The 111971-nt window shown below is 42.3% G+C and overlaps 3 protein-coding genes across 9 annotated transcripts; all 3 read left to right on the forward strand.

Annotated features, from left to right (window-relative positions):
- Positions 1–288: 288 nt before the first annotated feature.
- LOC124314625 (neuroligin-4, X-linked-like) lies at positions 289–16140 on the forward strand. Of its 2 annotated transcripts, none has more exons than XM_046779855.1 (13): positions 289–1137; positions 7260–7415; positions 8133–8238; positions 8311–8402; positions 9476–9663; positions 9726–9826; positions 11659–11737; positions 11934–12029; positions 12224–12400; positions 12567–12718; positions 12879–13000; positions 13096–13257; positions 13338–16140. In XM_046779855.1, the coding sequence occupies exons 1-13, from the start codon at positions 690–692 to the stop codon at positions 15227–15229; spliced, it is 3771 nt and encodes a 1256-aa protein (XP_046635811.1). In that variant the 5' UTR covers positions 289–689; the 3' UTR covers positions 15230–16140. The 2 variants fall into 2 exon arrangements, with proteins under 2 accessions (XP_046635811.1, XP_046635812.1); XM_046779856.1 differs by having other exon boundaries at positions 289–1128.
- Positions 16141–40032: 23892 nt separating this feature from the next.
- On the forward strand, positions 40033–83099 carry LOC124314647 (neuroligin-4, Y-linked-like). 2 transcript variants are annotated; one of them, XM_046779904.1, is made up of 11 exons: positions 40033–40955; positions 51497–52173; positions 52281–52470; positions 67179–67334; positions 71343–71417; positions 71685–71810; positions 76632–77317; positions 79791–79984; positions 81311–81423; positions 81491–81901; positions 81976–83099. In XM_046779904.1, exons 2-11 carry the CDS (start codon positions 51907–51909, stop codon positions 82449–82451), a joined length of 2694 nt encoding a protein of 897 aa, XP_046635860.1. In that variant the 5' UTR covers positions 40033–40955; positions 51497–51906; the 3' UTR covers positions 82452–83099. The 2 variants fall into 2 exon arrangements, with proteins under 2 accessions (XP_046635860.1, XP_046635859.1); XM_046779903.1 differs by lacking the exon at positions 40033–40955 and adding an exon at positions 48320–48438.
- A 4569-nt stretch (positions 83100–87668) lies between these two features.
- On the forward strand, positions 87669–97461 carry LOC124314739 (beta-arrestin-2-like). 5 transcript variants are annotated; one of them, XM_046780079.1, is made up of 13 exons: positions 87697–87806; positions 88780–88961; positions 92237–92453; positions 93157–93187; positions 93448–93508; positions 93950–94140; positions 94918–95096; positions 95205–95425; positions 95809–95881; positions 96089–96235; positions 96307–96393; positions 96461–96613; positions 96789–97461. In XM_046780079.1, the coding sequence occupies exons 3-13, from the start codon at positions 92422–92424 to the stop codon at positions 96874–96876; spliced, it is 1263 nt and encodes a 420-aa protein (XP_046636035.1). In that variant the 5' UTR covers positions 87697–87806; positions 88780–88961; positions 92237–92421; the 3' UTR covers positions 96877–97461. The 5 variants fall into 5 exon arrangements, with proteins under 5 accessions (XP_046636033.1, XP_046636038.1, XP_046636035.1 ...); XM_046780078.1 differs by having other exon boundaries at positions 88780–88944; XM_046780077.1 differs by lacking the exon at positions 88780–88961 and having other exon boundaries at positions 87669–87806.
- The last annotated feature ends 14510 nt before the right edge of the window (positions 97462–111971 follow it).

The following is a 111971-nucleotide window of genomic DNA, read 5'->3' on the forward strand; positions in this document are numbered from 1 at the left end:
CAACTGTCCGTGTGCTGCTAGGTTTCACCTTTGCCAGCAATCGAGAGCCCATTGATCAATCGTTTTGCAGACCGGCCGACGAAATATACAAGAGTCGTGACCAGCAATGTGTAGCCAACCGGACCAAGGGACAGATGCAGTACTATCTAGAAAGTATAGAAACGAGTGAGTGGGTTTTCTATCAAGACTTACTGATGCTCACTTCCCCTTCGCGCCCACTCTCTCCTTCTTCTTCTTCTTCTTCTATCCGCCCATCATCCAACCCAACATCCTCCGCCGTCTATATTTAAACTTTGCCGGGAATGTGGAACTAGGTTTTTCGACTGTTGCTGCTGTGACTCTTTCTGCCGTTGCGTCCACCAACTCGCATGAGTTTTTTCTTTCAGTCTAGTTTTTGGTCGGTCGTCTCTCGTGACGATGGTTCGCTTGGTCCGGGCCTTTTATGTCATCTTGTTCTAGCGCCAATCGGCCCCGGAGACCTTTGGATTCAGTGATCAGTGCGAGATGTTGAGGACGTGAATCAAACCAGCAGCAAGAGCAATGTTTCATCTATTGTGCTTATTCGCTACTGCGTAGAAGAAGAGCATTGCTGAATGCCAACGCCAAGGGAGTGATATCTAGGCCAGCAGTGCGTCGTTTTCCCATTGATTGATTCGCATATCAGCAAAGGTCACACACGGCATAGCAACATGTTGCGCTTTACGACACTCGTCTGGCTGGTCGCTATCTTCGCGTGCGGATTCATTGTCTGTGTCGCTGGGCAGATGAGGCCGTCGCTGAACGCCCGCATCGTGAGAACGAAACAAGGTTCCGTCAAAGGCGTGCTAGTGATTCCCTCGAATCGAGAACTGCAGCCCGTCGAGGCCTTTCTCGGCCTTCCGTACGCCTCGCCGCCAGTCGGCCCGCTACGCTTCATGTCGCCCGTGTCACCGCTGCCGTGGAACGGCGTCCGTCTCATGGATAAATACGCTCCGGCGTGCCCTCAGACTTTGCCAGATGTCAGCAACGAACGCGAAGCTTTGCGTTTCGTCACTCGGGGCCGATTGCAGTACCTCCGCCGATTGCTGCCGTACCTTCGCAATCAGAGCGAGGATTGCCTCTATTTGAATATCTACGCTCCCGTCACGGGTACGACTGGTAAATGTTTTTGATACGCCGCGCCAGAACAGCTAAAAGTCCCGTTTTTTTTATTTTTTTACTTTTTGGGGTTTTTCTCGGCCCATTTATGCAAGTAGTCACGTCCAAATTTAGTTTGCTCTAGACATTTTCGAAGGGAAATACTCAAATCTCTTTTTTTTTTCTTCTTCTTCTCCCCGCCGTCTCTTGTTCGTCTCATCCTGTCGACGCTGCGCCGCCTCTGTCGCTCTCCTTTCTGCCTGTTCGTCGCGTGGGACACATAAACTTGAAGCGGGGGAGTCAAATGGAGAAAAGACTCGCCATCTTTTCCTTCTTGAAAATAAAGACAAAAACGGCTGCAATCTGCTGGCTGTAAACCCGAAATAAAACACCCATAGAAGAAAATAAGGAAGAAAGAGAACTCTTTTTCGTCTCTTTCTTCGTTCTCTTATTACTACTCTCTTTCCTCCCACCCCCTTTTCCTTCGATTTTGATTGCAAGTCTGGATCATATGACATACTTTTTATTGGTTGCCATAGCTACCACCAGCGACACCATAGAAACTTTTAGCGAAAAGCAGAATCTCCCAATTCTCGTCGTTGTCGCCTACTCCCGAAAAGTAACTTCCAATGGGAGACGAGAGGGAAACGGTCTAATATAGTATATAGCTTGTTATTTCTCCGGTTGTAGCTATTGTGCTGTGCACGGAATTGGTGTCGATATAGAGAGAGAGAGAGAGACGCAAGGCGAAGTTTTTGATCACCTTCAAACCGTGTCCCTTCTCTCGTCTATATACATCCCGACGGCAGCAACGAACCCGATGCCAAAGCGCAGCGTTGTGGAGAGTGTGCGCCAGCACAGCGGACCCGAGAGAACTTGAATGCATCACGTCGTCGTCCCGATTCGCTGTGCTGTGGCGGAAACTATGCGAAAGTTTCAATATTTTTTTTCTCCATTAGGAATGGATGGGGATGGGGGACAAGAGAGAGAGAGAGAAGACAGACTTGTTGGAAGTTTTTCATTCCCGAAAAATAAACGAAAAATATAGTAATGAAAAACTCGAAAGAAAAGAAAAAGAATTGGGAAAAGTTTTCATGCGCGACTTTCTGTTTTGGCTCTGCGGCCGAGCGCCAAGTTGGCTCATCAAGCCAAAGGGGCGTCGTGAGTCTATGGGTCGCCTTTTCCCTCTCTATCTCGTCTTCTATCCCTTCTTTCGCCGCTTTGACTAAAAATACACACACAAACGCGCATATGCACACAGTCAGAGTCTACTGAATAATATGCAGCTGGCTCGCATTTACCACGGGCGCAGCACGACCGGCATTTTAACGGTTGTGACTCGAGAAAGAAGGCTCTCTTCATTTTTTTCCCCGTTCAGGTTTTCCATCCCTTTTTGACTGTGCTGCCGGGCATGGCAGTTGTCTTTCCATTTTACGGTTTTGTTTGGTTGCGCTGCTGTTGATTGTCAAAAAAGCAAAAATAAACAAACAAGCAAACAAACAGAAAATCTGGATCGTGTCAGTTTGCAAGGCGCTATTCTCATCAGCGACATGCATGCCATTCTCCTTTTTTATCCTGCGAGACGGAGGGGGTTTAGAAAAATATGTGACTTGCTTTTTATTTTGTTACCATAATATTATTCTAAACCCAAGTCCCGGATTGCCAAAACAGTGTATAACAAGACGCGAGCCGGCTTGAATTCACTGGATACATTTTGTTCATCAACACCAGCGGAAGATGAGTGATTCGATGGTTCAGTTGATTAAAGTGGCCCACAGTCGGATACAATTTATTATAACGCGATACTTTGGGAGGCGAAAACTTGAAGCACAGCGCGCTGGTGCAGAATTGAGAATATTTTGATTAGCGCGTTTACTAAAAGTATCCGCGCATCGCCTTGTTTTGGGCCCAAATGTTGTGGGCCGAACCCACTTTAACGATTTCTGCGTTAAAATATGAGGCGGCCTTATGAGAAATCAAGAGAAATATGCTCAAAAGAGCATTTATCTGCTCTATTGTGTGTTTGAGGAAAGAGAATGGCGGGCCATGAGACCATGACGAAGCTATTCTGCCCAGCATTCTCTTTCTTTTCCATTGAGACGATGATCTGGCTACTTATAATTACATTGTTCCGTGACCATTGGCCAAGGAAACGTAATACGGAGTGGGCCTCAAAGCTGTGCCCCCCGTTCATTTGATACTGCTGGCCGGGCGTCTGAGATACGGCCGGGGGGTCGACTCGACCACAAACTATATGGAGCTTTGCGAAATTAGACGAGTGACGGCGCTTCGGAGAGTGTAAGACGAGAACCGCTGCCGTCGTATATACAACAGGAATAATAACCCGGTCAGCACAGTTCGATGCCAAGAAAGTGTCAGTGTCAGAAGCAAGAGGCGGCGCCACCACCCCACATACTATGTGATCAATGATAACAACGCCAAGCTCCATACCAACGTTTAATTGAATGTAATAGCACCGCCATGTTCCATCAGAGTTTTAATAGACCCCGGCTGTATATAGCCACAAAGCCCGCAATATTTTCAGGGCCTGTTACAAAATTGTTTTTCTTTTCCGGGAACAAATTTCGACAAGGGTTAGAATAACACTAATAGAGTCGAGCGTGGCATTCCAAAGAACTCATTTCTCCTCTGCTAGGACAATTTTCACATTGCTTACGTCTTTCTTTTCCCTTCTCTCTGCTGATGTTTGTTGTCAAAGAAAAGCCTTCCAACTTGTCACTCCGATGCTTGCATGGTTGCAAAAAAAATCTCCAGAGGGGTCGAGAATTAGTCGCTTAGCGCAGGGGCCCCTTCCATCTTCTTTAACTCAGACAGAATCTAATATAAATCGCACGTCATATTATCTAATAAAGAAGAATCATCAAGTTGACTGCCCCAAATAAGCTTTCAAGATATAGCCCTCTAGCTGGGTTAAACCTGTTACGCTATATGAATGCACACCCTGCGAAAGTTTCATAATGAGGAGAATGGTTAAATGTGAGCGGTGCAGACTCCACGGGTTTTGTTGTCGGAGGGCATTGTTTATAAATAGAAAAAATCCATACTTGTACTAAGAGTTAAACATAAATCTTTGAAACGTCGTGAAGCAGCTCCTTGTGTATAGGGAGCAGAGAAATCGTTAACCACAGACGGTAATCCTGCCCATGATCGATAGTGTAAGTAAGAAGCCAGATGTCTGCATTCATCTATTACATGATCAACTAAGTATAAGAACGTCAGTTCTAAGTGGCAATTAAAGAATAGTGTTTGTTGCACGTGTATCAACTGCTCTTCGGCAAGGTTGGGTGCCAGGGGATAAAAGAAAAAGAGGGCATATCATTTATTAAAGCCGTGGGATGCTAAATTCACAGTAGAGAGTAATAATAGGGCATTTGGTTGGCAGAGGTTGATTAATTATGGTCATTTCTCAAAATAAGCTATATTAGACGCAGCCAGCACGTTAACCATTTATTGAATGGCTTCTGGAATTGTTCGAACACAAAAACAATATATATTGTCTGCGCGTGTGAGATGTTGCTTCTGTTGACATTCACCCGGTGTGGGGTGGTAGGGATTGGGACTTTCGTAGGGATTCGACAAAATGGGATATAACGAAGATGGATTGGCAGTTCAGAAACAAATTGCTAACAGTTTTCTTGTTTCTTATCTACTAGATACCTCTAAAGTAGTGTTGTCGATCGTAAGCGTTGACCTTTCCAATCTTAATGTAATAAACACAGCTTTCTTCACGTATTAAAATCCAATTTTCTCGCTCTCATTAATATATAGTTGTCACTTTATTCGATTTTATTGCCATAGCAGTTTGAACTACGACTAGTATTCCGTAATCGTGCACCGATAAGAAAATGATTGCTTACAAGGAGTATAATCCACGGTGTTGTTTTTTTTCGACAGCACATTTTCTTATCTTGCATTTTGTTTTCAAGTCAAGATTCATGTTCTCTGTTGCTAGCGAGTCTGCGCAAACAAAATCGCCATGTTTATTTTAATAGACATTGAATAACAACGTGCTATCTCTTCTATAAAGATGCGCATTCTCACAGATGCTGTGCATTTAATGAAAGAGAGTCTTTCTTTTGTTTCTTCCTTCTGCCGAAAAATTGAGACTTGAACACTGAACAGCGCCAGATGTCCGATAACCTAACGTTGTCCAAACACAATAAATATGACTTTACTCCAGGTTGAACGACTGAACGTACGTTTGCTTGAACCGATTCAATAGTTTCGAAACTAGATATATGCGCACATGACACATCGCCACAGCAGCCTCAGTTGTGAAGAACATTCAGTCGAAGAACGTCTAGTGATTGGTAATGTTTTTCTTGGGTGGATTTTCTTGGGTGGATAACCTACCTGTTAAACTCATTAAAAGGCAATAAAATTAGGCTTTGTATTGGCTTCTGATCTATTTAGGATCCACTCCTTTGATGAATATTTTCTTATAGCAAAAATGTAATCATGCTGAGCGTTTCGATTGGAAGGTGAAGCGCACCGTAAATTTTCTCGTCTGGTGCCAGCGGATGAGAGGTGTTGTTTTCGCAGGTGAGCAAACATTCGCGGATGAAGGACAGCTCTTTGTGAAAAGAAAAAAACACGGCCCTCGTTAATTTAACATACAAAATTATTGATTTTGATTGTTTTGAAGAAAAGAATGCGCTGTTCCTTAATTAAATTTTTACGTGCATGTACCACATCCCACAATCGACCACATATTGCCACCTTTTGGTGTACAAGAGAACCTTTGGATGGTTTCGGTGTTAACCTACCAAAAGCTTTGCCAAACACGTACAAAAGAGATTGCAAAAAATAATGCTAGTGCGCAAAACATAAATACAGTGCTCAAATTAAAGTCAATGCATGAAATGAAAGGAAAACGTATTCCACCTTCATTCACTTTTTAAAAATTCTTATTGAATTAAAGTAGGCTACACAAATCCATATTGATTTTGTAAACTTTGAACGTGATCCGCTATTCCAAGTTTCCTTCGATGGGCTATTTCAAAAGTAGTCGGATTATTAAGCTTATGAGTAAATTTGAATGTTTAATTTACTCTTAATCTTTTTCAAATAATATTCGTTGTTAGTGTGGCGTTCAGAGTTGCTTTTCTTGAGCTGAAGCGATTGCATACATAACTTTTCCTATACATAAATAAACACTAGAAGGTGGTAAACAACTAAACATTGACGTGTGTTCAGAAAACGTCTTTTACAAGCCTTCCAAGTCCTGTCTCGTATTTTTTACGCATTCCGGTACCATCAAAGTTTAATTTTAAAAGAGAAATGGTCACATATGGCTTATGGTTGCAAAGGGCGAACACCATGCTATATCTAAACTTTGAATCCTTTCAAATAACCAGCCATGGTAGTCTCTGTAAAATGAAAATGATTAGATTGTGAGTAAATTTCTTTGATCCACTTTCGATTTAATCATCGTCCATCAGCTAGGTTTCTTTTGACGGATTGAGATGTCGTTTTCATTTTCAGTACATCACCCTTTCAAGAGATTATTGCTATCGACACCGGGGAGAAATTGGCTGGTTGAAGAAAACGAAAAAAAAAAAAAACAAATAAATAAATAACATTGAATTAAAGGATTTTATTGGTAGGATTTTCAGTTATAAAAATGTGAGTAAACAAGCACCATATGATGGGTCTAAATGATGAACACAGATACTTATCTAAGCCACGAAGTCTTGCTGTTTTTTCTTTTAAATCCCCTGAATCCGTTAGGATGACATGACCCATGACTGCTGGATGCCACCATTATCAGCATATTGTCAAACAATGGTGACATACATAGATCCTATTTATCAAATCAATTACCTGGGAAAATTGTCCCTTAAATTAGATGTCACTCTACGTACAGTAAATAGCTGGTTTCATGCGGATCGTTTCAATTGCACCGACGCGGAAGTAATTTGTTTAACAATGTATTTTTTATTCAAAATGATCGTTCCTATTCTAATGCATACTCGTAAAGAAACTCAATTTTATGGCCTAAACAAATATGAAAAAAAAACTTTAAGGAAATTGTGTTTTTATATCTTTTATTTTACCCAAACGAACAAACCCTCATAAATGATTTCGATTGTCTTTTTTTATTCTGTCACTGTTCCTATTAGTTGGTGGAAAAGACGTAAACATCAAATTTCCGGTGATAGTGTTCATTCACGGAGAGTCATACGAATGGAACTCTGGAAACCCTTATGATGGTTCTATTCTTGCCAGCTACGGAGATGTCGTTGTTGTAACAATAAATTTCCGGCTTGGAGTTCTCGGTAAGTTTGTTCCTTAATAAAACTCTATTATATTTAATCATTTATAGTGTTTCTATAGAATACTCTTACCTTATTAATTTTGCCAGTCCGACTTTTTATATCATAAATGAAGCGCTTGTTGGACGAAAGACGATGATATTACACTGTTGCACGTATCGTAATGGGCTTTAAATATCACAAGCTAATCGTATTAATTTAAAATCTCGATGCGTTAGCTGCCAGGCAACAAATCTTTCTTAAGAGGAAAACACTGTTCCATCAACAAATAATTTTGTTAATGTCATTCCTAGTGTGATTGCTATAAATTCAAACCTTTCGGATTCTATCCATCCCTAGCTAATATTTTTCAAATTAAATTGTTTAATTGTTTCTGTGTGTAAAATAGCGAGTTGAAAACTTAAATCGCAATTCTAGCGCCAAAACGTTTTATTTATTCACCATCTTTATCTGAAACTATGGCATCATTTGAATGATCCTGCACCATCTAGTAGTAAAAAGAGAAAGTGAGCTGGCGTTCCTGAATTAGGAAGGAAGTTGATACGAGACATCGATAGTAGTTTTTCTAACTGAGTGAAAAATTTGATACAGTTATGGCCTTATTTTTGGTTTTTTTTTGTTTTTTTGAACTATTGTGTTACTGAGAAATATAATGAATCTGTCTTTCCATTAAAAAAACACGATATGTGAATATTTTTTTTGAATTTGATGACGTCATAGGTTTCTTGAGACCGGATCTACGAGAGAATCGAGTAGCAAATTTCGGTCTTCTCGACCAGATAGCGGCACTGCAGTGGATTCAGGAAAATATCGCCCAGTTTGGCGGGTATGCGGCTATATCTAATCTTTTCCACATAGCTTACTCATAATATTTTTTCATTTGCGCATTTATTTCAAGGGATCGTGATTCAGTTACTCTGCTTGGACATGGTACCGGTGCGGCCTGTGTGAATCTCCTACTCATTTCTCCGGTGGCTCAATCATCTAGTGGTAAAAACATTTTCGATATTTTTTCGTTCTATATGCGCACTAATTAAGCCATAATTAAGCCCTAATATGCCCTTTGAATTCTACGAATATTCGAAAGGGACTAATCACTAATAGGAGTAATAGATGCCGTAATAATAAATTTTAAACACGAAAATGTATCGAAAAACAAGCGTAGGATAACTTTCTTTCATTTCCCGCCGTTCCTTGTAACTCATTAGCAATTTAGTCTTGATAAAATAGTTAAAACGTTTCACTAACCCGCCAGCAGCAGCCGACTGGCGAATAAACAAGCATGCTGGAGCTTAAGCTTAAGTCTTGTAGCACTCATTAGCTTAATGTTCTTTTCATTGTCCTCTCTTGTCAGAGCCAAGAATGAAGCCAGCTAGCGAAATGACTATTGAGAAATTTAAGTCGCATAGGGAAGTGATGCAGCACTCGGGCGACATTTTACTTGGAACACATGAATGAAGCGGCCTGTTCGAATCAGTGTTCAAAGGCATGCTCCGTGAAATTCAGTGATTTGATTTCTAAGGAATTGTCATCAAATTTAAGAAAGATCAGTTCAAAGCGCTGCCTTTCATCAGTACGTACGTTGGGCCGTTTTCTATTATTCGCATTGGTGTTGCAATATCATCCGTGACGTAGAACATCGTTTTACAAGAGATATTACATCTAAGCTTTAAGCCTAGACTGATGTTTCAGCTCTTTCTTTGCTGTCCTTTTGGAGTATATACGTGAAAGTTTTCCATAACGACATCGTTTGATGACATGTTGGATGGGAATGGTAAAGAGAACAGAAGAAAGGTAAAAAGGACAGATTGAGATCACTGGCTCATCTCGTCTTGTTCTCGTTCTCCAACGTCCAATTCCTTCATCCCTCCCCCGCGCTAAATGTATATACGTATGTCTTTTATTCTAAGATTTCCCATCTCTCTTGGTGGTTACTCTCTTGTCCAAACCCCCAGCTCATCATGTCTCTTTTTGATGGATCAATTCTTGTCCCAGACCGCAATCCCAAAAAACCGATTCGCTTGATTTGCTCGCTTTATATGTTGCTTTTGTTTTATGGATAGGTTTATTCCACCGTGCCATACTGATGAGCGGCACGGCTCTTGCCGATTGGGCCGTAGCCGAGAACCCGCTGCGCTACACGTTGCAAGCAGCTCAGCAAGTGGACTGCCCTCTGGCCGAGAGGGACGACGAATTGGCGGCCTGTCTCCGCTTCAAACGGGTGACGGAACTCATGAGCGTCAGATTACAGGCACTAAGGAATAATTAGATAGTTATCTTGATCATGTTGGTAATTAGTCAAACATTTTCCAGGCACCACTCTATGCCAGTCCGTTGGCGCCTCTTGTTGATGGAATTGTTGTTCCGAATGAGCCACGTCAATCGATGAAGACATACAACGAACTTTTCGGAAGGTAAGTTTCACTTTGAGCTCGACCCAGCTTCTTCAATGCAAGATATATGGCCAAAACATTTAAATTTCATCAACTGAGCGACAAATGTTCCTCAAAAGAGTTTACCCTTCAAGACGATCTGAGAAAGTTCCAAACCAGGTTTGTGGAATACCAAACGGTTTGAGCGAAGGGTTGCGTGTAACAATGTTAACGAAGTCTGGGTTCGTTAACTCCCGGGATACCATGACCAGCACCATCTCCTTTGTACGCAATAGTGAAGTTCCGCCTTATTCTCCACCTCAACCGCCTAACCCTCATTCACAAAAGCTGCGAGCTATAAAGTTTGAAAATTTATCGCGAATCCCCACATCTAGAGAAATTCTGCATGCTTCCCCAATGCACGTCTTTATAGAAACGTCGTACCTCCACTTTTTATTTGATTGCGTTGATGATAATGAAAGGCGATTTCGAGAGGAAGCTGCGTGGAAGAGTTGCTGGCTTTACGTGACAGTGCACAATTGCAGTTCAAATCGAATCATTTTTAAGTCTTGTTTGAAAGCACAGACGTGCTTGATTGCCGTCAATGTCATCCGCGTATCCGTATCGCAATCAAATGGTGATCCCATTTTCGGTGTGTCACTCACATAAGCGATGGAGTAGCACACTTCTCAGATTTCTACATTGCGAATGCACAAAAAATCCAACTCCTCATCTTTGGATCCCAACAAAAATTCACGAGTGTTTGATGCGTGCTTAATTCACGACGCTAAATTTCCATGAGTGCACAGCATATAACATTTAGTTCGGAGAATGGATCTCTGAGAAAGAGGGAGGCCAAAGTAGGAGATAAGTCTATAAAAAGCTTAGGGTTTTTTTGTTTACTGGTTCATCAATAATAGGGCTTTAGGGGTATAGTAACTAAAGCGTCAGCGCACTTTTTGAATAGCGCAATGGGAGTGGCTGCGTTTATCAACATTGAACTTAAGGCCTTTTGTATAAATACTGTAGTTCTGTACGCATTTGTGTTTAAGTATAGTATGTACTTGGAACTGTAAAAGTTGGCCGTCTGTACGAGGGGAAAGCAGAGGGTACGAGTTGTCAGAATGAAGTTGTGAAGACTCCATCAAAAAGCAACTATCTTCTTGAGTCTCTCCCGTTTTATTGGTATTGCCGACACGATTGATAGCGCGAGGGAAAAAGTTGTTCACTGATGGAATGCCCTTTCGAACAGATGAGTATTATTCGAAATGGGATTGGTCAGAAGTACTATAGCACTTGTACGGAAGTAGTACCTGGAACGACTTTTAGTTCATACGAGTCACCCAAGGTATATGCCTATATCTACAAGACGGTAATCGCTGATGGCTATATTATTAGAAGCTGGTCATATAGGAAAGAAGGGAGAAGCAAGTCAGAAGTCACAGCAGATCTTTTATTGAGTCGTAGGCATTAGGCAGGGAGCGCACGCAGTAGCGCCAAGCACTTATGTCGCCCAAGCACTTACAGCCTTACAGGTCGTCTCAATGCATTAAAGCGTTATTGCTCACCGAGGACGTTGCTGTCATTCGAAAGTTGCGCCGGGAAAATAAAAAACTGGGACATTCTTTTCTTATCGCTTTATTTGTGCCTGTTTAAGTGTCAGCGCCGCCACCCACTGACTCCAAACAGTGGGAATATATTCCAAAAAGAATTATACAATATGGACTCGGCGATTCTTGAGGGAAAATGTACAACTGAATGAAGGAGGCCAAACGAACAGGCTTTAAATAATAAGAGATACCCTAGAACACAGATACCGGTATTTTAATATTGATCGAACTTTTTTTTCCTGTACTTTTTCTGCTCTTGTTCAGGTATGACGTAATGTACGGTGTAACGCAATCGGAGAGCTTTCATCTACTGAACGCAGCCACGCTTCAATTTGGTCTGACAGTAAGTCTTTGTCGTAAAAGTATTATAGGAAAAATACTGTAACAACATTTTAACAAAAATCTACGTCGATTCAAAAAAGTACATCTACGTAAAAAGTCCAAGCGCAGCAGCGACTTTGATTCGATTACGACAAAAAAACCTAGTACTATAAGAATAATCTGATCAAGTATAATAAGCATAATAACTTGGAATCTAGGAGACTGAGAGAAACCGTATCATTCGAACCTACGTACGCAACTCCTACGCTTCCAATATCGACCAAGTGACGGCCGCCATTCTCAACGAGTATACGGTAAGACAAAATTGAATTTCCAATTTCTCGTCTTGGATATTCTCCGAGCGCGCCGCGTCTGCAACTCCCAACCGAATCTTGTTCTCTCTCTCATGTTTTGCCATCACCGATTGATCATATCGACGTTTCTAACTCATCTTCGTCGTCGCTTGATTCCCGCCCGCTGCCGTGCCGACCTGTATAACCTCGTCAAGGATTGGAAGAATCCCGTCCGCGACACGGAGGAATATCGCGATTCGATTTTGGAGATTTTGAGCGACGCCCGGGTGGTCGCTCCCGTTATTCAGATGGCTGATCTCCATTCGTCCATTCGCCAGCGCTCTTACTTTTATGTCTTCGCCCATCAAACGACCAACGGTGACTATCCCCAGGTAATGTCATAGTATAGCCTAAACTTGACCATCAGTATGCCAAACCATGGAGATGTGATGCTGTAACGCGATTCAAGCGGACAAACTAACGCCAACTTACTCTATTCCCCAACTTGTTTTCCCGGGCGTGTATGTATCTACTATTCGGAATCTACCCACTATGCAGAACTGGGGAAGTATTCACGGCGAAGAACTGGCGTACGTGTTCGGTATGCCGCTGGTAGGCGGGACCAACCATCTTTCGTCCAACTATACTCGGGCCGAAATGCTCCTCTCCGAAATCGTAATCACCTATTGGGCCAATTTCGCCCGCACCGGGTAAGTTCGAGAGAAAGAGAGTTGAACATACTAAATGCTAATAGCGAAGGCGGGAGCAAAATGAGCTGCCGTGAACTCTGCTATATTATTACCACCGCTGCCGCCGCCGCACTGCTCAACAGACTAAAACATATTAGATTCCAATTACGACTGATTGTAGAAACCCCAACTTCCCGCCACGGCAAAAGTTTCTGACCGTCGCCAACAGTCGAGATCGATTCGAACCCTCTTACGTTCAGTGGCCGGCCTACGACCGACACTCGCAAAAGTTCCTCAACATTGGTATGTCTTAATTTAATGCCATATGTCTCCTGTATAGTGTACCTAGTTAATCATGTTTCTTGACCATTTCGAACGTTGTCATAACGACATTCCAGACTTACGCCCCAAAGTTAAGGATCACTACCGCGCTGACAAGATGGCCCTGTGGTCCAAATTAATTCCAGAGCTCATGTCCAACGGCAACGGCAAAGTGTTCACGGTCGGTAACGAAGACGACGACGACGACGGAGAGGTGCTGGTGACTGGTGGTGGTGAAGGTCTGCTGCGAAATCCGCTTTTACCTTTGCTGCTGTAATTAGCGCTGCAGTGATTTAATCCGTGCTTCATCCCCCTGTAGCTTCTTCAGTTGCAGAACCCGATTCCAGCAGCCACAGCCCACCGGCAGTGATGGGCGCCCAACCGGAAGTTTACCAGCAACCCTCACTTGGAGGGTTTGAAGTCTTCCCAATCGGCCCGATGTCGAAAGGAGCCAGTGGCAATTCTTCGAGATCCGACGACGGCCAAGACCTAGTCCCGCAGACTGGTGGCATCGCCCTCAGCATCGTCATCGTCATCGGCATCTGTTTCCTAGTTCTGAACGTGTGTGCCTGCGCTGGAGTCTTTTACCAACGAGACCGCGTCCGCTTCAAAGAAATGCTGATCCAGCGACAGTACAAACTCAAATCGGCCAACCATGACGGAGAAGGCCCGACTTCCGGTGCTCAAGCGGCCGCCGCTGGCGCCAGAGAGACCCTGTTGGCTTTGCACAGAGTGGAAGAAGATTTCCCGGAATTGGACGGAAGTGCCAACGGGATGCAGAGCGGCTTGCCGCATCAGGCCAGCACCAGCACGATGGATCCGCACACCAAAGTCAGCCAGTGGATGGCGCAGGAGATTACCATTGAACGATGCCCGACGCCGCCCATCAATAACCGACTGGCTAAGCCGACGGCACAGGACAAATTAGGCGGATCCGATCGCTACGATTCGCGTGGATACGACATGGAAGATCCGACATCGGCCTTGTTCCCGTTGCTGACCAAATCGCCCAATCACCAAGACATCTATGGCCTATTGCCAGTCAAGGAAGAGAATAGCGCTGACGCGAAACAGCCGATAACGTCCGGACAATCTCCGGATTTCATCAACCAAGTCCACAACAATGGCACGTTTCTCAAGTTCGGCGATTTGGGACATGTCGGCGAAAGCAGTCCTCCGTTTGCGGACTCGGCAAGTTCGGCTCAGACCATGAGCCGGTCGTCAACCGGTCGCCGGAAGGCGCGCAGTAAGAGCCAGTTGGGCTCGCAGCGATCGATCACGACGAAACGAGACGTCGCTGTTGGGGGAGACGGCGACGACGACGAAGGCAACTACCGAGTTGCTCGTGACAACGGCGAGGACGACCGACGTCGAGCTTCAGCTCTTTACGGATACGGCGCCATGGATACGACGATCCGTCGACTCAATTTGCCCAAAGTCTTACCCGATTTACCTCACCAAGACGTGCCAGCAGAAGCGACAGCGCCATCAGGCGTAGACTTGACAGGCCCGAAAACGAGTGCGTCAAACTTCGTCCCGTCCGATCAGCACTCGCCGATCTACACAATACCTTACGCTGGACTGACAACAGGCGTCGATTCCGGGGAACGATCTACTCCGATAAGCAGAAATGAACGTCATCCACGTCAAACCATGGAGTCTCCACCCGCATCAACAGTTCCGCTCTCAGCAGATACAAAAAAACAATTGGGCAAGTCACGCCGAAAATATACTGCTGGTGGTGGTCCTGCGACGAGCGGCGGCAGCAGTGAAGCCGTATTATTATCCAGTCCCACCTCTACTATCGTTAAGACAAACTTGCCGCAAACAGTTGTCGTTGCGCCTCACCCTCGGGCCAACAGAGTGGCGGCCTCATCTCCCACTTCTGGTCTACTACATCAGCAACAACAGCCGGAGCCGTGTTTGGTGATCCGTCCTGGACCACGCCAAACTTGTCAATCTACTTCTGCTGCATCAACTGCTGGCGGTCCTGCTGGAGTCAGCGGCTACGACTCTGCTACCAACGATAACGAGACGTCCTACCCTTCGGCGACGGCTGATGTCATCCTTCGTCGACCGAGGCAACAAGACGCCAGTACGAATAATCCTACCAGGCCAGCGAATCGTAATTCGAGATCGTGGTATGCCCAGTACAGCCAATCATTTATTTCACAGTCCATCGATCAGGAAAGCGACAAGAACGACAATTGAGATTCATTCGCAATCTCGATTTCCCCTTTGATTTTTTTCACCTGGTCTTTTGATTTGAAAATTGGATGCTTCTGATCTATAATAATAACCTCGTAAACCTTTGACTGCACCCGCTACCTCGCGAATTGTCGCCACACGTCCTTATTATTACCCGTCTCCGTCTTTTGTCTCTTTGTTTACTGCTGGTGACTCTTTTGTTGTCGATTAGAATTCATTTTCTTCTTTCCATCAAAGGGAAAACAAAAATCGTTATTCACCTTATTCGAGTCAAAAACCAACCACGTTGTCGTTTTGCCATCCAATTCATCATCCAACTTTTGACTTTTTCGTTTTGCTATACCCATCGCACAAAAGCCATGAAAACCATCTCGTCAAGAGTCATCAGTCAGCACTCACTCAACTCGGTGTATAATAATAACCAAATATTTACCGTAGTGACACACTGTACACACATTATATATATTCTCCATTCCGGAGCGATCCCCGCCATCGGCAGCAGCACCGACTCTTTTATTTGGACTATATACTTTGTATACTTCCCTGTTTGTTTTAAAATTTTCTCTTGAAACTTTATTTGATGATAAATTTTGCAGTGGCAATCGTCGTTTGGACTAAATTGATCGCGGTAAGAGTATTGCTGATACAGTCGGCATGGCGGTGGTATGGCGCCATCAATTTCAAATATTTCCCTCCGATAACGATGGTTCCCTCTGCTTAGAAAAGAGCTGCAATGCTGCATGATCATAGTCAAAATTTTTATAGCCCTTTTCAATTTATATTGACGACGCTGTTTATGGAGAACAATTAATGTTTCACCGTGCAGAATTTGTAAAAAAAATTTTGAATAAGTGAAATGAATGAAAAGCAAACCCAAGTGACTCGCCAGGTCATATAATAATAATACAACACATTCTCATCTTTGATAAATCCATCGTTGATTCATTCCGTACACCCCCGTCCATTTCGGCTAATTCAGTGAGCACTGAACGAGAGAGCACTGTAATTTGAGTCGACAGGAGGTGTTGCACTACGGGTAAAATCGTGTCGCCGGATGAAAGGAAAATGAGATCGATTGTAACAAAGTTATCACAAGTAATGAAATTGACGTTGGACTTTCAGGCTATATAAGACACTAGCATGCCGTGATGGGTCCGTCTATGGTGCTCATATCTACAGTATTACCCTATTTGGGCGAGCTTTACAGAACAACTCGTCTATATCTACGAGACTCCCTTGCAGGGGGGCTGGAGGGGCTAGCATTATAGAGCTGATTCCCATTTGCAGATGGCTCCTCACTCTCTCCTCGTCATTTGCCCACGCGCGCGCTTCAACGAGATTACGCAAAAAGGATGTAGCAGAGAAGAGAGAAGGAAGGGAGCTACAGCTGCTGCGTCTCGTCGAGTCAACCCATCAACAGTCCAAAACGACGGAAGGTCAAATTGAATACGGTAGTCCGGGAATCGTCCGGCAAAGGGGCCCGGTTTCCGATTACATTACAGGGGGCGAGGAAATGAGAGACATCAAGAAAACAGAGCTGGATCAAGGGGGAGGTGAAAAACTCATTTTCTTTTTCTTTCGAATCGATAGTAATATATTGCTGAGTTTCAAAATCCTTATATCGTCACTACCCAGCTGTAGGCCATGACAACATTTTTTGAATTCGCCAAATTTAATAGCTTTTGACCGAAAAGTAAATTGACAATGAGTGACTTGGCCACAGGGTCACAGCCATCAAAACCTACATCAAAGTCGGCGAACGAATTTAAAAGTTATATGATAGAATATATATATAGCATCGGGGCCATCGGGTACTATACACAAAGTTCCTCGTCTCACAGCCGCATCCTGATGGCATCGTCGAAAGAAATTGGTTGCATTCTTCGAAGCGGAAAAAATATCGAAACATATATCGCTGGCATCAAGCGCTAAAGAGAGAGAGAGAGACGAAGGGGAATGCCTACTATTACCCTCCCGCGTTCCAGCTAACGCCAGATGACTCCAAAATCTAATCACGACCATTCGACTGCAACACAAATTGAACATTGATTGATATTTTTCATTCACCCCTCCCCCCCAACACCCACTTACCACACCCACAAAATTCTGGACAATCAGCAGCGTAGTGATAGCATCGATGAATATTGAAATAGATTTTCTAGTCTGGATAAGAAAAAAAGTTGATTATCGTACAGGAATAGCTCGTTCTCGAATTTGACATCGATGCATGAAAAATGTCACATCCATTTCCACAACGCCTACACGCCATAATACCAGGAAAAAAATCAAGATCCTTGAGATTTCCAACCGTTTGCTCTTATCTAATCTGCCGTTTTAAATTGATGTATTATGCGTGTGATGGGAAATTGTGAGTGGGTAATTGAATTATTTCATCACGCCTAAACTCTCAAGATGTTTCGAGAAGTGAAGGGAAACGAAAAATGTTAAGTTTACTCAAACAGGAGGAACGACTATAATACAGACTCGCAAAATTGGAGATAACGTGATAGGATGAACTCCTTGCACACTCGTATCGCGTGAGCGTGCATGGCGTGAATATAACACAACAAAAAAGAAAGGGAAAGACGCACATTTTGTGGAACTGGTGGAATATAACCGTAAGCACTTGAGAACTTTTTCGCCTGTTCGTTATTTTGAGAAAGCCATGAATCTCTGTAGATGGGAAAAATATTCGAGGGTCGGGTCTGCTGGTGGCCCTTTTTGTTGATTTCGTTTCACATCACAACGGTGGATGTTATTTCCATTTGCGCATTTTTTATTCCGCGTTTTACGTCCACGAATAAGAGATGGATATATATACATACCGCGATGCAGAGTGGATCCGTACCCAACACAATCACACTAAAAGCCACATCAGAAGAAGCTTTTTTTTTCTCTCTCTTTCCTCTCGCGACTTCCAGCTCCTTTATCTGTCATCTATTATGCTATACGCGGAATACCTTATTATTATACGGCAGCCTGAAATCCGCACGGACGAGTTTACGAAAAGAAAAGGCCAAAGCGGAAATGGCAGGGGGTTTCGTAGACATCGGCTCTTCCTTCCTCGCCTCGAAGATTGAAGTATCCATTCATTATTACTAACTGCTCTGCACTTATTGCTCCGCTCGCTCGCTTATATAAGCCGCCGCAGCAGACACTCGCACATTTCCTTCTACAAGGGGAGTTAAGCAGACGGCATATTTAGCCTACATCAATAATGACCGAGCTAAAGTCTATGCGCGCTTATTCCTGTATCATACAAACACCCACTCAAAACCCCGGTAAAATCTACGAATATAATCAGCCCTATTATATGAAAAGCCTCGCAATCTTTCACATTTAGTTTCTTCGCGGATCTTCAAAGATTTCAGACTACATTAAGTTCACCCGCTGGCTACATAGACCCTGTTTTGTGGATAGCGCTCAGTCCCAGTCCTTATATGTACCTATAAATATCTATGGATGTAGACTATCGAATTATTGATTTTTCGTCGTTATTACTTTATGTTATTCCGATTGTGTTTATCCGCCGCAGTGCATGGTAGCACAGCACGGTATGGTAATATAGACCGAGATGTCGGAACAAATCTTCATATGTCGATATTTGCCTTTCTTGACGATCGACTCCGACCGAAAATGCCATTTCCGTCAATTTCAACGGATCAGCATTTAGACAAACAAACAGCTGGATTGACGGGCACGGTTGCCAAACTGACGACAATCAGATATGTTTACTTAATGCCTCTGTGGCATTTCAGTTCACTCCCTATGCCTGCCGAGCGCCTATAGCTCCCTCCAGCCGGCGCGTTTCATTATTCAGCAGGGCAGAAGCCGTCTTTAAATTCTGTATGGACCTGCTGGTTAGATTGTTCGTCTATTCTCCCGAGTCCAGCGTCGTCAAACGTGCAATAATTTATGACCAAAACGGCTGCTTTGGCCGACGAGAGAGTGAGAGAGAGACAATATTGTCGAGCCAAGCCGACACAGACAGTGACAACAAGCGTTGATCAGATCATCAGACGTGAGTGCCATGTCTTCCTGCCATATACAGACACACTTACATGACAAGAGTGTGGGAGGGAGCGCAAAGTAGGTTTTAATGTCAGAATTCCTAAATTCTTATTTTCATCTCGTCATCACGTCCTGTACAACTGGAAGCGGAATTCAAGATCGAATAAATCATTCAAAACCACCAAAAACAACTCGGCCATTCAAATAAATCTCAAGTTTTTGGATCCGAAGTGATCAAGCTCGTTGCTTTTTTAATATTCTTCTAGTCTGAGCATAAAGAACAACGTCCACGTGAAAAGGCGACGGATCAAAACTTCATTGTCTTTTCTGTTAATCTTTTTCCTCGGAAATAAGTAAAGAACGTAGTAAGTAAGAGCGCAATTCATTTAATATGTGGGAAGGGCGGCAGAGCGTTCGCGTTTGACGCATTTCGCCAGCAACGAGTGCGCGCAAAAGACCAAATGGCAAGACGTGGGTGTTTGGCTGTTTTGCAGCTGTGCGACAGCACCAGCAGCCTTATAAGTATAGAAGAAGAAGAATCATTCATGATTTGCAGCGCGGTGGGATGAGGGCATTAATACACATTGACGCAGACTTCCGAGTGTTGAACTAACTTGAATTGAAAGAACCTTTCACTAAGTCTTCGTTATCTTCTTTAGCCGCAAACACGAAACAGGTGCCGCTGGGACCCGGAGAAATATAAATTGAAATATATTTCCCCCCACGTAGTACTGCCGGTATTTTCTTTAAAGTAAAGACTCGATAGGTTGACACAATCTATTGATTTCTGTTTATAAACCCACGCAATATAGACCATGGCTGAATTTCGTTTCGGGGTTTTCTCTTCACCGGATTATTTAGAAACTGGATACAGCCCAGCCCCATAGCGTGACAGGGCGTCCAAATATGTCAACCCTTTTTTTGTTAAATCAGGGTCGAGCCGGGTATATACGGAAAAGAAAAAAAATGGAACAGGAAAAGGTATACGGTCGAACTGTTTGCCTTTATGAATGATGTGAATGATTTTCCCTCGCAGCCGATTCCGCGTCGATGACCTCCCCCCCCCCCCCCCCCCCACGTTAAAATCGGTAACCGACGAAGCGCACTAGCAAGACCGAGAGAGAGCGTTTAGAAACCGAACAAAAAAAGACTGGGGGAAAAAATAAGAAACGGTGGAAAGTGGAAAGATAAAAAATAAAAAGAGTATATATTATTCCATAACGGGCGGCCAAAAAGGCGTGAAATCCGTCTTCCGTTTGCACTATGACACACAGAAAAAAGTTTTTCCCAATCACCCCCGACTTCCTCGCGGCCAGACCTGATAGTCGACTATATAGACATTGATGAGAAATGGGGAGCAAGGGAGATGAAGCGCGCAGGAAATATTTGGAAATGTGGATGAGCTTTTCCGCCTGACTATCTCATCGGCCGTTTCTTTCTTCTTTTTTTCTCGACCCTCAAATTGCACAAGGTTCTTATATAATGAGCTGGAGCCTTATCGCCGCCTCAACGACTTGGCCTGATGCAGGACGTTAAATTGATATCCGCGAGAAAGAAACGATGAAATTATGGACATTCGTTGATAGAAACGATGCGCTGCCAAGGGCGCGACGTTGTCGAGTGGTCGTGTAACTGTTGTGTCTAGCGGTTATTGCAGGCCATGCAAGGTACACGTGGGTCTATTATGAATGAAACTCGAGACATTTTGAAGGGCATGGAGTGTTATGATTTATTGTGTTTGTGAAACAAAGAGGCAATTACACTCAGTGACTCCTCTTTGAATGCCTTTTATTCCACGTCGTTTGGATGGACTCTACAGGCAAGCTATCGGGTTCACTTGTTATTGAGAGGCATTTTCGCAAAACTAGTCCGCGTGTACGTTATCCTCTTTAACCCCCTGTCTAGAGTATAGCGAAAAAGATTGCAAGTGGATCATAGAACATCCTGATGACCACTTTATAGCCATTATAGGGAGCATAAAGCTGAAAACCTGGCTGTATATAATACAACCGCCACTCCATGTTTTTGTCGGACAAACGGGCCAGAGTTGGATATCGATTAAAACACTGAGATGAGTGCTGCTACTACTTTGCCATGTACGAGCACCCACTATATAGCGTCGAATCATGTAATATGCGTACATGGAAACATGTCTAGCCTATACGCCTGTCTAAATCTGTAGATGCCTGGTACCGCCCTAACAGCATAGACCCGCGAATAATTAGTATAAGAGCGCGGATATGAGACTATTATCTTCCGAGACATCCGAGAAAAACGCGACCTGAATAATACAGCAGCGCAGAGATAAGGTTCGTTTAGTCATTTTGTTTCTCTCCGGAAGCTAATACCAAATTATCATTTCATTTATCTCGCTCTCCATCCGCTCCTCCGGAGTCTATATGCCCTAGCTATTCTACCGTATTAGGTAGATATCCCATGAAATTAGTTATTAACAATTTACGAGGAGGTGCCTTGGTCAAAAAATGGTCTTGTTGCACTTTGCTTGAAGTGTTTAAAGTTCAAATGTTTTCAAATGTGGTGGTTTACCCACATAAAAGTTGTGAGGTACAAAAAACAAAAACAGGCCTGATCTGCAGTCATTCGACAAATGAAATTTTTAGAGAACCGTTACTGAGAAAAAAACCGAAACGGAGAAAGAAAACAGTTGCAGTCAACCACCTAGCTCAGGAATAAACATGCTCCGTGACTACGTAACGATTGATAATCAACCCCACCAAAAATTGTCAGAAAAGAAGAAGAGATCAATTTTGTCCTACCTTAATGCCTGGGAAATACAGCCAGGCATCCACAGTTGCTCCATCCATCAGCTGAAGAGTTGAATTACCACCAGACGGGATAGGGTATTAAGGGTGTCCTCGTGAATACACCCACATTCACATGGGCGTACATGAGGACATTTAAAGAAAAGGGGGAAAGAGTCAAAAGAGAGATCAGTAACTCGATTGACATCGGCAGTATTTCCAATGCAATGGGATGCTTTTTATCTAAACATAAATAGAAAATGGGTTACGAAACAAAATATTGACAGAAACAACAAGCCAGGAAAAGTTGAAAATGAAACAGTGGGTAAACCGTAATTGTTAAAAAATGAGAGAATGTAAGGTTTACATGTGATGCAGGTAAAGCAGCATTAAGATATCTAGTAGGTCACAGGTCAATAAAAGTAAGGGAAATCATTACCCAAGGGATGATCCTGATGAGATTGTTGCTGACGGCAGGCTGACATGTGCACAAGGAAAACTGTCATATTGTGTAGTCATGATGGCTGGCAGTTGGCCTCAAATCTACAAAATAAAAAAAGGGTTACATATAGTACAAAAAATCTGCCATGCATCGACAGGGCAATCACACGAAAAATGCTAGTCACTACTCAAAACATTTCACAAATTTGGGTTAACAGGTTGAACTCTTCTATAGCTCCCACAATCATTTTATTTGTGTTCTTAGTTTTATTTACTCGCTAAAAAGCATGGAGTATGACGGTTTTTAAAAACTAATAAATTTATAAGAATATAAATCTTGAATTTTGTCTCTGACTTTTTCGAAATAAAATTATAAAGCAGACGACACTTGACTCTTGACTTGTCGAATTTTCTTCTAATCAGCATGCTTACGAATAACGATAATACTGTATAGATAGAAATTAGAAATAATAAAACTCCCCCTTTAAAATCCAAATCACTCAAAAACAATAAGGGAATTAGTTGAGGGAACAAGTTTTATTAAGAATCAAGAGGGAATAAGCATTATCTTCGCATCATTTTATCGCTTCCCGGATTTCTAGACAAGTTTTAAACCTTTTCTTTAAAATACAAAACTCTACGACCCCATAAAAGTTTAATGTACTAAATATGAAATAAAACTACCGTTGTTTTTTCTGTGCATAGCGTTGCATGCTAATATGTGTGAAAGCGTAAATATAAGTTTTGGCTCATTTACGTATGAACGGATATGAAAAGTGCACATATTTGCACACCTCTGCCATGTGTACATAGTTCCAAGAACAAGCCCAACGTTTGACAACAAGCCCAAGTCCGCTGGTTGTCCCCATGACCATTTGTCATTCTTTTTTATTCCTCATTTCAGGCACACCCGGTAAAAAAAATTCAATCCGAAACACGTTGGGGGCAGGAAATGATTCGATACGTTCAATATCCGAGACTCCGAGTTGAGGATTTGTAACTTGACGTAATACATAGTATATATAGTTGTTAACAAAGAATTTTCCCACATAGATATATTCCCATCAACACATTTTAATGTATTCTTTTTCTTCAAATCTTTTCTTGTCCTCTATTGCATTGAGCGAAAAGAAAATACTACATACATATTTTTTTCTCTTCCTATAGTAGCCTGCCACTATATGTAAAGCCAAAATGTTGGACCATCGTATAGACCTTATATAAAATACATGCATGCTTCTTCCCATATCCAAGGCGATATGCTGTGCTCTTTGGGCCGTTCTAGGTTTTCCGATTTTCTTGATCTGACTCGAAGCTACTCCTGTATAGAGCCGGGCGGCCAGTCCTTTTGGCCTAGGCGTGCATGTCGAAGAGCAGCAACTCCAGCAGCTAGAGCTGGCAATATACTAATAGTATAAGTAAAGAGGAAGAAGCTGGAGATGGAAAAATGTCGTCAGCATAAGTCGAACTTCATGAATAATTCACGGCGACTGACTGACGGTTCCTGGGATTTTGCAACAACAGAAAGAAAAGAAAAAATTGTGTCGGTCGAAAATGTTGGCCAGCAGCAGCAGCGCGAGGAATCGAATGTGAGAAAAAGAGAAGATGAATAGAAATGACATTGAATAAACAGAAGAAGAGTGTAGAAAGAGAGAGAGGAACGGAACAGGAAGCAAGGAGCAGAGAAGAAAAGGCCAGTCGACCCTTTGTTTGCTTATTGGACCGTTCACAAATGGCTGCCAAGGCCTCTGAAGTCAACCGCGACATGTAATACTTAACGCAACAACACAAAATAAATACAAACGCAAATAAAACGCCACAACATGAAGGCCAAGATGATTTCAGATTAGATGTAGAAGGGAATGATATTTTAACTTTTTTTAAAATTATTCTTGTGATTATTTGCAGCACATAAATACACAAGTCAACTCGAGATAATTACCTTACTAAAGCCCCACGATGACGTCTTTCATGCATTGAGATCATCCATTCAGAAAATTAGGGCTTCTCTAGTCTACCGCGCAGTTCTGACAAAGGTTAACAGTTAATAGACTCAATCACGACATTATTATAATAATTGCCTTCCATATTATATAATGGTTTTGTAATCGAGCTTCAATCAGTCCCCAAAAAGTTGAGCACTCACATTCACAAAAGGCTGAGCGAAAATGCAAAGGAAAAAAAAGTCCCATAGAATATTTAGCTAAGAGGAAATCAAGAACTGATGAGAAGTACGAGAGCGGAAAAGGACCCGGCGAACTGTCGTCGACACGGAGCACAGACCTGAAACTTATTACGACGCATTCCATTCAGTCTGGAGACGCGGCGTCAAAAGATACGGACCAGCATCCATCAGACTGCATCATATCCTTGCGGACGTGGAGAACAACAGACAAAAACAAAATTTAATAAAAGAAAAAGGAGGAAAAATGAATGAATCTTTTGAGTGAATTTGAGATTTAAAAATCGGGGGAATCGTTTATGTTATTAGCAGATATGCTCATATGCAGCATATCTGAGACATGCAGACATGCAGATATGATATGCTCCAACCCGCCCATTTTTTTCCACACCATTTTAGCACAGAATATTTATCTTTCAGTAGGTCTGAAAAGAAATGGAGACGAAAGTCAACGTTTGTTTTACTTGGATTTCTGGGTTTAGCAATTCAGGTACGTATATAGAGAGTGTCTTATTCGGTTTACTACTTTCTGGCTCTCTTCTTTGTTTGATTGTCTGGGGGTCTTGAAACGAGACGTCAATCGAGACTTGATGGACGCTGCACTTGAATGTGTAAACAGTCTAGAGTAGCTACTTTTCAGATTGCGTTTTGCGACGCAAATACCTGATGATGCATTTCTTAGCCCTGCGTATTGTATGCAAGCGCATAATGGTTTGAATTTGAGATGACGGTTCTTGCATATCAACCTGTGCATTAGGCTATAAGTTGATATAAACCTCTTACATGTAGCGTGATCGGGTTTCTCCGGCTGCATCACATAGGACTGTGCAGCCATCACGGCTTTCGGTTGCGTGGGGTTATTTATGGGTTTTCCGCAAACACATTTCATATTACCAGGGGACGCGTCCTTTTTCTTTTTTTGGTAGATTTGCATTGCATAATGCATGAACAGTCACTGTATGCTATCTGTCAGTATATATAAGACACGTAGGCTTCTAACATGTAAGAGTAATATCAAGATAACAAACGGATAAAAAAAATAAAATCTGTTGAAATGGACCCAGCCCAAGTTGCAAATAAAAACGATAGTGATTTGTGCGTTACCAACAGCAGAGTGCGCACTTTGTCTAATGCTCTATGCATTAGTCCTTTGACTAAGTGAGCCGCTGGATCTAAATGTTCATTCTTTTTTTACTCCATCATCACACAGCTCAGCGTCCACCAAACCAAAAATTACTGGAAACTAATCAACCTTGCGTTTCCCTGGCGTCCGTTAGCAAGAAATTAAATGAAAATTAAATGACATAAAACATGGCGGTCGAAGAACCAACACGTGAGACTTGCAGAGCCAACAGCAATGCCATGCCTCCTTGGTATAAGCGTAACACACAAGTAGCCGACCGGCAGTGTGTCCGGAGATAGATTTTATAGATTCATTTTGGCGCATCCCCTAAATTTGTTGCACTTTGCCAGATTAGAAAATTGCTGTTTCACAGAGCACAGATTCGATGAATTGAATTGATTCGATTGTCGAAAATAAAATGAGCGACATTAGTTTTAAAAAGAGAGAATTATGATGCAACTATGCAACACTTGTTTAAAGAGAGAGAATTGTCGATGCAACTATGCAACGCTAGTTTAAGGAGAATTTGTGAGAAACTTCTTCTGTTTTAGTATTTAACTTTGTATTTGTACAAGAGCTAAAGATGACTGTAGTCAATGATGATGAAGAAGAGACTGAAGCTAGATGCTTCAAATATGAAAGACGATGGAAATATTGGGGAATTGGGGGGAAAACCGGTGATCATACTTGATGGATACGCGGAAGTCCTTCATGAATTGGTGAGAATAAAAATATCAAGACAATACTTGTAAATATTATAAAATAATATATATAATATATAATATATATAAAATATACACTCTCACGTGATCAAAAATGACTGTTAAAATACTGAGAAATCGAGGGTCGGAAAATTTCCGACATCGATGAATTTTCAAAGAAAACCAGCAGATGACATAATCCATAATATTTCATCTCCCTTTCATCATGATGGGCCGACCCAAAATGCATAAGGTGAAAAACAAATTAATGAATTTTGTAATTGTAATAATTTCATTAAATTGCTAAAAGAGAAGGTTCTGGGAGTGGTATCTGACCAGGGGCCACGCTCTTACTTCATTGCGCTGCATACTGGGCCGTAATTGTGCCATCTAGTGCTACCGATTGAACGGCAACCGTCGATGACCCTCAGGGGCTAATCGTACGAACTTAAGGACACAACTTCAGAGCGTGTGTCAGCTAGTCAAGAATACCAGGGTTTTATGGGTAACGATCTTTATAGATAGACGTCCTTTATAGCAACAGGACGCCTAATAGATCGGGAGGTGAGTTTAGAAGTAAATTGAGACGTAGAGATTAGTAGATGTGTGAGTAGTTATTGCGGTATGAGTAGTTTGTAGTTGAGTTAGTAGTTAGATTATTAGTAGTATTGAGCAGACAGTTTAGGAGGAACATTATACAATTTGGAGGGACAGAGAATCGAACACGGGACAATTTGGTGGGATACAGTGTGCTCTAACCATTGCGCTAAGGTTGCACCATGGTGGAAGAGATGAATGGTGGAGCCACGGGATAGGGATTTGGCCTGTCAAACTGAAACGTATGCTGAGGCAGGCCACTACGGCGCCACCGTCGTTTCTCCCGGTTTCAAGAGCTCTTATGGCACATTTACATGTAAGGGTATTTGGAACATTTATTTTTAATAGTAAGTCAGGTATGTTCGTAAATGTACTTAACAAAAAGTAGGTTTATTTATAGGACAATATTTTAAAATTATCATGAAAAGATATTCTCCAAGTCCTAATGTAGAAATTTAAGTTTGAAATGTCGACGTTCGAGGCAGTAATAGAAGGGATGCTGTTTAGAAACAAGGGAAACTGACAGCTGATGAAACAAGAAAGGGGTAGAGAAAACCAAAACAAAGGTGATTAGATGGTTTCTAAACAGCATCCCTTCAATTACTGCCTCGAACGTTGACATTTCAAACTTAAATTTCTACATTAGGACTTGGAGAATATCTTTTCATGATAATTTTAAAATATTGTCCTATAAATAAACTTACTTTTTGTTAAGTACATTTACGATCATACCTGTCTAAGTATTGAAAATAAATGTTCAAAATACCCTTACATGTAAATGAGCCATAAGAGCTATTGAAACCGGGAGAAACGACGGTGGCGCCGTAGTGGCCTGCCTCAGCATACGCTTCAGATCCGTTGTATGGCGTGACTCCACCATTCTTCTCATCCACCATGGTTGCACATCTCGATGTGAATTAAATCGATTCAGTATAGGCCTACAGACGCCTTGGGGTTCTTGATGGCGATAGACTTTTCGCAGTCTAGTAACATTTTGATGTTTCTGTGGCCTTATGGATTAGGCGTCGGCCTCCAAAGCAGAAGACTGCGGGTTCAAGTCCCGAATTCTCCAGTGAAAGTGCTGTGTAGTGGACAGATGGAGATGGAAGTTATTCTTACTAGAAAGTAGAAATCCCGAAGAAATGATCAACGGATCAACCTGGTAATCTCCCCCGTCTTCCTCTCGATCGAAGAAGACGTAAAGATCTCGTGAAAGGCTGATTAAGAGGCCGAAAGGTGAAAAAACCTCGGAAAAAACTACAGAAGGGAAAGCCTTTCCCAAAGGAAGGCTTCGATCCCACGTCTTTTTCGGGATTTTAAGAGGAGCGCGCATATCACGTGAACTCGCGGCGTAGAGTCTCTAGCAGCACGAAGGCCTGGCCCTCTCATATAGTGTTGTATATATGCGACTGTTGGTGCTGTGCGTGCTCAAGTAACGTGAGCGACCAAGAGAATAAGAGAAAGAGCGAGAGAAACCTGTTGGCATGTTGATTGTTGAGCTCGAGTCGAGCAGCTGCTGATAGCGCAGAGCCCTTTGTAGACCATACACATACTGAACCCGTGAAGCAGTATGTAGTGCAGTGCAGCCTATTATTAAGGGACGGGCGACCGGACTAATTGACAAGTGAGGGGAAGAACTAGGGGCTCCCGAAAAGAAGAAAAAATAGAGAAAAAAAAAAGAAGAAGAATATAAACAGAGTAGATATAATTCCTCGGAAAGGGTGCGAACAAAGAGATCAGAGTACGGTACACTTAGCTCCGTTCACGGAACAGTTTATACACAACAGCGCTTCAACAATTTCGCAGTTTAAATGAAGAAGACACAAATAAGCAGGGGGGACTGGGGAGGGGAAAACAAAAAGTTTAATAAGTTGAATAAAAAATAAATAAACATTCCAGGAAAAGAATCGAAATAAGCGCGCGAGAAAATCAATTTCCCGTGAAATGCTTAACCGGGTCCTAGAGTGGAATTAATTGGTAATAATCAAGGACAAGTGCAAGTAAAGTGACAATCGACTGTTTTGTAATAGATCGGAGTTGTTCACAGACATCAGCACGAGATAAACCTTAGATGATTACGCGGCTGTCCTTTTTTTCCCCCCTGTAGATCAATGCAGCCTTGATGAATGGCTATGTGAAGGATATAATGGCAATGCCATCAAGTATAAAGACAATGTGTATACAAAAGAAATTGGCTTTGTCTTTTATCTTTTGTTAACGGACTCATATACTGCATACCAGCTCAGTGCAGTGTACCATATAGATGAGATCCCATTCAAAGTAATAATCCCCCCGTTCTGCAAATGACATGAATAATACTATATATGTTTATCTAATACAGTTTCACTGGATCTCTTTCACGAAACGCGCGCGGGCAACCGTCGTCAATGTTTCTGATTAATATACTCTGCTGGCAACGAACTTTCAACTCTATGTGTGGTATAGTGCCCGCACACATATACTGTAGCCTCTAGCATGATCCGTCCCACAAAGCTCTGCTCTCCAGCATTCTTTATGTAAGAGATTAAACGCCATCAATACGCTATGGGAAATTTCACGTGCGTGAAAGGAATAGTGCTCATTTTGTGTTGATGTTCAACATATTAAGGCTACCTTTCAATTTATGTAAGTTCATGGCCACATGATTAAATACACCGAGTTTCGGGTTGTGATATCGGGTTTGTATTATTGATCGCGTATGATTATAAGCATTTATTGATGAGTTGGGCAAAGTAAATGCATACATGTATTACAAGAGCATATAATAGATTGGCGTGTTTTGTATAACTTTAGACACGTATAGCTGTCTGTACATCCAACAGCGAGATGTCTATAGCAAAACATATTTCCATTAAGAAAACCTATATTACTGTTGTATACGAGCAGGATGAATATAAGATGATTTACGTAACAGGGTTTCGCTCCGGTGTGCTCTCATTGATCGTGAAACGTGACGGAAGGTAGAGAAGAGAACGATATAGGAAACATTTAATCCCGCGTGGCATTTCGTTTCTCTCGGTCAATACCCAAGTGAATATACGTCGACCGCTTCCTATAATAAAAACAGGAGTGGCGCCGGCTATTGGTTGATAGTCTAATGAATTCATACGGCAAGCAACTCATATGATCCTCTATACACTAAATTACGGCGAGAGTAATTTTATGTTAGACACGGAGCAGACGCACAATCAACCAACGCCTTTTTTTGTTTCTATAAAAAAAACGGTAAAATTGTTTATTTATAATTTACATGCACCTATATATGTGTGTTTAATGCTTTGTAGAGGGCTTTGTTCTATTTCCGGGCCGCTAATCACCCTATTCATCAGTTACCGTACATACTTACCATTCAGCCTTCATTTGCATCGATCAATTTACCTTTTCTGAGTCTGCTGTTGAAACTTCTCCATTTGGCCTGATGCTGTGCTCTGTTGTGTCTGATATCATCAACTGCGCACTTAACAGTTGCTTTCGGAAACGAATTAGGACACTTGAATTATAAACATGTTAATAAGAATCTGCAATGCAGCGAACGGTGTCACGCGTCCCGTTAAAAGCGTTGCGATTTTCAACCGGAAATAGAAGAAGGAAAAAAACACCGGGACGGCGATGAATTGTGAAACGGCCGCCCTGCATCCGTTCATCTAGCGACTCGCATCCAATTATATGGCGCGGCGCATGTTTGTGTTGCTGTGAGAGGGCCTTATTCTATTTTTCAAGCCGTTTATACATCATGTGACGGCTGCAATAACGAGCCGAGCGGCCCTTCAATTATCTCCAGCAACTCGTTGACAATAAAAGACAAGGTCAGATGGAGTGGAGATCTAGCGGAAGACAGCGGAAAAGTGTCACATTATTTATACAAGACAAAAGAAAATACAAGACAAAAAGGGAAAAGGGGGAAATAAGCGGAAATAAGAAACCGTCCTATTACTAAATATATTATACATCTAATATATATAGCTCACTAGTACTAGTAGAGCTCTATGTATACAGTAGGGGCCCGCATCTTGGCGTCTATAAGGGATTGTGTGTATATCTAGTGTTCAATAATAAAACAGGAAAGGCGGCGAGCAGTATACTAAGGAACAGGATTCTATTATACTATGGGGTTTCGTACCATAAAAAGGGCGAGGCAGGCAACAAAGAATAAAAAGGCAACTGAAGGACGAGAGAGAGAATGATGGAGAAGAAGAATGAGACGGACAGCGCACCGGGCCAAACCAAAAAAGAAGAAAAAAAGAAAAAAGGTATTGGCTGGAGCTGCTGGTTGGTATACACTTCTATATTCTCTTATAAAGAAACACAAGTGGACCGACGACGAGCAGCACAAGATGATGACGGAGAAAAAGAAGAGACCGCCCGGCTCACAGCAAAACATGGGCCGCTCTCTCAGACTTGAGCAAGAGATATATATGTATAGAAGACCGCGTCGCCCGTCTGCCCGCGCATTATATTTTTTTGCGGGGCCCCGGTTTTGCTGGTCTCTTGGGAATCTTTCGTCGCTCCGCGTTTGACGTAGACCTCCTCCGCTCGTCGTCTTCGATCGATGCTAACTCTTTTTTCGCGCGCGGGCGGGCGGAGGCCAAAAATGTTTTGGATGCCTCAACAACTCAGACTATCCAGGCAGCAGCAGACTCTCATCTCTCACATCTATATAGTCCGCGTGTGCAGCACTTCTCTTCTTCTTCTTCTTCTTTTTTTCTTTTTTTTTTTCTCCTTTTAGACTTTTTCGCTGAGACTTTATATAGACGCGCTCCTTGTTCTCGTTAAATAGACGAGATGGCCGGAATGCGCTGGATAGTCAGATCAAGTCACAAAAAAGGAAAAAGAGGCAAAAGAATGAGAGGCTCTCCTTCATTCGACGCTGGAGTGAATCTTCTTCTTCTTCTTCTTTTCCCTGTTCCCTCTGCTCCAATTCATTTCACTTTCAATTTCCCATTAGGATATACATATATATATATATTGGCCTGGCTGCGCTGTCGGGGCCGAGAAAAACAGGAGCATCACTGTCGACATATCTTTCTACTTATATTGTATGTGATCCCGCGAGCGCGCACTCCTGGTTTTTTATAACGCCCGCGCTACCCGAGTCTAGATAACCAGCACACGGTATATTAGTCCTCTTACGTCACAGTAGAGTTGATTCCCTTCTCCGCCGCTTCTATATCTTTTTCGATGGACATGATAAAGAAAGAAAAAAAAGGATCGCAAGGAGAGCAGCAGGAGCCAAGGATCATTTTTCTCATCAGAGTTCGCCCACCGCTCACAGGAATAAGAAAATCTCGAAAAAGTAAAAAAAGCAAAAAATAGAAATGGAGAGAAAGAATATCATCATACACAGCAGACACACACACACACAGTGTGTATATAGGCCGTCACATATCGTCAACGCAAAACATCATGACAGCCGGAAATGGCGTTCTGGCGGCTGTATATATATAGGCTGCTGGATGTGCAGTGCTGCTCCTATACGGACCTCATGCAACATTTCTCCGTATAATCCAGTCTATATATCTGCTGTGCTCTATAGAGATGAGGGTGCTGTGCTGTGTGTGTAGCCGCAGCATACCATCAGGGGAGGAGGGAAAAAGTCGTCGTCACATTTATCGACACATATCCATTGGGCATTGACTTTCGATGGACGGGCGCCATCGCACACAGCGTCCCTATGAAGTGCTGAGCAACCCCGGCTGCTCTTAACATCATATTCTTTTTTTTTTTTTTTCTCTCTCTTATTGTCTTTTATATTTCTACAGTTTCTTTAGTATTATCGAAAGGGAGTCGGGAAGGCCCCATAATATTGGTGGGAGTCGACCGCTGCTAAACAACATCTCGGCAACCATCACCGTTTGGTGGGCAGTCGAAACCATTTTTAGATCCTTCGTCCTTATGTTCCGAAAAAGAATAACCAAAAATGTCACGCAAGAGGGTAAATAAGGAAAGTAACCTTGAGGTTTTGTGCGCGATGGCAGCTTTGAGATAAGCAGAGAGAGATAAAAGAATAACCTATATTATACCATCTATATCCCACGCGCTATTCGGTCTATAATATCCTTTGGCTATACTCTGTGGAAATGATGGGGAGAGAGGTTCATTTCATTTGCAGTTCTTATATTATTCTCTTTGTTTTCTCGCTATGTCCTACATCTTCCGATTCAACCGCAGTCTAGTATAGCTATAGTAAGATATAGTTGCGGCGCGACTCAATCTCTCATTTGGGCTTTTCTTGTTGTCTTTGGGTGGTTTTGCAAGTTGCGCGTATTATGTTGATGGGTTGTCGGGGGGAGGCCATCGTGTAGCATCTTTCTTCTTACCCCCTCGGGCGGCACAGCAGCGGCAGGTCTCCATACGGAATATTTGATCATTCATACATGTGGAAGGCTGAATTTTAAGATGACATTTACACAAACATTGCATATAGGAGGCGCTATAGCCTACTAGACTACTAACACGATCTCCCTAGTCTCACTATATATATCCGTCGATAGGCGTGGGAGTCTAGTGTATACAATATCTATAGCGACGATGATTTCAGAGTTACAGCACACCTAGTATTTATTTAGCAGAGGCCTTTGGGTTGCTGATGCATTATATAATAATATCTGTCCATCTGGCCATCTTTCGCGCTGCTCTCTATAGACTACGGCAACATATGCACTTGCGAAGTGACAACGTAATGGCAGGACGAAAAACAAAAAAAGGAAAAAGAAAAGGGGGGAGAAAGAAAACATGACGGATATGACACGAGAGTGGAAGACAACACACGGCCGGCCATCGCAAGCGGTCCGCGTTTTATTTCCCATCTATATTCCTTTATGCTTTTGCTGAGCCTTGTATTTCCCTCGTCCCTTTCCGCTATTGTTCGATTTCTTGTTTGCCATCATGTCGCTGGGCCGTTTTGCCAGCCCGACTTCCTTTTATTCTCCCCCTGTGTTGTCTTTGAGAAGACGTGACGTTTTGTTTCCCTTTTCTGTCAACTCTTTCGCCCGTCTCTCTCTCCAAATAGATGTGTACGCGCCATTCTTCTGTATCTATAGGCCTATATAGACACTCCCGCGCGCGCTTCTTTTGAAACATCTGCCGGGCTCATCTCGGCAGCACACCGTTGTGTGTGTGTGTGTGCAGGAGCATGATCACGACGGCCCTGTTGTGTTCAAAAGCTGAGCTTTGGCTAATAAAAGGGAAACAACGTCGCACGGGATTGATGCGGGGGGCACGTCTAGATGTATGCGAGCTCGACTCCAATTTCGATCCCAGCATCTCAGATATTGTAATATCAACTCCTTTCTCTCTCTCTCTCCCACGTCTATATTTAGGAGAAAACCAAGTCTGGCGTAAGCACATCTATGAAACCCAGGAGAAAGAGAGAGAGATATAATATACACAGTATGATGCGATGGCAGCAGCATAGGAAAGCAACAGATCTCAGTGATGCCTTTCACCTCAACTCTTCCTTCAGCAGCCAACAGGAGCTTATTATAATACCAACGGTGATATCTGCAGCATGCTTTGCTACCTACATCATCTAAATGCCAATTTTTCCTTGCCAACTTTTTGCCGAAGCCCTTGTATAGCGCTATTATACTGTATAAGTTGTAGACTCGAATAATAATACATCGTAATACATCGAGGAAGAAGTTATATCCGAGTCTGCTGCTGTTTGTTGTCTTTTGTTTTTCGCTTTGTGTACTATAGTGTTTGGCTGTTGTGCTTTGTCAATAATCACGAAAGCCGAATGATGTCAGAGGTAAACTTTATATAGACGAAGTTCCACCTAGCAGATCTCTGGTATTATTTCTTAATGGCGATTATTGCGTGACTTATACTCACGGGGTAAAATCCAAAAATGACCAAAGTGAGAGACGAGCTTTTTCAATCGAGCGAGAAGCTTAAAAAAGGATTCCCCTCTGCGTAGATGAATCGATCGAGTTGTACAAGACGAACCGCGGCACAGACATATACATATAGTGAGGGGAATATATTGTGGGCCGCTGCTGCACGATGCTGCTGGCCCTGAAAATGACGGCCCAATGACACGGAAGAAGCTCTTCTTCTCTATCAGTCTACTATATCTAGTAGATTCGATTGCCCTCGCCGGGCATTATAGAGAAGAGCAACGAGCTGCTGGAGCGCGGCAGCAGGACGACGACGAGACGAAGAAGAAAAGTATATAAGAAGAGAGATGGTAGCTGTTGGTGATGGTGATGTAGGAGACGTCGGAGCATTATTCTCTTGTCTTGCCACTGCACGGAGCTTCTTCCTCTTCTTCTCCTCTTTTTTTTCCTCCCCATTTTCTATTATAGATTTAAGCTCTGATCTTGTAGACTGATTTAGCACTGATATAGTCCGCTCACACACACACAGCATCACACACATGCCCTGCTGAATATTATACTGGCGCGTAGAATTTATTATAACATAAAGCGAAAGAGATCGATATGCTTTTAAACTAATTGCGCTAGTCGTATAATAATAATAATAGGTTACATGGCGAACAACCCATTCTAATACTTGCCACTTTTGACAGGCATCGATCAACATCCACTTTTCGTCATCTATTACTTTCCCCCCTTCTTCATCTTCTTCTTCCTTTTGTCCGTCTGCTGCGGGTCTCTAGTATAGCTGTTATTAGTGTTATACATGTATATAGTCGTGCGTCTGGCGTCACTCATGGTTATTCGTCGTCCACCAAGTTTTGCGGCGGCGAGTTCACCAAGCACGCAGACATTATGTTGCGTAGTAGCAGTAGCCTGGCGAGTAGTAACAATACACAATTTCAAGTGCAAAAGATATTGCTTGCGTGTGCACCCCCGTCTATATATGCACGCTGCTCTTGACTCTGCTGCTCTGAACCGAGACATGTCTAACCATCCGGGTGCTGATGAAGGAAGACAACAAAAGACAAAGATCAAGATGGTATGTACAATATTTTATAGATCCGTCGTTTTTCTTCTTTTTTCTTTTCTTGTCTTTTCGTTTTCTTATGTCGCGCTAAGAAGTTAACGATCGCGCGGATCAGAGCGAAACATTTCGCTAGGGGTCCACCGACATCAGTGACAATGGTATACGTACATAACATGTATAAAATCAAGTCGAGCGCGACAGCAACGGCTCTATTGTCTCGTTGGGTGCGGAACTATATAGCGCTGCTGTTGCTGGTAGGGTCTATTCAGTTTGACGAGGACCCAGCAGCAGCATTCGAGTATATTATCTTACACGACTATAATATTATCGCTTAACTAATAGACTGAACGTAATGTTAGCCCGCCAACTAAATTACAGATGCAGCAGACTCGCGGTAAATGTTTGTTCGGTTAATAAAAAAGAAGCCCTTCTGCTGCTCTGCTGCTAGCTGCTATACTGCTTGTTGGTTCGCCACCACGCGTTGGCTGCTGCTGAGTCAGGGATGAGCTTCTTGTTTATTCTTGAATAAAACATCCCGCTTCGACTATAGTTGGCCTTATAACTGCGCCGCAAACTAATTCACGTTGTATCCTCAGAGTTGTAATAAATTAAACGAAAAGAACATCCACTTTTCTTATATGGAATAAACTGATTTCTTTTTTTTCTTTTTCCGAGCTGGTTATTGAATGTAGCTCCTCCTCCTTATGCTGCTGATGTCTTGTACAGTCAATCTCAGGATATATAAGAATATATGGGAGATGTGTGTGTGTGTCGTCGTCGTCTGCTATGCTCTCTTATTAGCCTTTATAGTTCAATCATCCGTGATGATGACCGATGATCGGAGAGAATTTTATGAGCTTTTCTGGCACGGGTCACGTTGCCCGTTCACCAACGGCACAACCATTCCGTTCTGTTTCGTTCGTTCGTTCGTGTGGCGGGCCTATTAGATTCCGCTTTATTCCGCCCAGCATCTCCATTGGCCGCGATTCGAATGGCGCAGCGCTGGCGCCCCAGACGACGACACAACGACCGCGAAATATCGACGGGAAACGATTGTACTCACGTAATATTGGAAAGGAGAGGGGGGGGGGGGGGGAGAACCTCCGAGCATCGGATGTAATGTCGTGGAATTCATGCGTCAGAAACCGATGGGCCAAAAATAGAAAAATAGAAAAAATAAAAACTGGAACGGAATTTCACCGAAAATTGCTGAAAAGTAATAAGGAAATCGATTACGACTGAAAACGTCATGACCTCATATCGTCGTTCATTTATTTCCATTCATTATATTATCTGTTTTGATTCGTTCGTTTTTTTGGGGGGGGGAGGCCGAGGTATTACATAAAGACCAATCGATCGGCTCACGTCTTCTTTCAGCCCTCTCCCCACCGACAAAACGGAATAACACAGCAAATAAAAATAATGAGAAGGCAATGATAAAGTCATAACAAAACAAACGCCAGCGTCAGCAGCAGCAGCACAAGTCGTGGAGGGGGGTAGCTAGCAGTAAGACACGCACAGCACAACATCATATCCTCCCACAATAGTATAGTTTGAAGAGCCGGGCGGGTGCCCAGCACCATATTCCTTGCGTCTTTCTCTTTCTCGCATCACGGTATGGCATCAAATCAATACCGACTTTTCTCTCTCTCTCTCTCCCTAGTCTTCTTTTTTCTCCTTTGCAAGTCAGCCATATATATAGAGAGGAAAAAGGAGATGGGCTGCCGCTGATGCCTACGCCAGGCCTCTTTCTCTTTTATAATTTGATCAACTCATTTTTTTCCCTCACCCAGCTCCGCCTTCTTCTTCTTCTTTTCTTCGCCCATCATTTATAAATATAGATATATATATTATACACCAAGATCGAATCGGTCACGACCGCCGATGGGTATATAGACCGAGCAGATACGCCGTTCGACGAATACTAATGAAGGCAATCACATCAGCAATAATTTTGCTCGGGCTCTAATTTATGTGTGTGTGTACATACGTATCGCCGTTTGCCTGCTGCTGCTGTGTGGCTCTTTTTCTATCGTTTCAGAAAAGAATAAGAGAAGAGGGAAAATGTTGGCCATTGTCTGTGGAATGTGAAATTCAGCTCCATTTATTAAATCAACTCGATTGGGGCTCGTCTGATTATTGAAGCCGCCCTATTATAATATCTCTAGTGATGTCGTTAATCATCTTCAATTTGCAGAGCGCACATCACCATAAACTGATTAGCTCAAAAGTGTACGAATTTGAAAGCGCAACAAAAATCTAATGTAATGCTATGATGTAAAAGCGGGAAAAACCCCCGTGTTAAGTTAGATACCCTATTACATCGACGCTGCACTATATAAGTAATAATCATCGATCTTTGTCTGCAGATTACGAAAGTTTTACGAGTACTACTCTCGTTTGCGCAACACGAGAAGGAGAGTTTGCTTTGAGAAGAACTTTTTGTGATCTTTTGTTTTCGGCAATGCATACGGGATTAGTTAGTTTTTGTTTTTCAAGCTCCGTGCGAGATCTATAATACTTTGCCCACCTGCAACATTATATTAGACTTTCTGTCTGATGCATTGCGTTCGCTTCTGATATAATATAATAGCAGCTGCTGCAAATGCATCAGCCCGCAGAGAAATGTACAGCCAAGAAAATCAGCATTCTCAAGGTCTAACATTTGTCAACATCCTACACACTACTCATCCGTCACCGTTCTATATATACTTTGCTCCATTTCCCCGTTAACTTATTTCGCCTGTCTCACTTTTTCCCCCATCTCTCAAGCATTATATATCAACTAATATAAGGCGCACAGGTTTGCATTGATCTCCGCCTCTACAGGAATAACTGACTTATTTCATTTACCTTCTTTTTGTTCGAACGACTATAATACCGGTGCATACCTATAGAGAGCTATAAGCAAACTTTCCACAGCGGAGAGATATTCAATTTCGACAAACGGGAGGCAAAAATGCCTTTCGACATTATCATAGAGTCAAAGTAATAATACGAGAGAGTCCGCTCTATATCGTTTGGGTCGTCGCTACTTTTCCCCACTGCTGCAGATTGAAAACCTATAGACTTTGTTTTAAAAAAAATAATTAAAAAAAGTAGTTGAAGAAATTCCAACGCTATCCAATTCTGCTATGGAATCTGTTCAGTGGAAATGCAAGAATCTTATATGCTTCGTGTCAGACACATTGACACCGTCCGAATGAGCCACATTACTGTATATACACACACTAAATGCGGGTCCTCGAAGAGCTGATGTGTATAGGACGACACACAGTGCTAAATTGGAGACCTGATGGGATTATATTAGACAGCGACACTATATACTCTATAGTACATAGTCTAGGTGTAATTTCATTGTTCTTATTGTGCTGTGTTGGCCCGCCGCTGAAAGTTATTGGGGGGAAAACTATCCGCGAAGACATGGTCGATATCGATTCGTTAACTCATTGGACCATCTATACTTCCCCCCACTTCCGGAATAGATCCGGCGATCTCCGCTGGATGTGTGACAGCCTTATATATATTTATCTCTCTATTCGTTGTGGCATATTTTCTTCTACATTATTGCTATGTCAACGAAAAAAGAGGGAGCCAAAGGTAAATATAAAGGCGACAGGGTTGCACAACAGCGTTGTCTGTATTCTTTTCGTCTCTTAAAAGCTCTTTTTTCGTCTCGAATGCCTTCCATCCACTGCTGTTCTTCTTCTTCTACTTCTTCTCTTGTTTTCCCCGAGCTCTCGACCGACATTTTCTTGTAAAAACCGCTGCCACCATCACCGCCACCACAGCAGCGTCGCCCTTGCGGACGTCAAAGCGGAATAAGAGAAGGACGTCGTTGACGAAGACATGAGGAGGTATGGAAGATGTTTGCACGGAATAAGATGTGTGGGTCTTATACGGTATATACCAAAAGAAAGAGAGGGGGAAAGAAATACACAAAGATATCTAAAAGAGAGGTGCATAGGAAACGCCCTGTTACATTAGCGCATGCCCAGTTGGGCTGCTGGATTGATCACGCAGAAAGAGGATCTCTCTCCCGCGCTCTCATCTCACTCCAGCAGCAGTGCCGGCCCCAAAGAGCAGAACTGGGCCTGTGCATCACCAGACCCAAGACCCAGCAGCAGGCCGCCTTTTATATGTATTCTCTATACCTTTTGGCACGACGGGAAAATCGCCGCCAGATTCCCAGCATCAAGGCGACGGACCCGAGCCAAAGCAAAAGGGGGAGGTGCGGTGTATGGTGGTAGTAAAAGACACAGCGTCGTCGTCGTCGTCGAGAGGAGCGTCGAGAAGAGGATCCTATCCACCAGCCAGTGGTCCTCGCCAGTTGTTGGATGCTGCAGTTGCAAGTCACAAGTCTCTCAAACGCGGTGCTGCTGCTCTTCCAGCATATCTCATTGGCTCACCTTTTATTCGCCCGTCTTTTTCTCTCTCGCTCTCAACTCTGTCGGCGCGGCAATAACCGCCAAGTTATTCATCGGCGACGTCGTCTTTTGATCAGGAGGGGCGTCGTGTAGTGTGTCTGTGTGTGCTGTGTGCTGTGTGCGTGTGCGGCTTCAAACAGTTCATCAAGTGGCGTGAGAGAGAAAAGAAGTTGGGCAGGATTTTGCGACGAGCCACATAACGTTGGTGCGGCTGACAAAGTTCTTCTTCTTGTACTCACTGATGCAGTCGATGCTGTTGCTGGTGAATTAGCGCGCGTTGGCTGGCTGGTCGTCATCATGAACCGCAACTAATATATTATTCCGGCAATCCGCTTTGCTGAGAGAGTTGGAGAGTTGGCATTGACGATGAGAGCCGGTGACAGCGGCCTCGACATCAAATGCGATCCAGCGGAGTCAATAATAACTTTTCTCATCTCTCAGCCGCCGCATCATCAGCAGCATCACAGACGCTCCAGCGATTCGGCAATCAACACATCAGCAGCAGCATAGGCCGCCGCTTGTTGGCTCAATAATAATTCTCCTGCTGGACTGTTTCGAATGTTGGCGCCAAGATTTCAGTAAGTGTATAGTTACTACCTCTCTTTAATTTTTCGGGTCGCTCACACGTTATAGTAGTATATAGTAGTCTATTACTTCTTTTGATTACATTTTTTCGCTCGTCGTCTTTTAAATTGATCACGACGGGCGACGCGAACTCTTAACCCCGCCGTCCATCGTAATAGCCATAAATAACGACCGGGCATTATATTATATTCGCTATAGCGACGTTATTTCTGCTGGCTGGCCGTTTCTTTCTGCATTTGATGGAAATTCTAGGAAGAAGAATTGAATTGTCCTGCTTAGATGACGACTCTCGTTCGCGTGTTTATGTACCCGTGCGCAGCACACACAAAAAAATAGGAGATCGTTAAGTTGAGTACAACCACCTGGCCGTCTATATAAGCGCTAGAGACGGCTGGGCCTTTTTTTTACGGAGAAACGCGGGCCTAGATTTCTCTATAAAAGTACGAACGGAGCAGCAGCACGGGAGAAAAAACGGGACGATATAAAAATGCGTGAAAGAAAAAGATTTGCAAAGTAGTAAAGAAAGTAAAAAGAGGGAAAACGTTTTGTCGTTTGGGTGTGCGGTGTGTACGGAATGGGTCATATCATTTTGTATAATACGAGAGATAGTAGTGCTGCGTTGCTGCTGCTGGCCGGGGGTGTAAGGCGAGTCGAGATTCCGCGCTCGTTCAGCATCCTCAACGAGTATAACTCCACTTTTTTTCGTTTCTTATTTTTTACTCCCGCGTGCGCCAAAGTCTGTCCTGTGCGGCACGCTGGATATGGCGAATAAAAAAAAATATTGTGTCGGTCGAAGAATGTGCCAATAAAAAAAGGGAGAAAACAACCGCCCATCCATAGCAGCACGGGAAAATATATAAGTGAGGCAGGCACCACCGGGTTATATAGATATATACACAAGCAAACTGTGGGAAATATATATTATCTAAACAGTCGGCCATTAGAATATATTGAAGGGGTGAAATCGTATTATTCTCTAGATGATATAGCAAATGATTGGCTGGTGTTTTTCTCAAGCGGGTTATTATAGAGTCGCCCAACCCAAGAAAGGCAAGTTAAATATGTACATCCGCAGCAAACAAAAAAAAGTTGTTTTATGATGGCGGCAGCCTTTGCCACACATACACAGCACACATTCTTCTTTCTTTTTTCTTTTGTGTCTATTTCTCTATATCTATTCATGGTGTGTATAAGATGTGCAACGCTGCGGAGCAGCAGCAGCAGCAACACACTAAACCGCTGTGTCAACACGCGTTTAAGCAAGCAACTCGGCACAGAACCACGCGCAGCAGCGTCCGTGTGAGTTAACAGCGACGCTCTATAAACTATATGTGCACAGCGGAGAGTCGCTCTATAGAGTCCAGCAAACAGAGAGGAAAAAACGCGCCCCAGATGCAAAAACCGCCCATCCAAGTCTGCACGGGGAAACAACCACTTTCTATATATAACAGACTCTCTGCTGTGCTGCTGCTGGCCAGCCAAAGGACGAGCTTCTCAACTCCCGTCTGAATGTGATGGACGCCGCCGTTTTCATTTGGTTATATAGCGCCACAGAGGCCTATATAGGAATAAATGTAGGATATATAGGGCTCCTTGGGCTGGCGGACCCAGATAGTGTCTTACGTATACACCTCTCCCTTTGCCATGGGTTCCCATCATGGAAGGGAATAATATAAGCTTCCAGACGCGGCGAAACCCCGCTTGCATGACGGCGAAAAGGCCCCTGTGCTGCTGTGTTGTGTGTAGATCCCATCCAATCTGAATGCGTGCCGGTATGTGTGTGTTGTGCTGTGTAGTATAGCTCGAATTGAATGGTATCAGAGTCTATAGAGTATATAGCGCGGAGAATGGCAGCAGCAGCAGCAGCGATGGAGGAGAAATGACAATTTGAATAGCTGGCTGGCTTTTCCCTCCGCAACTTTCAGCGTGTAATTGTAGACGACAAATAGGAGGGAATAGAAGAGAATTGAAGAGAACTGGGAAGAAGGTCGTCCGATAAGCCACCACCACCACGCACAGCACAGCACACACAGAAGGAAGAAGAAGAAAAGCGGCGAGTGTAATGGAAGACAAGTCTCTGGAGGGAGAAAGAACAGCCAACATCAACGCACTCACAAAAGCGACCGGCTGGGTAAAAGAGAAATACATCTATAGCTATATAGACCAGACAAGAGTTATATGACGAATGAACCAACAACATATAGCCCCAATTGAACTTGGGCTGCTGGCTTTATTCTTTATTTGCTGGAGCTGGAAGGAGAGTAGTAATGAGATCCTGGATCCTGGACAACTGATGGAACAGATTCATTTTGATCTAGTCATGTTGACTATATGTCTCTCACTATACGCAGCAGCTGCCCACGTTTTCATCCCCTAACAAGATTGAACCGTTTGAACTATCCCATCCCCGTGGCTATGATAGTACGGTGAACTTATAGATATATAGGGTCCGGCTGGAAAAGGGCGAAAACGCACTGGCAAGCGAGTCTAGAACCCATTGAAAATGGGCGAATGTGCGCGAATGTGATGGGACGTGTGAAATAGAAAAGCGCGGAATCTCTGCTGCTGCCTTGGGCGCATTCTCTCTGAACTGTCAAAGGGAAAATAATAATGCTATATAAGACAACAAGAAGAAAGGAATTTCAGAATGAGACAACGTCAGCATATAGCCAGCAGCCCTTTGCTTTTCGACTTTTCTCCCACTTTTTATCTATCTCTCTGTGATATCGACCTGTTTGTTTTGTTGCTTTGAATCGCTGCAATTCGGCACACGAGAAATCGAATAAGGAGAGGGCGTGACAATTCCCCCCCCCCACCCCTCATACATCGAGTACACAAACACGCACACACAGCACGAGAGATAGCGATCTCTCTCTCTCTCTGCTGTGATCCAATAAGATACAGTCTACACACACTCCAGCCTGGTGTAGAAGCGTTTCCTATCGGAACTGGCAAGTGTATAGCCGAGAGAACGACGACTATATCTAACAGAAACGGATCGTGTTTAGAGAGGGGAAATGCCGGTGTACAGAAATACAAGAGCAACGACACTGTAAGAATGAAGAGCGCCAGATATATATAGGCGCAGCAGCAGTGAAGATTGGCGGCTTTAATGGCACTGCTGGTGGGAAGAAAGCAAAGAGACACTGGAACTAATCAGTTGCTGTACAGCATCAGCACGTCACAGTCTTTATTCAGCGACAGATAGACGACAAAAAAAGTCACATGTAGTCTGCTCTATACAGCCTCTGTGAGACTATTACATCAAGGTTTGTTGAGATCAATTGACTTATTATGTAACAGGACCTGCGCCGAGCGGACAATACGGACAACAAGAGGCGAATGCGCTTTTCTTTATTACCTAAATAATAGGAGGAGCGTATATTTATCTTTATCTTTAGATATTGTTTTATTCGTCTTTGACTTCATTGGGGGACTTTTTTCATTTTTGTCGGGAAACAATGCGCTGTCATTCATTGACGACAAATGCCCTACACACACTAACGGAATGTATATACAGCGGTAAATATACATACGATATAATAAACGTCGATCACATTTACACCCATCACTAAGACTCGCGTCTATATCTAAGAAAATGATTGAAGAAAGTTTTCTGCCAAGTTGTCTTTTCTGTTCTGAAGGTCTGCAGCACTTCGTTATTTTGAAATAATCCGCTATACGTCGCTGGATGGCTTCAACTCTTATTCCTGCACATCCTCTTATTTCCTATAGGCCTACACATCTTCTAAACTTTTTTTCTTTTCAATTCCAACTGACTTTTTCGTTTGTTCAACTTTGATGGGGGTATAGATGATCGGCTCGAAAAGTTTCAGTCAAGGCAACTTGGATCAATTATTTTTAGTCGCTGCTCTTTTATCATTGTCGATTGGATGTACAGTACGGTTCCTTATGGATAAGAAAATCATAGTTAGATATTATTTAAATAAAGCGTTAAAAGCATTCGTTGATTTTAACAACAAAAATATCAGAAATCTCGACAACGCCGGATGTATATAGAATTCGAGTCTATCTATAGTGTACTATATACGCCAGGCGCATGATTTTCGTGACGTTTGCCAGTTGGAATTCAAAGTGACAGACCCGACTATACAGTATAGGCTATATAGGAGGATCTCCATCTATTTCCTTCTCTTTCCATCTGAGGCTCTACTTGTTCTTCTTTGCGCTCTCGTTTCTCGCCGTCAATGTCGTAGACTCAGCCAAGGCTTACAGTCTTTATATCTATGTACAGTAGTCGTCTATAGCTTCTAGCCTCCCGCCACCACCATTTTGTCGCTGGCTGCATATAATATAGGCCCCTGGTCACTTCCTTCTTCTTCTTCAGCGTCCAGCACGATCCTTTTTGGTTTGTCAAAAAAATAAATAAAAAAAAGAGAGAAAATAATAACAATAAAAAAGGAGGGAGACAAGAGACTTTTACAAAAACAAATAACATGATCCCATATACTACTACTGGATGGATCGGGTTGTCATGGCCAAAGGGGGGAAAGTAAAGGGTCAAATAAGACAAAACAAAAGGGATAGCGCTGGCTATAGTGGGCGGGTATAGATATCTCTAGCCATCTGGATATTATATAAGGACGGACATATAGGGCGACAGAACGGTGGCACGAAATTGGGATGATTTTTCATCATTCGTATATCCTGCTGCTGGACTCGCCGTGAAGCCACTGTCTGTAATTGCTGTCCAAGCGTCGTATTTATGTAGTATTGAATCTATAAGGCAACTAGACAGACGATGAATAGATTCGAGCCGCGCGTTATCCAATTGAATTAGGCAAAAGCAAAGTACAATTGGAAGGGAGTGAATGACGGCTGCTGAGGAGCCCAGCCAGCCAGCCAGCAAGAAGAAGAAGAAGAAAATCACCAAGAATAATAAAAAAAAAGTTGATCGATTGGTTCTCGCCGTTTTTGGCTTGTTAGTCGTCAACTCGTCACGCGGCCATTGTGCCGTAAAGAAACTCGCGTGCGGCAGAGCAGCCTGGCGCCAGCAGGGTCTTTTGAGTGGGTGCGAGAGAGAGAGCTTTTACCGGGGATTTCCAACACTGGCATAGTTTCCGGGTCAATTGATGCACAACCCCCCGACGACAACACATTCGCCGCGTCCATTAAACATGTGTGACACCTTTTTTTCTTTTTCTTTCCAAAAATCGCACGCAGCTGCACTATTGATTTTTCATCTTTTCCTTTTGGCGGGCCATTCGTAAACAGCATCACCCAAGCCGCCGAGAGAATACGAAATTGGCGCTGCGCGTGTTATGCTGTGTCGGATAGGAGGCGAGATTGTTCGCATCGCCATAAGAAGAGTTTATTTATTCACTTCACTTGCCTGTCTCTCTCCCATTTGTTGTTTGGTATAGGCCGATGGATATAAAAATCTTCAAATATCTCCTATGTATAGATAGCTCAAAACCCATTGGCAATTCTTGAGCGAGATCGATGATCGGAGGGGCCGCCGCCCAGTTTGCTGCAAGTAGCAGGAGGGTTACACAATTGAGCAACCCCCAGTATATACATACACATATAGCTATATAGATATGGCACAAGTGAAAATCGAACGTGAGCGCAAGAGTTAGTAACTCGGCGAGTTGAAAGATGTATAGGACGCGAGAGCTGCTGTGTAGAAGATACAAAAGGGAAGGCATCATCAGAGTGAAGGCCAGCGACGACGTAAGTAAACATGGAAAACGCGCAGCACATCCATTGATCCATATTTGTGTTTGGTTACTTTTATTTAGTTATTTTTTTCCGGCTGCTGTGCTATATACGTAGCCTATAGCGTTGGCGGCACACCGCACACACATCGCTTTTATAGAGTTGACTTAATAAAAGTGCCGTTTCTGCTCCCACTATGTCGACATCCGGCGTTTGGATTTATACTTCACTGACACGAACATACACACACACCACCGCCGTTCATGATTCCATCCGCCGGGTCGTCCGTGCGTCATCCCGTCCTGGGCTCGAGATATAATAGAGCTGACGCAGCAGCCAAAAGCAGTTTTCTGTCGTCAGACAATCTGAAATTAGCAAAGCAAATAAGAAATGAAACAAGTAAAACTACAACAATCATGAAAGAGCTGCAGCCATAAAATACGAAACATATTGTCTTTCTGAAGTTTCAACATTGTCACTGGGCAACGACTGCTGGGCTACCCAGGCGCAATCATGCCCTTTGGCGGTTTCCAAATACAAATGTCAGAAAAAGTGGCGGTTACATTTAACGATCCAGCAGCTAGGCAGCCGATATTCGAAAAGGATCCGCAATTTGTCTGCCGGAGGCTACAGCAGACGATAAAAGCCGAGTGTATGAATAAATAATTCCAAACGTCACTTTTACTTATTCGTCGCGATGTGGGGGGGGGGGTGTGTGTGCCCGTATAGAGAGTCACTTGTGTTTAAATTTCCTATTCAAGTCGCGCGGCCATCATTGAAACGCCCAAAAGGGGGGCCCGAGAAAGCCTCGGCTGCCCAAATGGTTGCACGACCGCCTTCGTTATTCCCATACAGACGACGTCTTCAATGAATAATCGGCACGGAGGCAGGAAGCGGCGACGAGAAGCTTTTGAACTCCGGCTGTCATAACGCAATCCAGTCCCCCAGCGGACGTTGTTTGCTGGACATTTTCTACCCATTCCGATGCGTTTGACTGTTTAAATGCCAATTCAATCAAGCGTCGCATTTAAAGACTTCTAGCTCAGCAGGCCTCCCGTTTCCCATCAAGCGCCGAATTCTTGTTAGGCTATTCACAAATATTTCCGCCAAGAAAATGTTACCAGATGGGACTGAATGTAATGACAAGGTTGTTCACAGCGAACGTCATCAGGGCTGGCTTCTTCATTCGTAATGCATATGTATTCGTGCTGGCGCTTTTCCCACTGGTCATTTTCGAAAATGGCGCGAATTCAGCAGAATTCAGCAGACGTCGAATGTGACATTTGGGTAAAATACAATTTCTGTGCGTCCTTTTCAAATTTATTTATCCCCATTTCAATGTATTTTACAAGTACCATCATAATTTCACATTCCAACATTCAAATTCTTGTTTGTTTACTTTTTCTAATAATGCCGATTTGTGATTGGCAGTTGCCACTTCCCTACCCCACTACTTTTCTCATCCCCTCCGTCCCCGAATTTCTACGCCCACGATGCATTGAATTTTTAATTAATTGTGGGAGGATTGTCAGTAAATTAAGGAATTTAATTAAACAAATTTGTTTGGTATTTATCTTGGAAAAAGAAAAAAAATATATTGAACTTTTGTTGGAAATATTGCAACAAAGCTTCGGTTCCCAGTTGATTCATAGAGCCCTCAGGTCTCAACCCTCACCTCATTGTCATTAGTATTTTCGATGATGGAGGAGAGAGGTTGTCCGTTTTCGCGCACATTTTCGCGGGTTTTTTCCTACCTGTTGGTGTGGCGCCAACACAATTGGATGTTTTCTATTTTGAGTAAGTTTTTCATTTTACTTGTTTGTTTTTGTTTCCCATCGTTTTTCGACCGACTTAGACTGCTGTAGTTATCGTAATCAGTAATAGCGGTAATAGAGTGAAGTGAAAGGGAAGTAAATCCAAGTAAATTAGGTCTATGGCCACTGGTCTAGTGGATTCGCAGAACAGTTTTTCATATTTCTTACTGCCAGCTCTTTTTTTTGTTCACCGTGGCATTTCTAGCAATAAGTCTGACAAATTCTTTCCATATTCACCTGCACCGGTCAGGAAAGATGGTTGCCACTCTTTGCTCTGATATTCTATCAATTCAAAAGGTGGCCAGAGGCTCGCAGGCCTTTTTGAACTCTCACACTTCTCTTCTCTCAAAGAAACTTTTTTGGATCTTTGCCCTTTTCCCTCCTTTTTGTCTCGTGTAACATCAACAAGAAAATGAAGTTGTTTTAAAAGTTGTTTGCCAATCGGAAACATCAAGTCAGAGAAAATGGATTTATATCTGTAAAGAAACACAAACAAGGAAAAGGTTAGACACTCTTGTGTGTACGTGATGCTCTCGTTCAACATTGGGGAACACAACAAAGTCGATTCGTACATTGATGCTTCAGATAAAGTAAGTCAACACGGATTGTTCAAATTTCAAACGACTCGTTGGCACAATCGCACCAAAAGGGAAACGAGAGAAACGCTCATCCAATATCAGACTTGTCGTCAAACACAATTTTAGTTGAGAATTTCAATACGTGAAAGACGAAGAAAGTATATTAGTCGACATTTTGTTTTATTTCGTGTGTCTCAGTGAAGTCGACGCTCGATCCGGTTGCTCTAGGCGACGAAAGAGAAAAATCCTGGGCGACGTTGATAGATTGTGAAGTTGGACGCCAAGTGAAGCAGGAGCGACTTCCGAAATAGTGGCGGATCTATACGAACACACAACAACAAAAAAGAGACTTGCTCAGCAGCTTGCCGGACATGTAGCGACTAGAAACGGAAGAATCAAAGTGCAGGGCTTTTTTCGCGTCTTTTTTTAATCTCCTGCTGGCCGTTCCGGTGAGAGTTTTTTTAGGGGGGCGTGTCGTGTATTATTGAGAACTATGGGAAAAAAGCCGAGAGAGATAAGAAAAGGCTGAAGAAAAATCAGAAGCGATGGTGGTAGTTTAAAGTCGTCGTCGTCGTGCTTTTTTGTTTGTAAGAATTTCTTCATTTTGTATTCTACTGTACTTTTTACTTGCCTTCTTATGATTTTTCTTTTTATATACTGCTGTATCTATCCTCTTTCATGCGCTAGCTGTATTCTTTTTTTCCGCCTTCACATGTACCTAACATTTTTCTACGTCTTCCGGGGGGTCCCTACTGGCATACGTCTTGCAACTCGGCCGTGTCGCAATTCTAACAACCCCCCTTTTGATCGATATTTTATGTCTAAACGGTCTGTCGCTCCGGCCGCCCCCTTAAAATATATAGATCCTTCATATAAATTCCACTTTTGAGATGAGGTGTTTGCTCCTCCTGCCGGGCCAAAAAGGTGGCTGCCTTTCTGAATAATAATAACAGTTCGTATGCATATACAGCTCTTTTCATTCCCTTTCTTTCTTTCTTTCCCCCCAAAGCCGATCTATTTTACTTTCGCACAGCCACATAGAGGAGGATGTATAAGTGGGCTGTATAAGGCATCGATCCAAGACCGTAGAGACGCAGCCAACCGCCGACTATTCAAACGAATTCTTTTGTTGTATGGGAAAAAATTGCACTCCCGGATGACTAAAGGCCACTAAAGAAATTTATTCACAGGCGGTTGATTTCATTCCTGTGCATCGTAGGAGCCCAAACTCTCCGTGATGCATATTCACCGGGAGGGAAACGAACGTCTAGCATTGTTCGCAGGAATCTCGCACCCACGCCTATAACGTACCCAACCTGCGGCCGATTTGGTTAGTTCCGAACGCAAAACTCTCATGGAAAGTGCTTCAGGGCATCAGTTGAACCTATACCAATTCAATTCATTCCTTAAAAATCAACAAGTTCACTCGATCAGGGCTAATACGTGCTGCTAAATTACCAAAACTCGGTAATTGCAAATCGTAGTCAATAAGAACACGTCAAATTGCCATCAGAGCTGTTCCAAACTTTTTGATGTTTCTCCCGAGTGTTCCCTGGTAAGATCCTGATGGCAATAATTGACATTATTAAGGGAGTCGTCTGTCAAGAAGCGTTCGCCAAACCATTCATTTCATTCATGCCATTATCAACATTTATATTATAGCTCCAAGGTTATTATTAAAAATTTTGAATGGAAGCACTGATGTCCCATTCGTACGGAATGGCACCATCAGCTGCGATTCTATCGATTTCTTTTCATCTTTATTTTCTTTCTTTCCGTTTTCCTTCGAAAAAAAGAAAGAAAATGAAACGAAGAAATTTTTGAAGAAGATTGTTAGTCAAGTCATGGCAATTTTACGCTGGCTGAATTCTCGACAAAGAAAAATAAATCCGTTTTCTTTTCGTATCTTTCTCAACGAATCTTACGTCCAGAACAGCGTGACGTCGCATCGAGTTCTAGCGTGTCTCCGATCGTCAAATAAGTCCAATCGCACTGGCGACAGACTGAACGAACAATCGGCAGCCAGCGCCATTATTGTTTGTTGGACCTCTTATATTTGGCTGTGTCCGGAATGGCAGATGGCTGCTAATATAGCACAACTTTTATATTATATATATAAGGATGTCGTCTCCGGCAAGACGTGTCTGTCCGAGACGAACCGGCTTCCTATAATAATGACTATATAATGAGAAAATGACTTAACGATGGATCCGGGCTGCCTGGCATCCATGCCCACATAATTGCTTTGTAATATCTTTTAAACTTGTTTTGTGTTTTGTTTTCAAATATAAACGACTGGTGATTTGGTAACTTTTCCGATGTAAACACAAGCTCATTGTTAATTGGAGAAGTTGATCTGGCATGATAACATTGATGCTGTGCCTGTACACAACTATTACCCTCGTAAGTAGATGTGATTATATAACTAAAAACCATTTTTTTTTGTTTGTCTTTCCCCAACAGAACGACCTCGTTTCCAGAGCAACTGCTGTGCAGTAGCTTCCATGACAAACGTGAAACTTTAGACGTGCCGGAAAATCAGTGATGAAACTATCGCCAATACTATTATACTGGCATTACTGGCTGCTAGCTCATGTACTTGGATAAGTGTTTCCGTTACGAGTTCATCGAGCGTCAGTTGCGGACCGATCAACAAGTGCCAGTGACTGGTGAATGTTTGTCTTTGGTGCCGAACTTCAAAGAACTGCGGCCCGTCAGAGATCGAGTGATAGGAGAACCATATCAGTGTCATCATCGCTGGCTCTTGGGCAATCGATCAATAGCCGCCCATTATAGACAGTTTAATCGATCTAGAGTATACCCAAGTAACTCGACCGTTTCATTCGTCCTCTGTGCAAACCCCCGCGTCAGTCATGACGATGAAACGGGCCGTGTGCGGCCCGTTCGTCTTACTTCAAACTCTAGTTCTGTTTCAACTGGCCTTTGGCGGGATGGCAATATCCGTTGGGAAAACCTCGCCCGGTCCGAGTGTCAAGACGCGCTACGGTCTCGTCCAAGGTCTCATTGTGTCCATGCCGAGTCCTCTGGGACCCATTGAGGTCTTCCTGGGCATTCCGTACGCTACGCCGCCTGTGGGCATCAACCGCTTCAGTCCGACACGCAACCCGCAAACTTGGCCGGTAGGTAGGGGGGGCCTTCCGTGTGTTGTTAAAAGAGTATGCAGTTTCCATTTGATGTATGGATAGCACATATAGCGATGACAATAATCTGATCTATTATATTCCAGGGGAACCGAATGGCCGATCGGCACGGCCCGGCTTGCCCGCAACGTTTTCCCACCAACTTGGCCAACGAAACCGAGTCTCTCAAGTTGATGTCGAGGGCCCGGCGAGACTACCTCCTCCACGTCGAGCAATCGCTGGCCAAAAATCAGAGCGAGGACTGTCTTCATCTCAACATCTACGCTCCATTCCAGGGTAAGTGGTCGGTTTTAATTTACTCTTTCTCCCGGGCATTCAGCAACTCGTGCAGTATATAGCATATATACTTTCTATGTATATACAGTATAAGTAAACCCCATCGACGTCAATCTATTTCTCGACTGTCCCGTTGCAAGTTTGAAGAATTTAATGGTCGGATGATTAAGGAAAGATGCCCGGACGCTTTCCAATCCATCCAAAGTTTCAGCGTGTAAATTCGGCGAATGCTTTTCTTTTTCTCTCTAAGCGACTTACCAGTCAACAAAGTGAATTTCCAAGAACTTTTCAATCTATAAAGATGTACAGTGGAGAGAGAACGTTTCATTCCTGGCTGGCGCAACTCTTTATCTCCCAAGAGAGAGCGCTAGAAAAGAGCTACTACCTCTTCGCGAGTGCTGTCGTTTGCATTTTCCCCCTCTTGCGGGAGTAATATCTTTTGCATCGGAATGGAATAAAAACCTCGCCAGCAGTCGTTGATGAGCTAAAAAGAAGTCCCGATAGAATCTATAGAGATGCTAGGGAGTGACAGTACTGTCTAAATACACTCGCAATGTCTGTGCGAGTATCACGAAATCCCATTTGAAGCTTTGGAGGAGAGACGCTGCACTCACTTGGGATTGGCTTGATGTTTGCTATTGAAAGAGAAGAGCCACACACACACACAGACAGATGTAGAGTGTATAATGATGATGATGCGCACATATCTACATAAAGCCAGCTGCCAGCAGATAGCTCTAAATGAGGGTTTTCTTTTTAACGATCGATCCGTTCATTATTACGTGGACAGTGCGGACCATCCCTTCTCGATACGTCAGGAGATGCTCACAAATTCACGACGCGCGCTTATTGCGGTAAACGCTGTCGATGAACGTCGTTGCGAAAATCAACGACGGACCGGGGATGCAGGTTTATGCTCGTTTAAAAAATGTCGCCCTTTAGGGTGATTTTCGAACGAGACTCTAGTGATTGGGCGTGTCACTTGCACGATCCTTGATTGCTGTCCTCTTGATGCGTCCTTTTTTTTGGGTTGTATTTTCACGATTTTCTATTCGTCCTTTTTGTTTGCTGATTGCCTTTTCTCGACAACAGCCAATAGAAAAGTGCTTTAATGCGGGTCCTTTGTCGAGAGGCGACGAGGAGACTTCTCTCTTCTGCTTTGATTCTTCCACTCTACTAGTGAAAATCCGCTGGTGGTATCTAGCGCCTGCCTTAATTGGCACGGTTTCTCATTAGCGCTATCACGATTGCCCTCTTTTCCACCCTCTCGACGAAGACTGGTGGGGTTTTCATCCCCCCCACCTAATTCACGCGGCACAACAAAGATCCGACCCGTTTGTGTGTTGCTCCCCCCCCCCCCTTTTTTTCTCTCTCTCTCTCTTCTCCGCTTACGGTTAAAGTATAGTAGATACATATCCGTGCGCTTCAGGCCAACTCACCGGAGACTCACTCAGTTAAGAGGGCCGAAGTTGTCGGTTAAAAGGAGCTAGGGTGTTGTCGGCGTTCATCATCCCCCCCTTGCACACAACTGCTGCGCCGGTTTCACGTATTACACCGTCGAGCACTATATTTACTGTACATGGAAACCGTATTCTTTTTTCTCCGTCGAGGTACACGTGAAAGAGGCAAGAAGTTGTGTATTGCTTTGATCTTTCTGACGTTTGTCCTCCTAGCTTTCTTCTCTCGCTTACTCTCTGCGCCTTTCTTTTTATACAGCAGCCAGCCCTGCTCGTATAATGCACATATACTTCGTGCAGACTCTCTTTGTTCATTTGTTCTCGCAGAAATAAACGGGAAAGACTTCTGGGGCTCTATATAGTCGAAAAATAAAAAAAAGAAGTTGGGGGGGTTGGTCTCTAGTTAAGAGGAGGCCCCACACACACCGCGCCACCTTTTTCTTTTTCCGCCATTCCATTCTATTCCGTCTTTTCTTTTTTTTAAACACATTTTCCCTTTCATCTCTTATGGACTATATTTATATTTTTGGCTCTTTCTCTCTCTCTCTCTCTTAGACTTCTTTGTTTCTTTGTAGCGCCCATAGTCTCGCGACTGCAACCAACCAACCGTTGCCAAGGTAATAGAGAAAACGATAAATCCACCCGACTGCTGCTGCTGCTGCCGAGCGCTATATAGACCGGTTACCATATATATATATACTGCGGAGGAGAACAGTCGCGCGGCTGCGGAATCGTACATTTCATTAAGGCACTCGCGTGATGAGGTCGCCGCCATATACAGCAGCAGCAGCAGCAGAAGAGTATATAGTAGATGGGAGGTGAGCGTCTGGCGTGTAACGGCTCCAACGTGAACAGACTCTCAAATAGCGAGTGAAGGACGGGTGGGAGTCGAGGAGTCTGGGCCCCTGTGTTCGCGACTGATGTGAACGAAACGGCGACAAAATACTCATTTTGCCAAAAAGGCTTCAAGTTTGGCAATAGCTCGTTCCGGACTATCTAACCCCCCTTTTGGCTAAAATAGAACGTAGAGAAAAGCAAATGGAAAGAAGATATGAGTAGGGGGGGGGGGGGTGTTTGCTATTGGGTTGATGGCTCCTAATGGAATTGCTAAGGATGCGAGAGAGAGAGAGAGGGAAAATTCCACTACGTTATTCCAATCTTCTTGGCCGTGTAGAGAGAGAAACGCGGGTCCCGGCGTCCAGGCAACTTCTTTAGCTCCCTCGTACGCTTCCCTAATCGTTTTTCACGCTTGCTGGCAATCCACATCCGCCCCCTCCCCCTCTTACTATGTATCTATACATGTACTCTAGACCTACCTATACATGTATAGGTACACATGTAGTGCTTGCTTTATATTCATTCAGAGAAGTTCAAAGGAAGAGCGATACGGGGAACACTTAGTAAGAATCGGCTGGACGGGACGAAATATTGGCTTCGACATTGCTGCACAGGCTTTTTGTATTATTTTCCTCAAGTTTTCATTTCTCGTCGGAGATATAGAAAAATAAACGCTCGAAAAATCAATAGATGATGCACAAACGGGGAGGGGGGGTCACTTTTTTCAGGTCCAGATCTATCTATAGTTGATAACTTTGATAAGGGCAGGCTTTCGTCAGAAATCCAATATTAAGTCGACAACAATAGCACAATGTCGAGAATAAAGTTGGAGAGAAAATGGCGAAATCGGGGAGGAAAAGTATAGGAAATGACGCCTGCGACTTTCACTTGGCTGACTGACTGCCGCCATCGGTTGCTTTTATATTATAATATCGGATCAAGTATATAAAGAATGACCATTATATATATCTAGGAAAAGAATGGGTGGATGTTGTTCGCGGTTGAGAGCTTTTTCTCATATCTCGATGAAGCGGATCGGCGGACCTCATCCGCTGCGTCATGTCGCCAGCGACAAAATGACAGCAGAAGGGAATGGGGCCGGGACGGGACGGGTCCGAGTCCCGTCCGCCCAGAAATTGTGTGTGTGTGTGTCTATATGTCGGTCATCACTCGAGTCCAGGAGCTATTGTCGACACGTCGACGACAGATAGCAAATACACGCATCTTTTGTTGTCCATATACTGGCGAGTGGGCCCCAAAGCTTTTCTTTACAGATGATCTTGGTTTTCTTTCCTTCCATTGACCAATGATGTTGTACTTTCTTCGCCGACATATTGTACAGACTCTTTTATGGGCCTAGACTGCCGGACACTTCTTCGAATTCCAATTCGGCAGCACGTCTTGCTTTATATATGTCTCATTCATCGGCGCCTCGCTCTCACTCTCGTCTATGGCATCGATTGGGATCGTGGGTGTTACTAGAGTTAAACGGCGGGAGAAAATCAGTAGAAAAACCGGGAAATGGCGAATGTGCCTTGAAAGCAAAAGTGTAAATATTTCACGCCGCTATAGTTGTTATTATTGTTCTCCTCTTGATTGTACCTCTTTCGCTTCGTCCTGCATAAAACCTGAGAACTTCCTTGAATTCTTGGTCCTGGACCAAGTGGAAAGGTGCCCTATATATACGCCTCTTGTATTATGCACGCAACATCTAGTATACAGTAGTATAAGTGATAGGGTAGGTGAATATTAGAGGAGTCGTTCATTAGGTTTCTTCATCTCTTCCTCTCTGGCGAATTTTCGACAAAAGGAAAAGCATTTCATTGTTCTGTTAAAGATGCGAGGGCTTCGCTGCAATTATATCGTGAATAATACAATACGAAAGCCCCGTAAAGGCCAGACAACGTGCGTGTGTGTGTACCGTGTGCACTGTGTGTGTTGTACTACATAATGAAAGGGAATCATTTCATTATGGTTGCGCTGCAGCAGCAGCCGCTATGCAGGTTTCTCGTAAACATTCGACCCCGTCCATTAGAGAGATATTCGAAAAAAAGTTATCAGAAGCCGTTCCCAGTTGGAGCAAAGTCATTTCTCCGAATCTGATACGACGTTTTTTCTAAAAAATTCAGATGAACTTTATACGCGGTACACTTTAGTTCACAAGCCTCCCCCTCAAAACCCAGTGAATTCATCGCACGGGTTATTTTCCTTTGATAGACTGTATACATACGATGTAGAGTCGGGACTGAGGTAAACTTTTTTTCCCCAACATTAATATCAGGCAGCTCTTATATAATGCGGGATTTTTTGATTTTCCAGCGTACGTTTCTTGTTGTATTGTGCCAAGTGTCAAGTGTCCAAGTTTCTTTTAGACTGCAGCCTTGCAATACCCAATCAAGATGTTGCCATCGCGGCCCTTGCGGATATAATGTGGCTTCCACTTTTATATTTTACACACAAACTCAGATAGGCAGTCACATCACGAAAATTTAAAAAATACAAAAAAGTAAAATGATGGATGAGGAAAACTTTGTGTACTATACACAGACGTAAATATACGGCGAGGCAAACGCATCACTATACGGATGCGGAGTTTCGCAACTCCCCTACCACAAGAAAAATCCACTCGTGTCTTTCTTCCTCTTCATCATCATCATTTTCCACGAAAGGAGAAAGGCGGATGAACAGGGAACCGCAAAGCGAATATACGCGGTGTGCAGCAGCAGCAGCAGCAGCAGCACACAACAGCTAGCTAGCCCCCCAGTTTTATAGGTGACGTGGCAATCGCCTGATTTACGATCGACCCAGACCTCTCCTCTTTTTTGTGCAATAGACTTCCGCTGGCGATGGGCTGGTCTGTCGGCCGTCCAGTGCCTGTATACGGCTGGCTTTCAAGTAATATTACAAGAGGAAGAAGAAGGGTCCCTCTGCTGCCTGCAACTTGTTCTGTTTTTCACGTATTGGTCCCCGAACGAAGAAGCTGGACGACCTGTCCCCGCTCACATCTCATAAATCCTTCGTCCTCTACTTTTATTTCCTTTACTTTTCTCCTTGCGGTCGGCCGTATATCCTTCTCTCTGTGAAGGTCCCGCATCTCATACCAATGGCGCCTTTCGTTTGAATAAGCCCAGGCTTTTGTGTACGGTAAAGGCAGCACCTTTTCACGGTTGCGTCATCGCGAATGGGGGGGGGGAATTCATCAGAGGAGACGGTCGTTGGTGTAAATGATTAGCGCGGGAAAAATGCACTGTATTCGTAATCGAAAAATTAACGGGTCCGCTGTTGATGTGTAAATGTATTAATGCCGCCGTTACTCATTAAACGAGAAATCCCCTTGCGAGGAAAACCAACGTACACCGCATAAGCCTCGACTGTAAATATCAATAAGGTTCTTGCTGCCATTTGGCTTTGAACTTTTACAAATTTCATAACGGCCGCAACCGAAAGCAAACCGACATGTAATTACAGTTGTGTATTTCGAAGGGCTTTGCTGCCTCCCCTCGTAAACCAACAGGAAGCATACGGTACGATTTAGACGTTACGTCACGTGATTTACTACTAGTAGATGCAGCGGGTGAACGTCAGATTAAGTCCGGGGATATGACTAACGCCAATCTTGCTAGCGAAATCTCTATTCATTTCAAACACGAACCCTCCTACTAAAAAGGCCTCTCTACGATGTGATCAGTTTTGAGCTTTACAGTGTACACAACGACCCCCACTCGTTCTCATTTCCATGCAAAAAAAAAGGCAACTGTTTAAATTGAATTTGACTTTTCTTTACCAATTTAAGAACATGTGTTCTAGATCCATTTGAATAACGAATTAACTCCTTAATTATCAAAAATGCACTGTTGTTTTGAAATATGTTTTGGCGCAGGCGCCGGCCATTTGAACTGGGGAAAAAGAATAACTGTCTAAAGAAATCGACCCGAGTAATAGGATTTTGTTTTTTCCTTTTTGAAACTGAAGATGTCCGTTGGCGATTCGAGTGTGTGTTTGAATTAGAGGCTGGATGGACAGTGTGCTGGTGCCGGCAGCAACCGCAATGCGCGCAAATGGTGAGGCAGCAATGCAGTACACCCAGTAGCCAGTAAGGCTCCAACTCTGAGGGCTGGAAAAGAGAATATAAGTCCAACGGAAATATAATGGGCGAGTAAAAAGAAAACAAAAAACAACGTTAGATATAGGAGCCAGTAGTAGGTTTGATCTTGGTAGAAAGAAAGAAACAAGTTTCAGTCATGTCTGTTGAACAAGATTAGATTCTCTTTGCTCTTTCTCGCAGCGCCGCTCGCTCCCGTCTATACACACAAAAGTCGCTCCTTGCACACACACACACACACACACACACATTTCCTTTTGGAACATGAGTATAAGCAGCAAGCTAGTGAAAAAAGGGAAAGGCGCTGTTTGCAGAAGCGAAAAATAGCGCATCGCCACGAATTCTCGGCGATTCTTGTCCGACCAAAGGTTTTTTCGGTAGGCATTATTTGGTGGGGGGTACGACCTGTACCACTACCGCAGGATATGCCCTTGTCGTCCTTCAATGTCGGGTTCGTCGAGTCTCGATTTGTAAACTACTTTGGAGATGTGCTGGGTGTGATGGTGGTGGTAGATGCATAGTAACGGCACTCGTAGTCGATCAGAGTTGTGCACGGAGGATGACGTCGCTCTCACATGTATTTAAGCCCTTTGGGAACTGTTTTTCAGGGCAGTTGAAGACGAGTCTATCATTTTGGTTGCCACACACACACACACACAGGAAAAGAAGAAGATGGTGCGTATATACAAGAAAGGGAAGCCTAAGTAGCAGGATAGATAGTGACGACCGACTTAGAGATAGAAATGTACAGTCACGCCTAGTATACAAACAGCGTCTAGCATCTCTCACAATCTTCCTAGGATCCCTATTGGGATTTTGACGTAGTTTTGGCTGTAGGGGGGTGGGGGGAGAAGACACAAGTCGGCGCAACATCCAATTATCCCTCCCGATAGTCGGTAATACTCGACTGCGCTGGCCATAGAGTGCCGAGTTTGGGAGTAGTACTCGGTAGCAACTCGGTCTGTGAGTTGTTGCTGCCAGAGTTAGCGGTTGGATGGAGGAAAGCCTCAGTCTGATGTTTATAGAGAAGGGGAGAGCAGCTGCACGTCAGCTCCTCTATAGCTGCTGATCATTCAGAGAGAAATAAATTTATCAAGTTGAATAATTCATCGATCTATTCACAATCCCCGAATGAGTCGAGGTCGTGGGGATCATCTTCTTTTCTTTCTTTCATAGAAACCAAGAAAATAGAGCCGATAAAATAATAAAAACTGATTCAAACTGACGTTGCATGGTGGATCACTTTCCCTTTTCGTTTCTGCTGTTGAAAGAGGAGGGCAATCATAAAAGAAAAAAAAAAAAAGGTTAGACATTCACTGGCACAGTTTCTTACCCATTTATTCCCCCCTTGTTATCACGCACCAAGAGATGTTGGCTGGACCAGCAGGGTTCTCTGTGTGTGTGTTATTCTTGTGTCGTCAGTCGCGCCCGGTTGAATTATGGAAAGTTGAGCCGTTGCGGTGCATTGGGTCTGGCGGCTTGCGTACCAACACGAGCCGCCACAGAGCCAAGCAAAAGAGCCGTGGGTGACGAAGATGAATCCATCCGGCCAGCTAGCAGCAACACAAGGGGCTATATAATGCCGTCACGGCCTTTCTTTTATGCTCTGCTGGTTTATCCGTCAACCCACCAAAACAGTGTTTCGCCCCTCGACGGGCCGCCTCCTGCTTATAGGCTGGTTGACTTGTAAATGAACCATATACCAGCACAGCAAAGCGAAAGAGAGGAGGATATCGAAATAAATAAATAAAATTGGAGTCTCTTTTAGAATAAATCAGAGCGGCCTGTGTGATTGCGAGGGCGTGTGATATAATACCAATCGCTGGAAGGTGCCCAAGAAATCCCTTTGATTCGTGCTCCGTATTAATTCGCTTTAAATTAAAATCGTAACGATCAAAAGGATAACGCCAATAGTAAATACATTCAAGGGGAAGATCTCTTTCGAATGGATCCAAATGAGGGCGATGAGGCAAAGAAAACAATAAACCCCACCGTGACTAGAATATCTCGCGATCCTTTCATCTACAACTGTGGTTCAAAAAAACAGGGGGGGGGGCATCAGAAAAATCCCGAAAGGTGGCCGGAAATAGGAGCGTTTAAAGGGGGACAAAAAGAAGCCAGGAAAAAATTGGATGAAAGTAAATATTTGAGATGGCAAGAAAATGGAAAGGCTGAACTAGAAAGAGACAGAGAGAAAGAGAAATGAGACTTGACAGAGACAGAAGGCTGTTAGAGAAACGAGGAAGGAGAAAGACAATAAAGAGCACCAGGCAGTCAACAGCAGCAGCAGCGACAGTAGAGGGGGTTTGGGGGAGAAGACGGAAAAGGGCTCGGGGACAAATCACGGTTTGTTGTTCAACTTCTTCTTCCCTCCCGCTATTTCCCTGCTGGGACAGTTGTATGTATACTACATAAGGCCGTTCAGGAAACGGCACGTTGTCGCTCCTTATATTCTTCTTTTTTATTTTGTTTTTCTGTGCTGCAGTTTCAACAAGAACGTTCACTTCCTTCTATCTTTTAGAATAAAGCGGACGCTTGAAATGTATACATATACCATCCCACCTTGAACATTGGTGGGCAGAGGGGGGAGAGATTTACGGAGAAGCGGGAATATCGTTCAAGGCGAGAGTCGAGCCGAGGGACGAAGCGTGAAAGTGTCGCGGAGGGGCCAGAGCAGAGAAAAGAGAATGAATGGGCACAGAGTAGAGGTATATATATATATGGTAGGCGAGTACATATACTATCCAACTGTGGGGTCCGACTCTATTATTATTTGAAATATTATACGCGCTGTGTTAATAGCAGGCCCTTATAAACGTCTACACACTGTTGGACCCGTATAATATACTAGGCAATACTATGGCGTCTACTTCGTAGTCTCCCTCCCAAAAGAATAAACTGCTGTCACTGCTGGGGAAGAAGAAAAAAACGTCTAACAGTTAAAAAGAGAAAGGATAGAAATTTATTTTGAAGCGAGCTCTTTCACGTTTATATAGCTGCCTCGTGTTAGACTTGGCCGTTGTTTATCGAGGAATGAGACAGCAGCACGCAGCGGCAGCAAATAACCACCACCCACCAGCAGCCATTCAATTTGTCTTTGACTCAGCAGCCAAGCCAGTGAAAGAGAAAAACGAAAGGAAAAAAAAGTGAAACGAGTTTTTCTTCTTCACGGGCGGAACCCATTTGTCTCCATTCCCCAACTCGCGGTATAAATAATCTAACCCGAGCGATGTCTCGACTGCAAATTAGCCTATTAATAAATAGCTCTATAGCATTCTATCCTTTTCAAAAAATAAGATCATACACCACCGCTTTGTCATCTCCGGAGCTATAGCGTTATTTTAGGCTTGTATTGTCGTCATCTGTGATCTATTTTGATTTACAATCACCATCAAATTGAATTTTATGATACGTCTTGCTGCTCCAACAGTCACCCGATGAATGGAAACTAATAGGTCCCTTTTTATTACATGTGTAGATTCGCCCTGTAGTTCATGTGTGATGGTGGTATTCAGTCTATTAACTTGACAGCACTGAGTCAGTTGCATCAAAGCCAATACCATCAAATAGTTGTGAAAAGAATTGTTCTTGGCCATCAGCCAGATCATGGCCAACATGTAACGGAAATACGCAGCAGCAGAATGTGTGGAAGAAGAAAAACTTTTCTTTTCTTTTTTCCGGTTCTATTGCGTTTTTGATGAGGTCAAGACGGCCAAAGTAAAACACACCCCAAAAAAATAGTGAGTCAACACAGAGTATTATACATCTTAGAGTCAGCTGCGGTGGATGATTCGGGCCCCACCCATTAGCAGGCGTCGTTCTCTCTTTCTCCGCGTGCAGCGTACTACTACTACTCTTGAAGGATCGATCGTCAGATTGGATTATCAGTCCAAAGGGGCAAACAGCGCAGCCAACATCAGTCTCTTCTCACAAGCAGCCAGCCCACCATAAATAAATAAGAAAAAGTCTAAAGAGAATCAAAAAGGCATCGCATTTCTTATGTCCACCCCAACAGTTATTAGGTTGACAAATCGGACGCGTTAGCAAAGGAAAAACCAGAAAGGCAAAAAAATAAATAAGAGACGAGCCGACAGAAGAGTCATTGCAGGCACTGGATTGATGTCCCCAGAGAACAAATCAGAATCCATCCAACAAACCCGAAATTCTTCAATCACGTAGTATTGCAGTTGAACTATACTGAAATGAAGTAGACAAAAAAAGGGGGTCAGAATTATCTGTAGCAGAGCAGCAGCAGTAGCGCGTCCAGTGTCTATATAACACATACTGCATGTTTATCAATTGATCGGCGCTTCCAGTGGATTCTTAACCGTGCACTATATCTAGACACAACACGCTTCGATATAACCATCATATATAGCGCCGGGTTCAGTATATATATACTCAGACTCAACTCGATTTACACCTTGGGAAAGACTTAATATTCCTCGTCTGTTTGCCGCACTAGCGGAGGATCAATACCTTTATCGGGGCTCTACAGTGCACAGTTAGACGCACACAGACAAGTAGCACTGGGTAGTCTCTGGGAGGCGAGTACTTAGATATCCGTATATCCGACAGATACATCTAGAACGTGGGTTGGCTGATGCCGTATGTGTTGTGTGTTGCCTGCCGAGATTCAGCGGCTGCAGGAGAATAATTCGCGTATCAGTGGCCTGTTTTTAGACCCCCCAGCTATATTATAGCCTAATGTATACATTATGCCGTGTTTGCTCTCCCTTCTTATCCGCATTTCCTTTGATACCGGGCGCTGGTCTCTGCTTGATGCGATCCTCGCAGTTTTAATTGGAAGCCAAATGGAACGAAAAGATCGCGCTCTTTTCGCTCTCTCCCACATATACTCTGATCATCTGCATACACAAGAGGCAAAAAAAGAAAAAGGGACGTCTAGAAGCGAAGATGGTGGTGGTGGTGGTGGTGGCAGAGCCTTGATTGCTAACTGCAAGCGCGTGACGTAAAATAGGGTCTGCACGCGAGTCGAACGGCACACATTAAAGGCGCTAGACTGCTCGGCTCTGGGCTACACCTATATTGATGCTGCTACAATCTGTGTGTCGAAAATATTCTCCAAACTTGATTCATTTAACTTAACTCTAATCTCTCTTGTTTTCACCCCCCTCGCTTCCGTCTTGCTCAACCCCCTTCTTTGACCTTCAACACCCTCTAGCTGTTACAGATTCGCCTGTCTTTTGTTTCATTGCTAAATCTTTGTCACCACCTTGTCTGAACTTGTCTCCTCAGTCTTGTCTGGACGTTCAACACGTCAAGTCTTTTCTCACTTCAGTCTTAAGTCTTGGTCTCGACGTTCGACGCATCGAACGTCGAGGCTCTCTCACCTTCTCTTTCAAGTCTGAATCTAGAATGTTCGGCACAACGAACGGCCTAGTCTTGTCCCCTCAATATCACGCCGAGTGATATCTCTCAGACTCTATCTCTCTCTAACCTCCATCTCTCTTTTGCGCGTTAGTCATCGTTCTCTTCACCACCAAAAATACAACACAACGTAGGGTCGAAATCTCTCTCTCTCTCTCTTCATTCTAAAACTGTAAGGAACGCACACACATCGCCCACATTTCTATTTCATTTTGGTGCCGCAACTTTTCTCTGTTGCTGGCGCCAATTATTTCTGACATTGGTGCCGTAACCAGGATTTGTTGGCCTAGCGTGGTCGACAATTTCTTCGTTCCTCGAGTTAAACTTTCATCTATTGTGCGTCCCTTACATCCCTCAACTCTAAAGCTTTCATCCCTGAAACTCTCCTCGTTGGATGTTCACATTTTCTAACTGATTTGCTCAGATTCGATACACGCGTGTCGAATCTTCTGGCTGCGCTCAACCTCGTGTTCCCTCCTCTTATCTCATCAGCCCGCGTGCTGATCTCATGGCCACACTTGGCCCATCGCCTCTTCTCACATCAGCCCGCGTGCTGACCTCGTGGCCAGACTTGGTCCATCTCTCCTTTTCACAACTGTGAAATGCTCTACTTCTGGTTGCCAAACGTGGCTTCCCTCGCTAGAAGCTGACAATCTAGCCTCAAAGTCGAACCATCGTTCGTCTCTCTCTCGTTTAGCCCCCTCGTGCTAACGCCTGCTCTCCTTCACAGCTGTGAAGTCTACTCTATTCTTTGCCAAAACGTGGCAACTCATCATGTTAGTAACTGACAAACTAACGCTACTCCGAGATCTCCTCTTCAAACCTCGTGGCTACGATCAGCCTCGTGGACGCTACTCTACTACTCCGGCTCACCTGACAAAGCCGACAAAATCGACTCGACTCTTTCTCGGGATTGCCAAGCTTAGCATCCCTCGCTGGTAACTGACAAACTAGCCTCGAAATCTTCTCCAACAACCTCGTGGAAGTAGCAGCAGCTGCTGTTGCCTCTGCGGGCTGCCACAGCAGTGGCTGCCATCGCAACATCTTTAGTTCCAAACATCGTCATCACCGACGACAAATCTCTTTTCCCGGCCCACCTGAAAAGCCGACACTTTCTCTACTTCAACAATTTGCAAGGCGACCTTCTCCATCTTCTTAATCTACCCACTTCAAGCAACTCGACCGATTGGCGATCCAGCTGGAAAGTCAACCGGCCTAAACTTCATCACATCTTCATCCCGGCTTCATCTACAAGAACAACCCAATCTAGAGACGCCGAACAGCGGCTTCTCTCGCCCCGGGAGTGTCGAAAATATTCTCCAAACTTGATTCATTTAACTTAACTCTAATCTCTCTTGTTTTCACCCCCCTCGCTTCCGTCTTGCTCAACCCCCTTCTTTGACCTTCAACACCCTCTAGCTGTTACAGATTCGCCTGTCTTTTGTTTCATTGCTAAATCTTTGTCACCACCTTGTCTGAACTTGTCTCCTCAGTCTTGTCTGGACGTTCAACACGTCAAGTCTTTTCTCACTTCAGTCTTAAGTCTTGGTCTCGACGTTCGACGCATCGAACGTCGAGGCTCTCTCACCTTCTCTTTCAAGTCTGAATCTAGAATGTTCGGCACAACGAACGGCCTAGTCTTGTCCCCTCAATATCACGCCGAGTGATATCTCTCAGACTCTATCTCTCTCTAACCTCCATCTCTCTTTTGCGCGTTAGTCATCGTTCTCTTCACCACCAAAAATACAACACAACGTAGGGTCGAAATCTCTCTCTCTCTCTCTTCATTCTAAAACTGTAAGGAACGCACACACATCGCCCACATTTCTATTTCATTTTGGTGCCGCAACTTTTCTCTGTTGCTGGCGCCAATTATTTCTGACACTGTGCAGCCTCTTCTTCTTCTTTTTTTCTCTCTCTTTCTGATTCTCCTTTAAATAAATGTTGGAGATAAACCGTGTGGGTTAAAGAATGGAGCACAATGGTGGCATAGATTCGAGCATCGGGTCACTCCAATCCCACAGAAGGAACAAATTAGCCGTGCTCGAACGATTAAAGAGACGTGGGCGAGCAGATCAGCCAATATATGTAAGACAGCAACTTCTCAAGATCTTGCTCAGACTGTTATTTGGTTGGCAAGCAAAATACTTGATTAAATAACATTGAATCATCAGCAATGCGCCTATAGGTTATTTGATCGTGGATGGAGGGAAATTCGACTGATAACTTATATACGATTTTATGACTATGAGCCTATATTTTTCACCATTTGATTTATCCAATAAGAATTTCTTGGACTAGGCTTGATTTGGTTTGCACGGTTGTCCCGCCACTCTTCGTTGTTGGGTTCGCCCGTGTCTCATCTCTGACGTGAAATCGAATCGAGGTTAATTTATTATTATTCGACCTAAAAGATATGAAGCGAGTTGATTTCGGTATTGGACACTAGTCTAGTCCAACTATACACGGCGGTGTGTATAGCTTCTCGTCCTGCCTTAGCAGTAACTTTTTCTTTTTCTTCTCCTTTGGCTGCGTTGCCGACAAGACCAATGCCCAATGGCTGCATGGAGCTCTGATCCATTTGGAATTCGTGTCACGCTAAATCACGATCACTGACTGGTTTACGGATATGGCTGGCGAATAATAATAATAAGCAAGAGGGGGAAAAAGTTAGGCAACTCGAATGAATGGCTACTATTCTGGAATAAACCCGAAATGTCGTTCTCTTTTTTCTCTCTGGCCATATTTCAGCAGACAGTCAAAGTTGCACTGGACCAAATTTATTCGTTTAGATGCCATAGCACTAACGTGATTATTTCGCTGAATATTACACTACTACAAGAAACTTTGTATTTCATTTACCACCCTCTCTCTCTATGAATATGTATATTGAATTTTTATTTTCTCTTTCACGTTTACAGGTCGACCAGTCAACACGGTGGATCGCCTTCCGGTCATCGTTTTCATCCATGGCGAATCGTTCGACTGGGGGTCCAGCCATCTCTACGACGGTTCCGTCCTGGCCAGTTACGCAAACGTCGTCGTCGTCACCCTCAACTTTCGACTCGGCGTTTTAGGTAACCACAGTTTTTCCCTTATACGTAATTATATATGCCAGGGGCATTCTGATCTCGTATACGTCGTCATATCCGATTTCCTTCTTATTTGGCCATCCCCTCCGGGCCCGTGATGTAATCGAAACAATGTTCTATATCCTACATCGATTGTTGCACAAGGTCGCCAAGACAAATGTCTATGGGCAACTTCCTAGACGGGAGGAGGGGGGGGGAATGGAATCTAAAACGCCCGTAATACCTTCACTATCGTTCGCCTCTGATGTAACACACAGATCTCCTTATAGATGGAAAAAGACTCCCGCACCGAGATAAAGAATCCATTGCGATAGCGCTCGATAAGAAGCGATTGTTTTGACTCTTGTGCCACCAGCTAGTATGTCATAGGATATCTAGTTAGGTTGGAACGTTTTGTTTTGGCAAATGAAAGCAAGCCGACACGTATAGATATAGAAAGAAGAAGAAAGGCGACGAAAGAAACGGATGCGTTTGAATAGTTGCAACTTGGCATTCAATGGAGCATGGGTGTGTCAACACTCGAACGGCTCTTAACACCACTTGGCTAGACAAGATCTCAGTCAGAACTACTCGACTGTGAGCGCTACACTGATGATGGCCTTAATTTAGCGCGACGAAAGATTCATATCCAATTGTTGGAGCCACAACATCATCGATCAGTTATTCGCCGTAGAGCGGAGATGGGGCTAGGCTGAATGCCCAAGGCGAGTCATGTCGACATTTATCTGATGGTAATGTACCGCAGACCCCAAAAAGGGCGGATAGCAATCGGGACCCGACAAATAAGACAAATCCATCTCTGGTAGACATATATGGGATTATGGAGGACACTAATGACAAGTTCACTGTGTATCTTGTATACTTTGGCGAGCTACTGAGGAGTCCCTTTAATCGGGTTACGATTTCTCCTTATTGGAAGCCTCGCAAATGATGAATTCCCTCATTTATTTCGCTGCATTTCGCTCGTCAGTTTAGTAGCGATGTAATATCGGGACCTAATGTGGAATGTCTATTCTGTCGCTCTTGTATACCCAGGGTGGCAAGAAGGAACGCGTCGACATCTATAGTAGAGTTGTAATTCCTCTTACACGAGGAACAACAACGAGCACGCAAAAGGGGGTGGGGATGGAATGGGTCGGAGAGAGGCTCTTGGCGGTGGCAAATGGGGCCCGGCGAAGAAAAATCGATGTTTAATATCCATCATCTTGGCTCGATTGTCAGCTATTAAATCGGCTTAGACGGCCAACAGCATATATATATAGTTATAGTGTATATACTATATAGCCGAGGATATATATATAATATCGCTGCTTCTATCTTTCGTCTCCCGTATATACCGCGCAAGGCGCGCAGCACTATAGTCACTATATAGAGCAGTGGCGCACTCAAAGGCTTGGCTCTCTACTATATCGTCGGGTCCGACGAGGGCACCATTAGGATCGGGCATTGATTGATCGCCCGGGTGATTCCTTTTTCTTCCCCCCTTTTTTCATCATCATCTCTTTTCTCTCTCTTACTCCCCGTGTATAGTCCACACACACACACACACTTGTGCTTCTTCTTTTTTCTTTTCTTTCTTGTTGTGCCCTTCTGTTTTCCCTTTCTCTCTTCCTCATCTTCTTTCACACACAATCGCCGCTGCTGCTATACAATTCCACTGGTAAACTTGATCCCCCCACAAAAAACCGACAGGTTTTTTTTCCCTTTTCTTTTTCTATTCGTTTCAGACTATTTACTTGCTAACGCTGAACTGAAACAAACGCGCAAAGAAATCGTTCGTTAAGACGGCCGTCGCTTACTTTTTACTTGCATACAGTGCGCCTACGCACTGAGCTAAAAGGGGGGAAAAGGTCGACAAGTGTAGTCTTTGTAGACCCATCAACGAGTCGTCCAATCACGAAATGGCAGATTGAGAGCAGCATCAAAGGGCATTGGCCTTTGCCTTATCCTTTTCACTTTCCTCTCTCCTCCACTCGCTGGTATTTCTCGCAACTATACATGCTGTAATATGAACGGTGGTACATATCTTAGCGTACACTTCAGTCAAACAGCCGAACGCTGAAAGCATAGAAGAGAGTTGGGATCGTAAAAGAAATCAGAAGGAAAGAAAAACATGGAGATGGGGGGAGCGTGATCGCTCAGCAGCGGTATAGTCTTTGCTAGTTCTTCTTTCCTTCATCCGCCTCTGATTCATCTTGTTGGTTTGTTTTTGTTGGTTTTGGGTTATGCCAAGGGTCTATACTTCGCCCTGAAATCATAGCAATCGAAGCAAAAAGCTGCAGAGAGACCTAAGGGGAAGAAAGAAAGGGGGAAAAAAAAACGACGTGGCCTTTTTTGGATGCTGAGACACGTGTCACCACAGATTGGAATAGAGGCTGGTAATAAGCGGCTGCGCAGCAGTATCCAGTCAGCTGTGATGGAGACCATCTATCTATCGAGAGAAAGGGGATCGGATATAAGGCGGACCGGTTATTTGTCAGATTTCCGTGACGCCATGTCAGCAATATGCCCAAAAATTTCTTATTACATCATACCATCATTTTTGAGACTACGTAATGTGGCTCCGTGATGTTCAATCGATGGACGTGCGAAATGAAAGTTGAATTTTCCCCCGACGGATTAGAAATATCTCGATTCAATTATCTGTATACGACCCCAAATTATCTTTGAATGGTCCTTTTGATTTCCTGTGATTCGTTTCTCATTCCTTTTCCTCCGTCCAAATGAATTTCCAAGTTGGACCGAACATTCCATTCAATTTGGCTGGTTCGGCTTGCAGCTCCATGGCGAACTGGGGGGAAAAGAAAGAAAGTCATAGAATCAGATTACCGGAGCAATACTCGCAAGAAAACAATATAAACGAGGTCGAATAAAAGATGCACAATATCAATTACTTGACTGCAGCTACAGATACTAGCTGCCACCGATATACGGCCCGGCTCGGTAATCAAGTTTGCGAGTTCCAAGTATATCAGTCCTCGATTGGGCGGAATGCGACGGACGAGAATCCGTAATATCGAACTCTCGCTCCAGATGGATGCATCCTATACGTAAAAATGTATACATCTATAGATGTATAGGCTAAAACTTGATTGCCAACGATGCGATGGCGGGAGAGATCGATGCGGCGGACTGCGCGCGCAGATATTCAGATTTGATGATTAATAAACGCGGTATTACAGTCGTCGTCCAGTGCAGCAGAGCGTATTAGTGAATGCACGCCTAAATCATCAAGTTTCGTAACCTAATACAGGCTGCTGGCCTACCATTAGGGAGATGCCGCGGCTCTTATAATTCGGTTGCAATTAACTTGGGTGCAAACCGACTGGCAGCACTACTACTACTACTATATGAACTTTGCCCCATTCCTTTTGCCACCATAAGCAAGTCCGTTGACGTGTGATGCAGTCAGTCACGAAAGTCGCCCAACGGTCGCCAGCTCGCCACCCATGCGTATAGGTTAGACCAGAATATAACCGTGGGCTGAACTGTGTATTTTTTTTTGTTGTGTGTGAAAGGAGTGAAGAGACAGTGGGACGGTTTATTAAAGAGAAAGATGATGTGAGTTGTCGTTCGTATTCCTGAGAATTTCTCGGTCGAGCGATTCAGTGAGAATCATAACTTTGAATTCATAATAATGCAGCGCAACTTATTGCACTTTGCATCTGTGCTATACACAGTCTGTTTATACATATATCATAAGCAACACGGGAAACGGCCTACATTATTAGTTTCGTGCGTATATTTATAGAGCAGTCCACATAGCCAGGATGATCAAAGGAAACTTTGCGGTCGTTATGGTATACCATTTCTTTGTTTGCGAACTCTTCCGGCTTCCCTACGCCGCCCAACAACAAAAAATATCAAAGAAAAAATGTAGACTATTAAAAAGTAATGCAGTATGTTTTGTCTTTTGGCATGTCGTTGGAAAGAGAATAAACCCAAAATATTATGACTAATCAAAGTGTCTGTCCATATTTTGTTTATCCGCAGGTTTCCTCAACATCGGTCGCTGGCCGAAGGGCAAACCTCGTTTGGCCAACTTTGGATTAATGGATCAAGTTGCCGGTATTTATATCTAAACTTTAATTGCATTTGCGCCCACACAATCCCCACAAATGTGTAAAGTAAACTGTCGGTTCTGTTTTTTCTTTTTCTTTTTTGTAGAGTATTAATGTAATTAAAAGGGCTTTACCTAGTGTAGCGTGTTAATTATTTCTCTCTCTCTCTCTCTCTGACGAGCTAATAGCCATGTTTAGACGGTTGATTTCGATGCTGATTACAGTTCTTTTGTTTTCTTTTCTTTATCTCTATTTTGTTTATTTCACGGCGAAGCTTTGCATTGGATTCAAGAAAACATTCAAGAATTCGGCGGAGATCCGTCTCGGGTGACGCTGGTCGGATTCGGAGCCGGTGCAGCCTGTGTTCATTTCCTGATGACGTCACCTGCCGTCGTCAACGGTAACAAGTGTTTCATTATCTCTACCTATTCGACTAACGTACGTCATCGAAAAAAAAAGAATGCTGGAAATCCCTTTGATGATTTCCAGGGCGGTTTTTTTTTTGTTCTTAAAAATTCTCATTTCGAGAAATCGCCGTCAGGGCGAACTTGTCTGAATTCCAATTTCTCACGTCTTTTGTCTGAGTTTAAAAGAGAGAAGAAAGGAAATAAGAAAATGAAACGAAGAGGACGAGGATGAAGAAGAGGAAAGAGAGCCGGTGAAGATAAAGAAACGTCATTTTCTAGTTCGGCTTCAGCTAGCAGAGGATGCCAGCCGCTTATTTCTTTGATTTTCTTCGCCACGCGTTCGTAATTGGTTTCTCTTTTTTCTTTTTTTTTTTTAAGACCTGCAGACCTAGGGCACTATCGTGTAGACACTAGTTCTTTGCACAGGGGCCGCTTATTCCGCCCTGCTCGCTTGATTTCCTCTCGGCTCCCATTACTTGAGCGGAAAGTGATAGATAGATATAGACAGAGAGGGTCGCCGAGGCAAAGAGTGGTGGCGGCTTTGGTGGTGGTGAGACTTTAAATACAACAAGCGAAAACCAGCAGCAGCAGATAGAGGGGACAACCCGTTTCTTTTCTTCGCTTCCCCCCTTTTCTTCCCATTTCAATCAAAGGCCACGCCTGTCAGACTCTGCTGATGCCACACAGGCGACGAACGGAGAAAAGAAAAGCGAATCTATTCTATTCTCCATCATAGATCCCCCGTCTTTCTCTCTCTCTCCACAGTTCGTATAAGAGCGATGACGCTTCGTCGACACTCTTCAAAGGGGAAATCTGATTGTCTCGTCGTACCATACACACCCCTTTATTCCATCTGATGTGTGTGTGTGTGTGCGCGCCTATTTGAATTGGGGAAGGGCGCAGATCTATCTCAGTTGACTTGAGGCTTAATTGCCGGGCGCTTGAAAAACCTGATTATTTGAAAAATGCCACACGCCGCCGTGACGCTCGGACTATTCAAAACATGACGCCAGAGTTTTCGTTTGATTGATATATGCCGAAACGTAAACCCCGCCAGCGGCGGCCTTTATTATTCGATTGCGTAACGCCGCTTTTGAAATACGCGCGTCAGTTAATAATTCCTTTATGTAGTTCACATAATTCACCAACTCTCCCCAAAAAAACCGCATTTGAAATGTCAAAGATCATTGCTTTTATGCGGCTCAGGATATCCCGATAAACGACGTATACAGGCGTGCCCACTGAATTTCCTTGCCATTCGACTTTTGCCTTTCGCCCAAAGTCTCTGAGAAAATATCGCGCCAGGCTGTTTGTGCTTGTCTAAGCTTTAGCAAGATGGATGTATACCTATACCGTCGTCTTAGTAACTTCCATCTCCTTTTCATCTCTCACCTCGACATCGACGTCTCTTTCGCGTGTTATTCGACACGCCTAGGCTGCCAAACAAATCGTTCTCTCTGCCCTTATTCCAGGAAGAAAAGAAGCCGTTGGTGTTGATACCTCGCGCGATATATATATTCTTCGCCCTCCCAAAATTTCAGTATGCACATTCCCCGAACTGTGTGAGCCAGGAGCCAATACGCCAGCTGGTTCAATAAGAGCAAACAGCACATATGTAGAATATCTTGTGGCGGAGATTTGCCAAAGGAGAGAATTCTATTCTATTCCGCGTGTGACTAGCAGCTGTGACCTCTTCTTCTTCTTCTACCAGCCTATATGGACTCACTCAGTCTGGCACACACACAAAAAAAAAGAAATAAAAAAAAAATTGTGTTTGTACAAAGTCGGAAAAGAAAGGAACTGGACACTGCTGGTAGAGTATTAGCCGCTGGCCATACAATTCGGATAAAGGGAGGGCTTCTTCAGATCAAATACTCGTATATGGCTATACGATCTAGAAATCGCCGTGTAAGTAACTTTTCTTTTTCCGTCTGATGTCGGGTGACGTCTCGAGCCACTCTCTCCCTCCTCCCTATTGTGAGTATTACAAAGGTCGACAGGGAAATCTCCTTGCCAGGACAAAATTGAATCCAAACTTGCAATAAAAGTGAAAGTGCTACGTTGTGGGTTTGTTTGTTACCTAAAAGTCTATACTTCCCTAAGGCTATTGTGGACATAGCCGACAGAAAAACTTGGCGATTTCTTATTCAATTCGGTGCGTATGAAAAGGTTTCGAAAGAGCGATAGAATCGACACACATAAATATGCGTTAGTGCCAGAGTCAGCAGAATTATTAGGACCTCCGAAATTTATACTCTTAATTTTTCCCCCCTTGCTCTTATATTTTATTCCCCGCGAGCGTTGTTGCCCCCCGACAACTGGAATAATTCACTCCGCGTTATAAGCCAGTAATGCATTATCATGTTAATTAGATTTGGGATGATCGAGTTGGAAGGGGGTCATGCAGTCCAGTTTCTCTCAGTCCAAGTCACCTTAATCATGGCCTACAGAGCCAAAAAACTTTGGCAAATAATAACAGCAACAGCTCGAGATGTGTATGGTACGTCCCACACGGCATTTCTGCGAATAGTGCCTTTTGACCAGGATTTACATGGGCATAGTGCCGAGAAAAGCTGCCCGCGAAGAAGGAACAAACAAAAAAATAGGATGTCTACATTGTAGGATTGGGTCTAGTCTTCTTCGAAGTGTCTGGAATCGAGGAGTTACTCGAGAGAGTTTTCAGAGGACTACATGCAATCTGGCCGACGGATTTTGTTATTCTCTTTGATTCAATTCTTGGAATCCGAAAGTGGAAGCTACGGCTGCTACTAGGGGATTGGGTGGAATGGCTCGCTACTATCTCTATTCCCTTTCAGTCTGGATCAAAAACACCCCTCTCTGACACAAAAGAAAAACAACTCGTAAAATTGTGTTGACCGAATTGGCAAAAATCGAAACTTTTTTTCTTCATCTTTTTTTTCTTCCCCCAAATGCGGGAGTGGAGAGCTTTGGCGAAAAGATATCGATCTATTTTTTGTTGTCCTCTTTTTTTATTCCATTATAAAAGGCACATGCTACACAATACGAAAGCCCCGCATTTTCTCTTTTTACCTCGGAATTTCTTTACTGCACTCTCTGTCTGGCCCTGCGTATTGATTGGGTGTAGAGCAGAGCGGCCGCTGTGCCTCGGCCAGCATATTAGGGTCTGGAGCAACATCTTCAACCGAACCGATCCTTTATACTGGTAGCGAAGCAGACAAACCATCAGCCGAGCTCCGCGGCCACACGCTAATAGCCGCAGATCTCTTTATATAGATATAGAAAAGACGGCGAGACAGTGATTGATGCTCGTCTGCGGCTGTTGCGCTTCCACGCTGTGTTGCGTAAGCTTAGACTCACCACCACATCCACAGTGAGCTGGATTATGGATTGGGTCTCTCTGTGTGTATGTGTACACAACATGGTCTCTGCTGCTGCTGTGTGTGTGTGCTGCCTAAAGAAAATCGGATGATGAAGAGCGGCACGTATAGGAAACGCACAGCGGATGGCGAATCGAATGCACTAATTAGCGATCAATCTAGAGCTAGTCGGAGCTATATGTATGCCGTCTTCTTTGACATTGCCAGGGATGGACAAATGGATGGCCTGCTGGACAAAATCCCGCCGTCACTCGATTGAAAGCCCAGATATGGACCTTTTTCTCTCTCTCTAAATAGAGTAAAGAATCGGCTTCCCTCCTTTTACGACGTCCCTCTTTTAGAAATGTTCCCCCAAATAGATCCTGGCGTCTCTTGAATGAAGACCCACATAATCCGGCCGTTTGTTGACGCAGCCCCATCGTACCGAGTCGCGTAAATAACAAAGAGCGTGCACGATGAATGAAAGAAGAAGTAGAAAAAGAAAACAAACATCTTCCCGTGATGTATGGGGTGTTCATTACTACTCTTGGAGGCCAGTTGAAGCACAGCGGCGGCGGCAGCGGCCAAGTCGCACGCATGTGATTTAGACGACTCGGATATTTCCTCGCATTTCCCGGGCTGCTACTCGCCTCCCCCCCCCCCCCCCCCTTGACAATCTATACACATTGTCTTGCATAGGTTTTCCATTCTCCAACCGCAGACGAGCTTTGCTTTACTTATTGCTTGACTTTTTGGGTTTTTGGCGAGGCAGGACTGTCTCCTTTTATCTATACTTGTGCACCGCCGCCGCTGCCAGACTCTTGTAAATCCCCGGTAGAGATCAAACGCCCGCAGCCACCGCCGGCGGCGGCGGTTAGAAAAGTCACGATGAGAGTTAGACGTAGCGGCAGTCGTAATAAATGTATACCCCACTGTGTCCTAATATTCATTTATCGTCTGGGGTCGCTGGCGTAAAAGGCCTGCAACGTGCATGAGCTGCTGGGGCAGAAACTGCAGTGCTGATACGTTCATTACTAATTCCAACGGCGAAGATGTCTCCCTATTTTCCTCCCCGATTCTTCCCTTATTTTATTTTATTTTTTTTTTCATAGCTAACTTTTAATAGGATTATCGGCGTCGGGTATAATATAGACGCAGCTTGGAATCTCGGATAGCCTTGCCTCTCTTTAGTTTGGGATGAAAAAGTTGCCCAGCACCAGCTCATCGTCGTAACTTCGTCTCTCTCTCTTTCTATTGAATCCATGCAGCACCAGATGGCTGACTGTGTATGGCGTATCCTATAAACTAATGCGAAGAGGCATAGCAAAACTTTTTTTATTCCCGTCGCTCTTCTCTGGCGCGTCTTGATTGTGTTTATCAGTTTCGGGAATTCGGCGAATAGACAATAATAAAAATCCGGGCTTACTGTTATACGCCGGGACTCAATTGATTCATTTACTATTTGGATGTTTACAGGTTTGTTTCATCGCGGAATCATGATGTCAGGATCGGCGCTGGCGTCTTGGGCGCTGGTTAACGACGCCAACGATGTGGCACTTCAAGTGGCTCAAGCGGCTGACTGCGTCCATTTGGTTGGTGATCGAAGTGACTCGGAGACGATACTCAATTGTCTGCGCGACGCCCCGTTGGAGCGGATCGAGCAAGCGGCGGCCAAAGTGGGACGGCCGGGATCCTTCCGTCGGTTCCGCACCATATTCGGACCGAGCATCGACGGTGTGGTCATCCGTGGCCAACATTTCGGCACTGGGTCGTCATCGTCGGGAAGTGGAGGTCCGAGAAAGCGGAGCGAAGACGGCCGGCCCACTTACGATTGTCTCTTTGGTGTGTCCGGATTCGAATCGTCTTTCCAATTGTCGGAATCGGCCAGTGAACAAGGACTGGACGGTGTCGAACGGGACCTGCTGCTCCGGTCGTTTGTAGCCGACACTTACCGGTTCCACCAGACCGAGATCTTCCTGACGTTGGTCAACGAGTACACGGACTGGGAGCGGACAGTGCAACATCCCATCAGCATCCGAGAATCGACTGTGGAGGCGCTGAGCGACGGACAGTTTGTGGCGCCGGCCATCCTGTTGGGCGACACGCTCACTTCACCAGATAAAAACAGCTACTTTTACGTCATAGATCCGGCCATTATTCAGGTATCAGACGACGGACTCATTTTCTTCTTCTTTGAATCTTTGCTCAACTGGAACCGAAATTTTTATTTCTCTTTTTCGCTCGAGTTTTTTTCCTTCAAATGGAAAGCACTCTAAAAAATGGAGATCAAACTTTTCCATAGAAAATTGGCTAGACGGATAGATAAAAAAAAATTTTTATTGCCAAGTACCTAACGTTTATAACTGCTGCGAAACGTTGTAAAAAGAAAAAAAAAAGTAATGCGATAGTATAGAGAAAACGATATGCGACAGGAAATTTCATATGCAACGAGCTTTGGATATGAGCAGAAAAAGAAAACTAGTCCCTTCTCACTTTCTGTGTCTTTTATGTCCAGATCCTTTGGAGATATGGCACATATAAACCCTTTAGATCGAAGCGATAGAGGGAGTCACAAGTGGAACCACATGCGAAATTGAAATCCGCCATGTTCTTTCTTCATTTTTTTCTCTCTCTCCCTCTCTTCTCCGTATATAAGGGCTAGTTATATAGCTCAGCTCATCTTTATGTATGTCTGTATTATTTTCGCTTTCCAGATAGCGATCCGTGTGTATTGAACCGGATGTAACGGTCCAAGTCATCTTTATCGAATTATCGACCGCCATATTCTCCAAGCCGGAAAGGAGGCGAATAGGATCCAAAGAAACATATATTAAAATAAAAAATTTTTTTAAAAAAGATGCATCAGTTGGAGATGCGGTCGGCGTCTTTTATACATGTATATATGACGTCGTTTATGACGACATAAAGCCACTCGACTCGTTCAGGGTTCAACTCTCAATTAGCAAAGTTATTGGCAAAAGTCACGAGCGTGTGCGGGGGCAGAATTTGAATATTGGACAAGAGCGGATGGAGACGGAATGGGCGAAGGCGAACAAACTGATGAAAGATATGGGATGCCGCAAGGGCCAACTGCTTTATTTCAGTTCCGCATCCAATGGCGGGAGAGTTATCTAGCATACAGGCGACGTCAGCAAAAGGGAAACTTGTCACTTCAATTGCAAGGGAGCCTTTCTTTGCACTGCACCTAGTTGCTGCTGGAGCCTATTCTATACACCCGCCAAAGTAACTGTTTCCTTCCGGAAATACATGCAACTTCATAGCTATGCTGCTGAACTGCTGCTGCTGCTATTGTGACGATACGAATAATGAATCGAGGGACCAGGCTGCGCGTACCAACTGGACCGAAGACGTTACACTATACTATCCCCTCTCAACTTTTCGAAGAGAAGGTTTTGCCAAACTTGAAAACGAAGCAGCAGCCAGCCAGCCTGCCTGCCTGCCTCCATACGGTTGTATCATACTGTCACTGTGTGCCAAAGTCGTCGCGGATGTTTGGCCATCTGCTGTTCCCCTGAGCACGTAGTGCAGTCTCACAAGAATATTGAAATAGTCCCTTCTTCTTTTTTAAAGAAAATTTCAATTTTCCTCCTTTTGTCAGTTGGCGTGGGGGGGGGGGGGAAATAACGCCAAACGGCGCACAATTTTATTGAACGCCGTAGTACTATACACGTAGAGAGATAATTGGGCAGTGACACGCATATGCCAACCGTTTTATACCCGTGAATGTCTCCGGCACTTTTGTACAATAACGAAGGGATCGATGCGAATGTTTGAATGTTTGATGTCTCCGCTCACTGTGTCAATAGACACGGTCGGGTGTAAATTTCGTTCATTGTACCTGAATTGGTAGTTTCAGGCTGTACTTAAAGCGACTGAGTGGAGTGCGAACGGGGCGGGGTAGCGTATATTTTTCCGCATAGGAAAGTGCCTAGATGTCGAGTAGTGTGCGTATAGAGACGTATAACTCTATAAAAGCGCATTGAATTAAAGCTCGCAATTCCAGAGCCAATTTCTCGACAGCATGAAATGACCCGCCGGGTCATTAGTAAGTTATTGCCGCTATCGCTATTGCCGACCTCCCCTAAAGTGCTGCTTAGTTCCTTTACTATTCACTCGTTTCTCTTTTCTCTCTCGCTCTCGCTTTCTCTCTCTCTCTCGCACACAGCACAATAACACGAGATCGTAAGTTCATCAGTGTCTATATGCGAGCCCCGCTATATAGTCGTTCTTCCATCCAGCAGCTACATAATAAATGGATGGGAATAAACTGATGGCGAAAAAAAGAATAACTAAATACGGCGACAAAGAACAGACCTTTTTTTTTACAACAGCCGGTCTCTACATAGTAATGTGATATATATATGCTCTACAATCGATGGTGGAATTATATTCCGGCACTAAAAAAAAAAGTTCTAATGATTAAAAAAAAAACGATCGTGTTTCTTTTCTTTTTTTATTGTCGACGATAAAATTCGTGTAATTTTATTCGATTCCTTATCGGGGTCGCTGTACGCTCTATTTCTCAATTTGAAACACAAAAGTCTATACTATGTCTATAGAGCACTGTAATATAACCCTAATAATTACAACTTACCTTATTGGTGATTCTCGCAGAGACCGCAGGCTGTGCACGGCTTAGAGTTGTCGCTAGTGTTCGGCTCGGCCTTGCTGACGACCAATGGATTAGTTACTTCAGGAGGAAGCTACTCACAGCAGCAGCAACCGTACAACCGTAATTACTCCAGTAAGCAGGATGCTTCCTATTCGGAAGCCATCATGACTCTCTTCGCCAACTTTGCTCGTTCCGGGTAAGTCTTATTGCGCAACTTTTTGTGTTCGATTCTGAGGGGCATATAAAGAACAAAGGGAAACGACAAAGGAAGTAGCTAGAAAGGACGAGCCCTGCGAAATAGCGAGTAATATACACAGCACGAGATCGTTTCGGGCAAGGAGAATATCGGAAAGCGTACACATAAAAAAACGTTAAGTCTCAGTCGGATATCTTTGTAACGGTAATAACATTTAATAGGCTATGATGTATATAGATGGTCCCACGGTCCGTTGCGTCCATTGTGATTACACGGGATTACACTTCTTGTTGTCATCCATCATTCGCTTCCAAAACGAATCTTTCTCTCCCAGTTTCAATCCGGGAGAGAGAGTCGGCGATGGGACTCTGTCGCCAGAACGTGTTATCCCCCAACACGGTTTTATCCAGCGCAGTGTTGCTCTTCTATAACAATCACCATCACGCGGCGAAAGGAAACAAGAATGTATTAAAAGCTTAGATCGTATTACACCGTAAATATATAGTAGTACGTATACAGACGTCTACATCTCACGAAAGGATATTTTGTGATATAGGAAAAGAGATTTCTCAGTCGGAAATCGATGGAGACTATTTGCCGACAAAAAGTGATAATCAAATAGACAAATCTATTTGTTTGGAAAGAGACAATTTCATTCAGGTTAATTACAAAGTTTCGGATGAAAAATCCGCAAATGCTTTTACATTATAAACTTTCTTCTTCGCAAGCGCAATTTTGTTGATAAAATATTGATAAAGTAACAAGCTGTGTATAAGTAGGAGTAAGGTACGTAAATATTTATCTTTTGTAAATTTTTTATTTTCATCTCTCGAGTTGAACTCGGATGTTTTGCATAAAGCAATTATTTTTCTGCCAGCTAGTGGCTGGTAGAAATGAGTAGAATTCAAGTTTGATCTAAACTATTGTCATTCCGAAATACATACAGTACTTGACGGCGCTTGACGGATGGAGGGCCGGGTCGAGCTCTAAGTTTTCTGTCGGGAGAAGAAAAAATCACACCGTGTGATTGTAAAGTTTGGCTGTGTCGTCAGCGACGACGACGACGGCCGGGGTCGCAAAAGTTTTGAAGTCAACAGCGCACAAGTGAAAAGCGCCGAGCAAAAATATAAGAAAAAAGAAAACCAATGTCAATGCTGTTTGCGGCTAACGGGGGTTGCCCTTTGATCTATTGAAACTTTTTGTGTTAATTATTGACTTAATAGAAAGCGTGCATCGAATCAATACGAAAATGATATCGATTGATTCTTGGGTCAAAGCCATTCATATCTTTTTTCCGTTCGTTTTTTTTGTTTGTTGCGACAACAGGAATCCAAACGAACCGCAAGATGAGAAACTTCGCTTGTCCAAGGAGCGCAATCGTTTCAAGAGCGTCAATTGGGAGCCGTACGATAAGAAACAGAGAAAGTACATGGAAATTGGTGAGTTTATACTTTTATAAATTTTTCATTTGATTCGTAAATTCTCAACGTTTGATTGAAACCACAGGATCCAAGCCGAAGATGAAAAGTCAATTCCGTGCTCATCGCATGGCCGTCCTCTTGCAATTGCTGCCCGAGTTGCAGCGGACGGGCCAGCACGACGTCCAACAAGGCCACGGAATCCTGACACCCGAAGGGCTTGAAACAGCCGGAACTGGATCCGGCCTGTCTCTGCCGGCGTGGGTCAACGGGTCATACATAGACGTAACTAAAGAGCGATCAACGCCTTCCGGAACCAAAGAAGTCACTTGCGTCGTCCCGCAGCCTCACACCCCAACTGCTTCTCCGTCAACGTCAAACGCGACCACCACAGTCAACAACGGATCGTCGCCGCAGGGTTCGCAAGCCGGAAACTCCGGTTCGGTCACGGCCATAAGCGATTCCACCGTCTACTCGACGGCTCTGAGCGTGACGATAGGTATAATTAAGCTTCCTATAATCAATTTTGTTCACGTCAACTAATAACCAGATAATGCTAATGAATTTCGATAGCCATTGGTTGCTCACTGCTGATCCTCAACGTGCTGACATTCGCCGGGCTTTACTACCGCCGAGATCGCCGACGACAGCAGCAGCAATTGGCCCAGCATCAAGCCGGTGCTAATATGCAGCGCTCCGTCAGCGACATGTCGCACAGCATGCTGACTTCCGTCAACGGAAGCATCATGCGGAGCCACACTCCCGGTGAAACCGACTGCGAGACCCTTTTCCTGCAGACGCCGCCGTCGTCTTGCAACGGCTCGTCAACGATTTTGAAGTCGGGCGGAGTCGGTACCGGCGGAGTTGTGGCCAATACCCCGACCGGCAATTCCGGCGGTCCGGGCACCCTGCAGCGCCAGAGGTGCTGCGATTACGTCACCATCACGTCGCCCAACGTGGAGATGAGCGGACCCGTTTCAGATCGATCCCTCCTCGACGTCCGATACGATCTCTCCAGTCCCATCCCACCTGATAAAGATTTCCTCTGAAAACGCATCATTCCAAAATTTCACCCATAAATTGATGGATGGAATTTTGTTCGCAAGATTCCTTAAATATGTATTACATTGTAATTCATTTAAATGTATATATACTACATACACACACGCGTATTTTGTATATGCATACTATTACTCCCCCTCTCCTCGTGCCAGTATTCCAACACATTTGTTTTGGGAACGACTCTTTTCAAAATAATTTGATTTCGTGTCGTGTGCGCTTGTTTGACAAGCATTTCTGTGTGCAACACATTCCGTCTGTATTTGGTTTGTATAATCATATAATATCCTTGAAAATCCCCCAAAAAGTGGCAGCGTATATACGCCTACCATACACATATGCATAATACGTGTAACTAACCCCTTATTCTCAAATCAGCCCGTATATGCTCCCGTATATTCATTCATTCTCATAAATGACGAGTTTTGATTCTGAAGGATTGTTGCCAAACGTTTTTCTGTGCCCCTTCCCCCTTTATAACCGGGCGTGACTATACGGTGCGTACGTGCCAGAGTCGAATGAGCGATGCAAGATCACACGATATATTATATATGCTGGATTTCTCTGGAATATATACTATAACTTTAAAATATTTACTTGGAGAACCCGAAAGGAATACACTTGCATCACGAACTTGAGCGGGAAAGAGTTTTCAGCACGTGACATTTATACGGTTTGACCGACTCTCCTCGGGCACCGAGTTGATAAGATTCCGCAGTGAGAGGGGGAATAGTGAAGGTATATATAACTTATTTGAACATTGGCTTGTGGGTAACGAGTATAGTACACATAGAGGGTTTATCCTCCGGCGCTTCGGAGTTTCGCCAAATGAATATGCCGGAATAATAATGCGGGAACATTCGAAGCGATTTATATTATATACTAGTATAGGGCTATACTGTAAGTAGCCCTATAATGTAATTAGTATAATTCCAATAAGAAAAAAGACCACTAGTAAAACCATCACTTGTTTTCAGTTCAGTCGACTAAATCAATGCTTCATTTTGTTTCGAATAAGCAATATACTATATCGATTAGGGACTTTGGGTGGTGTAACACAAGCTCAAATTCGTAATTTGTACCTCACATGTTGATTTCCTTAGCATTTACAACATTGCGTCGCATGCACCGATGGACACTCAAGGAAATTTCAATTGCGTACTGTTTCCGCAATGCCCAGTCAGTGTTAATCAATTTACAGTGTTGTTTGTAGTGCCGTATTGATTTTTGATATTTTCAAGGATAAGAGAAGATTGCGTCGTCCATAAAAATATAAGCCAAAAGCAGACACAAGTTCTTTCAGCTACGACAAAAGATGCAATCCGTTCCATTTTCATTCACAGAAGAAAGCCAAGTTTTTGCGAGTTTTTGAGTCTATAAAACATTTTATATGTGCGTGTATATACGTATATCTGTCTTCATCTGGATTTAACAGGAAAAAAGTACGAATCTTGCGCCAGAACGACGAAAAATTCTATCAAGTTAAAGACAACATAGTATTGATTCAGTCAGTGACATTCAAATGATTTTTTTTCTAGCCGGAGAAAAGGTTAAAGGGGACATTTGCCGGCACGTGAATTAAACGTCCATATATATCCATTCCGGCGTTCCCGCCCGGGTTTTTTTTTTGTGGAAGGTAACTGTGTAACGGAAGAATCCTTTTCTGTCGACGCCATGAATTCAGTGTTCCTCCCGGACCGGAAAAAAAGAGAAAAGGCGAACATTTGGATTGATTCACGCAGTCGTTTTCCGTAACAAATGAGCGCCTGTTCCAGACAGACTTTGGCAACAGCCATCAATATATATGGAACAGTTGGTGGTTGCAATGGGAGGAAGGCATGAAAGGCCAGAAGCCAATCTGGTCGTCTCCATGGTATAGGGAACCAGTGTGGAAAAATAGGATTACAAGATCGCCTAGCTATTCAGCTCTCTATATCCGCACTAGAGACTATATGACGTAGAGTGAATCAGTCGGTTTCTTAAGGGTTTGACTGTACTAGGCTGTACTGTATGCGTAGGTGGAAAGAAGAGAATAAGAGACCCCAAAATAAAAGATTTCCTGCTTCGTCGTCCTCTCGACTTCAGATCGATTCTAGGCCTAGAAATCCAATCGAGAGAAGAATGGAGCCGCTCCTGTAATCGAGCTCATTCGAGTGTGCACTCGCACTCCAACACAAAAGCAATTGAGAGTTTATATGCGTCTATTGAGAAGAATCCGCTCAATAGAGCATTTAATGGCTGTTTTTTTTGTGGGGAAAAAAATCCTTGCATGGGAAGGAAAGGCCTTTTTTTTTTGAATCAAAAGTGATGCACCGAGTCTAGTGAGGACCTAAATCTTATTATGGGACATTTTCAGTTCATATCTGTAGAAGAAAAGAAGTGAAACGAACACTGACGGTGCGCTCTCTACAAACAACCTCAAGTATATGTCTATGGCAAATAAGACGAGGACATCTGTATACGCACCGAGCAGCGCGCACAAAAGGTTCTATTTTTACACACTACATCATAAGTTCTTTCGTACTATATTCCCAGTTTTATATCAAGGCTTTTTTTCCGCATCGCAGGTGTTCGGCTGTGCAATTGACGTACAGTCAATTATAAAGAAGAAAAGAGCATCAAGAAGAGGCCTTGATGCGTGAGGCTGGATATTATACCAAACGAGAGGTGCTGCCATATTAATTCGGGAGTGCTGTTGTCTTCTTCGAAATGTAGAAATAGCTGCGACGATTGCAATGCTAAATCACACGCTCCGCTAGAAGTGAAATGTGCATCAATATTATACATATAGGTGGGACGCCTACACGAATAATTGATTAACTATTTCCTTTAACGAAGGTATAGCATTTTGTCGTTGACGTATATTTGATTTCGAGAATATCGCGAATGAAGCGTTTGTATTTTATGCGTTATTCCTGACTCTTATACCCGGAAAAGAAAACGAGTGCACAGCACGTGCCCAACTGACTATATGTTCCTTTTAACTATTCAAGTTGCCTGGATGAAATAACAGCCTGTGGACACCCTTGCCAACCCAACCAACTTCGATTATACAAAGTGCAATCTTGGATGATTGATGAATGTGAGGCGACTTCTATTCGTTCATTTAACTGTTCTAACGTTTTTATTTGTACGGTTTTATGCACAAACACATTTTCTATTTGAGTTTGCAGTTGAAATTACCTCAGCAGCATTGAATGGGGAAATGCTCGTCGAATGAAGTGAATAATGCAACTAGAATTCACTCGTGCGTGCTGTCAGGTATATAGTGGGGGCATTTGCCCATCTCCTCAGTCCTTATTACTGTTGTTGATTGTTTATAGCGGAATGCAACGCATTGCATCTCTATAGTGTACGCTTTTGTTTTAGTTGTTTCCTGTAACTCTTGTTTAACTTTCTATTGATATAACAGCTATAGTGTTGACTTCCTCATCACTCCATCGTTGTAATTATTCATCAACTTCTAATCGACATAATGCCAACGGTACAGGTTAGATATTGCGTTTACAGGATATTAAACTGCAATGGAGCATCGCTTTTCATTTAAAACAGCGAAGCACAATACAAACCACGAACAGAGCAGTACCTAATTACTATAAGTATATAGCTAGTATGATTTACCTAGAAACGAAGCTGATCTTCACGAGTTTTATCGTACCGATTTATACATAAGGCAAATTGTACTACTGGCAGAAATGCCTCTCTGATCGCTAGTACCAATCGTACACAACTGTCAAATAATGCTGCCAGTCTACTACCCACAGAGAATATTACGATCCATCTTGTCGAATCTCTATACCACGAATTGGAATTAGCTCGGTATATATACATGGTGTGTATATATATGTTGTATACAGCTAAGCGGATCATTTGCCCTTTAGCAGTTTAGCTACTAGTTAAAAATGCATTTCTTCCTTGGTAATCATATATGTATGTAAACCGGCTTTGTCCTAGTAGAATATAGTACATTATACTCCCAGATCCGTCCAACTATTTTGTTATGCTTCTGTAAGCGTGAAATCCGCTAGAATTCAAATATTTTGGATTATTTTGTCCGTCTGATTCGAGCGAGCGGCTTGGAATCCTAGCAACCAATCTCTCAGAGCTATACGTGAGCTTTTGTGAATAAAAGTAAAATTTGAAGTCTACAGTTTATAGTACAACTCTTCGATGGCCGAAGCGATATAAGATTGCCGTTCATACTCTTAAAGGTCATTAGTTGTTGGCGAGTTCTTCGTCTTTTACATCGTTATATTTTTTCTCAAAGCTTCGTCTATTGCTTGATCTATTCCGCCCACAGGTAAATAATGCACTTGCTGTGGCCAGCATGTGAATTTATTTCTATTTTTTTTTGCTGTTTCCTAGGTAGCCTTTTTTATTTTTCTGTAATCTTTATGTTCGCATAAAGAGGAAAACAAAAAAATCAAAAAGAACAAAAAAATAAGTCGACGCTTGGACTTCGTGTTGTGCGGTCGCGCGTGCCTGCCTGCGAGTGAGGGCCATGCAGTATGCATGTTAGATTGGGCGCATAAACCAGCAACTTGTAAATAAATATCATTAAAAACAAACAACATAACAGCACAGTATGATGCATTCATATATAGATGCATGCAAACACATTTGCCATTCAAAGGCTTTTTTGAAATTGTTTCTGATTTTCTGAAACTCTATCTCATAGAAATTATGATTATGATGATGGTGAGACTCGACACTCGAGCCAATATTTACATATGAAACTTAAGAAGCCAGTAATAGTCTGACGTCTGACCCAAAGGCTACTTCATGTCTTTGTGCCTTGTTGTGATTTACGCTTCCAATTTATTTTTGACAAAGTCATATTCATACATGTAATCTTTATTGAGGTAAAATTGCTACAAAAGTGTGGGATTGTCAGATAAATAACGCCGTCGATAATCTCGGGTGAAATTGATCAGAATTCAAAAACATTTTTGCTTAATGCTGCACTCTCCTGTCATCTTCTGGCCAAATGATACACTATGTATCAGAAGTTAGCCAAGAAAAGGACGTGGATTACTGAAAAAAAGGAAAAAGGAATAGGAACCATTTTAAATGTTTCGATAATACTGTATTTTTTTTAATAAATTAATTTCTCAACTACACATAGTAGATAATTGGGAAAAAAATCATCAAGCAAAAGTTTTTTTTAAACAATTTAGTTGAAACCGCAGTCAGCCAAGCGTATTTACAAGAAAGTGGCAACGTCGAATAATGGAGAGCATTGTATTCTAGACAAGAAACTTCAGTGTGTTTACCGTGAGTTAACAGTGTTATTTGGCTCTTCAACTCTTGGTCCGGTATCAGTTTTGCTGGATTCTTTTTTATAGGTACACAATCAATTTTAAGTTATTTTTGTTCCCCAACAATTGAAAATATTCTTCTGTATCCTTATAACGAGAGACGTGCGATCCAATTCTAGATTTTTCTTTTCTCTGCAAGAGTGCAAGAGCTAGAGACGTCGAATTTAGTCTGCAGTGTTCTGTTCAATTAAAGTTTATCTTTTTTTCCACTGATAGTCAATTGCGGAGCAGTTTTTCTTATGAGTCATATAGTTTGTTTATTTCAGACAAAATCTGTATAGTAAAATCATCAGCACTTCGAAATTAGGATCGCTAGACAATAAGAGACACATGAACACAAAACCACAGCTGCTCCTTTTTGTTGTGGTGAAAGTTTTCAAATAGATCTGTGCTAAGGGTGCTATTGTTTTTTTTAAATTTGTGAATTGAGTACAAATCGAGTGTCAACAGTTTGCCATTGGAATGTTTGCACAGTTTCCATGTGTTCCATGTTTGTTTGAGCTTTAACATTATCAACTTTCATTCTTTATAGGTATGTGATATTTAAAGCATTTCATGTGAGCTTTATCTATTGCTTTTTAATAAATGGCAAATCAGAATGTTGTTGCCCCAAATTCATTAGCTCTTATTTCCATAATAGATAAGTTGTTTCCCTTATCTTATACGCGTAGGTTACGCCTGTCAACCTTGTCTTAGCTCTCTGGCGACGGACAAAGTGATAAGCTTACATCCGGTAACTGCATTCCATACGTTCTCTTCAATTTCTTTTTTGGCATTAGCTTCCTTTTGCGATCGCAGATGGGAACAGAGTAGGAGCCAGCTCTAATAAGATCTTGAGAGCAAAAATGAACGATGGTTTTCCCCTCTTCTTTGATTACTATTATCTTTAAGCGAAAACTGGCCTGTACCAAGTTAAGAAAAAGGCGGGTGAAATACTCGAAGTCCATTGACCCGTTCACGCTAAGGGCTTGCTAATTCTAAACTTTATTTTTTTTAATAGTTGAAATGAAATCGAGTGAAAACGAAGGAAAAGTGGAAGGAGATAACAAAAGAAGGAAATGACGAATCATCATTTCCGGTTGCGGTCGTTTGAAGAAGAGGGTAGGCCCATCCGTCGTTTCCTGTTTTGAGACGCAAGCTCCCCAGAACATCAATTGCGGTTTCGGTAATTTTTCCTCTGCTGTAAGTTGATCCCAAGGCCTATTGTTTGCCTCAGAATACCACTCAGTCTATCTGGGTGAAGGCTCGATGAATCTGGACCCAATGAGAAAGAAGGGATGGAGCTCTCAACAGATTTGTGGGAGAGATGGAATTAAGCATCATCGCCTTACGCAAAAAAATGCTGTTTCATGAAACTTTAATAGAAACGTAGAGCTAAAGGATGTTTGAATTTCAAACTATCCTGGTTCAAAAATGAAACTACCTCGTTAGTCGCACATCGCGTTTCCTCAACATTCAGAACATGGGTGCGTGAAAGAAACGTAAAGAAAAGAAAAGATTTTTGTGTGTAGTTAAGTACTCCTACTTCAACAGCTCGTGTTTTTAGTTTTTTTTCAACCCCTCTTAGTGATGACGACCAATGCGCAGATGTCCGTCCTAATTTTGCTTCTTGACGCCAAAGAGAAGGCAGTATCTGACGATGGAATCAACGCATCTCTTTGGATTCTATTTCCTTTCCTGAGGAAGACGCTCGTTGTCCGTTCCATTGGACATATTAACACTTTCGTGTGTCCCGGAAGTCAGTACGAATTTCGTCTTCGTTCTGCTTCATCGTTGACATTCAGTCAGTCAGTCCATCCCTCTCAGATAGACTGTGCCAACCTTTAATAATAGCTCAGTATTGTGTATCAATAATCTGTCTCCCGGAGCTGTCTGTCTGCAGTGTTGGCTTCTCACTGCAACTCTCTAGGGTCTCGACGTATTGATCTGTAACGCGGGCTCGTTCTCGTCTCTTATCTCGCGAGCTCGCTCTCTCCTTCTTTCTGCCTTCATTCGCCCTCTCTCTTATTTCTCTTCGTTTCCCTCTTTCGTGCCCTTCTAATCAATTTTTTCGGGGCACCTGTTCCTCTCTTTACACGTTTAGATTTCATACCGACGTTGCCTTATTCAACGTATCGATCCTTATCGTTCTTTGTGGGTGTGATTCTGTCTCAATGACTAACTAATTTCTTCATTAGGGAATTGGATACTTTTATGGAGGTAGTATTTAATCTGAATTGGTTCTACTTCGATGGAAGCTCAAAACTTTTTATTCCACTGAAGTCTCCGCCAGTCGACTAATTACACTGGCCCTCATTTAGTTGCCTTTCCGCCGAATGACGGCGAAAAGCTTTGTTCTCTCGAATATCTTGCATTGATCGTCCTTAGCGAGACCGCTGTCGATTTCTTTGTGCTCCAGCTATCAATCAGTCTTTTATATGTATATTTTATTCGTTGCGCCCGAAGCGTAGAATTTGAGTGAGTGCTATGGGTATTTTGTTCTTGCAAAGAGCCTCAAGTTTTGGAGGCAATCGTAACTTCCGTTCGGCCGAGTCCCTTGACGCTCTTTCTTTCTCTGTGCTCCGCACCCTTCCAACGCGCACAAGCTGCCGTTTTCTTTCACTCGCTACTACATCCGTCCACCCGCCCAATGTTTTCCGTTCTTGGCAACCCACTCCCGTTTGAAGATTTGTTTGGATTTCGCTCTGGGGAGCGGACGAAAGTCTAGCAAGAATATCCAAGTGCTGAAATAGGAGTTTTTTTTTTTCTGTTCACTAGCTCAAAGCGGAGTAAAAACATTTCGAAATGATTTCGCCCAAATGGTTATGGACATTTCCAGTAATTGATAACAATCAGTGCTTTACTGCTCCTACTGTATTGACAAGATCGTGCTATTCGCGATGGTGTAGAGTGTGCGTGGGCCGTTGTTCCCTTGATTTTGCTTTAGTTCCATGGCTATTGAAATTGAGACTGACCCAACGAGCTGTTTTCAAAACAAGAGAACTCGCCTTCCTCAGACTTCCTCGTTTTGACTTTCTACCTGAAATTCAGAAGACTCCGTTGTTGTAGTCGTTCTTGTCATAGGGTAATTGGTTGTCAGAGTAATACTGGACTCAATCTCGTCTGTCTCCATAATCAATTTGCTTCCCCGTATAAAAAGAAAGGTTCTTCCATTCTTCTCTGCCAAGTTGTTATTAGAGTAGATTGGAAAGGGATCCTAGTTGATGAAAATCGAGACAGCTATATCAATAAAATCCGCAGTTTATCCTTAACTTGATTGGTTTCTCGGCTCAAAGTCAGGGCGATTTCTGGGAATTTCAGCGTCGCCAGGTTTCTATATTAAAGTCTAGAAAGCCAAAGAGGAGGTCCGACGTCTATTGATGCGTCTGACGTCTCCGTCCAAGTTTTGATGACGCGTTATTAGTGAAGCGGAAGCGGAACTAATTCCGGCACTGGGTGATATGCGGTGCCTCAAAAGAATCGACCCCGTGAGATAACCATATAAACGAAATTATGCCCTTTGCTTGGCATTTCAACATCCACCAGTCCGATCTCAGATCTGCTTCGGCTGTTAGACATTGACAGTTTTTTTTCTCGTCATTTTAGGCAACGCAAATAACCCTTTTGCTTGTACGAGTAGCTAATGAGTCGTGTGTGATTTTTTTCTCCATTTTAGGCCTCCGTTTTATGCGTTGAATGGAAACTGGGGTGTATATTTATGTCGTCGGGGAAAAGTTGCTTCCCTGTTAAAATCCACTTGAGACTTTGGGTGTTTCTGATTGCAGTACCGACTCTGTTTCTCCCGATCCCCGTACGAAAGGCATTCCCAACCTATACCCACGTTCAACTTGAGACCGAGTGTTGTCTTACATGCATCTTTGGCGCATCCTCCGACCTTTGCTTTTTTGTTGAATCAATAATTCTCTTGAGATTGAGGACGGAATCGTTTTGTGATTTCAACTTCTGATTCACGTATTATTATTACTTGACAAAAGATGGACACATCTTTGGAATATTAAAGGATCTAGAACTTTTGACTGTGATGTTTCATGCTCATATCGAACCCACCTGAAAAGAGACCTGCTGGCTCAGATTCCACTTACAGTCCTGAATATCTTACAACCTGGTGGTATTAGTAGATCCATGGTGAATCGTCTAAAAGCTTTCTACTACCCACCCCTTGTTTGTCTGTAAATCCCGAAAGTAGTAATAGGAAAGTAGAAGAAATGAAAGGAGAAAAAAAAAACGGTCGGCGGCGCAGACTCGAGACGCGTTGCTGCTGTCGTGTCAAGTGGACTCGACAGTGTTGGTTGTGGGTTCGCGTCGGAAACTCTTATTTTCTCTTCGTCTCTGTCGTTCTATCCCACGACTCTTTATAGAGCTTTACAAGTTGTTGTTTTAAAAACTAATCTTGTCTTTTTTTTTATTTTATTCGTTTTATTTCTTGTTCCGGTCAACAACCTCTTTCCGGATTTCAGGAATACGACGAAAGCCACAGACCCTTCCAGTCCATTCATCGGTTGTTTTGTTGTTGTTTTCTTTTAGCTTGTTGTTATTTCTTTTCTTTTGGGGTTAGTTGTTGTTGTTTGTGTTTGTGGGGTTGTGTGTGTTTGTGTTTTGACTTTCAACCTCGCTGCACGACTCATGACACACCCCGGACAACATGGACGATAGTGGCAAACGACTTGGAACACGGCAAGTATTTTTAGCGCTTTTTCTTCTTTTGGTTAAATGCTCACTGTTTCTTTTTGATATGGACGAGAGGGATGTCATAATTCGAATATAGCTTGACGCCATGTTGGGCTGTTTCCGACTGATCGGCCGTCTGTACCGACCGTTCAGGAAAAGAAGTTTTTTTTTAAAGACTTTCGTCTGCTATGAGGAATTGTGTCGTATTTCTTATCGTTTTCAGTCGAGTGAAAGCGGAAAAGAAATCATTTTTTCACCCTTCGCTCTTTTTATTCGATTATGGTCTTTCCATCTGGAGACCAAATTCAATTAATAAATAATGGAAGTAAAAAAAAAAATCAAGTAAAATGACTGGATGTCTCAAGTGCTGTTGGTTCGACCTCAATGCAGTATATCGCTATTGAAGAAAGATGGCACTTGTCAGACCCATCTTTGGTCGGAGAAAGATTGGTTCTTTTTCAATCGAATTCTTGTGAAACGTCAGATGGAGCTCGTCTGATTAGATTTCGGTATTCTATCGTAAAACGAGTTTGCTCACTGTTCTTCAAAACATACCGTCGATATATTCCAAAGCATACATGAATAATTGATTATTAAAGTACTTTTCCTCTTGTTACTTTTCCGTTATCAAACCCAACCTTGCCAAGGTTGTGCTTAACTGTACACATTGTGACTCTCCATTTATTCCTGTATTGTTTCTGTTTGACAGGGTATTCAAGAAGAGCTCCCCGAACGGCAAGGTATACATTAGAGCTTTTCAATTTTATATGAAATGACTAATTCAGATAACTCTTAATCAACTCGTCAGTGAATAGTGGCAGCGTCTCAAAAAACCTTTGCCTTCGTTTTATTCCTTCCGTGTTACTCTTGAGAATCCTCTAAACTTTTAAGTGTATTTCCTGTCTCGTCGGCTTTCTGGATGCTTGCATGTTTGTTTCAACTCGAGGCGCGAGCACAACAAAACTCGTAGTATTGATTCTATGTTTTTCATACTTTTCAGATCACAGTGTACTTGGGGAAAAGGGATTTCGTCGACCATGTCAGTCACGTGGAGCCTATAGGTCAGTTCACGTACATGATATTTCTCATTTTTCTTTGTCTAAGTTTGAACAATAATAAGCACATGCTCTCCGCTAGTCTTCCCCCTTTCTTCCATGATCCTATGCGGAGCACTCTTGTAGCTTTATTTGAAGATAAACGCGTAACGTTTCCTATAGAAAATGTCGGTCTTGGAAATAAAACCCGACTAGTCAAAACCGTCATTTCATTGATTTTCTCAATGGAATCTAGATTGGGATGCAATTCTAAGTTAACATATTATTTGACTTTAAGTTTTCCTGGCAGGATGAGGTTTGGTTAACCTCGCCCGTTCTTGTTTCCACAATACCGAAAGTTTTCTATGTCTGTTTTCTCATGGAAAAGCAACGTGTTGTCGACTGAGCTCATTGATTTTTCTATCCTACCTTGGCCAACGTTTCCTATGTTTGTTTCAATTTCTACAGATGGCGTAGTTTTGGTGGATTCAGATTACATCAAAGATCGGAAAGTTTTCGGCCACGTCTTAGCCGCATTCCGCTATGGACGCGAAGATCTGGACGTTCTCGGACTTACATTCCGCAAAGACTTGTACCTGGCTTCATCACAAATCTTTCCACTCGAGCCGACCAATAAGCGTCCACCAACCAGATTGCAGGTAGGCATGTTAAACTTGATCCAGTTTTTATTCCCAATTTTCATGGGTATGGTGCGCGTACGACATCTGATTGACCGCCGCTTGCGTTACAGAGGAATATGAGCGAAAAGAATCAAATATCTCCTACGGTTTCCTTGTTCTATCGAAGCCAACTACCACCCATTTATGATCACATTTCACATTGGATCGAAGCCAAGAAAACTTGTTAGTCCCTTCCTCCCGGCTCCCTTTTCTTACCATCGATCCGTAAACACATGACTGGTCTAAAATTCACAGTGATATACCATCTAGAGTAGCATTTACAGAATCGACTTCGGCCTTTTATCGATCGTCCCGTGCCGTCTGAACAATCAAAAAGTCCAGAACAGAGCCAATATTTCAAGGGAGAGACGCAGATGGTCACCAGTGGCTCATTAAAACGTTGGTATTGGATGAGTAAATATACATCATCCTGCAACCTGCATGAACTTTCCAGATGTCATTTCGGCTAATCTAACACCAAGCCGTGTCGTTTGACAGCCGGACGGTTGCCATATTACTCAAAACTCCTTACGGGAAAGAGGAAATGTCAGGGAATGACATCGTTATCGATCGGCAGTGCAACTGCCATTAGCAGTTTCCTAATCGGATTTAGAACCAATCGAATTTATGTTGTTGCTCTGGGCATAGATTGCTCCGGTTTCTGAGTGTCCTTCCAATCCATAATATATGACTTCGAGTGAACGGTGAAATAATTCGATTGTAACGAATGTATCGTCTCGTCTACTTTTTTTTCAGGAGAGACTGCTCAAGAAACTCGGGCCTAATGCCTATCCATTTTTTTTTGAATTGCCGCCCCATTGCCCTGCTTCTGTCACTTTGCAGCCAGCGCCTGGCGATATGGGCAAACCATGCGGAGTTGATTACGAGCTCAAGTGTTTCGTCGGTGAAACACACGAGGACAAACCACACAAGAGGTACGTTTAAGAAAAGAATAGACTGCCATTCAACGCTGTGCGTCAAAAGTAATAATATATGATGGTTACGGTAATCGATTGTTTTTTTGTTTTATCACCTGTTTACAGGAACTCTGTTCGCCTGGCCATCCGAAAGATCATGTATGCTCCAAGTAAACAGGGAGAACAGCCATCAGTGGAAGTGAGCAAAGAGTTCATGATGAGTCCCAACAAGTTGCACCTGGAAGCGTCTCTTGATAAGGAACTGTATTACCATGGCGAGACGGTCGCTATCAACGTTCACATACAAAACAATTCAAACAAAAGTGTCAAAAAAGTGAAAGTTTCTGGTAAGTCATCCATTTTTTTCTTCTTCGTGATATCTTCTCTTTATAAAGTTGTTGATGATTTCCCAAAGTTTATACTGCCATTTTCCTTTAAAATTCCAATTATTATTTTCATAAGAATTTGGACGATGAAATGAAATCCCGTAAGTATGGTAGCATTGCATTCATAATTGCATTACGTTGGTGCCAAAAAATGATTGGTGGGAGCTCCCAAAACCCAGACAGAAATTGTGATGAGGATGTTGCTTGTAAATAGTGTGACGAGAGCAACGTGTTGCCACTGCCCCCGTGCGCCTCTTATGAGCTGATGTTGTGGCCCACTCTTTCTATTCGCCGGCGGTTCTAAGGATATAGTGTATTGATTTTTCTTTCCTCCTTTTGTCTAGTTCGCCAGTTTGCAGATATATGCCTTTTCTCTACGGCGCAGTACAAATGCACGGTTGCCGAATTGGAGAGCGAGTAAGTCCCTGCATATTTTTTTCCTCTTTTGTTGAAGGGCGGGAAATTATTTTTCATATTTGGTTTCCCTTCTGTGAACCTTATTAGAAATGTTATTGGTTCGACATAGTGACTTGAGGATAAATTGGTGGGCTAATAAAACCTTGTGAATAGAATCAAATCTAATACAAAGAAAATAATTTTCCATGTTATTCTTGCTTGTTATTGCAGGGAGAGTTGCCCGGTGGGACCCGGATTCACTTTGTCTAAAATCTACTACCTAACGCCTCTCTTAGCCAACAATAAAGACAAACGGGGACTGGCGCTGGATGGACAATTGAAGCATGAAGACACAAATTTGGCATCTTCTACTATGTCAGTATAACAAACAATTGTTCTTTGCCATTATTAGAAAAATTGTTTCATATGTTTGATTTTTATTTCAGATTGACAGAGCCAGTGCAAAAAGAAAATCTAGGAATTATCGTGCAGTACAAAGTGAAAGTTAAACTATGCCTTGGAGCTTTGGGCGGGTAAAGTTATACTCAAACCCTTTCTGGTTCAATTGTGTGACTACGTTTGCGTTCTTTTGTTCTTCAGGGATTTGGTTGCAGAGCTACCGTTTATTTTAATGCATTCGAAACCACCAGAAGATAGTCCCCCGCCGAGTCGTCCTCCAACAGCCGTGGCGAGTCCAAAAAAAGATCCAAGTGACTGTGTACCAGTGGATACTAACCTGATTCAACTTGACGCGTAATTTTTTTTTCTTAAACATTTATGTATCATAATTCATATTTTGGTTATGCTCCCAAAATGTCTATCATTCCTCTTTCATTTCCAAAACGTCATGTGAAACAGAATAGTCTATAGTCGACGACGCTCTATCAACAAATAATTCTTCTCTTTTGCTTCTTTATTTGCCGTTTAGTGAAGTGACGACTCATATGGAACAGGACGACGACATCGTTTTCGAAGATTTTGCCCGGCTGAGACTGAAAGGTGAAACGGAAGCATGAGGAAATTAATTCATGTTTTGAACACATTTGGCAGATAAAGGGCGTGCTGATATTTTACATGAAAAGACAAAAAAGATGATGGAGGTTCAAGCTTGACTTTTCGCTCATCTATAAAATATTTTTCTCCCTATTTTTCATCTTTCTACACCTGATTATATTCTTTGGGGGGAAAGGGTGAGATCGTCGCTCCTGTTGGCTGACTTTAAGATTTCTGTTGTAGAAAAAAGCCGTCTGCTTGTGAATTAAGCCTCTGATTTATTTGAATTCATTCCCGCTTTTTCAAATATCATATCCGACATTTTGTAGTGTTGTAGACTAGTAGTAGGTAGGTGAATTCTGCTCCAACAGTAACAACAAAGAAATGGATTTCTAATTATGTTGAAAATGGCGCTCTCTGTTACTTCTTCCTTTAAAAATTTATTTTCCATTATGCTCCTTTTGATATTTTTATCAGTTTTAAAAACAATTTTCACTAGCAGCAGGGTATGCTTTAGAATTTACAGGTTATTCTAGTCATTTGACGTTCGAGGACTATGAACTCATGCCAATCAACTCATTTTAATTGATGCGTCTGTTGTGTGACCCCCCCCCCCCCCCAAAAAAAAAAAAAAAAAACAAAAACAGATCGTTTGCTTATCCGTATATTGAACTACGCTATTGAATGTATCGCGTTTATGTATGTATCTATTTACAAAGTTAAAACATTTCCCGTCTTAAGCCGAGATAAGATCCACTCACGCCACAGGTACTTGGTAAAAAAACGCTAAGAGAACTGTCCGCAAAGTTTGATACTTGATACTTGCTTCCGCAAGCCTTTTTAATATTGGTATCGCTGAAATTTCATGTGTAACATATTATTAGAGTTTTTGATTTACCGGGCGGAAAGGATTACTAACCAGAAAAACGTATCTGTATCAAACAGTCTTATTCTTGAATCAAGTTCTTCAGTCTCTCTTCTTCGTATCTTTTCGAAAGGTTTGACCAAACATCCGAGACTTTCTTGTTTTATTTCGTTGTTTGTTCTGTCAACCCTTTTTGTAGCCATCTAAATATCCGATTAATTTAAATATGATTTACTGCCGAGATTTTCTCATGCCCACCCACACAATAGTACCCGAATAAACTAAACCGTCAAAACTGACTGTATCGATGTTTCTGCCCCTCAATTTTTCTTTAAGAATTTGTACTTTTATCACGATGAACTATGTCTGTAAAAATAAGAATTTTGTGGTGAATAAAATTCACCCTATTTATCTTGGCCAATGTTTAATCCTTGTTTTTTATTGCCCGAAGGATTATCCAATACGAGGGGGCGCCAACTCAAAAAAGTAAAAAAAGAGTTTTTCTTTTTAGGCCTAAGTTTTTTGTTGTTCTCTAGCTTTTCGCGCCATTCACCAAAAGTGGACAAAGTTGTTTTCTTTTTACAAAGGTTTTTTTCTTTTGACCAAGGTTTTTGTCTTTTGCTCTATGTTTTTAACTTTTTTAACTTTTTGGTCGAAAAAAAAAACTTTTTGTCTTTTTGTTTAGCCGGAGGCGGAATAAAAGCGGGGTTGTCAGAACAGTATATTACTGAAATTTACAAAATCGGGACAGCTGAGCTGACTAACGGCTGTTTGATCCAACATTAGACAATGCTGCATTATCGTTCCCGGCTTTCAAAAATTTTCTTTCAGTATCTCTAGAGTGTTATTTTTTTCGCTGATTGTCGACACGGGACTTGCTGTGACTTTGCGTGTTGGATCTGCGCAACGTTGACTCGGTATTGTTTCTTGGGGCTCAGGGGTAATTTTATGACATCTCTGAAGATGATTGCAAAAGAGGCTTTTTTCACCCTCCGTTGTCATCAACATGACTTTTTATGATCACGTTGCATTTTAAAGACTTGATTGTGCTATTTTCAGATATCACTTCACAGTCACCCATAACAAATGTTATTTGTTTCTCAGCAATAAGCTTCTTGTTCATGAACCATTTCATAAGGTAATCATGGAGGGTTTTACCTTTCCTAGTTAGGGAAACGAGAGCGGCAGAGTTCTCAGTTTCATTTATAGTTGAGGCTGTAGTAGCAGGATCTTTAGTCGTTGTGGTTGAGGCTGAAGCAACACACTCTACCTCATCCGAAACTGCCAATTTCTCACCGGCCAAACGCACATAGTCAAAACGGGGTCTCTTTATAAGCGAACCAGTAGTGTTGGCCGAGGTCTTACGCTTTTCTGTCTGGCGAAGAAAGGTGTACTGTTTAGAGTACTCAAGTAAAATATGTTTTGCCATATTAATGACATCGTTCAGCATTAGTTTCTCACCAAAAGAGAATTTGAATGTTGATGGAGCACTCGCAAATTCATCACCTAACAACACAAGCTTTTCTTCTTCGTTTTTTAAAACGCCCTGGCTCACTCACCGATTCCCGAATGGCTTCTTGTAAGCCAACTAATTTGTCTGGTGAATCAAGTTGATAAATAGATCTTAGACTATCGACATCAACTTAGCTTTTAATAACGACACTATTCTGGGAGATATGTTTACATCATATCGCCGTAAAAGCTGAAAAGGGCACTGTATTTTATCCATGATTAGAATAGCATACGCGCACAACATCGACAGGTGTGAAACAAAATGTAAATAAGTTCATTTTGAATGTGGCGCGCGGTGGCGCTAGGATCGAAATCGCCTTTGGCTTCATTATGTTTTTAACATTTTCACCAAAGAAAAAAACTTTTAACCCAAAGTAAATTTCTTTTCCTCTTTTTTGTAGAAAAAAAATTACCTTCCCTCTTTCTTTGTCACTTTACCCGTTTGCTATTTCCTTTTTTGCCCTCTCCCCCCAAAAAATTTCTTTTGTCACCTAACCTTCACTTTTTTTGTCTTTTTTGTTTGACTTTTTTGAGTTGGCGCCCCCTCGATCCAATATGTTAAAAATCGGTTGAAACAACCGAACTTGAACATAAAGACACACATAACTTATGACATTCGTTCGCGATTAAGAAATCAACAATATCAATCGACATCTATAGTGTTCACAATCGACAATAATTTGTGTTTTATTAAGCAAGACGCAGCTCTTTATTTTAAAACCAACCACATCTTCCTAGCTTAAACCGCCAAAGTAGCCCTTTTTCCACAAAACTCTACGGGGTGTTCCCAAACTTAGGGCTCGGCCTAAAAACTACTCTTCCCCTGATTGAAAATAATAAAAAAAATTGCTTAATCGTAACCCTGTTTCGTTCACACTACAGCCTTTTTGAGCGTTTTACGTTTTGTTTAACCAACGGTTTTTCACACCGGAAAGCCAGTTGCCTTCTACGTTAAGGTTGCTTAAACCGAAAATAAGTTATACGCGGTTATACGTTTCACGTTGTGAAACGCTGTAGTGTGTACGATGCTTAATGACTACGTAAAAAAAAATTTCGTCGCTTTCCAACGAAAATTGCATTTTTGGGAGCGCCGAGAAAATCGCTTTATTCCATAAGGTTCTCTTGCGCCTTCCAAACTTCAGGTAGGTAGGAGAGACTGAAGTAACGCGGAACTGTTTTCGTTTTTCTCCCATATCTCCCAATTTAACCACCATATTCTATTTTTTTTTTACATTTTTATGTATTTCACATGTAAAGGTACCCCCCATATTTTTATTTAATTTTAGAGTAAACCATTTACCCGTAGGAGACCGCTAAAGTTTTCAAAAATTTGTGGGAGGAGCCTATTTTGAGGGGTAAGTGAGAACACTAGAGTGGGTAGGGTAAACGTTTGCTCTATCAGCATTAAAACTTTTAAAAAAAGGTATTTTTCATGTTGAATCAGTGTAGAATACTCTATTTTACAATAATTATAAGAAGAAACTCAGTAGGGGAGACCGGGGCTATGTGGGACACGGGGCTAAAATGTACAGGGCAATTTTTATATGTACAATTTGTCTTAAAATTACGAAATACATACAGCGTATGTTAAATGATGTTTTATTTATAATATTAAGTTTTTTTTCTGAATTTCCGATTTTTTGTCGAGTTTTTGTCGTAATATTTTTTTTTATATTTTTATAGAACCTAGATAGCTGTTTGATAGGGTTTTTTTCCTAGTTTAAGATAATATTAATATTTTATAAAAAATGAGTTCCTAAGTATGATATATTTTAGTTTATTTGATGTTGTTTGGGTTCGGGTTAAACGGGACATGGAAAACGGGGTAAAACAGGTATTGCCAGATCAACGTTATTTCCAGAAAAACGCCCCCTGGCAACAACAACAAAGGAAAAATTATCAAAAAGACTTTTTTGATATTATCTCCACTTCTACTTTACAAAATAAATAAAAAGACAGCACTTCTGAAAGGGAAATGAATTTCCTTTTCAGCAGTGCATTATTTAATAAATATAATTAAGCCGTTGCAGAGAAAATTGATGTTCCATTTTTCCCCCGGCTCTGTTCCGTTTAACCCAAATTTTTTTGTTTTTCGGCATTTTTTCATGTTGGCATTTCATCATATAACTATTGAATGATTCAACGAAAAAAATTAAAAAAATAACCTAATGTTAATAAATGCCAGGGAATCACCCCTATACTTTTATTTTTTCATAATTCTAAGTTTTATTAAAATGGCAGCGAAAAGAAAAAAAATGTCCCACATAGCCCCGGTCTCCCCTACATGTGACAGGATGCATTGGTGTTGATGAAATACCAAAAAAAGTCCCAAACATCTAGCCTGAAATATTTCCAAATCGTGGTGGAGCCCTTTCCTTTCACATGTAATGGTATTTTTCGTGTTGAATCAGTGTAAAATTCATAACATGTGACAGGTTGCATTGGTGTTGAAGAAAAAACACAAAAACGTACCAAACATCTAGCCTGAAATATTTCCAAATCGTGGTGGAGACCTTTCCTATCACATGTAATGATATTTTTTATGTTGAATCAGTGTAGAATACTCTATTTTAAAATAATTATAAGATAAAACTCATTCTATGTGACAGGTTGCATTTGTGTTGAAGAAAAAACACAAAAACGTCCAAAACATCTAGCCTGAAATATTTCCAAATCGTAGTGGACACCTTTCCTTTCGCATGTAATGGTATTTTTCATGTTGAATCAGTATAGAATACTCTATTTTACAATAATTAGAAGAGAAAACTCATAACATATGACAGGTTGCATTGGTACTGAAAAACAAAAAAGTCCCAAAGTTCTAGCCTTAAATAATTCCAAATCGTGGTGGAGACCTTTCCTATCACATGTAATGGTATTTTTCGTGTTGAATCAGTGTAAAATACTCTGTTTTACAATAATTATGAGAGAAAATTCATTTCATGTGACAGGTTACATTGGTGTTGAAGAAATACAAAAAAAATCGTTCCAAACATCTAGCCTGAAATATTTCCAAATCGTGTTGGAGAACTTTCTTATCACATGTTATGGTATTTTTGATGTTGAATCAGTGTAGAATACTCCATTTTACAATAATTAGAAGAGAAAACTCATTACATGTAACAGATTATATTGGTGTTGAAGAAAAAACCAAAAAACGTCCCAAAGTTCTTGCCTGAAATATTTCCAAATCGTGGTGGAGACCTTTCCTATCAAATGAAATGGTATTTTTCATGTTGAATCAGTGAAGAATACCCTATTTTACAACAATTGTAAGAGAAAACTCATTACATGTGACAGGTTGCATTGGTGTTGAAGAAATACCAGGCTCAGGCTCAGGCTCAGGCTCAGGCTCAGGCTCAGGCTCAGGCTCAGGCTCAGGCTCAGGCTCAGGCTCAGGCTCAGGCTCAGGCTCAGGCTCAGGCTCAGGCTCAGGCTCAGGCTCAGGCTCAGGCTCAGGCTCAGGCTCAGGCTCAGGCTCAGGCTCAGGCTCAGGCTCAGGCTCAGGCTCAGGCTCAGGCTCAGGCTCAGGCTCAGGCTCAGGCTCAGGCTCAGGCTCAGGCTCAGGCTCAGGCTCAGGCTCAGGCTCAGGCTCAGGCTCAGGCTCAGGCTCAGGCTCAGGCTCAGGCTCAGGCTCAGGCTCAGGCTCAGGCTCAGGCTCAGGCTCAGGCTCAGGCTCAGGCTCAGGCTCAGGCTCAGGCTCAGGCTCAGGCTCAGGCTCAGGCTCAGGCTCAGGCTCAGGCTCAGGCTCAGGCTCAGGCTCAGGCTCAGGCTCAGGCTCAGGCTCAGGCTCAGGCTCAGGCTCAGGCTCAGGCTCAGGCTCAGGCTCAGGCTCAGGCTCAGGCTCAGGCTCAGGCTCAGGCTCAGGCTCAGGCTCAGGCTCAGGCTCAGGCTCAGGCTCAGGCTCAGGCTCAGGCTCAGGCTCAGGCTCAGGCTCAGGCTCAGGCTCAGGCTCAGGCTCAGGCTCAGGCTCAGGCTCAGGCTCAGGCTCAGGCTCAGGCTCAGGCTCAGGCTCAGGCTCAGGCTCAGGCTCAGGCTCAGGCTCAGGCTAAGGCTAAGGCAAATACAAATGACGTTATTAACAAAAGTTACAGGGATATTTAATAAACAAACACGTAGGAAATCCAGTCGGGGGGAAATCGCATTTTGTCGGAGTAAATTCGGGAACTGTCGGGGTAAAATCGACCTCTGTCGGAGTTTTGTCGAGGTCTTGTCGACTTTAAGTTTTGTCGGGTGGATATACCCTTGCCATTATTACCACTCATTTGAAGGTTTTGAATTTGAATTTTTGTTTGGGTAACGCGGATTTCGACCGTGGCACACTCCGAAAGTATTGAAATCGTAACACGAAAATGTCAACAATAAATGATGAAAGTAGATTTTCAAACATGAATAACTATTTAAATCCTATAGGGTAATAGAATATTAGCCTCTCTACGTATTATGGACACTCATTTGAACGATTTAAAGTTGAATTTTCGTTTGGGTTACGCGGATTTCGACCGTGGCACACTCCGAAAGTATTGAAATCGTAACACGAAAATGTCAACAAAAAATGATGAAAGTAGATTTTCAAACATAAAAAACTTTTGAAATCCTATAGGGTAATGGAATATTGGCCTCTCTACGTATTATGGACACTCCCTTGAAGGTTTTAAAGTTGAATTTTGGTTTGGGTAACGCGGATTTTGACCGTGGCACTCTCCGAAAGTATTGAAATCGTAACACGAAAATGTCAACAAAAAATTTGAAAGTAGATTTTAAAACATGAATAACTTTTGAAATCCTATAGGGTAATGGAATATTTGCCCCTCTACGTATTATGGACACTCCCTTGAAGGTTTTAAAGTTGAATTTTCGTTTAGGTAACGCGGATTTCGACCGTGGCACACTCCGAAAGTATTGAAATCGTAACACGAAAATGTCAACAATAAATGATGAAAGTAGATTTTCAAACATGGATAACTTTTGAAATCCTATAGGGTAATGGAATATTGGCCTCTCTACGTATTAAAAACACTCCCTAGAAGGTTTTAAAGTTGAATTTTGGTTTGGGTAACGCGGATATCGACCGTGGCACACTCCGAAAGTATTGAAATCGTAACACGAAAATGTCAACAATAAATGTGAAAGTAGATTTTAAAACATGAATATCTTTTAAAATCCTATAGGGTAATGGAATATTGGCACTCTCTACGTATTATGGACACTCCGTTGAAGGTTTTAAAGTTAAATTTTTGTTTAGGTAACGCGGATTGCGACCGTGGCACACTCCGAAAGTATTGAAATCGTAACACGAAAATGTCAACAATAAATGTGAAAGTAGATTTTAAAACATGAATAACTTGTGAAATCCTATGGGGTAATGGAATATTGGCCTCTCTACGTATTATGGACACTCATTTGAAGGTTTTAAATTTCAATTTTCGTTTGGGTAACGCGGATTTCGACCGTGGCACACTCCGAAAGTATTGAAATCGTAACACGAAAATGTCAAAAAAAAATGATGAAAGTAGATTTTCAAACATAAAAAACTTTTGAAATCCTATAGGGTAATGGAATATTGGCCTCTCTACGTATTATGGACACTCCCTTGAAGGTTTTAAAGTTGAATATTTGTTTGGGTAACGCGGATTTCGACAATGGCACACTATGAAAATCTTGAAATCGTAACACGAAAATGTCAATAAAAAATGATGAAAGTAGATTTTCAAACATGAATAACTTTTGAAATCCTATAGGGTAATGGAATATTGGCCTCTCTACGTATTATTACCACTCATTTGAAGGTTTTAAAGTTGAATTTTCGTTTGGGTAACGCGGATTTCGACCGTGGCACACTCCGAAAGTATTGAAATCGTAACAAGAAAATGTCAACAATAAATAATGAAAGTAGATTTTCAAACATAAAAAACTTTTGAAATCCTATAGGGTAATGGAATATTGGCCTCTCTACGTATTATGGACACTCCCTTGAAGGTTTTAAAGTTGAATTTTGGTTTGGGTAACGCGGATTTTGACCGTGGCACTCTCCGAAAGTATTGAAATCGTAACACGAAAATGTCAACAAAAAATTTGAAAGTAGATTTTAAAACATGAATAACTTTTGAAATCCTATAGGGTAATGGAATATTTGCCCCTCTACGTATTATGGACACTCCCTTGAAGGTTTTAAAGTTGAATTTTCGTTTAGGTAACGCGGATTTCGACCGTGGCACACTCCGAAAGTATTGAAATCGTAACACGAAAATGTCAACAATAAATGATGAAAGTAGATTTTCAAACATAAAAAACTTTTGAAATCCAATAGGGTAATGGAATATTGGCCTCTCTACGTATTAAAAACACTCCCTAGAAGGTTTTAAAGTTGAATTTTGGTTTGGGTAACGCGGATATCGACCGTGGCACACTCCGAAAGTATTGAAATCGTAACACGAAAATGTCAAAAATAAATGTGAAAGTAGATTTTAAAACATGAATATCTTTTAAAATCCTATAGGGTAATGGAATATTGGCACTCTCTACGTATTATGGACACTCCGTTGAAGGTTTTAAAGTTAAATTTTTGTTTAGGTAACGCGGATTGCGACCGTGGCACACTCCGAAAGTATTGAAATCGTAACACGAAAATGTCAACAATAAATGTGAAAGTAGATTTTAAAACATGAATAACTTTTGAAATCCTATGGGGTAATGGAATATTGGCCTCTCTACGTATTATGGACACTCATTTGAAGGTTTTAAATTTCAATTTTCGTTTGGGTAACGCGGATTTCGACCGTGGCACACTCCGAAAGTATTGAAATCGTAACACGAAAATGTCAACAAAAAATGATGAAAGTAGATTTTCAAACATAAAAAACTTTTGAAATCCTATAGGGTAATGGAATATTGGCCTCTCTACGTATTATGGACACTCCCTTGAAGGTTTTAAAGTTGAATATTTGTTTGGGTAACGCGGATTTCGACAATGGCACACTATGAAAATCTTGAAATCGTAACACGAAAATGTCAATAAAAAATGATGAAAGTAGATTTTCAAACATGAATAACTTTTGAAATCCTATAGGGTAATGGAATATTGGCCTCTCTACGTATTATTACCACTCATTTGAAGGTTTTAAAGTTGAATTTTCGTTTGGGTAACGCGGATTTCGACCGTGGCACACTCCGAAAGTATTGAAATCGTAACAAGAAAATGTCAACAATAAATAATGAAAGTAGATTTTCAAACATAAAAAACTTTTGAAATCCTATAGGGTAATGGAATATTGGCCTCTCTACGTATTATGGACACTCCCTTGAAGGTATTAAAGTTGAATTTTGGTTTGGGTAACGCGGATTTTGACCGTGGCACTCTCCGAAAGTATTGAAATCGTAACACGAAAATGTCAACAAAAAATTTGAAAGTAGATTTTAAAACATGAATAACTTTTGAAATCCTATAGGGTAATGGAATATTTGCCCCTCTACGTATTATGGACACTCCCTTGAAGGTTTTAAAGTTGAATTTTCGTTTAGGTAACGCGGATTTCGACCGTGGCACACTCCGATAGTATTGAAATCGTAACACGAAAATGTCAACAATAAATGATGAAAGTAGATTTTCAAACATGGATAACTTTTGAAATCCTATAGGGTAATGGAATATTGGCCTCTCTACGTATTAAAAACACTCCCTAGAAGGTTTTAAAGTTGAATTTTGGTTTGGGTAACGCGGATATCGACCGTGGCACACTCCGAAAGTATTGAAATCGTAACACGAAAATGTCAACAATAAATGTGAAAGTAGATTTTAAAACATGAATATCTTTTAAAATCCTATAGGGTAATGGAATATTGGCACTCTCTACGTATTATGGACACTCCGTTGAAGGTTTTAAAGTTAAATTTTTGTTTAGGTAACGCGGATTGCGACCGTGGCACACTCCGAAAGTATTGAAATCGTAACACGAAAATGTCAACAATAAATGTGAAAGTAGATTTTAAAACATGAATAACTTTTGAAATCCTATGGGGTAATGGAATATTGGCCTCTCTACGTATTATGGACACTCATTTGAAGGTTTTAAATTTCAATTTTCGTTTGGGTAACGCGGATTTCGACCGTGGCACACTCCGAAAGTATTGAAATCGTAACACGAAAATGTCAACAAAAAATGATGAAAGTAGATTTTCAAACATAAAAAACTTTTGAAATCCTATAGGGTAATGGAATATTGGCCTCTCTACGTATTATGGACACTCCCTTGAAGGTTTTAAAGTTGAATATTTGTTTGGGTAACGCGGATTTCGACAATGGCACACTATGAAAATCTTGAAATCGTAACACGAAAATGTCAATAAAAAATGATGAAAGTAGATTTTCAAACATGAATAACTTTTGAAATCCTATAGGGTAATGGAATATTGGCCTCTCTACGTATTATTACCACTCATTTGAAGGTTTTAAAGTTGAATTTTCGTTTGGGTAACGCGGATTTCGACCGTGGCACACTCCGAAAGTATTGAAATCGTAACAAGAAAATGTCAACAATAAATAATGAAAGTAGATTTTCAAACATAAAAAACTTTTGAAATCCTATAGGGTAATGGAATATTGGCCTCTCTACGTATTATGGACACTCCCTTGAAGGTTTTAAAGTTGAATTTTGGTTTGGGTAACGCGGATTTTGACCGTGGCACTCTCCGAAAGTATTGAAATCGTAACACGAAAATGTCAACAAAAAATTTGAAAGTAGATTTTAAAACATGAATAACTTTTGAAATCCTATAGGGTAATGGAATATTTGCCCCTCTACGTATTATGGACACTCCCTTGAAGGTTTTAAAGTTGAATTTTCGTTTAGGTAACGCGGATTTCGACCGTGGCACACTCCGAAAGTATTGAAATCGTAACACGAAAATGTCAACAATAAATGATGAAAGTAGATTTTAAAACATGGATAACTTTTGAAATCCTATAGGGTAATGGAATATTGGCCTCTCTACGTATTAAAAACACTCCCTAGAAGGTTTTAAAGTTGAATTTTGGTTTGGGTAACGCGGATATCGACCGTGGCACACTCCGAAAGTATTGAAATCGTAACACGAAAATGTCAACAATAAATGTGAAAGTAGATTTTAAAACATGAATATCTTTTAAAATCCTATAGGGTAATGGAATATTGGCACTCTCTACGTATTATGGACACTCCGTTGAAGGTTTTAAAGTTAAATTTTTGTTTAGGTAACGCGGATTGCGACCGTGGCACACTCCGAAAGTATTGAAATCGTAACACGAAAATGTCAACAATAAATGTGAAAGTAGATTTTAAAACATGAATAACTTTTGAAATCCTATGGGGTAATGGAATATTGGCCTCTCTACGTATTATGGACACTCATTTGAAGGTTTTAAATTTCAATTTTCGTTTGGGTAACGCGGATTTCGACCGTGGCACACTCCGAAAGTATTGAAATCGTAACACGAAAATGTCAACAAAAAATGATGAAAGTAGATTTTCAAACATAAAAAACTTTTGAAATCCTATAGGGTAATGGAATATTGGCCTCTCTACGTATTATGGACACTCCCTTGAAGGTTTTAAAGTTGAATATTTGTTTGGGTAACGCGGATTTCGACAATGGCACACTATGAAAATCTTGAAATCGTAACACGAAAATGTCAATAAAAAATGATGAAAGTAGATTTTCAAACATGAATAACTTTTGAAATCCTATAGGGTAATGGAATATTGGCCTCTCTACGTATTATTACCACTCATTTGAAGGTTTTAAAGTTGAATTTTCGTTTGGGTAACGCGGATTTCGACCGTGGCACACTCCGAAAGTATTGAAATCGTAACAAGAAAATGTCAACAATAAATAATGAAAGTAGATTTTCAAACATAAAAAACTTTTGAAATCCTATAGGGTAATGGAATATTGGCCTCTCTACGTATTATGGACACTCCCTCGAAGGTTTTAAAGTTGAATTTTGGTTTGGGTAACGCGGATTTTGACCGTGGCACTCTCCGAAAGTATTGAAATCGTAACACGAAAATGTCAACAAAAAATTTGAAAGTAGATTTTAAAACATGAATAACTTTTGAAATCCTATAGGGTAATGGAATATTTGCCCCTCTACGTATTATGGACACTCCCTTGAAGGTTTTAAAGTTGAATTTTCGTTTAGGTAACGCGGATTTCGACCGTGGCACACTCCGAAAGTATTGAAATCGTAACACGAAAATGTCAACAATAAATGATGAAAGTAGATTTTAAAACATGGATAACTTTTGAAATCCTATAGGGTAATGGAATATTGGCCTCTCTACGTATTAAAAACACTCCCTAGAAGGTTTTAAAGTTGAATTTTGGTTTGGGTAACGCGGATATCGACCGTGGCACACTCCGAAAGTATTGAAATCGTAACACGAAAATGTCAACAATAAATGTGAAAGTAGATTTTAAAACATGAATATCTTTTAAAATCCTATAGGGTAATGGAATATTGGCACTCTCTACGTATTATGGACACTCCGTTGAAGGTTTTAAAGTTAAATTTTTGTTTAGGTAACGCGGATTGCGACCGTGGCACACTCCGAAAGTATTGAAATCGTAACACGAAAATGTCAACAATAAATGTGAAAGTAGATTTTAAAACATGAATAACTTTTGAAATCCTATGGGGTAATGGAATATTGGCCTCTCTACGTATTATGGACACTCATTTGAAGGTTTTAAATTTCAATTTTCGTTTGGGTAACGCGGATTTCGACCGTGGCACACTCCGAAAGTATTGAAATCGTAACACGAAAATGTCAACAAAAAATGATGAAAGTAGATTTTCAAACATAAAAAACTTTTGAAATCCTATAGGGTAATGGAATATTGGCCTCTCTACGTATTATGGACACTCCCTTGAAGGTTTTAAAGTTGAATATTTGTTTGGGTAACGCGGATTTCGACAATGGCACACTATGAAAATCTTGAAATCGTAACACGAAAATGTCAATAAAAAATGATGAAAGTAGATTTTCAAACATGAATAACTTTTGAAATCCTATAGGGTAATGGAATATTGGCCTCTCTACGTATTATTACCACTCATTTGAAGGTTTTAAAGTTGAATTTTCGTTTGGGTAACGCGGATTTCGACCCTGGCACACTCCGAAAGTATTGAAATCGTAACAAGAAAATGTCAACAATAAATAATGAAAGTAGATTTTCAAACATGTATAACTTTTGAAATCCTATAGGGTAATGGAATATTGGCCTCTCTACGTATTATGGACACTCATTTGAAGGTTTTAAATTTCAATTTTCGTTTGGGTAACTTGGATTTCGACCCTGGCACACTCCGAAAGTATTGAAATCGTAACACGAAAATGTCAACAAAAAATGATGAAAGTAGATTTTCAAACATGAATAACTTTTGAAATCCTAAAGGGTAATGGAATATTGGCCTCTATACGTATTATGGACACTCATTTGAAGGATTTAAAGTTGAATTTTCGTTTAAGTAACGCGGATTTCGACCGTGGCACACTCCGAAAGTATTGAAATCGTAACACGAAAATGTCAACAATAAATGATGAAAGTAGATTTTCAAACATGAATAACTTTTGAAATCCTATAGGGTAATGGAATATTGGCCTCTCTACGTATTAAAAACACTCCCTAGAAGGTTTTAAAGTTGAATTTTGGTTTGGGTAACGCGGATTTCAACCGTGGCACACTCCGAAAGTATTGAAATCGTAACACGAAAATGTCAACAATAAATGTGAAAGTAGATTTTAAAACATGGATAACTTTTAAAATCCTATAGGGTAATGAAATGTTGGCCTCTCTAAGTATTATGGACACTCCCCTGAAGGTTTTAAAGTTGAATGATTGTTTGGGTAACGTGGATTTCGACCGTGGCACACTCCGAAAGTATTGAAATCGTAACACGAAAATGTCAACAATAAATGATGAAAGTAGATTTTCAAACATGAATAACTTTTAAAATGCTATAGGGTAATGGAATATCGGCCTCTCTACGTATTATGGACACTCCCTTGAAGGTTTTAAAGTTGAATTTTCGTTTGGGTAACGCGGATTTTGACCGTGGCACTCTCCGAAAGTATTGAAATCGTAACACGAAAATGTTAACAATAAATGTGAAAGTATATTTTAAAACATGAATAACTTTTGAAATCCTATAGGGTAATGGAATATTTGCCCCTCTACGTATTATGGACAATCCCTTGAAGGTTTTAAAGTTGAATTTTCGTTTGGGTAACGCGGATTTTGACCGTGGATCTCTCCGAAAGTATTGAAATCGTTACACGAAAATGTCAACAATAAATGATGAAAGTAGATTTTAAAACATAAATAACTTTTGAAATCCTATAGGGTAATGGAATATTGGCCTCTCTAAGTATTATAGACACTCCCTTGAAGGTTTTAAAGTTGAATTTTTGTTTGGGTAACGCGGATTTCGACCGTGGCACACTCCGAAAGTATTGAAATCGTAACACGAAAATGTCAACAATAAATGATGAAAGTAGATTTTCAAACATGAATAACTTTTAAAATGCTATAGGGTAATGGAATATTGGCCTCTCTACGTATTATGAACACTCCTTTGGAGGTTTTAAAGTTGAATTTTCGTTTGGGTAACGCGGATTTTGACCGTCGCACTTTCCGAAAGTATTGAAATCGTTACACGAAAATGTCAACAATAAATGTGAAAGTAGATTTTAAAACATAAAT

This window comes from Daphnia pulicaria, chromosome 10 (genome assembly GCF_021234035.1).
Source record: "Daphnia pulicaria isolate SC F1-1A chromosome 10, SC_F0-13Bv2, whole genome shotgun sequence".
NCBI classification, from domain to species: domain Eukaryota; kingdom Metazoa; phylum Arthropoda; class Branchiopoda; order Diplostraca; family Daphniidae; genus Daphnia; species Daphnia pulicaria.

Excerpts from the sequence above, each read along its gene's own strand:
- LOC124314625 (XM_046779855.1), top strand. The coding sequence starts at position 690 with ATGTTGCGCTTTACGACACTCGTCTGGCTGGTCGCTATCTTCGCGTGC. Across the intron at positions 9,827-11,658 it reads TACAACGAACTTTTCGGAAG|GTATGACGTAATGTACGGTG; the intron begins GTAAGTTTCACT and ends GCTCTTGTTCAG. Across the intron at positions 11,738-11,933 it reads CGCTTCAATTTGGTCTGACA|GAGACTGAGAGAAACCGTAT; the intron begins GTAAGTCTTTGT and ends CTTGGAATCTAG.
- LOC124314647 (XM_046779904.1), top strand. The coding sequence starts at position 51,907 with ATGACGATGAAACGGGCCGTGTGCGGCCCGTTCGTCTTACTTCAAACT. Across the intron at positions 71,418-71,684 it reads ATTAATGGATCAAGTTGCCG|CTTTGCATTGGATTCAAGAA; the intron begins GTATTTATATCT and ends TTCACGGCGAAG. Across the intron at positions 81,424-81,490 it reads GAGAAAGTACATGGAAATTG|GATCCAAGCCGAAGATGAAA; the intron begins GTGAGTTTATAC and ends TTGAAACCACAG.
- LOC124314739 (XM_046780077.1), top strand. The coding sequence starts at position 92,422 with ATGGACGATAGTGGCAAACGACTTGGAACACG. Across the intron at positions 94,141-94,917 it reads GTCCACCAACCAGATTGCAG|GAGAGACTGCTCAAGAAACT; the intron begins GTAGGCATGTTA and ends CTTTTTTTTCAG. Across the intron at positions 96,236-96,306 it reads AATTTGGCATCTTCTACTAT|ATTGACAGAGCCAGTGCAAA; the intron begins GTCAGTATAACA and ends TTTTTATTTCAG.